Here is a 137,709-nt window from a genome sequence, read left to right as displayed (position 1 = left end):
CAAAAGCTGTAGATGGCTCAGGTTTCCTTAAAGCAGGGGTCAGCAAACTGCGGCTCTGGAGCCACATGTGGCTCTTTCCTCCCTCTGCTGCGGCTCCGTCACCGGTCGGCACCACAATTTTGAGAGGAACTTCCCGGGGGGGGGGGGAGAAGCACAGTGCGCCAGGAGAAAACTCTATGGCAAGGGGAGGGTTTTCCAGTTGTCTCCACAATTGATAGGGCTTTCGGTTATGACAGGCAGAGGAAAAAGTACGCCGCGCTAGGAGGAGACTCTATGGTGGGGGAACTGAACTTCTGGTCAGCTCCAGAATTGAACGGGGGGCTTCCGGTTAGGACCTTTGTGGCTCCCGGTGTTTTCTTTTCTGTGGGAAATGGGTCCAAAAGTCATGACAGAGACATACTGTTTAGGTCAGGGGTGTCCAAACTTGGGAACTTTAAGACTTGTGGACTTCAACTCCCAGAATTCCCCAGCCAGCCATGGACACCCCTAGTTTAGGTAGAAAGAGATCCCACGTGTTTGTGAGTTGGTCTTCTAAAGTTTTCCTTTCAACTTCTTCTGCATCCTTCTAGCAAATAGACAAATATCTCCCCCCCCACACACAATTTATTTCCAATTCCCAGCCACCTCCAGCCCACCCAATATTCTCATTTCACTGAAAAGTCCAGGTCCAATACCATGTTTAGAGAAGTGACAATATTTTATTAGTTTGGTGGGAGGGCTGGCAATTGAATTCCATCTCCTGCCTTGTCTCTCTGACGTTGCCTTTTGATTTTCGAAAAACCTCAGCTTAAAAACGAACAAGATTTAAACGGTGAACAGGGCAGGGCATGACAAGGGAACTATGAAACACAGAAGGAGACATTCAAGGCAGAAATCCTGACATTCTCCCCCCCCCCAAAAAAAAGATGCAGTAGGCCAGTTGTGAGGGGGTGAGGGCCTTCCCACACCTGCAGATTTTTGAGTCTGGAAATAACTTTGAACATGGAAAAAAAAAGAATGGATCCCTTTTATCTCTCCAATGTGGTTCTTAGCCCAAGTGATTTCTATGCCTGTCCAAACTAATTACCCCGGCCTCACCAAAGAGGTGCTATGTTCACATCTGTTGGATGTAGTTAAGCATAGGTTTTATCATCATCATCATCCTCTGTTAGGGATGCTTCGGTGTGAGTGTTTGGCCCACAGTAAGTTTGGAATGGTCCCTTCCAAATTTTGATGGTTCTCCAATTTGGCCATCCTCTAGATGTTGATTTCAACTCCCAGAGTTTGGCCCACAGTAAGTTTGGAATGGTCCCTTCCAAATTTTGATGGTTCTCCAATTTGGCCATCCTCTATATGTTGATTTCAACTCCCAGAGTTCTCGGCAATGTTGGCTAGGGGATTCTGGGGCACCCAGATTGGAGAAGGCTGGATTATGGCTTAAGGGGAACCAAGATAAAAACATCTCTAAGGTTACCTCTTCTAAGTGATCTCAGGAGCTTAATGATAAAGGTATCTTCCCTGGTCCAACTCCCCCGCAGCAATAGGACTATTACTCCACACACCATTCTGTCTAGTACAGAGGTCTTCAAACTTGAACACTTTAAGATTTGTGGACTTCAACTCCCAGAATTCTCCAGCCAGCTGAAGTCCACAAATCTTAAAGTGCTCAAATTTGGGGACCCCTGGCCTAGTAGCTGCTAGGAATTACAGATCATTTGGCAGAGATTGCACCAGAGATGATCCAATTGGCCCCCTACCTTCCCCCAATTGGGATTGCTGAGATGGTTGGTCTCACAAGATACTTCTGCAAAGTGATCAAGACATGTGGCAAAAATTGCTACTGGAAGAAAAACTTCCCAATGTAAGAAACAAAACAACAACAAATAAGCATATATGCTTATGAGCTTAGCCCTACAAAGGAACTTAATTTCCCAGCTTCAGAATTTCTGGGCTGGGAGAAGGATCAGCCTTATAGGCTGTGCTCTCATGAGAAGCTTAATTTTGTTCCTGAATTAACCTGGGTTTGAGGTTTTTTTGGGAGGGAGGGGGCTTGCGCAAATCACCAAACCGTAAAGCCATGAGTCACACAACTTTTTAAGCTACCAAAAAGAAATATAAACCGACAACTTAAATTCAGCTTAGCGTATTGTGTGAATTCAGCTGCTGTTAGGTTTGTAACTGGACTGGTTAACTGAATGACAGCCAAAATCTGTTTCAGCAAACCTGTTTTTTTATACTCTACGTCAGGGGTGTCCAAACTTGGGAACTTTAAGACTTGTGGACTTCAACTCCCAGAATTCCCCAGCCAGCATGGCTGGCTGGGGAATTCTGGGAGTTGAAGTCCACAAGTCTTAAAGTTCCCAAGTTTGGACACCCCTGCTCTACATAGTCCGATGGGGGAAGTGGAAGGAACAGATGTCTGTGTAGAAAAAAGAGCCTCAATCTTTGTATCTTCCCTCTCCAAACTAGTCAAGTAAAGTGCTGATGGATGCTATCTTTTCCCAATCTACTCAGCCTTTAGCTGGCTTTCCAATAAATTAGGTGCAAGGAGTGAAGAGCTCAGTGTAGTAAAGAAGCAGAAGACAAACAGAGATAGAAAAAGGCAAGCAAGTGAGGGTAGAATCAGGTTTCTATGCCAGAGGCAAGCTAGGTTAGCAAGGGGCAATTCTAGCGTGCAATGGTTACCCTTGTCTGACAGGTATGGTGGAAGTGTTCCATTTTTCAACAGAATCCTGCAAAGTGGAGTCACAAATGTGTGCCATGGAATATGTAGGGTCTTGCTGCTTTGTGGAAAACCACATGATGAGTGTCTCTAGGGACTTGGTGGTGATATGGTTTTTTTCGTGGGGATACCGAGTTATGGGCTGTCATTTTAACATGAGATTTGGCCCCAGGTGAGTTAGGAAGATGCACGTGTGAAAGTCGCACAAGGAGCAGTGGTTACTGGTTGGAACATAGAGGTTTTAAGGGTGTATGGTGTGACATTTGGTAACCCCCATAACTGCATGATAGATTCTGTAGATTCAACTGTTTCTCTCCACAACGTGCAGTTTGCCCATGGAGATGAGTTGGCTTAAAATACAAGAGTTGAAACATGATGCTGGCAGCTTGGTGGGAATGCCTCGGTTCACACAACATGCTGAACTAGATGACTGAATTAACCAAGGTGGTTGGTTTTTTGCACAGTACATCCCATCTGAAAACGAACCAAATCGGATCTGTTTGCCCAACATGCTAAGCCATAAAAATGACACAACACAAGATTAAGATGAATCAAGCCGAGTGCTTCAGCAAAGGTAGGCTCGTAAGAAAGCTGGTTAAGCATGTTGTGTGAACGCAACCATGGTGCGCGTGTTGACACAGGCATTTAGGCCTTGAGAAGTGAAATGGAAGAAATGGGATAAATGTCAGGTAGTAGGCCAGTAGCAGCAGCTAGAAAGCCCAGGAAGTATGAAGCAGGATGGCAAATGGAAGAACAAAACGAAGGTGGATGAGGTGGTAGGAGCGAAGCTCAGACGGGGCACAGAAAAAGAGAAGGGCTCTGAGTGGAAAAAATACCCTTCTCCCGTTCTACATGCCAACCCCTCCATCCACATGTCATGCCCACCACCCCCGGTCATGCCACAAGCCCCAGCCCCAAGGAACTCAGTTCATCTCTTCAAAGAATTTGTACGTGGGGTTTTCATAGCCATGGTTTTGCATTTTGTTCAACTGCCGCTCCTCGGGGCTAACCATGGGATCCACCTGCCAGAAGGGAAACGAAAGAAAAAGAAAAGAGAGTTAATTAAAGTCAAGCAATGAGGCTCCATCGATCTTCTACCAACAGGCCTGGAGCTCGGAATGTTGATCAGTAGATTTCTTAAGGATATGAATTGAATCTAAGGAAGCCACCGTGTGCTTTCTATCTCCGCAATGCATCAGAACAGCAGGCAATGCTCTCCTCCACATGACGCTGCCCCCCCAGGATAGGTAAACAGAGTGGAGAAAACCTTGTGTGAGCGAAAGCTTTCAAAAACTTTTATGAAGTCTCGAATTCTTCTCAAAACCTGCAATCCCTAAAATTTGTCTGGACCCCCGAAAGCAGAGAGCTTATTTTCCCCAAAGGTACCTCAACTATGCCGTGACTGATGGTCCCATATGGCTTTCGGCGAACCATCAGGAGGCTGATGATAATCACCATGGCAACCGCCACTGCTACGATGAGGAGACCAATCAGGGCCCCTCTGTTGATGGTTACCAAGGTGTCAGGTTCCTGTGGAAAAACAGAGTGAGTGTGATTTCAGGACAATCTTCATGTTTGCTAAAGAAGACACCTTATCTATATATCTATATATCTACAATGGTGAAGGATGATGGAAGAAAAGGCTACCTTAAAAGAACAGACTTTTGACAAAATGCGGTAATGGATGCTCCCCCTGTTCGATATAGCTGACTCCACCAGAGATATTAAAACTTGAGCTCAAAACCCAGTGCAGAGGTTGAAAGAATTCTGTCCAATGTTATCATACAGATTGTCTAAATTAGGGGTGTCAGGCATGCTGGCTGGGGAATTCTGGGAGTTGAAGTCCACAAGCCTTAACGTTGCCAAGGTTGGACACCTCTAGCCTAAACCATGACCATTGTTGGTCCCTCTAGAATGTCTAAACATCTGCAACTAAATACATTTGGCAGATAATTCAGTTCCCCCCACCCCCAACATTTGCCTTGGTAACAAAATATTGCTTTTGGAGCACAGGATGGGAAGGGGTGCAAAGGGGGTGGGGTGACCTGGTCCTGTAATATCATGGGAAGATGTCTGAATCCCTTGAAGGAAATAAAAGAACAGGTGTGTGCGTTCAATCGGCCACAAAGGAGCCACAAAGGCTGATTTAGTGACAAAGTGGACTATCTGAAGCTGGAAGTGGACACAGAATGATATTGAAGTGAAAAGTTAGGTAAAGAAAATATGTTTTCTTCTGGATGAAGACCAACTGTTACGTATAAGTTGGGTTGATAAAGTCAGAAATGAGGACGGGATAAGCCGCCTAGGAAAGCCGAGGGAAATCATCAAAGCCTTTAAAAAAAGCAAAAGTAAGAATATTTTGGAGTGTCACTGGGCAGAGGTCTGTCCAAGCACAACCACACAACATTTTAAAGGTGCTATCTTGTCAGATTTTACCTGCTTGCTCCTGAATTCCCCCCCCCCCATTTTTAAATAAAAAATCGCATGCAGTTGAATTGTTATTACAAACTGCCTGGGGGAACTGAATGCAACTGTATACGGGTGCTAAAATGGAAAAAAAACCCACCCAGAAACTGGTTTTATATTGGGTGGAGGCCCCATGCTGAGATTGCACTTAATCTTTGGGGAGACGGGGTGTGGGGAATTTCTTTCAACTGCCACTTCACACTCCCAGGAGTTCTACAATTCTACTTTTGGGTGGTCTGATTTGTTTCTAAACTTGGCATGGCTCAACCACTTGGATCCTGCCAATGAAGTCTAGAAACAAGACAACCATTTCAATCAAGACTAGAGAAGAAGGGAGGAAAAGTTACAAATGAGATTTCTTCAATCTGGTAACTTCCATATATTCCAACCTCATAACCTCAGTCCCAAAAGTGCTTTTTCAGGAGGCAACTGGACTTTCTTGTTTTACTTTTGAAGACGTTTCGCTTCTCATCCAAGAATTCTTGGGAGTTGAAGTCCACACATCTTCAAAATGCCAAGATTGTGAAGCACTGCCCTAAAATATAGTATGTCTTTTGTCTATAGCAGTGTTTCTCAACTTTAAGGTGTGTGGACTTCAACTCCCAGAATTGAATTCTAGGATCTGAAGTCCGCACAATTTTAAAGCTGCTGAAGTTGAGAACTATTGATCTGTAGCAAAGGTAGATAGCTTTTTTTGGCCCAACGCTGCCTGGCCTGTGGGAACCAACCATCCATTACCCATTCCTGTGGAAATAATTAACTCTGTTTGGAGTCCTTCTTCCCCCAAAAAGTGGTTCTAGGGACGCTTTTAAGGTTCTCCGAGACCCAAATCACTTATTTTGCTCTGAAAATCCCAATCCTACAATGAATTATAAACAGGAATGCGACATTTCAGCGTTACTGCATCCTGCTTGATAGATTCAGATGGCTTTAATCTATAATACTTGGTAGTTACAAGTATAATACTTGATAGTTACAGTTCAATGTTGAATATTGAATTCATCAATATTGAACCACTTTATAAAACCCTAGTAAGACCACATCTGGAATACTGCAACCAATTTTGGTCACCATACTACAAAGAAGATGTTGAGACTTTGGAAAAAAGGCAGAGAAGAGCAACTAATAGGATCAAAGGCCTGGAGGCTAAAATATATGAAGAACAGTTACAGGATTTGGGTTTGGTTAGTCTAGAGAAAAGAAGAATTAGGGGTGACATGATGACAGTATTCCAGTATTTGAGGAGCTGCCACAAGGAATAGAGGGTCAAATTATTCTCCAAAGCACCAGAGGGCAGGACAAGAAACAATGGTTGAAAACTAATCAAAGAGAGAAGCAAACTGGAATTAAGGAGAAATTTCCTAACAGTGAGGACAATTAACCAGTGGGACAGCTTGCCTTCAGAAATCGTGAGCCCTCCACCACTGGAGGTTTTAAAGAAAAGACTAGACAGTCACTTATCTGAAATGGTATAGGTTTCCTTGCTGAAGCCGGGGGCTGGACTAGAAGACCTCCAAGGTCCCTTCCAGCTGTATTCTATTCTTCTATTCTATTGCTGTCTTACAAACATTTACACTGGTATGTTTCCATCAATATGGAGAAATAGCTACTTTACAGGAGCAGCTTGCCTCACATTTTATCTGCTCCTTAACCATTTATGAATTCTGAAATGACTACTAAGGGTTGCTTTGTTACATCAGTTCTCACCTGTGACAAGAACGTATGATTTATTCATAAAGCTGTGGTCGGGATAAAGCCCGAGGAATCTGCGCACAAAAGGCACTGCTTATTTTTAAGGAGTAAGGGATTAGCAACTATTACGACAAGCATTGCCAAGTTCAGGAGTAATTGAAGTAAGCTTTTGATCCCTGCAGCATTTGTTAAATATTCACAGCAGATAGAGAACTGGGTTTCTTCTTACGCCCCAGGACACTGTTACAAACAATCTGCCTTCATCTGCTCAGTTGTGTACGATTTTCAGAGACTTTAGAGATTACAAATAACGCTTACGTTAATATTTCCACTTGAGGCATCTGTAATTCAGATGTAAAATGCTGCGTGGGTCTGAAGGCCTATTGGAGTTCTAAAAACACTGTTTTTCATGCCAATTTGTTGTGTTTGGCATTTTAGCTTGTTGAAAGCAAGCGCCAAATCTCACAAACACTCACCAAAGTAGCAAAGCTTGGAGTTTGTTGTTGTCTCTCTGGATTTTGCAGAGAACAAAGCTGTGATTACAAGCTTCTAATGTTTGTTTTTCATAGAGACAAGTGGTTTCTAGCTCTTATTTCTTCTCCCAATTCCCTTTCGTCCTTTACAGGTCAACAAATCAGAAGAATTACTTATTCTTCTGACACAATTAAAAGAAAATCATAAGCAATGAAGTGGAATGGGATATGAAGCAGAGATGATCTCAGGCACAGAAAGAATAATGGTTTGTGTTTTTGTTTTTTTAAAAAAAAGATGAAATCTCCCTAGGATAAATTTCCTTGTGCAGGGAATTTTAAGATGCAAACCAGTTTTCTCTGCTTCCGGTTGAACAATTCAATGCCAGTAATTATTGGGGGGAAAAGAAGCTGAATTAACCACCAGAAGACCAAGTATAGACAGTTTTATGTTACAACAGATGTACGCAGGGCACAAAATCAACTGACAATAACGGGGATCTGGAATTAAGCATGCAACTGAGGGAATAGTAAAGACATTAGACAAAGCACACATAACAATTTGATGAGGCAAAGATCTCTTTTCTTTTCCACGATTTTTAAACCCAGATGAAGGAAAGATGATCTGTTCAGAACATGATTTCAAGAATCAGTCCCTGGTAAATAAGAGGCAATTATGAAAAGGCTAATGGGCAGCAGGATGTACTTAATTCCTTGCGTTCAAATGAATAACTCCCTTGACATCTATGGAAGAGGCCCATGGCTTTCTATAGGGATGAGGCATATTTTGTCATTACTGCCTGGTTATGTACCCTGTTTCCCTGAAAATAAGACCTCCCCAGATAATAAGCCCAATAGGGCTTTTGAGCGCATGCGCTAAAATAAGCCCTCTCCTGAAAATAAGCCCTTCCCGAAAATATTTAAACACAGCAGCAGCTATGAGGTGACCAAGCTCAATGCCTCCTGTACCTCAAAAATAATAAGACCTCCCCGAAAATAAGACCAAGCACTTATTTCAGGGGTCAAAAGAAAATAAGACCCTATCTTATTTTCAGGGAAATATGGTATATAGTATGTCTAGTCTAGAGAAAAGAAGGTCTAGGGGCGACACGATAGCAATGTTCAAATATTAGAGGCTGCCTCAATGCAGAGGAGGTCAAGCTATTCTCCAAAGCACCAGAAGGCAAGACAAGAAACAATGGATGGAAATTAATCAAGAAGAGAACTAGCTTAGAACTGAGGAGAAATTTGAACCGATGGAACAGCTTGCCTTCAGAGGTTGTGAGTGCTCCCTCACTGAAGGCTTTTAAGAAGAGATGGACGGCCACTTGGTATAGTATAGTGTCTCCTGCTCAAATGGGGCTGGATTAGAAGACCTCCAAGGTCCCTTCCAACTCTGTTATTCTGTTATGCTATTTACTTTTTCAGTATCATAAGTTGGAGGGTCACCCACAACTATTGATGGAAGTCAAGACATCCTTCAAAGATAACTGATTGAAGGGATGTGGTGGCTCAGTGGCTAAGATGCTGAGCTTGTCAGTCAGAAAGGTCGTCAGTTCAGCTGTTCGAATCCCTAGTGCTGCATAACAGAGTGAGCTCCCGTTACTTGTCCCAGCTTCTGCCAACCTAGCAGTTCGAAAGCATGTAAAAATGCAAGTAGAAAAATAGGGATCTCCTTTGGTGGGAAGGTTACAGCGTTCCGTGTGCCTACGGCATTGAGTCATGGTGATCTCATGACCACGGAGATGTCTTCGGACAGCGCTGGCTCTTCGGCTTTGAAACAGAGATGAGCATGGACCCCTAGAGCCAGAAAGGACTAGCACGAATGTGCGGGGGAAACTTTACCTTTACTACTCATTGTATATTTACTCTGGTTTTAGAAAGAGTATATTTTTCAATTTCAGTTGATGAAAACAAAACACAGTCATGCTTCTATCTTTACTGGATGACTTTCTTCTGAGCACTGGCCATGAGCAGAACAAGGATGGGATGTTAAGTAAGCATTTGATCATATCCATCTGGCTTTTTCTGTATTCTTAGGTTTTCCCTGAAGCTGCTCCTGCCTTTTCTGCTCCTGTAATTAATTCTCCATTTAAAACCGACTTTGTCACTTGATTGATTACAACCTCTCCAAATCTCATGCCCTCCAGACATATGGGTCTTCAGCTTCACAAAACCAAGCCAACTGGGAATTTCTAGGCTCTGGATATTCAACATTGCTGGAGGGCACGAAAGCTGGGGAAGCCTGATTTAATATATTTGCGAGCTGTTTTGAGAAATCTCCAAATGTGCATATGGATATGAAAAGCTATTTTCTCTGCATTTTGCAACTCAGCTTTGACTAGCCTTGAAGCTTTTCCTTTATCCTGGAGCTATTAAATCCCCAGTTCTACTCTAGCTATACTTTCTATAATGGCTGAGCAAGCTAGATTTTGAAGCCTTATATATTTACTAGATTTAAGCATCGCTTTTCTACTGTAAGCACTCAAGATAATTAAAACTGATGGCTCCAAACTGCTCCTGTTTACTTCCAATTCAGCCAAGTGTCCTGTAGAGCTTGACATGAAAGTCACAAATATTTGTAGCTCCCAACACCTACAATTGTGGTTTAGATGTAAGAACTCCCGCAAACTGTGTGAGTCCTGCGAGTCCCTTGGAATGCAAGGCGATCAAATCGGTCAGTCCTAGAGGAGATCAGCCCTGACTGCTCTTTAGAAGGCCAGATCCTGAAGATGAAACTCAAATACTTTGGCCACCGAATGAGAAGGAAGGACTCACTGGAGAAGAGCCTCATGCTGGGAAAGACTGAGGGCAAATGAAGAAATGGACGAGAGAGAATGAGGTGGCTGGATGGAGTCACCAAAGCAGTTGGCGTGAGCTTGAATAGACTCTAGAGGATGGTAGAGGACAGGAAGGCCTGGAGGAATGTTTTCCATGGGGTTGCGATAGGTCGGACATGACTTCGCAAGTAACAACAAGATGTAAGAACAATTATAAATCATCTATTAAGATATGTGCGAAAAAAACCTGTGCATGAATATAGGCCACAACTTGACAAATTTGAGCTTGCTTGACTTCTTCAAAGACAGTTATAAAGAAAACATTCGAGTGACTAAGTAGAATTTTAAAAATGTGTCCCTTAGGAAAAAAAAATTAAAGCTATTGGCCATGTGGGGAAAAAATCCTCAAAGAATTGAAATACTAACAGTTGAAACATAATAAAATGCCTAATAAGGTTAGGCCAAGAAAGAAAAAAAGAAAATATAATCTAGATAAGAGGTATATAAGCCAAGGAGAAGAATGTTAAAAGGATTGCATTAGAAGCAGGAAGTTTGCCAGACATAATGGGTTTGGGTCATTAGACCATCAAGATGTAAAAAGAGCACTTAGGGAAGGTAGAAATATTATTGAGAAGTTAAATGACTGCTTTGCATCTGCCCAAGACAAAGGCAAGGTTGGCAAAATAGATCCAAATTGTTCTCCACCAAGGCAATAAATCTGAAGAAGTGACACAAACGGAATCATCTTTAGAGGACACTTTAGAACAAACAGATAGATTAAACTCATAAATCACCGGCAGCAGATGGAATCCTCCCAAGAGTCCTGAAGTAACACATAATATGAGCTCGCTGTAACAATAACACCCAATTCAAGAAAAGTGGTTGTGCTTTGCTGTCTGAGAAAAGGAAGACGCAAAAAAACCACAAAAAAACCAACAACTCTACACCTCAGAAGTATTGCACAGTTGAATGGGGATCACACAAGAACCTGCCAAAGAGATGCTAGGCACTGGCATTCAGTGGTGGGATTCAGCCAATTCGCACCTATACCGGTTGTTAACTTTCTAAGCATTTCAGAGAACCGGTTGTTGGAAGAAATCTCCTTTTGGTTTTTTCCCACTTTACAGGGCTAATTCTGTAAGGAAGGCAGGAAGGAAACGTTCTGGTGTTCTTTCTAGCCTAATCTTTATTGCCCTGCTTACAGAAACTGCCTCTCCGGTTAACCCTTATCACATCTAAGGCGAAGCGCCCATCGATGTGAGTGACATTGAGTTGGCCACGCCCGCCCAGTCACATGACCACCGAGCCACGCCTACCCAGCTGGTCATTAGGGCAGAGAACCGCTTGTTAAATTATTTGAATCCCACCACTGTTGCTGTTCAATCTATTTTCAGAGAGAGAGAGGGAGGGAGGAGGAGAAGAAGAAGATGATGATATGAAATAAACCGAAGTAGCAAATTCCCAGTCAAAAGCTGGTCAAATATCTGTTTGGCCTGTTAACTCTGCACAGATCCTTTTGGCATTTTCCAGATGCTACAAGCTTGCTTAAATCCACTTTGCCAACCCCCCCTCTCTAATTGGTGTGCTTTTGAAAACCCCAGGCACCTGAAACCAATGTCATTGATGAGGGCTGGCAGCAGTGGGACTTAACTACGTGATCTCTCTCATCTGTATAGTATGCTACTATGAACACCGACGCAGCAACAAACAAAAAGGAAAGGATGCTTGGGGCTAGTGGCCAAAAGGAACTAAGTTGAAGCCTGGTTATTTAAAATATACAGCTGTAAGCAAAGCAGTTCCTTCAAGCCACCACCTACGGGTATAGCAAATGGTAGCCAAGTCTTTTTCAAGGCAAGCTGGATTCCTGTAGAATTCATGGATGTGTGTGTATAGTTCTGTATAGTTCATCAACAGCACTGATGATGTTACCTAGTTTGGTAATGAAACATGTGCAAGAAAACCACCAAGCTCAGAGCGCATCAAGAACCCCACAGTTCAATCCTGAGCTACAAATATTCTCTTCTATCTGTGCAGTTCTCTTGACAATAATATAGAAGAGGCTGGCACCGCCTTTTTCTAGGATGTTTTCTCAATCCTGAGGTTACTCCTCAGTGATGGTGTTTTCTCGTGGTCTCCACCCAAGCATGAACCAAATCCCATTCCGATTAGTTTCCAAGATCAGCTAGGACTGCTTAGATGCTGCAGTCAAACGGCTATTTGCAAGTCTAATCAGATTGTGAATGAATGTGTGAGATATGTCTCCATACAGAATTATTCCCGGGATGGAGGTTCTGAATCTAAGCATCCTCTCTTTCCTCCATAATGTGAGGATGCTGCTTATGGAAATCAACCAACTATGTCTAATGTCTAATCAGATTGTGAATGGGATGGAGGTTCTGAATCAAAGCATCCTTTCTTTCCTCCATAATGTGAGGATACTGCTTATGGAAATCAGCCAACTATGTTGACGGGGGAATTCTGAGAATTGAAGTCCTCAGATCTTAAAGTTTGGGAAACCTTAGTGTAGACCAGGGGTCGTCAACCTTAAACACTCAAAGACCCATTTTCCACAGAGAAGAAAACACCGGGAGCCTAATTATTTCCTGAGCGACCACAGAACTAGCATCTGTAGTTGAGTTAAATGCAGCCTAGAACTGTGTTGGCTTTTTTGGCAGGGCAGACATGACTCACAAGGAAAGTTAGGGGAGTTGAAGCCTGCTTGATAGGTGGAAGGGAATGTGCCTTGAAAGCTACTTACCAGTTCATCCCGTTGTATTTCTTGGGACTTGTAGACCATGCCTTTGACATCGGAGGCAGACACATTGACCTATGGGATGGATGGGGAGGATGGTTTTCGATTTAAGTTATACAGTCTGGGGGATGCAAAGCTGGATGGGCAATCTAGCAACATTATCTTCCTCTTAGTGCAAAATCTTTCCAGCCACATGAGACAATTGCAATCTCATCCCTTACGGAATACGTATAGCTCCTTTACTCCGATATATATATATAACCTAAATAGAGATGCATTTTCTCTCCTTCAAGGTGGAACATGGGGAAACATGCCCTGGTCCTCCACATAATGGGATAATGGCAATGCATCAACCTTCACAAGACAGCAATTATCCATTTGAAAGCACACACATCTCAAACGTCTCCTCGGACATAGCAAAGTTAATACATGGAAAAGAGATGGGCTCGGCACATATCACTGCATATAAACAAAAAATGTGCCAGGCTTTGAACTACCACATCAACAAATGGACAATCCTGATTAGGAGTCACACCTCACACGGCATCTGTCGGGACCCCATGTATAAATGGGGCATAATGTCCTCCCCTCAGTGTGACTGCGGGGTCCCACGTCAAACTGTAGATCACACTGTGACCAGCTGTACACTGAGGGCATCTGTTAACCCAGTAGCTGCACTTCAAATGGTTAGCTGGCCTAGACGTTGGTATTTGAAGAGTGAACTTTTAAACATTTATATTTTATATTTTCCTAGCTGATAACCGAGCGTTGCCTGGATATTTATTTTTCCTAATCTTGTATTAGACAGGAAAAGGAATGAATTATATCTATAGCGTTGCGCCTCCTGCTCCCGTGCTCCCCCTGTCCCTGCGCATGTGGACATGACATCCCCCCCCCGGGGCCCATTTTGGGCTTAGTAGGCCTCCCTGCAGCCTCCTGGGAGCAAAAATGGGCCATGGGGGGGATCATGCTGTACTCCCCTGCGCTTCTCTTGCACCCCTCTCTGCATGCATGGCAGAGACCTGAAAATAAGCTGGCTGGCGGGAGGTGTGCGCGCATGCACGGTGGAGCTGAGCTGAGCTCTGCATGCTACCTGAGCGCCAGGACACACACACACACACACACACACACACACACACACACACACACCACACACACACCAAGGAGGTGTTAGGGGTGTCTTACCCCCACAGTATTTCTTTCCTGAGAGTAAGTCATCTGTGTACCAAATTTGGTTGAAATTGGTCCAGGCGTTCCAGAGTTATGCTGGTACACACACACACACACACACACACACAGACACAAATGAAATGTTAATATGTATTGCTAATCCATGTATGATATACCATATGCTAAATAAATAAGTAAACTGCACATAAGAAGCCTGTTGCCATTTTTCCATGTTGAATCAATGACCTAAAACTTTATTCCACCCCCCACCCCCACCCCCTGCCACCAAAGTGGCTTTAAGATGTGTGAGAATCCCCCAGCCAGCACACTTCAGCCGGTTGGAGTCCATCCATCTTAAAGCCCACCAAGGTTGGAAAAAAACCCACTGATCTAGAACATCAAATGATAAAGAGAGTCGGTACAGGCTTTGGCCTCCAGTCTCAAGCGAAAGTGATGGTGCCTTCTCCTAATCTGACCTCTTTCTGAGCAACGTTAAAAGATTAACCCTCAATATTAAGTAATCAGCTTAAAAGCAAAAACCTCCATTATACAACAAATAATTTGAGGTTACATAAACATTGCTGCCTTTGAATAATAAACCACATCAGGATTCGCAAGAACGTCATAAAAAGGAGGGTGGGGAAAACACCACATATATTGCTCGGAATTACTCAGGGCAAGATAAGATTAAGAGATGGCTCCATCAATTTTGATTGACACCAATGACCAAAGTCTATATAATATATGTGGGTATATGCATGTTTGTTTGTTTGTTCATTAATTTATATTTTTGTCATGTTTACATAGTGTGGAGTGGAGGTAGTGACCCTTTGAGAGCTGCATGCAACGAAATTTCATTTTAAGGCATGCTGATTAGTGTACATTCCAAGTGTCAATAAAGTTATGCTCAGTCTAAGTCAGACCTTGAAAGACCATTCTTAAATTTTACTTCACCCAACGTTGTGTTTGAGCATTTAGGAAGAGTGACATACAGTTAGGCAGAACTTACTTTAAGTCTCTCATATAATAACCCCATGCATCAAGGATTACATAATACAATTCAGAGACTTTGCTGTAGGTTGAAGATATGTTTTGCCTGAAGGACACAGAGTCTACTATGGGTTATATTTCTGAACAGCGCAAAAGCAGGAGTGTCAAACTGGCGGCCCACGGGCCAGGTGTGTCACACACCCAGGCCACGCCCACCCCAGCTCTACGAAGGGGGAAGACGTCGTAAAACATCACATGACAGCAACGTGACACCGTGAGTTTGACACCCGTGATTTAAACTGACAATAAAGTTATGCTAAGTCTCCACTGACTCTCTTTATCACCCTGATGTTGCTGAACTCTTAAGTCTAAATGCCATTAGCATTTAGGATTGTGGAAACTGTAGTGCTTCTCAACCTTGGAAAGTTGAAGATACGTGGGCTTCAAGAACTTTCCAGCTAGCATGGGTGGCTAGGGAATTCTGGGAGCTGAAGTCCATGTATCTTCAAGGACTCACGGTTGAGAAGCACTGTCCTAGAGGGCCCCATATAATTCTCTCTCCATTTTGGAAGAAATTGTAATAAACAGCCATAAAAATAAAGGCCAGCAGATCTCCTCTGCACCTACCTTATGTTCATACTCATACAGCAGGGCTTTGTCACTAGTTGGATAGTCATATTCTGCCAGCCCTGAAGCTGAAGAGAAGAGAATCAGGTGAGGGGAGAATTAGAGAGGCCTCGGTTGGTAACAATCCACACGCCCATTTCCTTTGGTCTCAGTCATTGCTACTAAAGCCTACAGAGAAGGACTCAATGAAGAATTAGAGCTAAGAACTTACCTTTCTTGTCGGCCGCTTCAGAATCTGCCCATTCCCCACACAGCATCAGAAGCAGAGGAGGAGAGCATGGCAGAAAGGAAAAAGAGAACAGAAAAAGAAAGATAATTTTGAGAAGAAGAGGCGAGAGACACACAATACGATGCTGAGACAAGGGAGACAAAGTCCCAGGAGCAGAAAGAAGGGTGCTCGCTCCTCCAACAACAAGGGATAATAAGTTGGGTGGCGAAAGAATGCTTGCTTAAAGCAATTCACTTAACTACTTACTGAATGAACTCGTTTTCTAACTTCATACAATACAGGGAACCAAAATCTAATACGGGTAGTCCTCAGGTTGTGATGGAACTTGGGATGGGAATTTCCATTGGTAAATAATGCCGTCATAAAGCAGGATGCAAGGTACGCACAACGCTCAGAGACAGCAATCCTGGCAGTTCCAGTTGTAACCCAGGGGCAGGGGTCATTAAAAGAGGACCTCAGGTGACTGAGCCCGGAGTGGTGTGGTGGCCCAGAGGTGGAGCTCTCGCCTCACAATCAGGAGACTGTGAGTTTGATCCTAGGTAGAGGCAGATATTTCTCTCTCTGGGCACATTAAGATTATGTCTGCTGAATAGAACTCCGCATTGGCGACAGGATGGGCAACCAGCCAGTAAATACTCAGTTCCATTCAGCCGTGGTGCAGGAGGCTGACTAGATCTCGCCCACCGTGGCCACACCTGCCCAGCAACAGGGCAGTGAACCCGTTGCTGCAATTTTTGAAGCCCATCCTGGTCATATGTCACTTTTTTTTAGTGCCGTTGTATCTTCGAACTGTCACTAAACAAGCTATTGTAAGTCATTTACTTCTTCTACTTCTTTTGTACTTCTGTACTTCTTTTGATTAAATCAGCAAGGCAGTGCTTACGGGCTCTTAAACTGCCAATTCCACAGACTTCTAAATCTTTCCAATCATGGCCCTGTGGATTTGATTTTTTTTAAAAACGGATCTCATTATTTCATTCCATCAGAGCAAAAAAAGAAAAAGAAAGAAAGAAAGAAAAGAGTTTACCGGTCACTTTTACGAGCGTATTATTTTTTCGTTCTCCGCCAGGGACCAAGATCAAAACCAGCAATGAGTTTCAGAGCACGGCTTCGCCTTGAATTGTGCTGACTATTTTTCTCCTTGTGCCGGAGGCAAAACTGTGGCGTTACTCTTTGCCATATCTTTGTGCTAAGGGGAAGCTATGGCTAGCGTAACTTTGACATCAGCAGCATTGTAAAAAACCAGAGAAGGAAACTGGAAAATGGGGGAGGCAGAACGGAAGCTGAACTTTTGGGATGCTTAGATCTGCATTTGTCTAATAGTTTGTCAAGGCAAAAGATATTGGACAGATTATCTTTGGAAATAGTATCTTGATGGCCCTGTATATCTAGAACACTTTGCCCTATATGAGGATAATCAGATCCCATTCCTAATAGTGTTTTCAAAACCTGAAACGTTTGTTCTAAACTTTAATTGTTCCCCATATTTTTTAACACTTGCGGTATAGCAATAGCACTTAGACTTATATACCGCTTCACAGTGCTTTTACAGCCCTCTCTAAGCGTTTTACAGAGTCAGCCTATTGCCCTCAACAATCTGGGTCCTCATTTTACCCACCTCGGAAGGATGGAAGGCTGAGTCAACCTTGAGCCTGGTGAGATTCTAATTGCCAAATTGCAGGCAGCCAGCAAAAGTAGCCTGCAGTACTGCATTCTAACCACTGCACCACTGTGGCTTTTCATGCTGATTTCATAGGATTATTTTGTTATTTCTGCCTACTGAAAGAAAGGATATCACTTGCATTGTTTAAACCTATATTTCACAACTTTGGCAGCTTTGAGATGGGTGGGCTTCAGAATTCCCCAGCTAGCATCAAGAAAAGCAATGCACTTTTAATGCTGAGTTTATAGTCCTCTCCTTCCCTATCACATGTTACAGAATTTCTACATTTTTTCTTGCATCTTTGGCTTTAGATAATTTCACTACCTGTCCTTCTCAACTTGCTTGCATGCTCATTATTATTTTCCTTTAGCCGACACAATCTATCACCTGAACCAGCCATTTTTACAACAGGAAAATGTTTTTTCTATGTTATGGATATCATTGACACTTTTGAACTCTTTGAATGGTTTGAACTGTTTTTCTATCAGCTGCAAGCAGAAACTGCCCATCTGGACATTGTTTGAGGTTATATTGTCCAACTGTTCTCTAGATATAACAACAGCAACAACAAAAGCAACAACAACCACAGTGTAGGCACCTTGGGTGCAGTTCCAAAACAACTGGCACTTCAACTGAACACCCTCGGCATTGACAAACTCACTACCAGTCAATTGCACAAAGCACTTTTACTTGGAACAGCTTACATCCTGTGCCATTTTTGCGTAACACCATCTAACAACACCATCTGCTCAACCTAGGTCCTTGGGAAGGACTTGATAGGTGGATAAAAATGCCAAAACCAACCTAAAACTCTGGCTGACTACGCAAAGAACCACAATTAGACCCCAAAGGCAGACACCCAGATGGCAGTGAGTTCCAGAAACAAAAATGAATCAACAGACTGTTTTCCTTCTGCTGATTTTAAAAACCTTCCTTCAGTTTCATTTCCCAAAGTTTCTGATTATTTTCTGTTTCAAACTGTGAATATACTTTGTATGTACTGCAAACTAAGATCTAGTGAGATGTTTCAGAACTAGGTGGCTTTCTCCTTCTACCTTTCTGACCTTTGGCTAGGACCAGGCATGAAATCCTTTAACCTTCGCTCCCAGTTTGGAACCGGGAGCTACAGGGGTAAAATTCAGCAGGTTCTGGAGAACCGGAAGTGGAAATTTTGAGTAGTTTGGAGAACCAGGTGGCCCCAGTGGGGGGGGGAGAATGGAGATTTGCAGTATCCTTCCCCCAGGAGTGGGGAGGGAATGGAGATTTTGCAGTATCCTTCCCCTGGAGTGGGGAGGGAATGGAGATTTTGCAGTATCCTTCCCCTGGAGTGGGGTGGAAATGGAGATTTTGCAATATCCTTCCCCCAGGAGTGGGGAGGGAATGGGGATTTTGCAGTATCCTTTCCCCAGGAGTGGGGAGGGAATGGGGATTTTGCAGTATCCTTCCCCTGCCACGGCCACAGAATCAGTAGTAAAAAAAAATGAATTTCACCACTGGGGAGCTTGCGCGTGGTGCTTCTGCTCATGCGCAGAATGCCCATGATGACGTCTGGGCAGATGGGCAGAGCCTCTTGCCGCCACTACCACCAGTTCTCCCGAACTGGGGCAAACTGGCAGAACACCACCTCTGGCAAGGACTCGAGAAAGCAGTGAGGAGCAACTTATCTGACCCACCTTCTCCATCACGGCTCTCAGCAGCTAGATCCTCGCCACTGTCCATGGGTAAGAACTCTTCTGTGGTGCGGGTCTCAGAGATAGAGGTAGTGAGAAGGTCATTGGTGGACACCCGTTCGGATCGCAGGAGCTCGTCTGGAAGATAGAGAAATGGGAAGTAAGTTTTTTGGAGCCCTATCTTGGAGTTTTGAGACTCTACTTTGTGTGTTACAACAGATCCCATTTTTTTTGCAAAGTTTTTTTTATTTCAAGAGATGCTCAGATTCATTCATTCTTTATAAGGAGGACTTTCCTTCTGATAAAAATCTAGCCCTTCATCCAGTAGGACGAATGCACTTTGCAGATGGACACCTGGCCAGACCAAGGTATTTTACAATTTAAGAAGAAGTAATAATTCTAGGTCCTTGGGAAGAACTCAATAGGTGGATACAAATGCCAAATTCAGCCTAAACATTTGGCTGATGGTGTGATCCACCTATAGGCTCCCTTTACATTGACACTTTTTCTCCTAATAGGACATTCTACAATGTCTATGGAGGCTCTCCATCATCCAGATCATGGTTGCCCTTGCTTTTCCAAAAGGCAGCTGAACTTCCTTGGCTTTTTCCCCCTTGAAAACATTTTGCTTTTCCTCCAAGAATCTTCTTCAGTTCTTCAGTTCAGAACTGTAAAATTTGAGGCATTCTACAGTGCCTCTTCCTTCCTCTGGATACATATAAAAGTATTTCGAAAATTACTTCCCTTGGATTGTAGAAATGATACTATGAGAAAATCAACTTAAGTAACCAATCAAGCTAACTACTGAACTAACTACTGTATAGTACTTAAGAGCAGGCTGACCTAATTGGGAAGACATCTTAGTCTACAAGCAATAGGGTGAGTGGCAAATGGAAGACTTAACTCTTAATTTAAGAGTTGAGGAGGGGTGATATTTGGGATATGAAGGGCATGACCCATGTACCTATGTCTCCTCGGAGCTCCTGGGTTAGCTGGGGATTCTTGTACAGCAACGCAAGACTTTGGTTCATCCGTTCCTCAATGACATGAAGATGAGTATACACCTGGGAAAAGACACAATCATGGAAAATGGTTCCTTCCAGAGCAGTGCTTCTCAACCTTGGCCATTTGAAGATGTGTGGACTTCAACCGCCAGAATTCCACAGCCAGCATGAAACACTGTTCTATAGTAATTGCAAAGGTGCAAGACGGCAGCAATAGGCCAAAGAAAACCATACCTGGAACTTCATTTGTTCAGCCTTTTCAGGATCAGCCGCTGCCACGTGCTGGTAATGGCGGAGAGTGTGGCTCTGATCTTTCTGTTCGGCCCGTACGTATCTCTTCAGAGCGCCCAGGATGCGGTCAGGCTGTGTCAAAAGAGGAGTGTGACATAAATTAGTTGAATCTTGGCTGATTGTCTGCCGTTTCTTCCCTGATTCTCCATAGTTGCTCTTTGATCTGATGGGATCCTCTTACTTGCCTCTCTTGGTTCCAGAGGTGGGTTGCTACCGGTTTGCACCGGTTCGGGCGAACTGGTAGTGGAAATTGGGATGCAGTTACCGAACCGGTAAGGGCAGCAGGCTGGCCACACCCCTGAACTGGTCCCCCGGTCTCCCATGTCATTGCTGGCATGTTTTGTAATCATTTTATAATGTTCTGCACATGTGCAGAATAATCCACAGGCAACTGCGCCTGCAGAAACAATGTGCTTTGGGGGCAAGTGAAGTGCATACGAAGAGAACCGGTGGTAACGCTGGGAGGAACCCACCCACCCCTGCTTGGTTCCTTCCATTTCCGGCCCAGATAAGTACAGGTGGAAGCACAACCAAAAACCAACCAAAGCTAAGCAGAATGAGACTTGGAAAGGCTGTGCACTCGATTGGAAAGCTGAAAAAGACTGGGGAAGTAAGGCAGAGGTAACCTTCTGTGATATTGCCATCGTGGAGACAACATGGACATCTACGTGGCCATCAGGAGCTGAACAAAAGTGATGGGAGACTTGGCTTTGCATGATGTTTACAGGGGCCATAAGAAAAATAAAAATTGTGACTGCTTTCCATATGGACCCTGGCATATTTAATATGCTGAGATCCCCATTTTGGCATACTGTATCATTAGGAAGTAATAGCACTTAGACTCATATACTGCTTCACGATGCTTTTATACCCCCCTCTAAGTGGTTTGCAGAATTAGCCTCTTGCCCCCAACAATCTGAGTCCTCATTTTACCCACCACAGAAGGATGGAAGGCTGAGTCAACCTTGAGCCTGGTGAGATTCGAACTGCCAAATTGCAGGCAGCCGGCAGTCAGCAGAATTAGCCTGCAGTACTGCACTCTAACCAATGTGCCACCATGGCTCAAGGACAAGAAAATGAATATTCAAATTAATAAATCTCAATAAATTAATATTTAGTAAATATTAATAAAATTAATGTTAATTATTTAAATACAATTAATAAAGGAGACTATTTGTAGCTCAGTGTTGAAATGAGAGGTCCTTGGTGCTCTAATCGCTTGTTTTCTTGCAGAAATTTCATTACCCAATCTAGGTAACGTCATCAGAACTAGCACAGATGATGTTACCTCGTTTGCGTAATGAACCGTCTTTGCAAGAAAACAACCAGACTCAGAGAGGACAAGAAAACTGTATTTTACCCAAGAGAATTTCGCTGAAAAATTCTTTGAAAAAAAAAAAAAGAAATCAAACTGAGTGAGAAAAGGAAAGAAAAAACACAGGCAATTTTTTTGGCAGAGCACTTGAAAAAAAAATGTCATTATCCTATCCCCCAATTTAGAGTTAGGAACACAGCACAGAAGAAAGTGGGAGGAATTAAACTCTGCTTTATTTCTGGATGTCATTGCCTAGATGTGACTTCTGGGATTTTAGCAGGAAACCAGTACAGAGAACGATGGTCGGGGGGGAGGAGTAAATGAAGCTCCCCACTTGCCATTCTGCAGTTACCTTGTCTGCATCAGCCTTCTTCAATGCTGCTTTCCAGATGTGCTGGATGACCTAAATCCTCATCTAGATATGGCCTGTGGCTATTCTGGCTGAGGATTTCAGGAGCTGGAGTATAGCATATCCGGAAAGCAAGAGACTTCAGAAAGTTGTTCATACAAGGGAACTGATCATTCCTAACTTCATTTATTAAGAGCACGACTAAACACCACACGGAGGGTGAGTTTTCTCTCACTTTCCTGCCCCATAATTCTGTTCTTTGCCCGTTTCAGGGCATCCTGTGGTGATGACATCACTAACTGCTTCCTCACCGCATGACTATACTTCACGTCAGGGGTCCCTAATGCCTGGTCCGTGGCCTGGTACTGGTCTGTGGCCCATTGGGAACTGGTCCGTGCAAGCAGCGGGCAAGTGTGCAAACATGCAAAGCTGTATTTGTGTGAACAGTGTGTGCAGTGGTGGGATTCCAAATCTTTTCCTACCGCAAAGGTGGCATTCAGCAGGTTCTGACTGGTTCTGACCGGAGAAGTGGTAGCGGAAATTTTGAGTAGTTCGGAGAACTGGTAAATACCACCTCTGACTGGCCCCGTCCCCATCTATTCTCTGGCTCCCGAGTCCCAGCTGATTGGGAAGAAATGGGGATTTTGCAGTATCCTTCCCACCAAGCCATGCCCACAGAACCGGTAGTAAAATTTTTTGAATCCCACCACTGTCCTACCGGTTCTATAAGAGCATGCTTCACACACATGCATAGCGCTCAAAGACCACCCTCGGTGTCAGCGCTGGTGAGCTGAGCTGTTTTTTTATCTCAGCTGAGGCTTTGTTGCGTGGATCAGCTGAGGTAAAAAACAAGGGAATATAGGACAGGGAACGAGGGGGGTGGGTGGGAGGGCGAGGCCAACCAGAGGTGGTATTTGCCGGTTCTCTGAACTACTCAAAATTTCCACTACCGGTTCACTCGAACCAGTCTGAACCAGCTGAATACCTCCTCTGTGTGTGTGTGTGTGTACAAAACCATCCCCTCCCCCTCCCTGTTGCCGCTTCTGATCCGCAGAGCTGGGAAGGTTGGAGAACACTGCTTTACATGGTCTTGAACTCTATGGCTTAAATAATGTTCCCCTTGCATCGCTTGCATACAAGAAACAAAAAGCTAGGGAAGAGCATCTTTCGCTTTGGTGAATAGGTGCTATTCCAAGCTCACGGTCAACTTCGTTTGCGATCCACATGCAGAGTCTGTTTCTCGCTCCCCCAGCTTAGCTTATGTACAAATCTCAGGTTCTGTTCTCCAAGCTAACATTTGTCTTCCTCTACCCTTTGACCTACCTGGGCATGGTCATTCTGTACCGCAGTCAAGTAGTTCTCCAGTGCCGCGCGGCGGTTGTCATTCAGCAGTGCTACTACACGGGCCAGGTGGGTCTCCACCAGCCGCTGGCGCTCTCCAGCCACCTGCTCTTCCAGTGTCTGGAGGACAGATTGGAAGTGCTAGAAAGCAAGAAGAAGAGAGAAGCCATTCAGGGTATTTCAGAATAAGAGTCAGGAGGGACCTTGGAGGTCTTCTAGTCCAACCCTTTGCTCATGCAGGAGACCCTATATCATTTCAGACAAATGGATGTCTGATCTCTTCTTAAAACCTCCAGTGTTGGCGTACCCACAACCTTAGAAGGCAACCCGTTCCACTGATTAATAGATCTATCTGTCAGCAAATTTCTCCTTAGTTCTAGGTTGCTTCTCTCCTTGATTAGCTTCCGTCTATTCCTTCTTGTTCTGCCTTCAGGTGCTTTGGAGAATAAGTTGACTCCCTTTTCTTTGTGGCAGCCCCTCAAATATTGGAATGCTGCTATCATATTATCAACCTTAGTCCTTCTTTTCACTAGACTAGAAATATTCAGTTCCGACAGTCATTCTTCATATATTTTAGAAGCCCCCTAATCATTTTAGTTGCTCTTCTCTGTACTCTTTCCAGAATCTCAACATCTTTTTTATATTGTGGTGACCAAAACTGGATGGAGTATTCTAAGTGTAGTCTTACCAAGGCATTATAAAATGGTACTAACACTTCACATGATTTTGATGCACTAATACTGTATCAGGGGTTGGCTTTGAAAATTTCAGCAACGGGCTCTCTGCCTGGTTGCTTGGTGGGCATGGGCATGGTGGGCGTGGCCTAGTCAGCCTCCTGCACTACAGTTGGGGGGGGTGTGTTTTCACCTTCCCCAGGCTCCGGAGGCTTTCTTTGAGCCTCTGGGAGAGCGAAAACTTCCTCTCCCGGGCTCCAGAGGCCTTCTGAGATGCCTGTTTTCCGCCCTTCTTGAGCCTCTGCATGGGCCCTGCACTTACCTCGGGATGGGATGGGCGAGGCCAGCCAGGGGTGGGATTTGGAAGTTCTCTGAATCAGCCATAACATTAGCTACGGGTTCTCCCAAACCTGTGCGAACCTGTAGCAGCCCACCCCTGATTAAAAGGCAGGTGAATAGGGGCCTGGCAAAAACCTTGCGTGAAAGACCCTGAGAACTTTATTACAGCAAAATATAAAATTATATTCCTGAACACGCGTACAGACATAGGCAGACTCCCTTTTTTCTCCTGAAGGCTCAGGATAGCTCAATAGCAAAGTGACAACATCCAATTCCTTGAAACCCCATAAAATCAGCATTAAAAAGCTTAAAATTTCTCAAGCCATCTACAGAGACAATGACACTCAAACACAACAAAGCCTTCCATGCAGAGCTTATTCTCCTAGAAGCAGATGTTTAATTAATTACCTGAATGTGTTTTGGAAGTTTATATCTTGGCTGTCAAATAAAAACCCAGGATGGCTTAAAACACTTTGTCAAAAAGACAATTAAACGATTGCCACACATTTTAACAGCCTCTTCTGTAGGATAAATGGTGGATTCTAAAAATTTTGAAAAAGAGCAACACGAGCAGCTTTTAAAGACACCTAACTTTAAGGTTTTTAAGGAGAGAACCCAAAAATTCAGTTTCAGGGGAGCTGGCGAGACAAATCTCTATAAAGGAAGTTAGCAGCGATGGGCTTCAAAAATTTCAACAACGGGTTCTCCGCCCAATTGCTGGAAGGACATGGGCATGGTGGGCGTGGCCTAGTCAGCCTCCTGTACCATGCCAGGGGCGGAGGTGTTTTTGCCTTCCCCGGGCTCCGGAGGCCGGAAATGAGCCAATTTCTGGCGTTCCAGAACTCCGGGACCGGGAGGCCCATTTTCCACCCTCCCCGAGCCTCCAATTGGGCCCTGCACTTACCTCGCATTCAAAACAGGGCACGTGGAGACCCAGGGAGGGGCGGGGAGGGGCAGGGAGGGATGGGAGAGGCAGGGCAGGGCAGGGAGGGAGGGACCCGCCAAGTGTGGGATTTGTAGGTTCTCTGAACTGGCCGTAACGTTAGCTACAGATTCTTCCAAACTGGGCAAACCCATAGCAGCCCACCCCTGGAGGTTAGTCCACGATATTTGAAGATTTATTACAAATTACTTTAAAAAAACCAACCCCCCCCCCCAATATTTGGAAACTGTCAGCTATCAATGGATATGCGCTAAGGACAAACGACATCATCCGCGCACAGACAGGCTGAAAGAAACAGATAGGAGGCCATCGAGTGGATTTAACTTTTGTTTTGTTTTTGGTGAAAACATGTTTGGGCTTTCTCTCAGAGTAGGAACCCATTCAAGTTGTTTTCCAATAACAAAGAAGAAAAAGAATGCAACTATTATACACACAGAATAGAATCAAACAACAGACAGAGATGACAGAGGGGCCTTGTAATTCCAGCTCAGCTAAAACGTTTATAACCATTTCCTGAAACTAAGTTGAATTTGTAAATCACCCAAAATGTCAGGCATGGAAATCGAAAGATAATTCTAACAGCTGAATGGAATGGAAAGGACAATGGTGTCACTCTGGGTCAAGAAACCCACCAGTGAGGAATCTCTTGGTTAATCTACTAGTTCACCTAATCTTGACATGGATTTATTTTTGTTAAAATATCTTTATTAAATTTCCCCAAACAAACATTAAAATACAAAGGGAAGGTATTTCCCTGAGATGTTTGGCCAAACTCACCTCATTCAGTGCTTGCCGGTCTGTTTTAGGCAGGTTTTTGGCTTCGTTGTCCGCTTCAGCCCATTCCTTCATCACCTGTGAAATCATAACCGAAGGACAGTGATGTTTGTTATGTTATCATAACAAAAGGACAGGGAGAGGTTTCTGCTGTAGAAATTGCTTCTGGAAAAGCAGTTTCTGTTGTCTGGGGAGATTCGCAATCATCCAGGTCATAGTTGTCTCAGAGGTGCTTTTCTTCCTTGAGGAAGAAAACATTTCGCTTTTCATCCAAGAAGCTTCATTAGTTCTGATGGTCATACTGACCAGGGGTGGGTTCCTGTACCGATTGGTACTGCTTCGCTTCGCTCACGCGTGCAGCCTCCGTGTGCTGCTCGTGCATGCTCAGTGGACTGAAAATTGTTCTGTGCATGCGCAGAAACATGCCGGCAACAGCAAAGAGACCGGGGAACCAGTTTGGGGGCATGGCCAGCCTGAGTCACTGCCAGTTCTGCAACCCAGACCAGATAAATCACCACTACCGGTTCGGCCGAACTGGGAGCAACCCACCTCTGGTACTGACTATCCTTCCATCCCCCTGCCATTGAGCCATTGTCTCTAACCTAGGTCATGGTTGTCCTAAAAGTGCTTTTTTCAACAGGCAACTGGACTTTCTGGTTCTTCTTTGAAGACGTTTTTCGCTTCTCATCCAAGAAGCATCTTCAGCTCTGACTGGATGGTGGGAGCTGAAGATGCTTCTTGGATGAGAAGAGAAACGTCTTCAAAGAAGAACCAGAAAGTCCAGTTGCCTGTTGAAAAAAGCACCTTTGGGACATGAAGCATGGTCTTCTCCTTGTTGCACATTGATTACTGCTCTGCATAGTGACCCAACTTTACTAAGCCGTCAGATCCTGACTCCCAATCTCTCAAAGCTAGAGAGAACTATCTGCCTGAGCAAGGAACAGGAAGCTGTTTTCATGGACTTATAGAACTGTGGAGCTGATCATTTGTCCAACTATCTATGATATGCAGAAAACTATCTATCTATGATGTGTAGGGAAACCAAATAAACCATCCATGGGAGGCGACCATCCATTCCCTTCTGAAAAACCTCCAGAGTAGAAAACTAACAATATCAACTTCACTGCTGACGCTGTTAACTTGTAATAGTGGTTCAACGTTGATCTCTTCCGATATGAACTTTAAGTTAAAAAAACAACAACAACTCATCCCTGATCTGCAAAACATGCAAACTATTTCCCCGTGGAATAATTCTTTAGGAAGCAACAAAAAAGTAAAAGAGAGAAAGAAAGAGAGAAAGAAAGAGAGAAAGAAAGAAGGAAAGAAAGAGGGAAGGAAAGAAGAAAATAAAAAAGAGAAAAAAACAAGGAAAAAGGAAGGAAAGAAAAGAAAGAAGGAAGGAAAGAAAGAAAGAATGAAAGAAAATAGAGAAAGAAGGAAGGAAGGAAAGAAAAGAAAAGAAAAGAAAGAAAGAGAAGGAAGGAAGAAGGGAAGGAAGGAAAGAAAGAAATTAAAAAAGGGGGAAAAACAAGGAAAAAAGGAAGGAAAGAAAAGAAAGAAGGAAGGAAAGAAGACTTAGACATGGCTTCTACAAATAAATATGATTTATATTGCACATCCATCATTTCTAATGGAATTAGATCGTCCCCATCATTGCAAGGGTGCAATCTGTCAAGAGAGATTCTTTGATGGCCCCATGGGTGTGGTCTGAAGTCATCAAACTGAACCATACAACGAAAGCTTGTGTATCTGCAAGCTGAGCAAATCCTCCTTCCTGTCTGTCCAGCCGTTACCTCATTAATCTGTTTCATGCGCCGCTCCTCCAGGTCCATCTTGGCTCGCAGGAAGTTGGCATGTTCATTCCCATCTCCAGGCATTTCAAAATAAACATCCACCCCGTCCGTTGGGCGAGGGGTTGGGGTCACTGGATAGACAGCAGCAATCATGTTACACAAGACCATGCCTTATCGGTCTTAAAAGCAGAGACAACGTAATCTGTTGCCTTTAAAATGTTTTGGACAACAACAACTTTTGGTTCCAGGCTGCACAGCCAATGGAAAGGATTATATAAGAGCCATGACGGCACAGTGGTTAGAGTGCAGCATTGCAGGCTAATTCTGCCGACTGCCAGCAGTTCGATTCTCACTGGCTCGGGATTGACTCAGCCTTCCGTCCTTCCAAGGTCAACAAAATGAGAACCCAGATTGTTGGAGACAATAGGCTGACTCTGTAAACCGCTTAGAGAGGGCTGTAAAACAGTGCCCCCCCAACCTTTTGGGCCCCAGGGACTGATTCCGTGGAGAGAGACTTTTCCACGGACCGGCGGGATGTGGTTTTGCATGCTGCTTGCATCCCGTGGATGGGGCTTTGCTTGTTTGTGTGGCCTGGTTTCTGGTATGCTGTGGTCTGATGCTAGTCCACAGATGGGTGGGCAGGTTGGGGACTCCTGCTATAAAGAACTATGACGCAGTATAGCAATAGCCCTTAGGCCTATCTTCACCATGCTTTACAGCCCCTCTAAGAGTCAGCCTATTGCCCCCAACAATCTGGGTCCTCACTTTACTGACCTCGGAAGGATGGAAGGATGAGTCAACCTTGATATAAGTCTAAGTGCTCTTGCTATATACCAGGGCTCAGTTAGTGGGTGAATCCAGCCTAAAAAACACGGACTTATCTAAAAAGGGAGCTTAGGAATGCAGAGAATGTAAACACTCATCCATTATTGACGGACACTATGAGGACTCGGTATAAGAGACAATCCAATTTCTCCTGGAGAGAGAGGACAGAACTGCAAGCGTTTGCGAAAGGTTTGAGATCTGGCTCAGTGTAATTACGAACAGGATTCTCCCTTGCTCAGAAATTCAACTGCAATCTCTACTCTTCCTGGAATATAATTAAGATTCAATTACTCTCCTCGGTGGGTCCCGATTTCTGCAGCAGCCTGACATCCGATGGATTTGCATTCCAAAGCACGCAGAGCACACGCAACCTGCTTCCTCTGTTTAAAATACGCCTGACCCTGCAGAAGTCACCTATCTCGAATATTTAAAACCGTCCAGGCGTGCAAATCTATTTGGGCACAGCATCCCGCAGTGATTTGTTTCAGGATGGAAGGAAAGCACGCGAGCCCCCTCAGTTCCCCCTCCAAAGGAGGCTTTGATTCTAAGCATCATCTACCCCTTAGTGTCAGGGAGAGCCAGGTTCAGAGCTGTCTGCAAAACAGACTTCCCATTGTGAAGAGGAGGAGGTGATGGGCACTCAGAGAAGCAGCTGAACAGCTGAGCATTTCCTTCTTTCTCAACCTAGTAGTAGCTGGCATCCTGCCTCTCTACTTTCCGTGCCCCAGAGGTCCCTATTTTGCAGGGTCTGTATTCCTCTCTCTTTTGATCTGTCCTTGAGCAACAATTTTGCCGTGGCTGCCATTGCCTCAAAGTTCCGAGAAGGCCTTGAGAAAAATGCCAAAGGTCTTCTCTCATCATTAACAGTCTTCATAGGGTTTGTCTTTTTTCTTCTTCTAGATGAGGGGTGTCAAACCCAAGGCCTGAGGTCCAGAACTGGCCCATGGGGTGCTTAGATATGGCCCACGGGGCCACCCTGGAAATAGCGAAGGACCTGACTGCAGTGCTTCTGCCAGTGAAAACGGAGTTCGCGAGGGCCATGTGAGACCCTCCCTAGCTCCATTTTCACTGGCAGAGGATTGCAGGAGGCCGTCCCAGCTGAAAACGGATCTCGGGAGCCTGTTTTCACTGGCAGAGTGCTCAGGCCACCACAGGCGCCCCCCCACACAAGTGATGTCATGATGACTATGCCCCCCGCCTCCCCCCGGTCAAACACAACCCTGAAGAGGCCCTCAATGAAATCAAGTTTGACACCCCTGTTCTGGATGCACAGGTAGTGCTCTACTTACAACCACAGGTAAGCCTTAAATTTCTGTTGCTAAGCAAGACAGTTAAGTGAGTTTCACCCTGTGTTATGACACTTCTTGCCACAGTTGTTAAGTGAATCACCGCAGTTGTTAAGTTAGCCACAGGGTTGTTGCTGCCCCCATTGACTTTGGTTGTCAGAAGGTCACAAAAGGTGATCCCATGATCCTGGCACACTACTTTCCATCATGAATACATAGCAGTTCTCAATGTCTGAATTTTCACCGCATGACGATGGGAATGCTGCTATGGTCATAAGCATGAAAAATGGTCATAAATCCCTTTTTTTTCCAGTGCTGTTGTAATTTCAAATGGTCACTAAATAAATGGTTGTTAATCAAGGACTACCTGTAATCCACAGATTTGTAACCGTTGCCTATGATGTTAAACTTGACTTCATTGAGGGCTGCATCAGGGTTGTGTTTGACTTGGGGGGAGGCAGAATGGGCGTGGCCAGCTTGACGTCACTCGTGTTGGGGGTGCCTGTGGTAGCCCGAGTGCTCTGCTAGAGAAAACAGGCTCCTGAGCTCTGTTTTCGGCTACGATGGCCTCCTGCAACCCTCTACTAGCGAAAACGGAGCTCGGGAGGGTCGCCCACCTGCAGCCGTCCTGAGCTTCACTGGCAGAGGCACCATGGGCCAGTCCAGAGTGGCCCCATGAGCCAGATCTAAGCACCCTGTGGGCCAGATCCAGTCCCCGGCCCTTGAGTTTGATACCCCTGTCCCATGGCCTTCAGATACTCTGCCCTCCTCTTTTGAAGTCCCAGAACATACAGTTTTTTAGTTTAGGGAGACATTTGAGGATAACCTAACCTCAAATCCATCAAAACAGGCCAAAACGGTTTTTTTTTAAACTTCTGGGGACCATGAAATCACCAGCAACACCCTCTGTGGCTCTCAAGAGGCCAAAAAGGTTTTAGAAAATGATGTTTCCCCTGTTTACCCATTTAATCTAACCATGTGGTCCTCCAGAGAAGCATTAGAGGTCTGCCCTTCTCTCTCTGCGTTGATACGGTCTCTCCCTTGGGAGGTTGAGATGGTAATGAAGAGCAAGAAAGGACATGGACCTTGGAAGGTGCTCTATGAGGTTGACTCTAAAGGTGGATCTTTCTCTCCACTGCTTACCTTTGACATCTTCTTCTGTGGTCTGAGTTGTGGTGGTGATGGTGGTTTGAGTGATGCTGTCATCGTAGTATCCTGGTTCCACGTAATAGTCATCCCAGGCAGTACGGAAACGGTTAGAGTCAGGAGCACTCTCTCCAGGAATCTCTTCCTCTTCTTCCTCTTCCTCCTCCTCTTCCTCTTCTTCCTCCACCTCTTCTTCCTCTTCTTCATCCACATTCCTGTCTTCCTCCAATTCCAAGCTTTCTTCCTCTGTTGGAATATGCCCTGTCGGGACTTTGTTGCTGAAGAAAAGATCCATCGAGTTAAGATCGCAAACAAGTCCCTCAAGCAAGAAGATGCATTTGAGGAACAGGGGAAAGGGACAAGAGAGACTTTTCCCCCTGGGAAAAGGAAAATATTCCTATTCAACTATATACCCCTGTAGGAGCAGGGTCTTCAATTCTGCGCTATTGTTTTGTCTTTTAATGGCCCCTTAATCCCTTACATCGGGGTGGAGTCGGGACAACTAAAACGGAGCTGAGTGTTTACTAGCCAGATGCCCTTCCTGACACCAATGCGGAGTTTTTAGCAGATAATTTCTCATTGTGCCCAGAGAGAGAAACATCTGCCACTACCTAGGATCGAACTCACAGCCTCCTGATCATGAGGCGAGAGCTCCACCTCTAGGCCCCAACACCACTCTTCAATTTTGTGCTAATGAAGCGATAAACCGTATGTATGCATACATACCAGTGGTGGGTTACGACCGGTACGCCACGGTACGTGCCTACCAGTGCCTGCCAGGAGCAGCAGGTACAGTTCCGGTACAGTGCTCCGGAAGGCCCACCCGCCCACCTGCGCTCCTTAGCGGTATTTGAGTTGTTTGGGGCTTCTGCGCACACACATGGAGCGCATGGCACATACACAATGCTCCGCCGAGCAGCTGGAGCGTCACAGAGCATCGCGGGTGGTAAGTACGCATGCATGCTTTGCACATATGCGCCCACGCCGCACGCATTCATGTGATGGCCGCCTGGCTCCATTTCACTGTACCGTTTGCCCCGGGATCTGGAACCCACATATATGCACACATATATATCTCTAAACATTTCCTTGCAGATTTCCCCTTTAAGATCCAGGTCCAGGAACATTCTAGATGAAATACGCTTTGCAAGGGGTAAGATTTGGCCTCAGTGTAATCTTAACCACCTTCCTACGCAGCTGGATCTGCTCCAACTCATCGGCTCACCTGCGCAGGGCTTCCTCCCTTAAATGGGCAAGCACCGGGGGACCCTCCGTAGCTTGCTCCAACCTGATGGCCGGCGGGCGTGAGGGGCAGCACACATACTCCACGCCTCGGAAACGGTCGGCTCCACAAGGCAGTAGCATGCCGTAGCTGTGTAGCTCAAGATGTTCACCACTGCAGGCCTGCAAGGGGGATATGAACAAGGTGAAAATGTGCTGCAATGCAGCCCCCAGAGACTGTTTCACACGGCATGGTGAACTTGCCCAGAGTGCCATGTAAACTTAGGCCATACGTTTTGAGTTTTAGCATGTGAACTCAGGTAACCGACGCGAGAAAAGTATCATTCACTTAACGCAATTGCAGGCTGTGAAAACTTGTCAAGTCTTACTAGGTAGACCAGACTGGAGACGTGACCAGATGAGCTAATTCTACTTTACTAGAAAGCTATATTAACAGCATCTTTCATGTCTGAAAATACAATTCTACCCCCGTCTCCTTGCTTCCCCCCCCCTTTTCATGACCCTGTAATCTCTTGCATCGGGGTGGAGTCGGGATGACTGAATGGAGCTGAGCATTTACTGGCCGGATGCCCTTCCTGATGCCTACATGGAGTTTGCAGCAGATATTTTCTCTTGGAGCCCACAAATATAAATATCTGCCACTACCTAGGATGGATCTCACAGCCTCCTGATTGTGAAACAAGGGCTCCACCTCTAGGTCACTACACCACTCCTACCCCCATCTCCATCTCCAGGTGCCCCCGGCATGAGTGGTGTCAAGCTGGCCATGCCCACCCCGGCCGTACCCCCTTCCCCATTGAGACTGCTCTCAATGAAATCGACTTTGACACCCCTGTTCTATGGTTTCTCCTAGACTGTGGCATGATCACCAAACTTCCTTATCTCACGGTGATACCTTCTTAGAATCTTTAATAAGAAGGCAACAAAGCAACCCCTTATCAACCCATGCTTGGAAGAAGGGCTCAACAATTCAGAACGATCTTGATAAATAATCTCCTTATCTCTTTGGATTTCTTGGCAGCCCTTTTAAGTTCAAAGGGCTCAAGTAGAAATGCTGGAATGCGGTTGATAAGGAGTCCATAGTTACTCACCTCTTTAGCCACACTATGCCAATACAAGTAGGTCTCGCAGGAGTCCATTTTCTCTTGGTGTAGGAATTTGCACTTGTCTGGTACAAGAAGTGCTTCGCTCACAAACTCGCCCACTGGGGGAAGAGAAGAGCAAGTAGGTACTGGTGTCAAGGGTTTATTACTTTGTCCTATCAAGGAGCAATGACGAGCTATTTATTGTAGCTACGCCTGGCAGTAGAGGCTACAACTGTTAAGATTATAATGATTCCTCTGTTCTCCCATGTTTTGTGTCACTAACGGAGGGTCTGAACCAGAGATGGTATTCAGCTGGTTCTCTCGGGTTTGGGCGAACCGGTAGCGGTGGCTAGGCTCCGCCCACACATTCCGACATAATGCGTGAGCACTGCACACGCCTAGAAGGCGGTGTGCATGCACAGACTGCCTTCTATACAGACCGCCTTCTATGCATGCAAGCGCGCTCATATTTGCAAACCAAGAGTGAAGGTAAATGAATCCCACCTCTTGGGATTCTTTAAATTTTTATTGACCACAACTCTCAGCATCTTCGGGTAGATCAGATTTGCTCTGATCATGACTATAATACCATAATACCCAGTCAAAATGGCCGGGAATTATGGGGCCTGGCGTATGACAAGCATGGAAGGTACTAATTTGCCAAAGGTTCATCTGGATGGATGGAAGTTTAATTTGACAAAAGGCAAGATTCCCTTCAAAGCATGTGCAAAGTAGGCAAGACCAAAATACCTATGGCAATAAGCTTCACTCCTCTAAAATCTCTGCCTGGAAAATTAATAAGTTAAAGAATTATCTGCAACCGCAAATTATCTGCAACCCAAATTATCTACAGCCCCAAATTTGGAAGAATTGCAAGATAATGTTAATGACAGAGATAAACAATTTGGGGTTTTCTATGCCAAAGTTTAGATTGCAACTCCTAATTTCTTGTCACTGGTCATTCTGCCTTGCCCCCCGCCCCAGATACTGAGACCCTAAACTATTGAAGGATTTCAAGTGGCTTACTTTTCTAATTGTAATGCAATAAGCATTTAGGGTGGAAAAGTGCCACCATGGCCATTTTTCCCGGAAAAGAATGACACAGAAGCCTTGTCCATAACCAATTTCTGCACCAATAGCAGCTTCTTCATTTCTGCTCAAAAATAAAGTCCCACTGATTTGGACTAAGTGCATATAACTTTCATTTCCACTGAATCAGAGCTAAGTGTATATAGCACTGTAGCGTGCACCAACACCAGCGTTTCTCAACTTAGCAGCTGTAGGATGGGTGGACTCCAACGTGAGCGTGCTGGCTGGGGAATTCTGGGAGCTGAAGTCCGTCCATCCTAAGACTGCTGAGGGCGAGAAACACTGGCCTACACTACACATTTTAAATCTTTCTTGAGCCCCCATCTGCCAAAAAGTTCCCAAGGGAGATGGGTGGGGGGCTTGCAATTATCAGTAGCAAGACATTCCTTGCGCTCAAGCTGGTGCTTTCAAATGCACAACCCCTCACCCCACCCCAAAGCAACAGAAGGAACAAGGAAAAGGACAACAAAACATGATTTCACTCCCAATTTTAAAGTCAGTCCTTATCATCCCCAACTGGAGATGCAAACAAGTCAGGCAGCTGGACTCTGCGCTTACCAAGACACTGGTAGGGTACCACGATGTGCATTTGGCCTTTGCATGACAAACGTCCTTTCTTGCACCAGTTGTCTATGGTAAGTGGCTGCGTACCTTCCACCGCATTTGTGATCTGCAGCTCTGGATATACCTGCAAGGCAAATGGCCGTTAGTTGGGCATCCAATAGAGGGAAGTAGAGAAAAACAGGTGTCAGACCTGGCAGCCATCTTTTTACCTTTGGGATTTCAGGCCTGCCACATTTGCTACTGTGGGAAACTGGGAGGGGGGCATTATACAGAGCGTGGATCAGCGGTGGGTTTCTGCCGGTATTACTGCTGGTTTGGTGTGCGTGCGATTTTGCACCGAACTGGTGCGAACCAGTAGGAACTCACCTCTGGCGTGGATGATATGTAGCCATAATAACATTCTTTCTCTGAAAGTCAAGGACATCTTGCCCTACACCTGGAAGGGTGTGACTGGGAGGCATCTCCAGTTGGGACAGTGACTGTTTGGGCCATGTGATGGACATGTGGGTGTTGGGCAGGGCCTTGGACTTTCATTTGGGTAGGGAAAACCTGGAAGCTAATTTTTTTACTACTTGTTTGGGCACGATCCCACGTGTGCTTATGCATGTTCACAACGCATCTGCGCATGCGCAGAGGCGTCCGGGCGGGAAGGCGGAGCCTTCCGCTGCCACTACTATTGGTTCAGCTGATCCGGGCCAAACCGGCAGCAACCCACCTCAGGCCAGGCGTGGGGAGGAAGACTATTCAGCCGGTTCGCCGAACTGTACAAAAAGTTAGTTCTACCAAACTTACTGGAACCATCTGAATCTCATCACTGCATGTGACCATACTTCAGACCTTCAGTCACCGGGCCACATTTAGGACCGTTTGCAGCATCTCACAGAAATGGGCGACATTTTACGGCCATTTCATTGAAAATCAACATTTTGGGTTTGTTTGGGGTTTTTTTTTGGCAAAACTACCATCCGCCACAGAAGAGCAATCATAAAATCAGGTCAGCCATAGGACTGACCTGCTTTATGACTCTCACGGCTTACAACATGGAGCCCATTGCCCATTGCGGTTGTAACTCAAGGACTACCTACAGAACATGCGAATTCTCTTTCCCCTCAGTTCACCTCAGTTTGGAGATACTGACAGAGAGTTTGAGTAAAAATGAAGATGAACTGTTTCCTGAGACCTTACGACTGTCAACAGGAGAGGTGTTGGTTGATTAGGCCTGGTGGAAACAAGAGGAGGCTGAATTTTTTTTTAAAAAATGGATTTGTAGCGACAAGATTGACAGCAGAGGGAATGGCTCAGAATGTTGGGGTTCCAAATAGCATCCAAAATTAAATCAGAGTCCAAGGCCTGCCACAGAGCAGTCATGATGAAAGAGTAGGAAGGGGTGATGACATCAGAAGAATAGGTACAGGTAGTCCTTGACTTCTAAACCGCTCGTTTAGGGACTGTTCGAAGTTACAATGGCACCAAAAAAAAAAAAAAGAGACTTACGACTGTTTTGTACACTTACAATCATTGCAGCCTCCCTAAGGTCACATGATCAAAATTCAGACGCTTGGCAACTGGCATGTACTTATGACAGTTGCAATATCCTGGGGTCATGGGATCGTCGTTTGCGACCTTCCCAGCTGACTTCCAACGAGCAAAGTCAATCAAGGAGGCGGAGGGGGGGAGGGGGGGGTAAGGCAGATTCTCTGAACAAACCACCGTACCAACTTAGCAACCGCAGTGATTACTTAACAACTGGGCCAGGGAAGGTTGTAAAATGGGACAAAACGTACGTAACAACTATCTCGCTTAGCAACGGGAGATTTTTGCCCTGCTCAATTGTCGAGAACGTATTTGAGGACCAGAAAAATGATCTTTGGAAGGATGGGAGGAAGATGGGAGTGGACATGCTTATGACTCTGTGTGTGTGTGTGTGTGTGTGTGTGTGTGTGTGTGTGTGTGTGTGTGTGTGTACCTCCTGGCAGTAGCTCCTGATTTCCTCAGTGGTACGAAAGCAGGTCCGAGTGCCGATGGCATCAGGCTCCCAGCGGCCTGTCTGGACGTTGAGATGGAGGACCAGTTTTCCACAAAACATGGCCACTTGAGGGGTCCCAAGGGTGGGCCCGAGGGCTGCTCCCATCCCCTGAAAGCACAAAAAGAGAGAGAGGGGGGGGGGGGAAAGATTAGTCAACAGGTCTGGCCAAAAGCACCAAGCGGAAGCGCCAGTCATGCCCCTTGTGGCTGCGATGATCGGACTGCAGCCAAGGTGACATCCAAAGGGCATTGTCTGTCACGCGAGACTCTTCCACTTCAGCAAATTTCCTCCCACTCCTTTCTTTAATTTTATCTTTTTTTTTTCACCTCGACCTGCTCTTTCGCTCCTGGCTGCCTTTCCCCCCCCCACACCCCTCCCATCTTTGTTTGCACCATCTTTCTTTCTGGCTTCTCCTCCTCCAGTAACCACCAGGATGTTGTTGCTGTGGCAACCGCTCCCAATGGAGTTGCCAGATCTTCTCTGTTGCCATGGAGACCAGCTCCCAGATGGAAATGAATACTGCATCACCAGCCCCTTCCCTCTACTGTTTCTCTTCCCAGGGTCCACCCCCACTTGCCGGCCCTTCCTTCTCCACCTCCTCTCCTTCTTTCTTCCTCACCTCACCTTCCACCCTCTTCCTCTCTCTCCTCCTTCTTCCACAAGGCTCCCCCTCCTCTTATTTGCCCCCACCCCCAGCAAGAGCTGCTTGCAGCATCTCAGTCCTGATGCTGGCAATTCGTTGGATTTGGTTGGGACCTTTGATCCTGGTGCCTGAGTTGGCAAAACGCAAGGGCTGCATTCCCACAACATGGGATTCCCAGGCAGGTAGCATTCTAAGCTATGGCAGACGAGTAAAGGTTCCGCTCGCACATACGTGCTAATCGTTCCCGACTCTAGGGGGCGGTACATATCTCCGTTTCAAAACCGAAGAGCCAGGGCTGTCCGAAGACATCTCCATGGTCATGTGGCCGGCATAACTAGATGCTGAAGGTTCACAGAAAGCTGTTCCCAAAGGTGGTTCCCTATTTTTCTACTTGCATTTTTACGTGCTTTCGAACTGCTAGGTTGGCAGAAGCTGGCACAAGTAACGGGAGCTCACTCCATTATGCGGCCCTGGGGATTTGAACCACAGAACTGCCGACCTTTATGATCGACAAGCTCAGCACCTTAGCCACTGAGCCATCACATCCCCTTTTAAGGCAGACTATTGAAACCTGACTCAGCCTATTATCATGGGTTGTGCAAAATCACGAGTAGCAGAAGCTGTTGGGGTCTTCTCAGCTCTATCTTCTCACAGGAGTCTGAACTTGAGCATCAGAGCTGTTTCTTCCATAACTGCATCCTATGTACCAAAGCAAAAAACAAGCCATTCCATGCCAATCAAGGAGAACATTTGTAGCTCTGGGTGGACATGAGGGCTCCTTGGTGCCCTCTGAGGTTGGTTGTTTTCATGAAGACGTTTCACTACCCAAACAAGGTAACATCCTCAGTGCTAGTAAGGAGGGGCCCTTGGACAATGACTGACAAGGACCTCCCAAGCATCCATTTCACACAACCTCAACCAGCTAGCTAGCCAAATCTGAAAAAGCTTCGGATTGAAATCCTGGATGCAGTGAAAGAGATCCTGGCTGTGGGTTGGAAAAAGCCATCAATTGCAGAGTCTTTGAAGATGCAGGGGGAAGATGCATCCTTTGTTTTTAAGGATGGATGCTCCGAGGACACTTGGGAAGAACCTGGAGGTCGATGAATCCAGAAAGAAGCAGTGATGTAGCTTGCCGATTTCTCTTTCCCGCGCCCTGCCACTCCCACCTTTGGGCTGAATTCCACCCAGGACATCCATTTCTCTTTTTTCTGGAAAGCGACAATTTAGTTTAAAAATCAGGAAATCCCCCCCGCCTCCCCTCCTCGGTCCCTCATCCCTAAAAGCGAGGTGGGAAGCATCCAGGGGAGAATTGGTGGGTTGCATCCAGGCTACGAGAATAGTCTAACCTGGCTTTTTTTTCCCCCTGGGGAGGGGCAGGAAGGATGGAGGAGAAAAGAGGGCGGGGCCCATCCACCTAATGGAAGTCTTTTTTTTTTAAACGGAGGGGCAAAGGAGAAATCAGGCCTGGATTAAGCTGGATCTCACGGCTAAGCCGATGCTTTAAGTGATTAAGCAGCTGCTGCGGTTTGATGGAAAACTGACCACTGGACCCTACATCAAATGCAGGGCTGGGGAAGGGAGGGAGAGAAAGAGAAAGGGAAGAGAAAAGAAAAGAGTGGAGTGGATTTCCAATCGAGGGTCGGGTTGCCTGCCTGCCTGCCTGGCTCTGAAAATCACCCAGGGATGGCAGGAAGGTAGAAGTTGGGTAGGAAGTAGTTAATGGAGATAGGATTAATAAATCAGCTTTAATCCCTGCTTCTGTTTCTCACTCCCCCATCCCCCACCCACCATCAACCTGGCATTTGGTGAGCTGGAAAGGGAGGGAGGATCAACCCTGCTTTCTCCCAATCTTTTACAACAGGGCCCAAAGTGGACTCTTCCAAAGTGGGGGTGGGAAAAGGAGGAAGCTTTCCAAAGGCATAAAAGCCTCTAAAAAGGCTTCTCTCATCCTTCCCCCCTCCCCCCTCCACTCCACGTGCCACTGGGAGCTGCTTTCTCTCGTTCTCCCATCCCTCTCTTCCCTTCTCCAAACGATGGAAGTTCCCAGGTGCTGCTTCCAGAAGACCAGGCAAGATGGCGAAGGCTGGGCTTCCGGCCAACCCAGTGGCAGGGCAGGCGTGCCGGGGGGGGGGGGGGGGGGAGGGCAGGCGTGCCGGGGGGGGGAGGGGGGATATAGATCAAAGGAAGAGACAGCCCTCCCGCAGGGCCTGAAGGATTGGAAAGGGGGGAGCGGGTGGCGAGGGAGGTTGAGGGTCTCTTGGCACACAGAAGAAGCCAGGTGGGGAAACGAGGGTCAATGCGGTTGGATGAGGACGTCCCTTTTGGCAGTGGGAGAATTTTCCCAACCTTTCCCAGGGCTAGGGTCTTCCATTGAGGACCTGTACACTGCACGAGTCAAAAAGAGGGCTGTGAAAATATCTACAGACCCCTTGCATCCTGGACATGAATTGTTTCAACTCCTACTCTCAAAACGATGCTATAGATCCTTGCACACCAGAACAACTAGACACAAGGAGTTTTTCCCCGAATGCCATCCTTCTGCTAAACAACTAATGCCCAAAACACTGTCATATTACCTACTAAGACTGTATTACTATTATTTGTCTCTTCCTTCCTAGTATCTACCTCTTTCCACTTATGACTATAACCATGTTGCTTGTATCTTTAAGATTCATATTGCTTTATTTGTTCCCTACTACGATTTGATTGCTTATTAATAACCTTGGACTATCACTAAGTGTTGCATCTTATGATTCTTGATGAATGTATTTTATATTTCTTTATGTGCACTGAGAGCATTTGCATCAAAGACAAATTCCTTGTGTGTCCAATCACACTTGGGAATAAAGAATTCTATTCTATTCTATTCTATTCTATTCTATTCTATTCTATTCTATTCTATTCTATTCTATTCTATTCTATTCTATTCTATTCTATTCTATTCTATTCTATTTTATTCTCTTCTATTCTCTTCTATTCTATTATTTTCTTCTCTTCTCTCTCTTCTCTTCTCTTCTCTTCTCTTCTCTTCTCTTCTCTTCTCTTCTCTTCTCTTCTCTTCTCTTCTCTTCTCTTCTATTCCTTATTCTAAATTCTATATTTATTCTATTCCTTATTAGATATTCTATTCTATTCTATTCTATTCTATTCTATTCTATTCTATTCTATTCTATTCTATTCTATTCTATTCTATTCTATTCTATTCTATTCTATTCTATTCTATTCTATTCTATTCTATTCTATTCTATTTAAGGGAGCTCCCCTTCCCTCTCAGTTGGAAGCTGGGATGGAAAAATGGCCTGGGATGAAGGCTGGGGATGAAGTGACCACAAGGTGGACCCTCCCTTTAAACTTCTATGTAGCAGGACCCTGCCCAGCCTCTTTTTGGATAAAAATGAGAGAAATCCCTCCCACTCTGTTAAGGCAGATATGGGGAATGTTAGCATCATCAAGCTAGAAGATGCTTCAAAGGTTCCCCCAGAGGCTTTAGAGGTCATCTAGTCTCACCCCGTTGCTGCTGCACTAAAAATTATCTCTCCTCCCGGCCTCCTAAAGTTCTTCCAGCTATATTCCAATCATGAAGGTAAAATCACGTAATTGCACTTAATACAGATACAGATTAACAGAGTCATCTAGTCCAACTGCCCCACCCACGCAGGAAACCCTACACCATTTCTGACAGATGGCAATCCAATCTCTTCTTGAAAGCTTCCAGTGATGAAGCTCCCACAACTTCCGAAGGCGACTTCTGTTCCATTGGTTGATTATTCTCACTGTCAGAAAATGTCTCCTTATTTCCGGGCTGAATCTCTCCTTGTTCAGTTTCTATCCATTATTCCTTATCTGGCCTTTGGGTGCTTTGGAAAATAGCTTGACCCCTTCCTCTCTGGGGCAGCCCCTCAAATATTGCAACTCTACTGTCATATCTCCCCAGTCCTTCTCTTCATTAGACTAGCCATGCCCAGTTCCTGCTACTGTTTTTCATATGTTTTAGCCTCCAGTCCCCTCATCATCTTGGTTGCTCTTCTCTGCATCTTTCTAGAGTCTCCACATCTTTTTTTATAGTGTGATGACCAAAACTGGATGCAGTACTCTAGGTGTGGTCTTACTAGGGCTTTATAGAGTGGTATTAGTAGCTCCCTTGATCTTAAAGTTCCTTGACTTACAACAGTTGTTGTCCCTTTTTAAAAAGGATTGAATGGGCCAGAGGTTCCAGCTGTTGTTTGTAACCCCCCAAGGGAAACAAAGGTGAAGTCACAGGCTTCCCAAACACTAGGAAAAGTCAAGCAGAGACATGTAAGGGCGGCATTGTGGGTGTAGGTGCAACCTCGGTTGACTTTGTCTCCTACAAGAGGAAAAGGTTGGGTTGGGATCTTCTTGGATATCTGCCCAATAAAAAGATGACTAGAATTGCATGGTTGAATACAGGTCGAGGTCTTTGAACTTCGTGCCTGCATTCACAGCCCTGTGCCTTTGATGCTCGTGCCCACGAAACACAGAGCCCTTTCGCTAACAGGGTGCATGAGGCATCGCAGTCGACTAAGCTTTCCCCAAAGCACCGTTTACTCAACCAAGCTGCAACTGCCTGGGTTCACACACATACCACGGAACCGGAAAGCACAGCTTTCAAGCCACGAAGATGGAGTTCCTGTGGCGTATGGTATGATACCAAAATGAAGCAAACCATCTTATGGCTAATCGTGGCATTTACTAAACCTAGTCTTAGGTTCCCTCCCCATCCTCTGGAACCTTTGACTCCACTGATGAAGAGACAGAATGTGCTAACATTAGATGTTCTTCTTTAGGATTCTGTTCAGCTATGCCCTCTTCCAGCATGCTTCTCCCTAGACAGGCATTTTCTGGCCATCCATCAAACCTCTTCACTGAGTATTTCAGCCGTTTCCCTCCCTCCCTCCCTCCCTTCCTCCTTCCTTCCTTCCTTCCTTCCTTCCTTCCTTCCTTCCTTCCTTCCTTCCTTCCCCTTTTCTTTCTTCCTTCTCTCCCTCCCCTTTTCTTTTTCCTCACTCCCTCTTTTTCTTCCTTCCTTCCCTCCTTCCTCCCACCTCCCTCCCCCTTTCCTTCCTTCCTTTTCTCCCTCCCCTCTTTCCTTTTTCCTCCTTCCCTCTTTTTCTTCCTTCTTTTCTTCCTTTCTTTCTCCCTCCCATCTCCCTCCCCCTTTCCTTTCTTTTCTCCCTCCCTCCCTCACTTTATCCTCCCTCCCTCTTTTTCTTCCTTCCTTCCCTCCTTCCTCTCACCTCTCTCCCCCTTTCCTCCCTTCCTTTTCTCCCTCCCTTCCTTTATCCTCCCTCCCTTTTTTGTCTTTCCTTCCTTCCTTCCTTCCTTCCTTCCTTCCTTCCTTCCTTCCTTCCTCGCACCTCCCTCCCCCTTTCCTCCCTTCCTTTTCTCCCTCCCTTCCTTTAGCCTCACTCCCTTTTTTGTTCTTCCTTCCTTCCTTCCTTCCTTCCTTCCTTCCTTCCTTCCTTCCTTCCTTCCTTCCTTCCTTCCTCGCACCTCCCTCCCCCTTTCCTCCCTTCCTTTTCTCCCATCCTTTTTTCCTCACTTCCTCTTTTTTCTTCCTCCCTCCGGCTTCCTTCCTTCTTTTCTTCCTGCCTCCTTGCCTTCCTGCCAACCGTTCAGATCTCCTGGGAGTGGATCACATCGTTTCTGGATCCCTGAGAACAAGCCCAGGTGCAGCCACGAACCTCGTGGCTTTTGCTATCAGCGGAATGCGCTGACATGCAGCCTGCCTCCTTGTGCGGTTGAAAGGAAGGAACGGTGCAGGTGTTGCCAACCACAAAGGAAGCAGCCTTTAGTTCCAGAACACTGAGCCATCAGCAGTGGGAGGGGGAGGCTCCCTTATGCCTAGCTCAAGAAACACGTTGGCTACTTGGTTATTGTTCAACCCAGATTTCCTACCGTCCCATCTAGGGAGACTGCAGGAGAAATTCCACCCTGCAGCCAGTTTCCGCCCCCCACCCCCCAGATCCCCTTGGATGCCGACATAGTTTTGCAAGGGAGCAAAGCCCCTTCCTCACAAAAGAGGGTGGGGGAGAGAAGCACCTTCTCCCCATCGATAAAATCCGAATATACAAAACCGAAGGAGTTAACCCTTTGGTGCGGACTTTGATCATAACCTGTGATGGAGAGAGAAAGAGGCCTTCATGGGCCAGAATCCTAGCGTGGGATTTTTCTAAAGAGAGAGGCAGCCTTGAAAGACAGGCAGCTCCTGTCCTTCTTGCTTGAAGGCTCCCCCACATTTCTGAAGGAGGCCTTTTAATAACCCCGGCTGGGGGCAGGGGGGGAGGATTGACTGGTCCTATCACACACACGGCTTGGGGAACAGGAGAGAAGGGGGGGGCTGCAACTGTGACCAACGTCACACGCAGCCTGGGATATTTGTGAATGAGAATTGCTGATTCCCGTTTGCCTCCTATTCAAATTGTAATACGTATACGAGGTCTCTGGATTTTGGAGCAGAAGGGCTGAAAATGAGATATGTTTCACGGATGATTCCAAGTGGATTCTGCTTCAGAAGGTTCAAAATGCTGATCACGCCACGGAAGGAGTCAACAATGGCTACGGGAGACCCTATACAAGACCGTTTACGTCCCTGCAAATGTCGAGACCGGATTTTCTGGTCCCCAATGAGAGTGGCGGGCGGTGAGCACATTTGACAAGAGTTGGATACAGAGTACCCACGAAACCAATGTTTCTCAACCATGGCAACTGGAAGATATCCGGACTTCAACTCCCAGAATTCAGCGAATGCTGCCTGGGGAATTCTGGGAGTTGAAGTCCGGACATCTTCCAATTGCCAACGTTAGGAAGCACTGCACTAAACTGTTGGACACTTGAGACCAATCCTGTGGCTCGAGGTCATCTAGCCTTACCTCAAACCCATCTGCTGGCCATTTCCCCTCCCCTACAAGTAGGACAGCATCTCCTTCCCTCTACAACAACTGCGGTCACCAACTGAGGGTACCGTGGTCCACTGGTGGAGTGGTCCACGAGAACATTTTGGTGGCCCGCCGAAAAACTATTTGCATTTTTTTCTATTGCACTAAATACTATGGATCTTTTTTTTTTTTTTTTTTAAATCATCTTAGTGGTCCATGAGATTTAAAATTATGGATTTAGTGGTCCCTCAGGTCCGAAAGGTTGGCGACCCCCTGCTCTCTACAAGGCCTACGGAAGCAGTGGGTCTCTTTGACCATCTTGGCTGAGGACATCCGGGTTGTTTTTTTTTTTTTGCAAAAGGCCAATCCCAGACAGAGGGAGAGAGTAAGATGGTCAAATAGGATTCTCCATGTTAAAATAAAATAAAATTAAAAGCGCACCAGCGTGCCTACCGTCCCTGTCCTACTGTCCCCATTTATTTGTCCCCATTTCCTGTGTTCTTATTCCTGATACATGAGTGACAATCTAAATATATATCTCTTGGCCAATCTTGGCTTCCCGCACTGATCCCTACGTGAAGACGGAGGGAATTTGCAAAAGATTGTGGGTTTCCTCGCAACCGCCTACCCAGCCAAGAGTAAGTCCATGGGGCTCATTTGTAGCAATAAGCCTCCAGCCGATGTGACTTGGAAATCTGCCACCGCCAGCTTATGAAATGAGAGGATGGCCATCGGCTCCAAAGCGTTAATCACGCTCACCCAGTCTTGAGGAGAAGATTGCAATGGCTTGGGGAGGTGGGTGGGAGGAAAGGAAGTGATTTGAATGAGGACAGGGGCACCAGCCAGCGCCAGATCACTTCCCACTCCGAAGCATCTGGTTGGATGGGTGGAGTGGATCTCCTTCACATAAACCAGGGGAAAAAAAAAAAAAAACCACACAAAGCAAATGGCAGCTTTTCCTTAAGGTTGGGAGCCGGGCCAAAGGCAAGTCCAAGAACGCAACGGCTCAGCATCTTTTGGCCATGAAATCCCTGGTCTACGGGTGGCCTTTCTCCCCCCCCCCCAACCAGGCGCACCTCAAGATTCGAAAGCTGGGGATGATAGAAGGTGGAGTCCCACCGAGCTGGAGGGCAGCGGGGCGTGGAAGGCAGATGGGCGCTTTCCTCTCTCTTCCTCCCCACCCCAACCCCCATTTCCCCCATTCTTGGGATTTCCCGGCAACGCGCTTCCTTTCTCGCCTTCCCTTGGATGGAAACCCAGAACGGGGAAGCGTCTCCGCCGGGCAGATCACTTCTGCTCGGTGACCTTGGGCAGCTCCCTTCTCCTTCTTCTTCTTCTCCCAGCCCAATCTTTGCGCACCGATTGCCACCCACCCGCCGCTCCCACGCGCGACCTCCGGAGGACGCGATCCAGTTCCAGCCGCCCCACCTCCGCCCCCGGGGAGGGGGGGAGGGTGGGTCTCACCTGGGTGTTGGCTGCGCCTCCGGGTCCGGGGAAAGAGCCCAGCAAGAGCAGGGGCGCCAGGAGCCATCGCGCCGCAGCAGCCCAGCCGGCCGGGGCGCATCCCGTCGAGCCAGCCATGAGCTCGCCCCGTCCGCCGAGGGCTCGGTTCTTCGTCCCCGTTGTACGGCGCTCGATCGCTCGATCCCTCGGGGCGGGGATCCTCCTGAAGCGGGAGAGGCGGCCAAGCCAAGAGGCTGCTGCAAATGGAGTCGGCTGCCGGGGCTGCGCTGGGGGGCTGCGCTAAGCCTGGAGCGCTGCTGCCGCTGCCTCTGCTCCCAGCTGGGCTGTGACAGGAGGAGTTGGCCCCGCCGCCGCCGCCGCTGCCGATCGCCTTCCCCGCTGCTGCCGCTGCAGGCTCTGGCCGGCCCCGCCCCACTTGGCTTGCCTGGCCCCGCCCGCCCGCTCTGCCTGCAGCCGCGGAACGCCCAGGAGGGAGGGAGGAGGGGACGCCGGAGCCGCCGCCGCCGCCGCCACCGGGAGGCGGAGCGCGATGGAGGGCAGAGCGCTGCTGGGGATGCAGAGACGGGGATGCTGCTGCTGCTGCGGGGTCTCTAGAGGAGACGGTGGGGAGCCCCTTTCGGACGTCCCGCCCCCGCCCCAGGCGGCAATGCGGGGACTCCGCCAACGGGGAAAGCGTCGTCTCTCTGCGGTCGAAGCCGTCCGGTCCTCGGGGAACCGGAGAGTCGGACCGCGCGGGGCTGGGAAGAGCCGAAGAGCAGATTTTGCGCGTTTCGGTTGAGCAAGTCAAAGGAGGGGTGGGGGTCGATAGATCAGGCGCCCATCCTTGGGCTGGATATGGCCAGCCGAAGAGAGAAAACGGGCTTTCTAGTTTTCCTCCCACCCCGTATAACACTATTAAACAAATAAAGATTTTAAAAATATCAGCAACTAAGACTTAGAGTAAAGAAAGAAGAAAAGAGAAGAGCAAAGCCAAAAGTACAAAAGGAATGGGAGGAAATGGAAAGAAGGCGTTTCCTGTTTTCTTTACAAGTAATTTATAAGTGTAAGATAGGATAGGATATAATAGAATAATATGATAGGATAGGATAGGAAGAATAGAATGAATAGAATAGAATAGAATAGAAAGAATAGAATAGAATAATAGAATAGAACAGAACAGAACAGAATAATAGAATAGAATAATAGGATAATAGAATAGAATAGAACAGAATGGAATAGAATAGAACAGAACAGAAGAATAGAATAATAGAATAGGATAATAGAATAGAATAGAACAGAATGGAATAGAACAGAACAGAATAATAGAATAAAATAATAGAGTAGAATAGGATAGAATGGAATAGAATAATAGAATAGAATAGAACAGAACAAAACAGAATAGAATAGAATAGAATAGAATATACAATACAATACAGTGTATATACACACCATACAGTGTATAAATCTACTCTAGTTACAGCATGACTTTCATTTTTTCCTGTAATCATTTTTTTATCATTATCAAAACCTTATATCAAAAGTTCAATCCCCACCCCCACCCGCTTGTTTCATGCAAAAAGTCTATAAGGGGATTTCCAGTCAGCCGTAAAGTTAGATAATGTCTGTTCTTTGATCAAAGATGTCAATTTGGCCAAAACTAATGCAGAGTAGCAAAAGAGGTGAGCGGGAAGGGGACTGTTATGTTGAGGGGGGGGGGGAGGTGCCTTTCCGAACAGCCTCCCATCAAAAGTATTGCCTCCTTTGAATTCATGTCTTCAAACCAAGATTCTGGTCCCAGCAGGGGTAGTCTTTGACTTACAACTGTTCATTTTGTGATGGTTCCAAGTTACCACGGCATTGAAAAAAGTGACTTGCAACTGGTCCTCACACTTACAACCATTGTTCCCTCTAATTTTTTTTCGATGTGAGCAGAAAAGTATAGTGTTTGAGCGGCACATTTTCATGCCTGAGCACCCGAATTTTTTTCACAGATGTCACCTAAGACAACAACGAAATCAGTATGATTTGAAACTCAAAGTTATGTTTCTTCAAGGTACCCACTTAATTCAAAGTGTTATATAATATCAGTATCACTTAACAACGCTCCTGCTTAGCAACCAAAATGTTGGCTCAGAAACTCTGGCATTTGAAGCACGCAACTCTTAAAGCTGACAAGTTACAAGACCCTTGCACCCCTAACCCTTTAGGGAAAAAAACCCCCAGGGGTCTTCAAACCTGACAGCTTTAAGATTTGTGGACTTCAACTCCCAGAATTTCTCCTCCAGTCCTGTTGGCTCAGGAACTCTGGCATTTGAAGCATGGAAGTCTTAAAGCTGTCAAGTTACAATACCCTTCCATCCCTAGAAAAAAAATGCAGAGCTCTTCAAACCTGACAGCTTTAACACTTGTGGACTTCAACTCCCAGAATTCCTCCTCCAGTCATGTTGCAGCGACGTCATCTGCGTGGATCTGCTCCATCTCTGCTTTCTTCATTGTGGGCAGGGCTGCTGCTGAAGTTGCCGACGAGTTGCCAGCAGAATAACTGCTGCTACCTCCTCCTCCTCCAACAGCACCACCAGATTTGCTCCTGAGCTCAGCGCTGGGTAACCCGTGCCCGCTCCTCCTCCTCCGTGCTTTTGAAGAACCATGAGGCTTTTTTTCCCCCTGCTCCCTCCCCGCCTTCCTACTGTCTCCTGCAGCACGGGAGAGGAGGAGGAGGGGGCAGGCAGGGGTAACCCAGCGCTGAGCTCAGGTGCTCCGAGCAGAGGGGAGGCGCCGCTGCCACGCGCGGAGATGCCGGCTGGGGCTTTGCCGGCTTCATCTCAGCCGCAGCGCCGGGCGGCAAATCCGGCAGTGCTGCCTGTTAAGAGGAGGAGGAGGAGGTGGTGGCAGCAGTTCTTCCGGTGGCAGTGGGGGCTTTGGGGCTTCACAACTAGCCTCAGTCGCCCCGTGCTCCTCAAAGCAAGTCTGGGGAAGTCCTTTGCAGGCGGCCCGTTCTAGCTGCCTGCAAAGGACCTCCCCAGCTTCCAAAGCCTGTGGCAATAGAAATCACTGCGCGGCAGTTGAAAACTGCTGCGCGGTGTTTTCTTGCCACCTGCGCGCTAGCGCAGCCGCGCACCTTAGAGGGAACGTAGCTTACAACCATCATAGCACCTCCAGGTTGCATGATGATTCAAAATTGCAGCCTGTATATAATTAAGATGGTTGCACCATCCCAGATTCATGTATAGTCATACCTCAGTATTTGACTGCTTCAAAACCTGTCGAATTTGGTACTCAAAATCTTTTGAAGCAAAAAGCAAACAAACTACCCTTGCCCCAGTATTCATCTTTCTCCTGGTACTCATTGTAGAATTTTCTTTTCTTTTAATGACCCCATAATCAGTTGCAAGGTGGGGTCTGGGCAACTGAATGGAGCCGGGTGTTTCCTGGCTGGATGCCCTTCTTGTCACCAATGCGGAGTTTTGTTCAGGAGATCTATTCTCATTGTGCCCAGAGAGAGAAATATCTGCCTCTACCTAGGATCAAACTCATAGCCTCCAGAAGATTCTGTTCCTTAACCCTCTAATAAAAATAGTTTTAGTAGTTATAACTTTGGCATTCAACTTCTGCAGGGCTGGCAATGGCATGAGTTACAACCCAGGCTTCCTTTAATTTTCAGAAGATAGGTGTTTCCTAATTATCTCCTGCATAATTGGTAAAATATAATATAGGCATGATACAAATAATAAATAAACGAATACATGCGTACATAAAATGTAAACATCTTTATTATTTCCCCCTCTATTCTCATACACGACGAGGCAAAAAGTTTTTTTGGGATTTGCTAAGCCAGAACTGTGTGTTATGGGTGACTGCAGTAAATTATATATGCGTTTCTCTTTGGAATGGATCCAGAAGGTTCAGCTGGTGGAACAGGATAGCAAAATTAGAGGATCACACAATGCAGCAGGACTTTCCCATCTGTCTTGGCTTCCAAACTGCTTCCATCTTTATTTCAAAGTTTCTCTATCTGTTGGAACCTTAAGATTGTTTTTCCTGAGTGCCATTGCTAGTGGAGGCCTCTGCATTTTGAGGGTGGCTAGGGAGAAATACTTCCCCCCCTATTATATTATATTTCTATTATATTATATAAAAATATTATTTTTATATAATATTTCTGGTAAGACCCAATTTGGTATAGTGGTTAAGGCAATAGTAGAAAAACCAGGAGGGCATGAGTTCTAGTCCTGATTTAGCCACAAAGCCAGCAGGGCAGTGGTGGGATTCAAATTTTGTTGCTACTGGTTCTGTGGACGTGGCTTGATGGGCGTGGCATGGTTTGGTGAGTATGGTATGGTTTGGTGGGTGTGGTTTGGTTTGGTGGGCATGGCGGGCATGGCAGGGGAAGGATACTGCAAAATCCCCATTCCCTCCCCACTGCAGGGGAAGGATACTGCAAAATTCCATTCCATCGCGATCAGCTGGGACTCAGGAGGCAGAGAATAGATGGGAGCGGGACCAGTCAGAGGTGGTATTTACCGGTTCTCCGAACGACTCAAAATTTCCGCTACCGGTTCTCCAGAACTGGTCAGAACCTGCTGAATACCACCTCTGCAGCTGGGTGATCTTGAGCCTGTCACCTTCTCTCAGCTCTAGGAAGAAGGCAATGGCAAACTACTTCTGAAAACTCTTGCTAGGAAAACTGCAGGGACTTGTCCTGCCAATCTCCAAGAATCAGACATGTTTTAATGGGGAAAAAAATAACCTTTAACCTTCTGGAAGGTTGTGAAGACCTGGCTGTTTTCCAGGCATTGAGACTGGTGGGAAATTGAAACCAATATGTGTGTATTATTATGTGTAGATTATTATGGTACCTTGACTGAGGGGGTTGCTTAATTTCTTCGAATATGTTTATAAAGGGTTTATGCTCAATATGTTAGCACCCGTTAGCTGCTCAACGTGATGGACAGTCATATAAACTTTCTAAATAAAGGAAGACAAGAAGCAATGGGTGGAAACTAACCAAGGAGAGAAGTAACTTAGAACTTAGGAGAAATTTCCTGACAGTTAGAACAATTAATCAGTGGAACAACTTGCCTCCAGAACTTGTGAATGCACCAACACTGGCAGTTTTTAAGAAGATGTTGGATAGCCATTTGCCTGAAGTGGTGTAGGGTTTCCTGCCTAGGCAAGGGGTTGGACTAGAAGACTTCCAGGGTCCCTTCCAACTCTGTCATTCCATTCCATTCCATTTTATCCTATCCTATCCTATTCTATGAAGTTTGGTTTTTGGCATTCAAGATCAAGATTAAGAAGGCTTCAGATGGATTGCTGGGAATTGTATAGTTGGTTTCCTGCCTATCCCCCATTGAGAGAAAATGCAATTTTAATGCACTAGACTTTGGGCATTGCTGTCTGCTTGTTTTATTTTGAGGCTCTTGAACTCATTTAGCGTGTTGGGCTCAGTTTGTGTTTGTGTGTGTTTATTGTGTTTTTGTTTGCTGCCGAGGCCTCCGAGCAGAGAATGTGTTGTCAGTTGGGCTGTTAACAAACAAACACAAACCAACAATAAATGGTGGTGTGATGCGTTTTGCAAATAAGGACGTGAAAACCAACAGACTGAAAGTTGACCCAGAGTACAATCCCCTTAAACAACAAAATTATCCAGCTTGTGGATTAAATATCAACAGCCCAGGAAATGTATACTCAACAGCCAACTAGCTTTATCCCTGCACTTTGTTGCTTTAGGACACTGCTAATGTGCTATATGAACAAACTATCATAAAGCCAGGATGTAGCTGATGGAAGATGGAAGCAGAAGATGGTGCCTGCCTGTTCACCTAACAGAAGCTAGGGTTTTCTTCCTTGCTAGACTAGACCAGCGCCAGTGAGAATTTCTGGGAGCAGGGGTCCCCAACCCCCGAGCAACATACCAGTCTTGGGTTGTGGCCTGCTAGGACAGTGGTCACCAACTGGTGGTCCGTGAGAAAATTTTGATGGTCCGCAGAAAAATTATTTGCATTTTTCATATTGCACTCAATCGGGAGTCCTCAAACTACGACCTCTGGGACGGATACGTGCAATGAACGCTTGTGTTGCTGCAGAGAGTCTCGCCATTTGGGGTCTTTTTGTGTGAGTCGGAGGGGGGGGAGAAATTCTGACTTGGGGTCTACTTCAGCCTCCTGGCTTTGGGCGAAGGCTGGAGGGAAGAGCCACTGGTGGCAAAGAGCCAGAAGGCCTCGTTCCAGTGGGACGGCATCATGGCCTGGAACTGGCTGACCGTCTCAGCCCGCTGAGCCTCCAGGTGCCAGTACCTGGCCTTGCGCTCCTGCAGGTCTTCCCTCTGCTTGGAAAGCCTCTGCTCGTAGTCCTCAGTGAGGTGCTTCTGCTGAGCCTCCTTCTCGGTCAGATCCAATTTGAACTGAGCCAGCTGTTTTGAAACAAAATGGGCTGGGTTGGATTCCCACAATACTTTATTTTAAATCCAGGTTAAAAAAACACACACTCGTGTTCACATCCATTAAGCCCAAACAAGCCATTCATCAACTTCATTTAACCATAATCCATAATCCCTTGCAGGGTGGAGTCTGGGCAACTGAATGGAGCAGAGTATTTACTGGCCGGATGCCCTTCCTGTTACCAGTGCGGAGTTATATCCAGCAGATCCATTCTCATCGTGCCCAGAGAGAGAGAGAGAGAAATATGCCTCTACCTAGGATCGAACTCACGGCCTCCCGATTGTGAGGTGAGAGCTCCACCTCTAGGCCACCGCACCGCTCCAAGCACAAATGTCAGTTCGATCCTGACTGGCTCAAGGTTGATTCAGCCTTCCATCCTTCCGAGGTGGGTCAAATGAGGATCCAGATTGTTGGGGGCAAGAGGCTGACTCTGTAAACCGCTTAGAGAGGGCTGTAAGAGCACTGTGAAGCGGTATATAAGTCTAAGTTAGATTATAGCTTTATCGGTTAGCCTATAGGCCACATCAAAGCACAAAGTTCAAACACAATAAATCTATAAGTCTAAGTGCTGTTGCTATTGCTATTAGCAAGGGAAATACTGACCCCGATTGTGGTTGCAAGGGAAGGATGCCTGTTTTTGACCCCAAGAAGATTTAATTTGTGTTTTAAAAAAGCACAACCATCTGGATGATGGGCTCAAGACATATTTCAGGGTTTGAAACCCTGGATCGCTTTTCTAGCGTTTTCCTCGGAGTGTGGAAGCACGTTGCCCTCCCTCTCTTAGCTGGAGATATAACTCTGCCTGTCTCCTGGCTCCCCCATCCCAAAATCTACATATGTTCCCAGGTTTCAGGCAAGTTACCAAGCAGATGGTGAGATGCTTCCGTTGAAACGAGTATTGATCGTCTTTGGGAAGGGGGAAGGGGACGTGGATGTTACAACAGAATCCAGGCAATTTATTCTCCCCTTAAAGAGGCAATCCTGGTGACTCAAGCAATTTTTCTGCCTGCAAGAGTCTTAACCATCCACGGAGGACGCCGAGGTCACAGAATCTGCTTACTGCAAATAGAAAGTCTGCTATCTGGAGCTGGCATATCTGTGCTGCAAAACTGCAGACAGCCACTAGATGCCAGCAAAGAGAAGCCTGCATGGCTCATATTCGGCTGCTTTATGTGTAGACTACAACTTTCCCAGAATTCCCCAATGAGGTGGCATGGAGTTGAAATCCACACATCTTAAAAGTTGCCAAGAAACGGTGCTGTACAAATTATGCCAATTATATTGTTCAGACTGGGGAAGGGGGAAAGGCTCCAAACAGTTGGATCGGGGGTGTGGCACGCATGGAACGCAGAAGACCCACAATTTGCTCATCCTAACTTTGCCCCAAGGGACACCCTCCGGATTGCAAGTTGTGGTTGCTCTTAGTTTTGCACACTCCAAAGAGAGAAGGCAGGGAAGACCGTCCTTCCATGCACATGGATTCCTGACCTCTAGATCTCTGTGGACCCTTGATCTCTAGATCTCTGTTGATTCATGCTCTTTAGATCTGTGGAGTCCTGTTCTCTAGATCTCTGGGGACTCCTGATTTCTAGATCTCTGTGGACCCTTGATCTCTAGATCTCTGATGATTCATGCTCTTTAGATTGGTGGAGTCCTGTTCTCTAGGTCTCTGGGGACTCCTGTTCTCTAGATCTCTGTGGACCCTTGATCTCTAGATCTCTGATGATTTATGCTCTTTAGATTTGTGGAGTCCTGTTCTCTAGGTCTCTGGGGACTCCTGTTCTCTAGATCTCTGTGGACCCTTGATCTCTAGATCTCTGATGATTTATGCTCTTTAGATTGATGGAGTCCTGTTCTCTAGGTCTCTGGGGACTCCTGTTCTCTAGATCTCTGTGGATCCCTGATCTCTAGATCTCTGATGATTCATGCTCTCTAGATTTGTGGAGTCCTGTTCTCTAGACCTTTGGGGACTCCTGATCTCTAGATCTCTGTGGATCCCTGATCTCTAGATCTCTGTGCACCCCTGATCTCTAGATCTCTGTGCACCCCTGATCTCTAGATCTCTGGGGACCCCTGATCTCTAGATCTCTGTGGTCTTATTGTAGCACTGGGCTGCTTCAAATGCTTACTCCAGTCTTTCAATCCAATGAAAACCTGATCTAATGACTGACCTGCAGCCCTGGTGATAGATTGATCTTTTTATCAATCCCCCTCCTGGGTGATTCCCTATTGGCAATGACTTAATCGTGCATGACGCTGCCCCACTCGGCTGAATTAAGTCACCGTCTGCAGCTGTTGGGGGGAGAAGTCCTGCAGAGCTGGAATGATCCAATCTGCCATGCAGTATTTGTGGCTGCCTGGAGCAGGAAAACGATTGTTTCCATCGAGTGGATTCAAGTCCCGGGAAGGGAGCAAAGGCACCGAAAGAGAGAAAGAATGAAAATGGGGCTTGCGTGGAAGGAAGGGAATGTGGGGCTCTTCACGGATTCCTCCCCTGTGGAAATTTAGGAATCTCTCTCTCCCCCCCACCCCCACCCCAGTTTGGAGATATGAAAGAAAGAAAAGGCTAAAGGAAGCCCTTGGTACATATGACCACAACCGAGCCCAGAATGTAAGTTGCTAAGTGAGAAATTTGTGAAGTGGGCTTTCTCCCATTTTACGACTTTGCTTGCTGCATTTGTTAAGTGAATCACTGCAGTTGTTAAATTAATAACACCGTTGTCAAGGGAATCTCACTTCACCATTGACTTTGCTGATCAGAAAAAAAGCTTGTCAATCAGAAAGGTGGGCCGTTCAACAGTTCGAATCCCTAGCGCCGTGTGACAGAGTGAGCTCCCGTTACTTGTCCCTGCTTCTGCCAACCTAGCAGTTTGAAAGGATGTAAAAATGCAAGTAGAAAAATATGAACCACCTTTGGTGGGAAGGTAACAGCATTCTGTGCTCCTTCAGCATTTAGTCATGCTGACCACGGAGACGTCTTCGGACAGCGCTGGCTTTTCGGCTTTGAAATGGAGATGGGTACCGCCCCCTAGAGCTGGGAACGACTAGCACATATGCGCGAAAGGAACCATTACCTTTACCTTACACTTGAACAATGTGGCGCAAAGTACATTGCTTCTCAAAGCATGTAAATAAAGAATAAAGTGGAGCTCTCAACTAATGGTTACGCATGGACAAGTACAGGTGTAAAAGTTGAAGCTTGCACACCAAGAATCAATCTTCTCAAGACAGAATCCCCTGAACAAGGGGTTGGGTTAGGTGACTTCTAAAGTCCCTTTCAACTTTATTGTTCTCAGTTTCATATATTCTATGCAAATATATCTGAATTTCAGTTGTCCCTCAAACCTGGTCGAAAGCTTTATGAATCTAGGGGGAAAAGCTCTGAATCCATATTTGCAAGGCCAGGCTGTAGTCAAGTGTTTGGTTGCCAAGGAAAAATAGTACTGTATATTTGACTTTCTTGATAGCTATCATAAGGCAACTTCTCCAATTGTCTCAGTTTGTGAAGCTTCTGCCTTACTGGATTCAAGATTGCATTTCCGGGGATCAGAGAATTATTGCTTTATCTGGTGAAGCATAACATCACATAGTTTTCTTGAAAACAATATAAAGGTTGGTTTACCACTATCTTGTCCCCCCCCCAACTAACCAGTCTGGACTACAAGCCTAGAGTTTCTTAGTGGTCTCCCATTCAACAACTAACTATGTTGGAGCCTGTTTAGCTCTGTCAAGACCAGTCAATGCCATCTGGGTCAGGGGTGAAATCTGCTCACCTTTGCTACCGGTTCGCAAATGTGACCGCACTCACGCACCACCTACATGCATGCATGTGATCAAAAATGGACATGATGATTCCCGGGTGGGTGGGCGGAGCGTGTTATTAAGCGTGCCTGCAAAGGTAAGTAGAACAGCGAGGGGTGTGTGGGGAAATCCGTTGTGCCACATGATTTAGATTAGCAAGAAAGCATGAAATCCTGCTTTCTAGCTAATATAAATTGCGCGTCATAGCTAATCGTTGAAAATACTGGTTCGTCTGAACCGGTTGCATTTCACCCCTGATCTGGGTCCTCGAAACTTAATCCACAATCCAGCCTCAAGCATGGAAGAATGATCTGATATGGATCAATGACGCATCTCCAAATTTAAAACAAAGCAGGCTGTGATCTGTATAATAAATAAGGTTTAACAATCCCACCTGTTGGTAAATTTAGGATTTCTCTAGTTGTTTCAGAAGCTTTGTTTGATTCATTTGAGTGAATCTCACACTAGTGGGTCTGTTCTGAAGGAATCAGTTTAAGCCAGGGGTGGGCAGTTATAGTGCGTTTATGACCCGTGGACTTCAACTCCCAGAATTCTTGAGCCATCCACCTGTAAAGGGGCCGTAATTGCCCATCCCTGGTTTAAGATGATCACTGTGTCACTGAAATGATTAATGCATAAGCTCTACTTGAACAGTTTTATACTAGTACACAGTCCATTGTGTTATTGGAAAGTCCTTTGTCCTGTCCTGTCCTTTATAAAGCACATCTAAAAATGTGTAAACTGCCACTTTTATTAGCCAGGTAGATTTATTCATGCTATGCATTTTGTTTTTCTAGTGTTGCACCGATATATGCAAGAAAGATAATCTAGTTCTAATTTTCTGGATTTATATAACCTGTTCACTTTCAGTTCCATCTGGGATATTTCTCTTGGCAGTTTAAACTTAAAACAGGGTTATTTTTTATTTTCACTAGAATATAAAACTCTATAGATATATATTTTTTGAGACCCACACTTTATGTTAGTAATGGATGGAGTCTGAAGCAAAAGTGGGCAGAGACATTCATTTTTTCTCTTCTCCCCTCTTCTCCCTTTTTCTTTTTCTTTCTTTCTTTCTTTCTTTCTTTCTTTCTTTCTTTCTTTCTTTCTTTCTTTCTTTCTTCCTTTCTTTCTCCTTCTTTCTATTTTTCTGTACTTCTTTTTTCCTTCCTTCCTTTTTCCTTTCCTTTTCTTCTTTCCTTCCCTTCCTCCTTTTCTTTCCTTTCTTCTACTCTCTCCTTCCTCCCTTCTCCATTTGATTCTCTTTCTTCTGCCCTTCAACCCACATCCTAGGGACAACTTGGTTTCCAAGTTGAGGCTTTGCAAAGAGATTTGAAATGAGACCGAAGATCAACTGCTCCTTTGTGTGTGGCAGCCCATTGTCATCTATATCTTTGTCCCCAAAGTCATCATGGGAAGCATTCACAAGCTCTTGGTATGCAGCCGTAATGAAAAATAATATATTTGGCTAGCAACAACAATAACAAGATCACAATGAAGCCATTTAGATCATTTAAGTGTGGCCGATTATGCTGGTGAGAAGCAGAGAGAGTCAGCAATATCTCATTCTCTCTTCTATTCCCCCACCCCACGGCATTAAGATAGTGTGACATCAGCCCCATCTGCTATTAAAAGCAGTGGCACATCAGAGTTGTTGTGAAATACGTGCACATGTATGTATGTGCTGAGAAGTCCTAAGAAGAATACAAGCCATGTAGCAATGTATATTGCTGAATGATATAATTTATTTTGATTTCCTGCTATATAATAGAAAAACCATTGTCTGCCTCATATATTAAGGGTGCTCCCCAGATGCATTAGGACTTCACTTCCCAGAATTTCTAGGCCATGTTGGCTTGGCATGTTGGGAACTGAAGTCCTAAGACATCTAAAAACATCACAAAGCTCTATCTTTCTCCAAAAATGATGAAACTCAGGAATGACATAACTTTTAAATGAGATTAGATAACCCATGCCCCAATGGATCATTGTTTCAGAGGTACCATATTCCCTTATTTAAACAGAGAAAGAGAATGTCCAAGGACAGGCAAAGAAGCAGCTGGAGCAGAACTGACTTCCAACTTCCTGCCAGCTTCACCACTGAGCTTACTTGTAGGAATTTGGCAGGAAACTTTCCTTCCTTCCTTCCTTCCTTCCTTCCTTCCTTCCTTCCTTCCTTCCTTCCTTCCTTCCTTCCTTCCTCCCTCCCTCCCTCCCTTCCTTCCCTTCCCTTCCCTTTCCAGCAGGCAGGTAAATGGCTGCTGTTGGGTAGGGAGGCAGCAAGGGATTGCTAGACTGGCTGGGAAACTGTCACAGAATGTTGAAAATTAAGATCATGCCACAGCAGTCCAGCAGCGCACTTGGCAGTACTAGTACCGAAGCAACCACAACTTTCTCAGATGTCACATTGTGAGTCCTGGATTTTGGAGACATTCTTTATGTTAGCCCTTTAAAAGTACACTGCTACAAAAATGGTTGAGTTTTGACCAGTTAAAGGTTATGACAATGAGAATTTTAGTAGTACAGTGGTACCTCGGTCCTCGACTTGCTTCAAAACTCATCAAATTTGGTACTCGATGCATTTTGATGTGAAGAAGCTGTTCTAGTACTGGGCATTTGTTTAGTACTTGAGCTGCGATAGGAAGGAGATGGCTGCAGAAAACAGACAGGACGTCAGCCATATTGGGAAGGTAAACCTGTACTGAAGTACGACTTGTGCATGCTTCCTACCTTTGGAAGCTATTTGGGTGATGGGGAAAAACACAGCTTTTATAAGTGGCAAGTACGGAGGTGGTACCCTGGTTCCCTGAAAATAAGACCTCCCTGGATAATAAGCATGCGCTAAAATAAGCCCTCCTCCGAAAATAAGCCCTGCCCACAAATACTGCAACACAGCAGCAGACCACGCTCGCTGCCTCCTGCACCTCAAAAATAATAAGACCTCCCCCAAAATAAGGCCACACGCTTATTTTTGGAGGTCAAAAGAAAATAAGACCCTGTCTTATTTGGGGGGAAACACGGGAGAAGTTTCTCTGAAATGGCACACTTTTAGAATCAGGATTTGGGTGGAAGACATTCTACGGCAGGGGTGTCCAAACTTGGCAACTTTAAGACTTGTGGACTTCAACTCCCAGAATTCCCCAGCTGGGGAATTCTGGGAGTTGAAGTCCACAAGTCTTAAAGTTGCCAAGTTTGGACACCCCTGTTCTAAGGGAAGACCATGGATTCCCCCGACCTCCGTTACCAGATATGCTTCCTAACAAATCACGTACACAACCTTTGGTTCGTCGAACAAACCACAGTGCCCTGCAGCTTCCCAACGAGGAGCCATCAGTGTAATTGAGAGACTGTGGTGGTCACGCATCATGCTGAGCAATATGCAAAGGCATTACATTGTGATTCATTTGGGTTTGGGTCTATCACAATCTGCCACTGAGATTTTAAGGTGCAGATGTTATCCCTACTCTACGATGTTTAAACGGACAGAGTTTGAAGCTGAAACCTTAAGGCACGCAAAGCCCACGGGATCCCATGGCCGAAGGAAATTCCTGCCACTCAGCAGGAGAGCTCAGTTCATGCCCAAAGGGAGGGGAGGTCAAAGGTGTGAATTTTTACGACAGGAAAAGTACAAGTTAGAAGTAATATTTTTTGTTCTAAGAAAAATTCAAGCAGCATAAGGCTACCCTCTTGTGGAAGACCATGGATATAACGTGAATAGTTCAGGGTTGGGGCAGGGTTTGAGAATGCAAAACAGGGCAATGTAATACAATGGTATCCAAAGAGGATCTGCCTTTCATTTTCTAAAGTTAAAGATTCTAGTCCTCATGCACTGCCAAGACAATTCTGAAAGGTACAGGTACTGTAGATCTTGACTTCGCTTCGAAGATACGATGGTCTCCGAAAAAGTGATTTATAACCCATGTGTAAAGATATGACTATTGCATTTATTGATAGCTGCAGCCTTTGCTTCGGACAAGCAAAGTCCGAAGCCAGCTAGGATTTGCTTAATGACTGTGTGATTCATTTAACTATGAAGTGATTCGCATAAGGACCCAGGTGAAAATTGATTGTAAAATTGGGTGTGGTCTCAAGATGACCCATTTAAAACAACCACATCAGCGACGCAAATTCCGCTACCAACTGTGGCTGTTAACCCGAGGTCTACCCGTAATGGATAATAGACCATCGGAAATACCAAAAGCCCAAGATGGCAAAGCAGAAGCTACCAGTAAATACAAGTGCTTTGTCCTTTACAAGAGGACGCAGTGACACAGTGGTTAGAATGCAGTACTGCAGGCTATTTCTGCTGCCTGCTGCCTGCCTGCAATTTGACAGTTCGAATCTCACCAGGCTCAAGGTTGACTCAGCCTTCCATCCTTCTGAGGTGGGTAAAACGAGGACTTAGATTATTGGGGACTAATATGCTGACTCTGTAAACCGCTTAGTGAGGACTGTAAAGCACTGTGAAGCGGTACATAAGTCTAAGTGCTATTGCTACATCAGAAATGGCTGGGGGAAAAAATGTAAAACGGTCTCCCTAATTCATATAATCTAAACCTATTTAGGAATTCAGATTCTTGGCGAAGGATCCTAATGCATTTTCTTTATTTTTTCTTTCTCTTGTAACAGCACAGGGTACCTGTTAGCTTTTTAGGGGCATCTAGGCTACAATGGGGAGACATTGGGTGATACCTGTGTAAAACATTGCATGGGAGAAGTGGAGAACAAACAGCATCGGACCACATCATCTCCAGGAGTGGGCTGCTGGGAGTTCGGGAGAACCTCTAGCTAAGATTCTGTGCAGTTCGGAGAACCTCCAAATCCTGGCTGGCTCAGCCAGGAGTCCCCACGTGGCCCGTTTTGGCTGCAGGTAAGTGCAAAGTGTGCGCGGAGGCTGGGGGAAGACGGAAAACATGCCTACTGGAAGTTCGGGCTGTTTCCAGCCCCCAGATGGCCTCTGGAGCCTGGGGAGGACAAAAATGCCCCCCCTTGCTGTGATGATGGAGGCTGTCTAGGCCACACCCACCATGGCCACGCCCACCCAGCAATTGGGGAGAGAACCCCTTGCTAAAACTTTTGAAACCCAGCCCTGGATCTGTCATCGCAAAAGGCAGTTTCCAATTTTCTAAAATGACCCCTTTTAGGTGTCTGCCTTTTCCTTTGCTGCTGCCGAATGAACAGAGAGAAAAATAATCCAGCCTCTTGCTTTGTCTCATGTTTTTTTAAAATTAAATATAAATATTTCAAGTGTCCGTACATATCTCCCTCTTTTGTCTCTGGAGCACCACGGGTTCAAGCAGGCACGGCCCCCAAATGGCCTCTTGGTGAGAGATCTTGCTTGAAAAATGCGGGGAAAAGGGGGGGAAAAAAGGAACAAAAAAAAGTGAACCAAAACTTTGTTGGTTCTGAAGACACGAAAACAACAATGCCCTCCCCTTGTAAATGCCCTACGGGAGCACAGAAATACACTTAAGGCAAAAAGAATAAAAAGGAAAAGAAACGGGAGGAATAACTTAACTCGAAAGAAAACTGACAGCTTTATCCATCCCCCCCCATAGAGGCACAAACAAGATCAATAGATCTTGCCCGTTTTTGGCTTCTTGCTCTCTTCCATGCTCTGCTTTTTTCTTTTCTTTTTTCCCCTTAAATTAGATTTTATTCCATCAGTCCCCTTCATTTCAACCTTATTGTCAGTTCAAGTTTTCTCTTGGCATTGGGGTTAAACACCACTGCCACCTGCTGGCAGGTCTCAGGTGCTGCAAGTGCTTGGAAATAGCGCACCTTCCCCCCCCCCCCCCATTAAACATGGCACTGGCATTACCTAAGGAAGGGGAAGGAATTTCGTTGCCTTTATATATCCATCCAGGGTGCCCACCCCCTGCTTGCTAAAGAGAGGGAAGATGGGAGTCATTTAAACCAGTGTTTCTCAACCTCAGCCACTTCTAAGGGCGTTGTGGACTTCAATTCCTCCAGTTCCTCCAGCCAGCATGCTGGTAGGAGAATTCTGGGAGTTGAAGTCCACACACACACAAACACACACCCTCTTCAACACGCTGAGGTTTGAGAAACACGGATGTAAACCACAGCATCGAACCAGGAAAATGAAAATACAAGCACTAGTGCCCATGCGTAAAGATTTCCCAGAATCATGCGACTGCAGGGAGGGGGGAAGGGGGAGCCAAGGTGGCGCATCAGTCAGTCCCACTGCTGAGGCAGCTCGATCACCAATGGATTTGTAAGCTACACTTATGGCTGATCTCCCATGAAAGCTTGGCCACCATGTGAAATCTGGATTCTTACAGACTGAGTCACCCCCCATAAGGTCAGGTCCAGACCCAAAAGGGGGAAACACATTGCATCCTGGGTCCATTTTCATGTCCTGACCCCCCCCAAAAAGAGTCTGTCTATCGATTGCTTCACAGTTCTAGGTTCCGGTCGGTAGAAGGCAAGCAGGATAGCAGCCATCTTGGTTGCCGGAGCGGCCCCCCTAGGCCAGTCCCCCGTTGAGGTGCCCTCCCCTCCAGAGGGCGAGGCTAGTTTGGGGCCCTCGGGAAGAAACTTGAAGTTCTCAAGACTGTCCCCTCTGGAACCGGTTTCCCCCGAAAGTAAGTGTCCACTTCCGTTTCTTTCTCGCGGAAGATGGGAGGAGTCCGGAAGGGGTGGGGTTCTGTCATACGTGGGTCTGCATGCGCTGTTGAGCAGGGCGCCCGTAGTCAGACTGCTGAGACAAGGACGTGTAGGAGAAACGGGAGCAGCCCGAAGCTTTGCTGGCTTGGTCGGACTGCTCGTAACCGCTCTCGGCTTTCTCATAGCTGCTCGGCTTGACGTAGCTGGTGAAAGCCCGGCTGTAGGGAGCTGTGAGGTAAGTCGCCCCACTGTATATGTTCTCTGGAGGGAAAAGCCGCTCGTGGGTGGTGTCATATGCTGAGCGGGAACTGGGAGTGCCCAAGGTGTAGCGGTGGGTGTAGTCAAAGAGTTTGGGTTGTACCGGCCCCGCGGAGGGGTACAAGGACGTCGGCCCGAACAAAGGTCGGGGGGCTGGCGTGTATTCGGAAAAGCTGCTCCCCAAGCAGGGCTCCTCGTGGGCACGCACCTTGTAGTAGCCGTTGGTGGGGTCCTGCGGAGAAAAAGACGGCCCTGAGATTAGAGGTGGACTCACTGCTCGGTTCTAGGTCGCCAGCTAGGAGCTGGTCCGTTTTATAGGATACGGTGCTGCAGAACAGTTTTCCATGTTAAAGAATTATCCTATTTTTCGGAGTGTAAGACGTACCTTACACTGAAGGCAGTGCCCCCTTTGCAAAAATGGACGTGCAGAGGGTTTGGGAGGCTTGCAAAGTGCTCCTGGGGAGGGCAAAAAAAGAGCAAAAAACAGGCCGTTTTTGTCCCCCAGCCCCCAGTTGCACTCTACAAGCCGCCCAAAGTCTCTGCATGCCTTTCTTTCTTTTTTTGCAAAAAACGGCCCATTTTTTGCTCATTTTTACTCCCCCCCAGCCCACAGGAGCACTTTAAGAGCCTCCCAAAACTCTGCATGCCCCCTCCCCCTTTTTTTGCAAAAATTGAGGTGTGCAAAGGGTTTGGGAGGCCTGCAGAATGCAAAAGCGTTTTTTTTAAAAAAATTACCTCTTCAAAATCATGCTGCGCCTTATACTCCGGTGCGTCTTATACTCCGAAAAATACGGTATCGGTCGCAGGTAAACCTAAATCTCATCTATCATAGGAATCTTCTCCCACTCCCCACAACTTCCTTTCCCCTTTGTTTTGTTTATTCATTGGAGACATCTCCATCCCACCTAAGAGCTGGAGCCTACTGGCGAAGCTCTTCTCCCGTTCATCTCCACCAACACATCCTGGGAAAGAAGGTGGCTTGAAAGACAGCGAGTGGTCTTCAATTCCCCAGGCAGACCCAGAACCAAAGGGGGGGGGGGGAGAAACCTGAATGCAAATCCCTCTGCAACTGCATTGGCTCGGTCAAATATGTGGGAAAATCCTGCACAGCAGCGGTTGCCGAGCTCACCTTCAGCTCCTGACTCCCTTCGTCATCCTCCAGGATTTCACTGTGTTCAGTGTGCGACGTGGCTGGAGACTCGCTGCTTGTAGCCTGGAGGCAGAGGAAGGGGGGAAAGGTGAGCATTGCTATCCAAGAGGGCTTTGCATAGCTTGGGCCCCAGAATTGAAACTGCCCACCTGGCTTAGGACCTTAAAATAGAATGGAGCAATAATGGCAGTGTATGGGAGGAGGGGAAGGAGAAGGGAAGGAGAAGGGGAGGAGGAGGAGGACAACAAGAAGAAAAGAAGACGAAGAAGAGGAGGAAGAGGAGGAGCAGAGGAAGAGGAGGAGGTGAAGGAGAAGGGGAGGGAGAATGGAAGGAGAAGGGGAAGGGGAGGAGGATGATAAGGAGAAGAAGAAAAGAAGACGAAGAAGAGGAGGAGGAGCAGAGGAAGAGGAGGAGGTGAAGGGGAGGGAGAATGGAAGGAGAAGGGGAGGAGGAGGATAAGGAGAAGAAGAAAAGAAGACGAAGAAGAGGAGGAGGAGCAGAGGAAGAGGAGGAGGTGAAGGAGAAGGGGAGGGAGAATGGAAGGAGAAGGGGAAGGGGAGGAGGAGGATAAGGAGAAGAAGAAAAGAAGACAAAGAAGAGGAAGAGGAGCAGAGGAAGAGGAGGAGGTGAAGGGGAGGGAGAATGGAAGGGGAAGGGGAGGAGGAGGATAAGGAGAAGAAGAAAAGAAGACGAAGAAGAGGAGGAGGAGCAGAGGAAGAGGAGGAGGTGAAGGAGAAGGGGAGGGAGAATGGAAGGAGAAGGGGAAGGGGAGGAGGAGGATAAGGAGAAGAAGAAAAGAAGACGAAGAAGAGGAGGAGGAGCAGAGGAAGAGGAGGAGGTGAAGGAGAAGGGGAGGGAGAATGGAAGGAGAAGGGGAAGGGGAGGAGGATGATAAGGAGAAGAAGAAAAGAAGACGAAGAAGAGGAGGAGGAGCAGAGGAAGAGGAGGAGGTGAAGGGGAGGGAGAATGGAAGGAGAAGGGGAGGAGGAGGATAAGGAGAAGAAGAAAAGAAGACGAAGAAGAGGAGGAGGAGCAGAGGAAGAGGAGGAGGTGAAGGAGAAGGGGAGGGAGAATGGAAGGAGAAGGGGAAGGGGAGGAGGAGGATAAGGAGAAGAAGAAAAGAAGACGAAGAAGAGGAGGAGGAGCAGAGGAAGAGGAGGAGGTGAAGGAGAAGGGGAGGGAGAATGGAAGGAGAAGGGGAAGGGGAGGAGGAGGATAAGGAGAAGAAGAAAAGAAGATGAAGAAGAGGAGGAGGAGCAGAGGAAGAGGAGGAGGTGAAGGAGAAGGGGAGGGAGAATGGAAGGAGAAGGGGAAGGGGAGGAGGAGGATAAGGAGAAGAAGAAAAGAAGATGAAGAAGAGGAGGAGGAGGAGGAGAAGTGGGGGAGGAGGAGAAGAGGAGGAGGAGAAGAAGACGAAGAAGAAGAGAATAAAGGCAAATTTAAAACAATAACACATCACTTGGTGGTTGCCAGACCCTTGGGAGCTGCCTCTCAAAACTGTAGGCTCAAATATGAGCCAATCATGAACAGGGACATTCAAACGTCACAAAACAAGAACTTGGAGGCCCTGTGGATCTTCCTGGTGGCCCATTCCATGTTCTGCGAGTGCCAGGTTCCCCCAGGGCCCCAAAGCAATAGGGCAGCCACCAAGGGCTGAACAGGGACCGCCAAAAGGCCGGATGTGGCCCCTGGGCCATAGAATGCCAGGGCCCCTCTCCATGGTGCAGGAGGATGACTAGGTCACGCCCACCATGGCCACGCCCACCCAGCAACTCCCCCCTCCCTCCCCCTCTCCATCCTCCCTCTTCCCTCTCTCCATCCCTCCCCCTCCCTCTCTCTCTCCATCCTCCTTCTTCCCTCTCCCTCCCTCTCTCTCTCCTCCCTCTTCCTTCTCTCCCTCCCCCCTCCCTCCCTCTCTCTCCTCCAAAGCAGGCAGGCCTGGCTAGCTGGAACTGGATGCTGCAGAAAGAGGAGCTTGAAAGAAACAGGGGACCCCGTGAGCGCCCATCTTGGCTTACCATGGGTTCCTTGGCGTCATCTTCCACCTCGCTGGGCCTGCTGGGGCTGCTCTCGCTTGTGGTGATCTGCACGAGGATATCGGCCTTAGACAGCTGCGTTCCCCGCTTGGCTGTGGAAGAGACGGATAGGGAGAGGCAAATGTCAGATTGTGCTCCCCACCACCTAGGACAGAGATGGCGAACTTTTTCGGCGCATGGAAACGTTGCGTGTGCCCACATACGCTCATCAGGGCCATGCTTCAGAATCGCTGAACTTCCAGGTTCTAGTGCGCATCTGCACCTGACAATCAGCTGGCCGGCACGCATGCACGCACCAGTTTCTGGCACTGCCATGCGCATGAAGGGATTGCGCTCCGGAAAAGCTGAATGTCCGGATTCTGCCATGCATACAGACCTGCCAATCAGCTGGCTGGTGCACATGCGCACACCAGTTTTTGTCACTGCTGCGTGCGTGAAGGACAGCTGATTGTCATGTGTTCATGCACACCAGAAACCCGGAAGACAAACAGGCAAGGCCGCGCTTGCTGGGTGACACGGCTTCGTGTGCCACTTTGGGCACAGGTGCCATAATTTCGCCATCACAGACCTAGGAAGTTACTCTTAAGGACAACGGTTGGCGATGCCTTGCAGGAACCCCAAATCTGGGACCATCTGGGTTTGTTGAGGGAAGTGTGAACAAATGGACAACCATTTAAATATGAGCCAGTTGTGTGCAGCAGCTGCCAAAAAAGCCAACACAGTTCTAGGCTTCATCAACAGGATAGAATCAAGATCACGTGAAGGGTTAATACCACTTTATAATGCCTTGGTAAGGCCACACTTGGGATACTGCATTCAGTTCTGGTCACCACGATGTAAAAAAAAAGTGGAGACTCTAGAAAGAGTGCAGAGAAGAGCAACGAAGATGATTAGGGGACTGGAGGCTAAAACATATGAAGAACGGTTGCAGGAACTGGGGATGGCTAGTTTAATGAAAAGGACCAGGAGAAACATGATAGCAGTGTTACAATATCTCCGGGGCTGCCCCAAAGAAGAGGGGGTCAAACTATTCTCCAAGGCACCTGAGGGCAGGACAAGAAGCAATGGGTGGAAACTAATCAAGGAGAGAAGCAACTTAGAACTGAGAAGAAATTTCCTGACAGTTAGAACAATTAATCAGTGGAACAGAAGTTGCCTCCAGAAGTTGTGAATGCCCCAACACTGGAGGTGGGTAAAATGAGGTCCCAGATTGTTGGGGGCAACATGCTGACTCTGTAAACCGCTTAGAGAGCGCCGTGAAGCACTGCGAAGTGGTATATAAGTCTAAGTGCTATTGCTATTGCTAACTCGGCCCACTGCCAGGAGTTTGATCCTGACCGCCTCAAGGTTTGACTCAGCCTTCCATCTTTCCGAGGTCGGTAAATATGAGGACCCAGATTGTTGGGGGAAATAGGTTGGCTCTATAATCTGCTCAAGAGTGTTGTAAAACACTATGGGGAGGGGGTCATATAAGTCTAAGTGCTATTGCTAGGTACGTGTGTCTAAAAGAAGGGAATGACAAGTTCATTATTCCAAAGTGCCCATTAAACTGGAGCGTGTGTCAGACCAATCATTTACATCGTCTGCATGATGATGCTACTATGCAAACCATGCCCATTATGTCAGCTGCGTAATGAGATCACTGCCCCAATAATGGAGATGAGATCATTGGCTCAATGGCATCAGCAGACAAAGAGCAATGACAAAGATGTTGTCATTATGCAGAGGACCACAAGTCCTTGCACACAAGATGAAGCTGTATCAAGGACTGATCAACTGAGATTGTTTTTCCCCTTCTTCGGTGAAGCCAGAAATGGCCCTCCTTGGGGTTCCACCCCTTGCCTCATTATCTCACTGGGCTACTCAAGGGGGCCCTGACAACCACAGTTGAATGCCATTGTGTTTCCGCAAAGGATTTTGCTTAGCTCCGTGTTTCTCCGTGTTCCTGCATTTTGGGAGTTGATGTCCACCCATCTTAAAAGTTGCTAAGATTGAGAAACATTGGCTTTGTTTTAAGGGATTTAACTCAAGAAAGTGTTGGGGCTACAGCCACCTTTTCTTTTGGATCTTTGGCCTGCCACACTTATTCTACTATGCATTTTCTGTCGTGGGAAAATGGGAGGGGGAGGGGGGATTGTACGGAGTTAGATGATATGTAGCCATAACAAAATTCTTTCTAGAAAGCCAAGGTCATCCTTTGTCTTTGCACCTCTGTACCTGACCGAAACTGGATGGGTTTACGTGCCAGCATGGCAGTGGGAGATTGGACCGTGTGATAGACTTGTGGGTGTGGGGGCAAGATCTTGAACTTTCAACTGGGTGGGGAAAACCGGGAAGCTTTCAGATTTGGGTTTTCTCAAATGTGCCAACATGGCTCGCTTAATCAATTGGAACTTTGAGCAATACTTTGCCTCGGACTCTGATTTACTTCTGGATGCTGTTTGGAACCCTGACAGAAAGGACTGCAAAGTCCGGGGAGAGAGGAAGAGGAAGGGAGTGAGAGAAAGTTGCAGAAATCCTCACCTTTTCCGCAGCGTTTGCGTCGATAACAGAGGGAGACAAAGACCACTAAGAGCAAGAGTGCCACGACGCCTGAGGCAGCCAAAGCACCCAGCATCAGGACGGACAGGACCTCTTGGTAGAAAAAAAAAACAGGAGATTCAAATTAGGAAGGGGTGATGAGTTGCATCTGATGAAGAGAACCACTATTCACGTTTTGCTTCCTTTTAATAAAAATCTACGAGTCTCCAAAAGGTGCTGGCAAGCAGACTCTTACTGAAATTTGATTACACGCTAAGACATTGATATTCTAATGCATTGGTCTAATGTCTATCGTTTCTAAAATACACTGAATGATCCCTTCCTTCCTCCCTTCCTTCCTCCCCCCTCCCTCATTTTATTTCCTTCTCCCTCCCTCATCTTACCTTCCTTCCTTTTCCTTCCTCCCTCGCTCCCTCTCTCCTTTTATTTCCTTCTCCCTCCTTCCTTCATCTTACCTTCCTTCTTTCCTTCCTTTTCCTCCATCCCTCCCTCCTTTTATTTCCTTCTCCTTCCCTCCTTCCCTCATCTTACCTTCCTTCCTTTTCCTCCCTCCCTTAATTTCCTTCTCCCTCCCTCCCTCATTTTACCTTCCTTCCTTCCTTTTCCTTCTTCCCTTCCTTCTTCTCTCCCTCTCTCCTTTTATTTCCTTCTCCCTCCCTCATATTACCTCCCTCCCTTCCTTTTCCTTCCTTCCTTTCATCCAACCACCCAAGTCTCAATTTGCAACTCTGGTTGGCTAACATCAAGGTAAAACAAATAGCAACCAATACCCTCCAATAGAACACACAGCAATAATCAAAGTACATCCGAGGCCAAACACAACCTTAATCCTTTCAGAAGGGGCTCATCTCTAACACCCTGTCTGAAGGTCCGGGGGAAAAGCCAGGTTTCCACAGCTTTACCAAAGACCAAAAGAACCTCTGCAGGAATGCTGATCCATGCAGCAGGTACCACCCCAAGGAAGGCATCCTCCCTGAGTCCCACCAAGTATCATGCTCTACAAAAAGATCTCGGGAAATTGCCATCCTTTGACTGATTGGCGATAAGCCGTCCTGCCCATAACCACGTCCTGTGCCATGAAGATGGATTGGGCGTTGCGCGAACCCAGCCGGTTAGCTACAACAGGCTACGGAGTCCAGGCAGCCATGGGCAAGCTTAGTCCAGCAAAAGGAGGAGACGCACCTTGGCGGCGTAAGCTGACTGCCACGGAGCGTGCCCCGAAGCGGTTCCAGGCCGTGCAGTTGTAGGGAAGCGCGAAGTCTTCGTTGTGAGTTGGGTCGATGAGCAGAGCTGAGAGCACCCCTTGCTCAGTCACGACGGTGTCCACCGTGAAGCGATCCAGGGAGCCGGTATCCAGCATCCGTTCGCCCCACGCCCAGGCCTGGCATAGAAGAGAAAGGTGAGACCAAGGGACACCGGGCAAAAACTACAGGTAGTCCTCGACTTACGACCACAATGGAGCCCAAAATTTCTGTGGTTAAGGGAGACATTTGTTGAGTGAGTTTTGCCTCATTTTACGACCTTTCTTGCCTCGGTTGTTAAGTGAATCACTGCAGTTGATAAATTAGTAACCACGTTGTTAAGTGAAGCTGGCTTTCCCCCATGGACTTTGCCCATCAAAAGGTCGCAAAAGGGGATCACGTAACCTTTGGGACACAGCAACGGTCATAAATATGAGTCAGTTGCCAAGTGGTCCCATGACCATGGGAATGCTGTAAAGGTCATAACTGTGAAAAACGGTCATAAGTCACTAAGTGTTGCATCTTTTTATTCTTGATGAAAGGATTCTTTTATTCTCCTTATGTACACTGAGAGCATTTGCACCAGAGACAAATTCCTTGTATGTCCAATCACACTTGGCCAATAAAGAATGCTATTCTATTTTTATTTAATTTATTTCTACATTTCGGACTCAATTGTGGTCGTTCAACCGTGGACTTACCTGTGTACAGAGAGAGCCTCTAAGTAGCAGCTGCCTTCTGGAAGTCCTTTTCGCAAAAATAAACCTATTGACTGACTTTTTTCACTCATGGCTCATACCATAATTGGGCATGGTCAGCTCAGAAAAGCTATTTATTACCTGGATACATTTGCAAATCTCATTTGTCTTGTTTGTTTGCAGACTCATTGGAGGGGAAAAAACCAACCTCTCACCAGGGTTTGAAAACGAAGCCCCCTGGGAAAGTGATTTGGAGTTGCAAATTCTGTGTTGATTTGTTCTTGGCTATTTATAGGTTAACAAGAGTTGGAAGGGACCTTATAGGTCATCTAGTCCAACCCCCCCCTTGCCCAAGCAGGAGACCCTACACCATTTCTGACAAATGGCAGTCCAACCTTTTCTTGAAAGCCTCCGGTGATGAAGCTCCCACAACTTCCGAAGGCAACTTCTGTTCCATGGGTTGATCGTTCTCACTGCCAGAAAATGTCTCCTTATTTTTAATTTGAATCTCTCCTTAATCAGTTTCCATCCATTATTCCTTGTCTGGTCTTTGGGTGCCCTGGAAAATAGCTTGACCCCCTCCTCTCTGTGGCAGCCCCTCAAATATTGAAACACAGCTATCATGTCTCCCCTAGTCCTTCTTTTCATTAAACTAGACATACCCAGTTCCTGCAACCGTTCTTCATATATTTTAGCCTCTAGTCTCCTCATCATCTTGGTTGCTCTTCTCTGCACTCTTTCTATGAGTTCTCAACATCTTTTTAATAGTGTGGTGACCAAAACTGGATGCAGTACTCTAAGTGTGGTCTTATTAGGGCTTTATAGAGTGGTATTAGTACCTCCCTTGATCTTGATTGTATCCCTCTGTTAATGCAACTTGATTGCATTGCATCTAAGTCATTTATTTGGTAGGGTGGGAGCAAAGCTTGCTCCCTCCCCCCCCCCAAGGGATTCTACTTCTATTTTAAAAAAAATCTTTTTAGCCTAGCATTCTATTAGTGGCTGACTGGTGATACGGTTTCCTTTTTTACAGGAAAGAAAGAAAGAAAATGCACAGGGAGGAAAATGTGAATTGCGGAGAGCAGTGCTATCGCGAGCTGCATCGGGGACTTATGGTTGCGTCGGCTACTTGGAAAACTGAGCACACGAGGCAGCCGCACCAGTCAGCAATGTGCTGTCTCATCTTCTTGTTCAGGGAGAAATCAAAGGCAGAAAAAAAAAAACCTGTGTTCCCTGCAGTTGAGAGCATTGGCATTCCGGGCGGCAGGAATCTGGATTCGTTGACCTGTATGTGATCTGCAAATAAAGCAGCTATGCCCAGACAGCTGCCTTTCGATTTTGCAAAATTCATCCTGCTTTAGCTTGGCAGTGCAAGAAAATGCTGACGGTTGAGATCCTGCACTCAGACCGTCCACTCCCCTAAATGTTGGGGGAGATTCTCAGCCATCCAGGACGTGGTTGTCCCAAAAGTGCTTTTTTCCCCCCAAGAAGCAACTGGACTTTCTGGTTTTTTTCTTTGAAGACATTTAGCTTCTCATCCAAGAAGCTTCTTCAGTTCTGACTGGATGGTGGTGGGGAATGGAAGGATTTATATTCCTTGCGGACAGGCGGTCATTTGCATTCTTTTAGACCAGGGGTGTCAAACTCAAGGCCCGCAGACTGGATCCAGCCCACGGGGTGCTTAGATCTGGACTGTGGGGCTGCCCTGGAAACTGAGAAGGACCGGCCTGGGGTGCTTCTGCCAGCAAAAACGGAGCGTATGGCCCTCCTGAGCTCCATTTTTGGTGTAGAGGGTTGCAAAAAGTCATCGCAGCCAACAACAGACCTGATGAGTCTGTTTTTGCCCGCAGAGCACTCAGGCTCTCCTGACTCGAGTGACGTTGAGCTGGCCACACCACTTGGCCACACCCCCAGCTCCCCTGAGGTCAAACAGAACCCTGATATGGCCCTCAACGAAATTGAGTTTGACACCCCCGTTTTAGACAGTCATTGAGGACACTTGGAGGTTTATTTGTGTCCTCAGGGTCGCAGTGCAAATGGGTGTGGAGGATGGGTTGTCGCTACTCAGGTGACCCTGAGGACACAGCTAAACCTCCCAGTGGTCTCAATGACTCTCTAAAAGAACGCAAATGACCAGCTGTCCGCAAGGAATATAAATCCTTCCATTCCCCACCACCATCCAGTCAGAGCTGAAGAAGCTTCTTGGATGAGAAGTGAAATGTGTCTTCAAAGAGTGCTGTTATCTTCCTGCCGAAGTGGTACCTATTTATCTACTCTCATTCGCATGCTTCCCTAGTTCTCTTTCAGGTAAAGGGAAGGAGGATGGGAGGAGGCCCATTCAGACTTGCAAGATTCTGTTCCTTAACCTTTGAATAAAAAGAGTTTTAGTAGCTATAATTTTGGTATTCAACTTCTTCAGAGCTGGCAAATTCTGGACAGGAAACACAGACACTGGAGCCCATTTATTTGGCTTATAAAAGCAGTCCCCGATGTGATGCAGTTGGATACCCTGGGCTCCCTCTCTCAGGTTGGATAATACTGGTGTCAGGCCTTCAGCCATCTTTTCTTTTGGATCTTTGGCCTGCCATGCTTTCTATTATTCTACTATGCATTTTCTATTTTGGGAAAATGGGAGGGGAGATTGTACGGAGTTAGATGATATGTAGCCATAACAAAATTCTTTCTAGAAAGCCAAGGTCATCCTTTGTCTTTGCACCTCTGCACCTGAACGGGACTGGATGGGTGGAACTGCCAGCATGGCAGTGGAAGATTGGACCATGTGATGGACTTGTGGGTGTGGGGGCAAGATTGTGAACTTTCAACTGGGTGGGGAAAACTGGGAAGCTTTCAGATTCGGGTTTTCCCAGATGCGCCAACATGGCTCTCTTAATAAATTGGAACTTTGAGCAATTCTTTGCCTCGGACTCTGATTTACTTTTGGATGCTATTTGGAACCCTGACAGCTGGTTTGCATCCTCAAATGAAGCCCTGCTCTGTGCAATTACGGTCTGCAGCTTTTTCTGGGGTTGATTTAAGAGTCTTGCATAGCTTTGATTTTTTTGGAGAAGCGCGATAACAGGACTGCGCATCTCTGCACATCTACACTGAAAGAAGTCTCCACGGAGACAAGCAGGTAAGCCTGAGTATTTTTGCAACCTAAGCCTGCTGAGCTTGGGGGAAGATGAGAAATTGGATTTTAGACTTATTGTTTCATTAATAATTCCACTCCAGCCTTCTTGCTGTTTTTAACTGTTTGTACACCCATCAATTACACTTCTTCTTCTTTTTTTAAAAGGTAGCGCTTCATTGTTTGCTAGTGGCCTGGAGCCTCTCTGAAGCACACATGACAAAGATATGAATGGGCAGAAAATAAAGCAGTTGCCATAGTTTTCCTGGTTAGCAAGGCAGAAGCTGGAGCAGCCGCCATGCAAATGAGCTCACTGCCTATATGTAATAGACCCTCCTCTTATGAATCCCTGGGGGCTATAAAATGTCCTTTCATGTAGCTTAGTGGAAGATTTGCCCATGTTGTCCGAATCTACCGGGTTCAGACTGGTACGATACGAAGATGTGAATCACCAATGGCCTCAATGTCAGGGTCTTTTTGGTGTTGGCCCCTCACCTTCTGCAGAAATGTACTGTGCTAATGATCCAAAGGGTTTTGATTAAGGCAAAATACAGGTAGTCCTTTAATACAGATGAACAGAGTTGGAAGGGACCTTGTAAGTCATCTAGTCCAACCCCTCTGCCCAAGTAGGAGACCCTACACCATTTTCGACAGGTGGCAGTTCAGTCTCTTCTCGAAAGCTTCCAGTGATGAAGCTCCCACAACTTCTGAAGGCAACTTCAGACCGTGATTGTTCTCACTGTCAGGAAATTTCTCCTTATTTCCAGGTTAAACCTCTCCTTGTTCAGTTTCCATCCATTATTCCTTGTCTGGCCTTCAAGTGCTTTGGAAAATAACTTGACCCCCTCCTCTCTGTGGCAGACCCTCAAATATTGGAAGATGCTCTCATGTCTCCTCTGATCCTTCTCTTCACTAAAATTAGCCATGCCCAGTTCCTGCAACCGTTCTTCATATATTTTAGCTTCCAGTCCCCTAATCATCCTGTTTGCTCTTCTCTGTACTTTTTCTACAGTCTCAACATCTTTTTTTTATAGAGTGGGGACCAAAACAGGATGCTGTACTCTAGGTGTGATCTAATGTTAGGCCAATGGAAGGTCACTAAAAGATTGAAATACTTACGATCCTGTCTGGCCGTGGCACACTTTCCACCAAGCATTCCAGACGGGCCTTGGCCCCCACTGCTGTCTGCTGGCTTGATTCAGCACTGATAATGGGTGGACCTGAAAACAAGGGACCAACCTGAGCAAATTAGAGGTTTTGGAGTTCTCGGTGATCTCTGATTTCATTATGAAACTACCGTAGGCAACATCACCAGTAGCTTGTGAGTGTGGGGTTTACTCCCTATTTATATACAGTAGCTCACCCTGCCAATGTTGCTGGGGGTGTGGCTTTATTCTTGGTAGTTCCTTGATTAGGCATTGTTTTCTGTTTGATTGTTTGCATGGTGTTAATCTCTGCTTATCTGGTGTTAGCTGCTGGAAAAAAAAACTGGTCTTTTTTTTTTAAAATTGGTAGCTTTTTTTCATTGTCTCCTTTGAATGCCGTTTAAATGTGGCTTATCTCTATGTGTATACTGATAGCTGATTTGCCTGAACAGCAATAGCACTTAGACTTATATACTGCTTTACAGTCCTTCACAGCCTCCACTAAGCGGCTTTTACAGAGTCAGCCTGTTGCCCCCAACAATCTGGGTCCTCATTTGACCCACCTCAGAAGGATGGAAGGCTGAGTCAACCTTGAGCCTGGTGAGATTCGAACTGCCAAATTGCAGTCAGACGGCAGTCAGCAGAAGTAGCCTGCAGTACTGCACTCTAACCCCTGCGCCGCCACGAATGCCAAGCTTCCACGAATTCCTTAGCATTTTTGGACTAGATTTGGTCTAGCATGCTCAGTTTCTCAGCTGAAACTATGGTTGAGTCTATAGCTACCGTATTTTTCGGAGTATAAGACGCACCAAGATTTTGAAGAGGCAAATTTAAAAAAATGTTTTGAACTCTGCAACCCTCCCAAAAACGGCCCGTTTTTTTTACAGAAAGGGGCCTTAAAAAAAAAAAAAAAAGGCCATGAATAGCCCTTAGGAGACTTGTAGAGTGTTCCTGAGGGGGCGGGGGGCCAAAATGAGCAAAAAACGACCCGTTTTTCGCGAAAACAGTCCTGGTTTTTGTCAAAAAAGGGGCATTAGGAAGCTTATAGAGTGGTCCTGGGGGCTGCGGGGGGGCAAAATTGAGCAAAAACCGAGCTGTTTTTCGCTCATTTCTGCCCTCCCCAGCTCCCAGGAGCTCTCTGAAAGCCTCCTACAAGCTATTGTAGGTGAAGGGGGCGGGGTTTCAGGAGGCAAAAAATGCTGTATTCAGTGTATAAGACACACCCAGATTTTCAGCCTCTTTTCTGAGGGAAAAAGGTGCATCTTATACTCTGGAAAATACGGTATGTGTTGTGAGATTTAGAAGTTTTCATTGTGTCTTCTAACTACTACTAGTTGGTGTGCACTTCCATTTGTGTGTCTTAGACTCTGAATATGGAGAGGAGAGAGGGTTGGGGTGGCACCAAACAGCTGTTTTAAAATGGGGGGCGGTGGCGGCGAACGTGCCGTGCCGAATGGGTGGCGACAAACGGGCGGCGGCAAACATGCCATATGAATACCGGATGGATGCTGGGAGGCAGAGGCAGATTTTCTCCCTCTTGTTTTCCTCCCCAAAAGCTAGGCGCGTCCTAGTCTGAAAAATACAGTATGCTACAGATATACATAGGTACGGTCCATCTACAATACTGTAGATTGTTGCATGTTACAGACACAAGCTCAAGGAGCACCAAGGACAGAGCTCCGTATATTCTTTTCTATTGGAAATTAGACCTCTTAGCTCCTCATTCAAAAGTTCCTGAAGACCCAGGTATGGTCTTAGGCCCGGGGCTGCCCAGGCAACTGGAGACTGGCTGAGATGGCTTCATTGACAAGGTTGCCATTTTTATCCCCTCTCACCAGTGGGGTTTGTATTTCTAGCTTTTATGATGTTTTGCGATATGCATTCATACTTTAAATTTTTAGCTTAATTTGCTGCTTATAATCTGACTGCTATTCACTGCCGAGCCATCTATACTGAGATGAAGCCCGTATAAACTTGAACGAACGAACAAATTGAATTGGGTAGGGAGTCGTGAGTTGGCTACAACGGGATGGTTTATGAATAAATGAGGATGGGAAAGTCATAACTTTCCTCTTTCCTCACAGCAATTCCCCCCTCCCTCCATTTGTGAAATGGTTTAAACCATCTACCTCCCCACCCACTTTGCCAGATTCGCCCTTCCAAGCCTTGAACCCTCACCATTCACAGCCAGGGTCACTTCTTTCTCGGCCACTCCAATGCGCGGCACGATGGCTTTGCACACGTATACCCCGGCGTCCTCTTGGGTCACTGCCTTGAGATGCAGTGTGTTGCCATTACTCAGCACCTGTGAATACAAGTTGGCTCAGTTGACCGTGTCTTCATTAATGACCAAGCACAATGTCCTTTTCCTGAGATTCAAAGAATACCAGGGAGGCAGGGGTGGGCTTCAAAAATTTTAGCCAGGGGTTCTCTGCCCAGATGCTGGGTGGGCGTGGCCATGTCAGACTCCTGCACCATGGGGAGGGGGGCGTTTTTGCCCTCCCCAGGTTCTGGAGGCTTTTCTCGAGCCTCCGGGAGAGCGAAAACGGCTTCCTGAACTTCCAGTAGGCACGTTCTTCGCCCTGCCCAAGCCTCCAGGCAAGTCCTGCACTTACCTGCATCCAAAACGGACTGCGTGGGGACTCCTGGGAGGGGAGGGGTGGGCAGGGCTAGCCAGAAGTGGGATTTGGGGGCTCTCCAAACTGCAAAGAGTCTTCGCTAGAGGTTCACCCGAACCCCTGTGAACTCCCCGCATCCCTGCAGGGAGGCCCCGTGTTGCCCATCCCCATTTGAAAGGGATGAGTTGGAGGAGCCTGATAGCATCTCCCCCCACTTTACTAAAAGGTGTAAGCTTTCCGGAGCTGCAGCCTCCCTTCATCAATTGCGTGGCATCTTTTGATTAAATTAATAAGTTGGAAGAGGTGCTACCACACCTCTCTCAGTTTGGGGCTATTGCTGATTAACATGGCATTTCTCCTACAATGTCCCTTTATGAAGGCAGTGAGGGATCGGTGGGAAGAGACCTTTTGTTAGTGGTGGGCCCAGTTTGGGTATTGTTTACCGGTTGCAAAGATAGAAATCAGAGCCAACTTAGACCTGGGGAGGCCCTAATATATGGGAAGAGGCATCACAGATCCGTTATACAACCTGGGGACACTCTCGCCAAGTCCAACTGTTCCACAGCTTTCTTCTTTGTTAGCACTTGCCAAATATTGCTCTATGGCAGTGTTTCACAATCTTGGCCACTTTAAAGATGCATGGACTTCAACTCCCAGAATTACAGGGGTTCTGGGAATTGAGGTCCATGCCTCTTAAAGTGGCCAAATTGAGAAACACCGCTGTAGAGCAATATTTGGCAAGTGCTAACAAAGAAGAAAGCTGTGGAACAGTTGAACTTGGCAAGAGTGTTCCCAGGATGTATAACGGATCTGTGATAGGTTGGGGATGAGCTTTCTTTGAAGAGCAGGGCCAATGCTGCAGAAACCAAACGTATTTTAATCTTCAATGATGAGGAACAGATGTACTACAGAGGGGACCATAACTGATGGAGACTGTCTTATATGACATTGTAGGAGATCTGGGTTAATTTATGATGCCAAGAAATCAGGAGTCTTGTAGCACCTTTTCTGATAAACACATGTGCATGGAAGGCATTAATGTTCTCACTTCATCAGACATAACTTGTGAAAGCTGATACATTTTAATCTATCATCTATCTATCATCTATCTATCATCTATCTATCTATCATCTATCTATCTATCATCTATCTATCTATCTATCTATCTATCTATCTATCTATCATCTATCTATCTATCTATCTATCTATCTATCTATCTATCTATCTATCTATCTGTCATCCATCTATCTATCTATCTATCTATCTATCTATCTATCTATCTATCATCTATCTATCTATCTATCTATCTATCTATCTATCTATCTATCTATCTATCTATCTATCTATCTATCTATCTATCTACCTACCTACCTACCTACCTACCTACCTACCTACCTACCTACCTATCTATCTATCTATCTAAATGGCTGTGGGTGTTATGTTCCAGCATAACTCTGGAACGCCTCGAGTAATTTCAACCAAACTTGGTACACAGATGACCTAGTCTTTGGAAACAAATATTGTGGTGGTAAGGTGTGTGTGTTCTGTTAAGATGCAGCCTGTTGTGCCTTTAAATGGCTTCTACTGTACTGTCGTAAAATGGTTTCTACTGTGCAGCGCAGTGAAGTTGTCATGGTAACAGCTTCCCTCTGGTCAGGGGGAAAATCCAACTTTAGAAAGTATATTTGGTCCGGACATTTCCCCCCTATAAATAAATACCCAGGCAATGCCGGGTTATTGGCTAGTCAAATATATTTGTCAGAAAAGATGCTACCGGACTCTTTCTATTGAAGTTGTAACCGTAATAAATGAAAAACCATCTTAAATTTTGAGAGGCCCCTTTAGGCTATGGAACTCGGAACTGATGCCCGAGTTTGACTCTATGGTTAAAACTTGGGTGAGAGTCTCTCATTTCTCTTCTCTACCTCCTGATGTTGAGCTTGTGCTCGCTATCAAAATGGTAGAGAAAATGGAAATCGACAGTTAAAGCTGAACTCACCACAGTGGATCCTTTCTTCGTCCAGGCCAAGGTAAGAGGTGGGTTGCCTGTCCAGGTGCAGGTAAAAGAGGCATCTGAGCCGATGTCCACTGTCAGGGGCTTGGGCTGGGAGACAAGGTGAGGCCCAACTATAGGAGCAAAAAAAAAAAAGGGGGGGGGAAGAGTTGGTTGAGCATCAATGACAGCAGCCAATAAGTTGGTAGAGGCTTCAGGACCCTACTTCATAGTCTATCTCTCATCTCTTTGTCTTGAGTGTCTATGGAGATTATCAGTCATCCAGGTCATGGTTGTCCCAAAGGGGCTTTTTCAAGAGGCAACTGGACTTCCTTGTTTTTCCTTGAAAGATGTTTCGCTTCTCATCTAAGAAGCTTCTTCAGCTCTGACTGATGTTCTTCAGTTCAGCCCAGAACTGAAGAGGTTTCTTGGATGAGAAGTGAAATGTCTTCAAGGAAAAAAAACAAGGAAGTCCAGTCGCCTCTTGAAAAACCACCTTCGGGTCTATCTCTGAGTGTTTCAGAACCTCAGCAACTTTAAGACGTGTTGACTTCAACCTCCCCAAATGGGCCATCCATTCATTGTTTCTGTATCCCTGGTTTACCTATAGAAATTACAGGTTCAGTCTCCAGGGAAATAGCAATAACACTTAGACTTATATACCGCTTCACAGTGCTTTTACAGCCCTCTCTAAGCGGTTTGCAGAGTCAGCCTCTTGCCCCCAACAATCTGAGTCCTCATTTGACCCACCTCGGAAGGATGGAAGGCTGAGTCAACCTTGAGCCTGCTGAGATTCGAACTGCCAAATTGCAGGCAGCCGGCAGTCAGCAGAAGTAGCCTGCAGTACTGCACTCTAACCACTGCGCCACCGTGGCTCATAAATGCTAGAAAAAAATGCTTTCTGAAACACTCAACCCCTTCCCTAATTTCTTCTTGAATGTGTTGACTCACAATGGACGTCCACCAGAGTGCTAACATTGGTGCTGCCCACAGCGTTGGACACTTCGCAGGACACAGGCTCTGTGAAGAAAGACTGGTCAACTGTGGCTTCGTAGCTGTCACCATTGGCCTCTGGGATGGGGACGCCTCCTTTAGCCCACCTGTCAAGGGAGATACAGTTTTAGGAGACTTTGACTCAACGTTTAATATTCTTAAAACTGGGTTGGGGTCATGGACACTGCAAAGAGGCTGTGAGAATAACTTGGGAGTAGGAAGAAGAGCCGCAGATAAGACAAGGGTCTGACAAGCAACATCTCAGTCCACAAAAGAATGGAAGTCAAGAAAGCATCTGTTATGGCCCACCAGCTGCCAGCAGACCTGGACAGTGTGGAGGTTGGGGAGGTCAAAAGAAGATAAGACCCTGTCTTATTTTGGGGGAAACACGGTAGTGTAATTTTTGAACTGATCCATGATAGCTAATTCTTACATATCAGCCGGTCAGTAGAGATAGTCCTCACTTACCAACTGTTTGTTCAGTGATTTCGGTGCTCAGCAACCAGCACACATTTATTAGTTACACCAGAGGTGGTATTCAGCCGGTTCGGACCGGTTCACCTGAACCGGTAGTGAAAATCATGGGTGGGCCTGCCCCCCTGCCCTGGCTCTATGCTGTCCTATTTAGGCATGTTTTCAAATCGCGTGCATGCATGCAATCCACACGTATGAGCAAAGCACATGTGCGGACGGCCGTACACATGTCGGGGCGCGTGCACTCACTTTTGTGAAATACCACCCGAGTTACACCATCCCATGGTTGCATGATCATCATTTGTGCCCTTCACAGCCAGCTTCTGACAAATTCAATGGGGAAGCCAGTAGGAAGTCACGAGTCACAGTCACATGACATCATGCTAAATGACTGTGTTTGTGTGTGGGTGTTTGCTTGCTGACTGGAGCTGGAACTGACGATTCTAAGTCTGGTGAAATCACCTGATGTTTCATTTCACAACAATGTCGCTTAGCGATAAAAGAGGTGCCAACCCCGATTGCGGTCAGTTAAGCAAGGGCTTCATCTGTGTAACTGAGCATGCAATTCTCCACGTTGCCATTAGGAGGCACCTCCACCACACAATTGCTCTATTTGAACTCTAGTGTCTGCAGCTTCTTCATATTCAAATTCTTACCGGTAACCTGTCACTTCAGGATTGGACGTTGCGGTGCAGAGGAAACCCACTTTGCCACCCTCGGGCACAGTTTGCGGCTGGACTGCCAGGATCACAACGGGTGGATCTGTAAGGTGGAGAAGAGGGACGGGGAAAAAAAAATCCCAATTGTTTTATTTTTCCACTGTACAGTTTTTTCCATAGGACAATGCTATTTTCCCAGTTTTGTACATAGTACAATACGGTGACCCCCACTCCCACCCAAAGATCATTAGCATCACAATTCTCTCACACCCTAATCTTCATCAAGCAAGTTTTGGAAACCAATTCTGCAAAGTGGGAGAACTATTATGGGATGTGCTGCCTAGTTCTGCCAGCAGCGACGTGGCTCCCTTGCTGTCTCTTTGCAGATCTCATTGGATCCCTTGCTCTCTGTCTTGAGCGTTAGTTGCTCCATCTAAGTCAGGGGTGTCAAACTCGATTTCATTAAGGGCCGCATCAGGGTTGTGTTTGAGGGCCAGGGTGGACAAGGCCAGCTCGATGTCACGCGTGTCAGGGATGCCTGTGGTGGCCCGAGCACTCTGCCAGCAAAAACAGGATCCTGAGCTCCATTTTCAGCTGCAATGGCCTCTTGCAACCCCCTGTCAGCGAATCAGATCTCGGGAGGGCTGTGGGCGGCCCTCCAGAGCTCCATTTTCATTGGCAGAGGCACCGCAGGCCGGTCCTTTGGTGTTTCCAGGGTGGCCCCGCGGGCCAGATCTAAGCACCCTGGGGGCCACATCTGCCCCCCCCCGGGCCTAGAGTTTGGCACCCCTGATCTAAGTAGAATTACATCTTCTTGGAGGCTACTCCAAAACTAGGGAGCTACAATCCCAGTTTCTCCCTGCTTTAGGTTTCCTGGCCTTCTCTCAAGGATCAGCTATCTGGTTTTCAGGACCCGCTGCATTAAATATTTGTCTCCAACTTAATTGTTTGACGGTGCTTCTTCGTGCTCAGGCCTTTTAATAAAGAGTCTTAGAATGCTGAGGTCAGCTCCTATAGGCAAGCTCATATGTATAAAACTGTACAGAATCCTAAAATTGGAAGAAATTACTTTAAACCTTCAGGTCCAACCCAGGGGTAAAATGCTTTGAAGTTTGCTACTGGTTCGCTTTGCTACTGGTTTGCTTCATGCGGCCATGTGTGCCGTTCGCCCGAACCGGTAGTAAAAAAATGCTATCGGTTCAAGCGAACCGGTAGTTCTGACTATCAGCTGTGCTGTGCGATTTCTAATTGCGTGGCACAGCTGAATGTTGCACAGCTGATCGCCGAAGCTACCAGTTTGCCTGAACTGGCAGCAACTTTTTTTGCTACTGGTTCAGGCGAACCGGTAGCATTTTTTACTACCAGTTCAGGCGAACCGGTAGCATTTCACCCCTGATCCAACCCCACAGTTCAGTGGAGGAATCCAAATTAAAGCATTCAGACCAATGGCTGTCCTTCTCTCCTTGCACCACTTCCGATGAAGGTCAACCTACTCCACCCCCAAATCACTGGCTCCATTACTAAACGGCTCTTGCAGCTCGGAAGCTTTTCCTAACATTCAGACAGAGAATCTGCGCATCCCATAATTCAAATTATTATTATTTTTTTCCTGTCCTGCACTTTAGAAATGAGAGACAACATCTCAGGCATTCTTTCTGGTATCTGAAGAATGCTATTGTATTTGTGCGTGTCTTCTCAAAGTTAAGCATTCTCAACGCCTTCTTCACTTAAGAGTTTCCAGGTCACCCGTGGTAAAAGAATGTTCCCCCTTCACAAAGAAAATTATAATCTGGGAATTCATTTGTGTAGGTCACCTCCTAGATGACCTTAGTCCAGATCTTGGATTGACACTCTTGATCTTTGGTTAGCGATAGGGAGAATGATACTCCGTGAAGGTTTCCTGCAATTACTGGGGAGGGGGGGGAGAGAAAGGGGCAGGACACAAATGTAATAAATACATCTGTGGCTCGGGATTAGCTCAGTTGTCTTCAGAGAATCATTACATTATGAGCCACGGTGGCGCAGTGGTTAGAGTGCAGTACTGCAGGCTACTTCTGCTGAGTGCCGTCTGCCTGCAATTTGGCAGTTCGAATCTCACCAGGCTCAAGGTTGACTCGGCCTTCCATCTTTCTCAGGTCGGTAAAATGAGGACCCAGATTGTTGGGAACAAGAGGCTGACTCTGTAAACTGCTTAGATGGGGCTGTAAAGCACCGTGAAGCAGTGTACAAGTCTAAGTGCTATTGCTATTAAGAATCCTTCCAAACTCAGTGGTCTACTTGGGCCATTTCTTGGCCACAAACCCAAGCGCAGGTATCTATAACTCATCCCTCCCTTCATCCAGTCCTCCTGTCTGGGATACGCACACTGGACATTAAGGGTGACCGACGTCTGCTTGCCAGCAGGGGCTGCCGGGTTGCTGACACGACAGGTGAAGGTGCTGCTCATGTCTCGGCTGCTTGGAATTAAGAGGAAGGTGCTGACAGCCACTTCCCGCTTGCCATCATCCATCAGGGACTGGAGGAGAATAAAGAAGAAGCATTTTTTTAATAACCAAACTTCTAGCAACTCTAGGAAGACAGGGCCAGAGGTTATAGATCTAGAATGCCATAGATTGCTCACAATTGTTTGGAGATGGGCCTCCTCTCTTTCTTACACACAGGCCCACATCATGTATTTTGAGACTTCACCTAAACTTTCCCATTGGTCGATATCATAGAATTATAGAGTTGGGAGGGACCTTGGAGGTCACCAACTGGTGGTCTGCGAGAAAATTTTGGTGATCTGCAGAAAAATTATTTGCATTTGCATGGCTCCTTAGCTCCAGCTACTGCTTCCTGTTGTGGTCCTAAGGAATCCAGGCGAGCAGGTGAGGAGTGGCGAGCAGAGGCTGGCAAGGCGCCCCTCGACGTGAGTGACATCAAGTTGGCCACACCTACCCAGGCACATGACCACCTTGCCCACCCCAATTCCCAGGTTGCTCCCACACTCTGTGGGAACCGGAGCTCAACCTCACCCACTCACCTTGGAGTAAACAGTTGACTCTTGTCGCTGCCCATCACGATACCAGGTGATTTCAGCTGCTGGCTTGGCTCCAGCTGCGCGGCACGAAAGGTTGTAAGGGATGTTGGAGATGACGTGGACAATGGGACCGCTGTGAATCTCAGGGTCATTGGGGGGGACTGCAAGAACAGAGGCAGAGAGTTAGGGTTGGTTGCCTTCTCTTGGAAAGAGGCTATAGACTAGCGAGACAGGGAATGACCAACTGTTGACACTACAATTCATTCACTAATAGAAGAAAGTATTTGTAGCTCTGGGTTGAACTGTGGTGATCTTACATGACGAGCCATATCCCTTTCCTCGTAGCTCAATTTAGGCTTTCACGATACTCTCATGGAAAGATCCACTAGAACAGGGATGTCAAACTCAATTTCATTGAGGGACACATAAGGGTTCTGTTTGACCTCGGGTGTCAGACCTGCAAGCCATCTTTTCTTTTTTAGGTTTCAGGTCTGCCACACTTTCTACTGTGGGAAAATGGGAGGAGGGATTATAGGGAGTTGGGTGATGTGTAGCCATAACAACATTCTTCTTAGAAAGTCAACGTCTGGTTTGCACACCTGACATTGGGGGGCCAGGCTCGGCGTGGCCAGGGTGGGCATGGCAGAAGGTTGCAGGAGGCTGACCCAGCCGAAAATGGAGCTCACAGGGGGTGCCTGTGGTGGCCCAAGTGCTCTGCCAGTGAAAACAGGCTGCTAAGCTCTGTTTTCAGCTGGAACGGCCTCCTGCAACCCTCTGCCAGCGAAAACAAAGCTTGGGAGGGCCACGAGCAGCCTTCGCAAGCTCCATTTCCGCTGGCAGAGGCACTGTGAGCCAGTCCTTTGTTGTTTCCAGGGCAGCCCCACGGGCCAGATCGAAGCACCCTGCGGGTCCGGTCATTGAGTTTGACACCCCTGAACCAGAAGAATCAACAAGAGACCCTGGCAGACAATATTAGATGTTTGTCTTTCTCTTGGTGTATATTAGTTGGGGTAACTTTTCAGGTGACCCAAATTGGGATTTTGAAACACTGGGATCGTCTCATCAACAAAAAAAAAACAGGAAGGGAACTCACTAAGTACAGTAAGTTTGGCTCGCTGAGAGCGCAGGGCTGCTTGTGTGGCTTGGCACTCGTAAACAGCATCGTCATCTAGTTCAGCATAGTCGATGCGTAAGTTGTGTTGACCGGCAGACGCATCTCCTACAATAGAGTAGCGGGACCAACCTGTGGAGAAAGCCATAGGATAAGAAGTCAGCCTTTACCAGGTAGACCAGATTGGAAACTATGACCAGATAAACTAACTCTACTTATTCTAAAGTTAGATTAATAGAATCTTGCAAGTGTGAAAATAGACACCTCCTGCCATTATTTTTTGCAGCCAAGAATTTAGGGATAGTCTCTTGCTATGCCCGCTATACAGCTGTAGGCTACGCTCCCTCTTATCCAATCACTCTCTAGGCAGCATCTCTTTGCCCGGTCTCCCAAGGTCATTCCCGCACATCATTACAAGGATGAAACTGGGATTGAAGAATTCAGTTCTGTGTCGCTCAGGATGAGATTGACTTATGAACAACACCTATTGCAGTTTGTGGTAAGCCACTATTTCTCCCAATAAGATTCTATGAGTGTCCTTTCTCCAATCATCTACCATGTCGCTCTTCTGTCCTAGGCTTCCTTAACAAGCTTGAAGCAGAGTTTTGGTCCCGGCAAAACCTCTTTTATTAACACGACTGTGTATTCCATTCATTCACAGTCAGCAAGGCATGGCAAAAACGAAGTCAAGTCTTTCAGAGGAATATTTATCAACACGAACCTTATCTCGCTTGGAGAGCTGCCAGATAACAAGTTTCCCAATGCAGGGCAAGGCAACACTTGGCTCAGAGTCTATTATAGTCACAAACAGAACTTTCCACTCTTGAAATGACTGAAGGAATGAATTGTTTCCTGCAAAAGCCCACTCCCCATTCGCTCCTCTTTTGTTTCCTATGGGAGGGGCCAATCACCTGCAAGATGTGGCTTTACTCCCAAATTGATCCTGCTTTCTTAGTTGCTCTTATTTTCTGGCAGCTCTGCGCATGCACACACTGGGAACAGGCTCCAACTGTTCCTCTGCCTCACTGCAGAGCCCTCGTCTGAGCTTTCCTCAAACCTCAGGACTGGCTCTTGTTCCTCCCCAATCTCCTCACTGTCTGAATCCGCTGGCTGCCAGGGGGCCACAACAATACAGTCATGATAGACCTACCGGGTAAGTCTCTCTCTCCCCCTAAGGCCAGTCCATCCTTGGTCCACTGAACCATGCCACGGTAGCCCATGATCACACATGCTAATGTCACCGACTGACCGGACACAATCACTTGATCCATAGGCTGTTGAAAGAAATAGGCGGCCAACCCTGCAAAAACAAAACAAAGATTTAAAGTCAGACTGTTTAGTGTTCCTAATAGAGAAATCAGGACTTTTTGGCTGGAGCTTCAGAGGAGATACGCTTGAACCGATTTGCTGAATTCAGACTGATTGTCTGCCAAGACCAGCATTTCGCTTCTGCCAGTGGCCCATTTATCTTGGAAAGTTTACAGGAAGGGAGAGAACACAGGCTTATCCAATATTGTCTTCAGGGCCTGCTACTACCAAGTTTTCCCGGAAATAAGACAGGGTCTTATTTTCTTTTGACCCACAAAATAAGCACTTGGCATTTTCAGGGAGGTCTTATTATTTTTGAGGTGCAGGAGGCGGAGAGCATGGTCACCTCATGGCTGCTGCTGTGTTGCAATATTTTTGGGGAGGGCTTATTTTTGGGGGAGGGCTTATTTTAGCGCATGTGCTCAAAAGCCCAATTGGGCTTATTATCCGGGGAGGTCTTATTTTAGGGGAAATAGGGCAGTGGCACACCACTTTTCTATACATGGAGGATCACCATCGTTATTTTATCTAAAAGTAGTCCCCCCCTGCCCCCACACACAAGTAAGGTGTTTTTTTCTGTCAACCTAATGCAGTTCTGAATTAGTACATCTTATTTTTTTAGGTAAAATTATGCCACCTGTAACATGAATCAAGCCAATCCACCCATTTCCTGAAAAGCTCCAGTGTTGTTGGCAGACAACAATATGGGGGAATTTTCGATGCTCCTATCAATACGCTAATGGGATATTTGCTTCGCATGCAAAAATATTTCAGGGGAACTCCAACCCTTTCCCTCCAGAGAGACTAAGAATGATCTTCGTTCGAAATTTAACTAGAGGCATTCCAGGGCATGAGAGCGGTGCCTGATATAGGCCACTGCCAAGGATCTGCCAGGCGACATTTGGAATTTCTCTCAAGTGGGTCCTGGAGATCTCGCACTTGCTTTGTTGTGAGGAGACCAGAGGAGGTGCTGAGTGAGTGGGGATTATCCGTTGCGCAATCAAATTCTCAGCACTCTGTTGCCACCCTGGTTTTCCATTACAGTCCAAGTGAAGGTGCCAAAAGAGAATTCCACCAGTGGGCCTTTTTGCTATGGGGAGGTAGAGCAGGAAATTACAGCCATCCCTCACCTTGCAACTCGGAGCAACACTCTCAAATCCTGCCTGGACAGCCAGTAAGAAATGCCAAGCGTTAGGCGTAAGGTAATAACACGGAAAGCCCTTTTCACTCTTGGTAGAAACAATAAAATAAAATATCCTTTCCAGTTTGCAGGTTCCGTGTTTTGCCACCACCAACGCCCACTAATAATCAGAATGTGTTTCTTGCATTTTCCCGGTGTAATTTCTCTTCCAGTGGCCAAGCCCTTTCCCACTGCAATTCAAAGCTTGCCTACTCAGAAACAATTCCTACTGAATTAATTCAACGGGGCTTACTCTCTAGAGTAAGGGCTGCATTCTCCCTCTCTTTTGTGAGAGCTGAAAAAGGCAAAAATGTGGAGGAGGAGAAAAGGGAGATAGAGCTTGCCTTGTTATTATTACTTTTAAAGATGACACCGTTGCCCTCAGGTTCCTGCCGTAGCCTTATCTGTCCACACAGATGCTCAGGTGCAGCCTGGTGCGCTGTGAGTTTGCTCTTCGGCCAAGGAAACTTCTGCCGGGCTCCACAGTACTCCTACAAACTACTTTCTTTCCTGCCTTCCTGCCTCGCTCTTGGCAAATGCATTTAAAGGTAGCTCAGAGTTGGCAGGCATCCAGGACAGTACACAGACAGGTTGCGCATACCAATGTACCATTGGAGGACTAGATTCCTAGACCTCAGACTTTTCTTTCTACTTAACGTATTTTTCGGCGTATAAGACACACCTTTTTCCCTCAAAAAAGAGGGCAAAAATCTGGGTGCATTTTATACACTGAATACAGCATTTTTGGCCTCTCAAAACTTTACCCCCTTTGCAAAAATGGCTGTGCATAGCCTTTAGGAGGCTTCCAGACAGCTCCTGGGGGCTGGGGAGGGCAGAAATGAGCGAAAAATGGGCCGTTTGTTGCTCATTTTTGCTCCCTCAGCCCCTAGGAGCACTCTATATTCCTCCTAAAGGCTATGCATGCTCCCTTTTTTTGACAAAAAACGGGGCCATTTTCACGAAAAACAGGTCGTTTTTGGGAGGTCTGCAGAGTGCAAAACCCTTTTAAAAAAAATTTGCCTCTTCAAAATCTTGGTGCGTCTTACGCTCCGGTGCATCTTATACTCTGAAAAATATGGTAAATCAAGGCAGGAGTGGACAGTCAACATGATCACAGTGACACGTATGTGAATAGATGGGCAGATCCTGTAACATTGATCTTATTCCATTCGTTTATGGATGGCGTTGAACTTTTCAATTCCATTCTTTAATGAAAGAGTGAAATAGATTTATAAAGGAACAAAAAAGAGGCTTTAGAAAGAGCGCAGAGAAGAGCAGCAAAGATCATGCGGGTGCTGGAGGCTAAAACATAGGAACTGGGTATGGCTAGTAACAGTCGTGGAGTGGGGTAGGTACGAGGGTAGGCAGAGCGTTGCTATAGCAAGGTTAGAAGGAACTTTGGAGGTCTTGCTATAGCAATAACGCTTAGACTTATATACTTCTTTACAGTGCTCTACAGCCCTCTCTAAGCACTTTACAGCATATTTCCTCCAACAATCTGGGTCCTCATTTCACCCAACTCGGAAGGATGGAAGGCTGAATCAACCTTGAGCCTGGTGAGATTTGAATTGCCAAATCGCAGGCAGCCGGCAGGCAGCAGAAGTAGCCTGCAGTACTGCACTCTCACCACTGCACCATCCTGGCTCCTTTTATGCCTTGGTTCGGTTAACTCTCATGTAGACAGATTCTTAAAATGAGGCTGTCGCTATTCAAGAGGTCTCTTACACACACAAATATCATAGTTTCTCCATATTGATTGCTGATTGCATAGTCTAATCACAACCACATAATTGTTAATAAATGATAACACAGATCCATATCCTTCAAATATGGGTTCCTTGGCACCTTGAGGGCAAACAATATTCCCACCAGGTGTCCTCCAGAGATCTGTAGGTCTTGCAAATCCCATTAGGTTGACTTGTGTTAGGGAAAATGGGAATTGTAGTTCAATACACCCAGAAGATTTAAGTTAGGGCACCGTTTCCTAGCTGAAATAAATCCAGTTACCCATGAAAAGCTGTTTGCCCTTGACGGATCTACTCCCTGCCTATTTTGACCATCAGGAAGCTCTTAAGATTCAAGGAGCTGAACAGAGCCTGTTTTGCCGCACAGATTCCTCCAATGTAAAGCCTGCTTAACTGCAATCCAATAAGGGCTGGCCTTTTGTTCTATTGTTGAGAAGTTTACTCACTCCACCAGGATCTGAATAGTGGGATAATCCCTTCAAGAGGGTCAAGAAGATTGTGACACGGAATCAGCTAAAGACAAAGGCCTGGATGGCAGTCAAGAAAGGCATTTTTTCTTGACTGTGGTCCGATCTAAGCACAGTACACAAAATTGTCTGCTACAACGTCCTACCTGTCAATGACTTCTTCAGCTTCAACCTCAATAATACACGGGAAAACCATTAAGACAAACTCAAGGTAAACTGCTCCAAACTTGATTGCAGAAAATACGACTTCAGCAACAGAGTGATCAACACCTGGAATGCTCTACCCGACTCTGTTGTTACATCTTCAAACCCTCCCAGCTTCAATCTCAAACTGTCTCCTGTGGACCTCGCCCCATTCCTAAAAGGTCCATAAAGGGGGTGTGCATAAGCGCACCAGCGTGCCTACCGTCCCTGTCCGACTGTCCCCCTTTATTTGTACTCATTTCCTTTGTTCATGTCCATGTCCATACTTATACCTGCTATCTTGCACATGTTTGACAAACTAATAAATAAAATAAATAGAATAGAATAACCCACTTCTCTTGGGCTTTAGACACTCCAAAGAAGCAGGACCAAGTTCAGCTGATCAATCTTCTGAGAAAGGTTGAAGTGAACCCTGCTTGCGACTGGTATGAATTCTTAAGCCTATCATCGTGAGCATCAAGAAACGGGTCAAAATGGCTTTTAAGGTTGCCAACTCCTGTCCTAGGTAATTTGTCTACATTTCTATCATTTACAAATACACCCACAGACACACTCTTGTGACCAACCAAATACCATCTGGGGTTTTCCTCTGGAGACTTTCAAGAGCATTCTACCACTCAAAAGAGCACCATACATTGCAGTGTTACTTAAAAGCTGTAAGTTAGCTCACCACCTACGACCCTGGAAGCCACTCTTGGCTCTAGGAAATTCATGCTGGTTGCTATAGAGAAATTACCATCTTCCAATTCTGGCCAATGCAACTCCAAAGTAGGAGACCACCGACAGCTGTGCCAGCAAGAGCCTCTACAAATAGCAGAGGACAAATGGAAGAGGCATGGCCATGCAAAGGGATTGAACTAGGAACTCTGGAAAAGTAGGGGTGCAGTGGCTGAAAGACCAGGCAGCAGGGCGGGGTGGAAATGATTGAGAGATGATTGAGCTCTTTCTTTCTAACCACAGTACATTTGTTTCTCTCTTCATAGCTGAAACGGACAAGGAAAAGCGGAGTCTTTCAAGTGACTCCAAGCCTTTGAGAAACATGCCACTGTTCCATCTCAAAAATAATGATGACAGCCCGTCACTCACAGGATGAAGAGCTGAGTAATTATGTGAACTTAGGATGGGCGTGCATACGTGTCACATTCTCCAAAGTGGCATCTGCTCGATTTTGTGAATTGAGGAAAGAGAGATAGAGGTTTTGATGTTTCAATTATTGTTGTCTTTCACCTTCTCCAAGGAACCATTAGGAACACATCTGACGGGTGTTTAGTTTTAAATTGTGGAATGAACGTCCCACAAAGGACCTCCAGTCCAGAGCACAAAGCCATATTTGGGCCTACACTTCTGAGGATGGTGAAAAGTTAAGCAGATCTGGCTTCTGTTGACAGCTTGGGAGGGCAGGACTCACCAGAAGTGTCTGAATGTAATGACTTATCGGTAGAACAGGAATAGACTGTGAGAAGAGGCAGAAATGGTTATCATCTATCTGGAGCAAGTTCTTTTGGCATGAGAACCAGCTGCCTGCACAAGACAAGTTAAGATTAGAAACAAAGGAATCTCAGATTAAGGAGGTGGGCAGTCCCCACACATCTGAAGCAGACAAATGGCTTTCAATGAACCCAGATCAACAGGAGGCACCAGGAATGCAGATATCAAGATAGACGTTAAGAGGCAGCCAGGTTCTCCAAGGTTGTATTCCTATAACAAAAACTTAAAAAGTCTTCGAATTTACTTTTTTTTTTGCTGATTTGTAGAGTTGTACAAATTGGGTGTTTGGGGGTGGCTCAGTGGCTAAGACACTGAGCTTGCCGATCAGAAAGGTCAGCAGTTCGGCGGTTTGAATCCCTAGCACTGCCTAACGGAGTGAGCTCCCGTTACTTGTCCCAGCTTCTGCCAACCTAGCAGTTCGCAAGCACGTAAAAAAATACAAATAGAAAAATTAGGAACCACCTTTGGTGGGAAGGTAACAGCGCTCCGTGCACCTTCGGTGTTTAGTCATGCTGACCACATGGCCACAGAGACGTCTTCGGACAGCACTGGCTCTTCGGCTTTGAAACGGAGATGAGCAACGCCCCCTAGAGTTGGCAACGACTAGCACATATATGCGAGGGGAACCTTTACCTTTTTACAGTTGTATTGGCTTGTAAATTAACGGTCTGGGCTCAGGCAACATGGCAAGCCATAAAAAAAACCCTAACCAAGATTGCAACCAATCTGAATTAGCATCTGGGGTGAATGGAGCCACCAGATACGGAAGTGGGTAAACCACATTGTGCGAAAAACCCCTAGAGTGACAATGGCCCCTCTCCTCTTTACATGCTTTGGTGCAAGAGCTGTTATGTTAAACCGCAACAGGCAGAGTCTCTTGCCACTGGCCAGGCTGCCTGGAGTTGATATGGATATATAAACCCAAAAACATCTGGAAGGCATTTGGTGCTTTTGCCAAGAAAGAAGCAATGGCCCAATGGTTACTGCAAGAGAGGCCTGCTGAGAACCAAGTATTCCCCTTTCCAAAACACTCACACTCCCCCTCCCCACTTCCACTGGTTCTCTCCCACTCTCCCACCCTATATCCCTCAGGCTCTAGGACGCCCTTGCCTCGTATTTCCATGCTTCACAGCAAATCCCTTTTGAAGCGGCACAGAGGCTAAACCGAACTGCTGAATTTCTTCCTGGTAATAGGCGTGAAATCTGCAGCCCATTGTGCCAAAACTGCAGGGGAAAAAAAAAAAAAGGGGGGGGGGTGGAGGGAGGATGAAAGCACACATAACTCTTGTCCACCCCACGGAACTAGAGCGGTATCCGGAAGGGGAGGTGGGTCGATCCTCCACCCAGGCAAAAGTTAGCCCAGAGGGTTCAGGAAGAAATTCACCTTTGGGAATTAATTAGAATTGTGAGCGCAAGATATTGTGGCCTGCCAAAGGCAGTGAATTCTCCACCTCAGCCATTTCTGGATAATCCCTTGTTCCTCAGCTCTGGGGGGGAAAAAAGCAGGACGTTTACTTCTTCTCCCCGACGGTAAAAGTGTGAATGTGCAAAAAAAAAAAAAAAAGTCCACCCGGATCTTTTATGTTGTCGGTATACACATTTCTCTATCCCTCCTGCCCATCCATTTCTCCCTCCCTCCATCTCTGCTATGGCTCTGCAGTCACAAAACTGATTCCCTGCCAGGCAACCTAATTAAGGAAAAAATTTCCTATGATGAAGATCGGAGGGGGAAAAAAAGGGTTTGAGGCTGAGACGCGTTTCGTTAAAAAGTGGCTATCAAAAAAGAAAAGAAGAGGAGGAACAATAGGAGCAGTCCATCAATTGCCCCCCCCCCCCCCCAAAAAAGTGGGAAAAAGTGGGTGTGGATGGAAATGATATTGTCATGGACAAATAAACCCATGGATGCTTCTCACCAGATCTCAAACCTTCTTGAATGGTTACGAGACCAATAGAAATATCAGAATAAAGTTGCTTCTCACATTCATTCAAGATCAATTTTATTTATTTATTTTGCCAAGCATGAATTAGATAACAGATAAAAGTATAAACATGATTATGAATACATGACATGAATACGAATACAAAGGAACATTAGGACAGGGAGGGTAGGCACGCTGGTGGGCTTATGCACGCCCCCTTTACGGACCTCTTAGGAATGGGGTGAGGTCGACAGTAGACAGCATAAGGTTAAAGTTGTGGGGGTTTGAGGATGCAACAACAAAGTCAGGTAGAGCATTCCAGGCATTGACCACTCTGTTGTTAAAGTCGTATTTTCTGCAATCGAGTTTGGAGTGGTTTACCATAAGTTTGTATTTATTGTGTGCTCGGGTGTTGTTGTGGTTGAAGCTTAAGTATTCATTGACAGGTAGGGCATTGTAGTAGATAACTGTATCTACTACGCATAGGTCGGATCGAAGACGGCGAAGTTCTAAGTTGTCTAAGCCCCAAATTTCAAGTCTATTTCAAGATATTCTGTTGCGAGCAGAGGAGTGGAGGACTCTTCTCGTGAAATATCTCTGGACTCGTTTGATTGTATTAATGCCTGATATGCAGGGTTCCAGACAGATGAGCTGGCCTAGCAAAAGTTTTGTATGCCCTAGTTTGCAGTTCAATATTACCGGAGAAGAATGTCCATAATAAAGTAATAATCCAAGGCAAGTTCCTCAAATGAAAAGAGCCATGTTGGCACATCTGGGGAAACCCGAATCTGAAAGCTTCCAGGTTTTCCCACCCAGTTGAAAGTTCAAGATCCTGCCCCAACACCCACAATCCATCGCATGGTCCAATCTTTCACTGCCATGAAGACAGATTCCTCCCATCCACATCTGGCCAGACGCAGGAACAAAAGTGGCCATGACTTTCAAGAAAGAATGTTATTATGGCTACACATCACCCAACTCCATATAACCCCCCCTCCCATTCTCCCACAGTGAGAAAGGGCGGGAGCCTGAAATCCAAAAGGCAAAAGATAGCTTCCAGGGCTGACAAGGTGTTTCATGAACATCTTTTTGGATTCTTGCTTAGTCAGATGAAGCACCTCGTCCAGCATGGACAAGCAAGGTACAGATCTCAGCTTCCATTCAAACACACCACCCGTTTCAGTGATTCTTGGAAAAGCCATCCCTTGACTTGGTGTCGGACAGTGTCTTTTCTCTGCTGGACACCAGAAAGGCCTTAATATGTGACCTTCTGGGCTTCGTAGAACCGAGGTGTGGCTCAATCTCCAAACTGATTCTCTTTGGCCCAGAAAATCTTCCAGAAGTGAGCCAGGAAGGAGAAAAAGATGACAAGGGAGCCATGAGAAAGAGAGAGAGAGAGAGGGAGGGAGGGAGGGAGGGAGGGAGGGAAAGAGAGTGGCCATATTGTCACTTTGTAAGCTGGGAGGGAGAATTGCCAGAGCTGGCAGCTTGAGAAGGCCCGAGTTGGGGGCTGGACAATAGACCCTTTGTATCAAGGGCTCATTCAATTGCCATCAGTTCCGCCAGCCCTCCTGTCTGGTTGACATACCTCTCCCACTCAGTGCCTCTGCCACTGCTTCTGACCCACACATGCCCCTCGCCTGGGCAACCACCCCTCTGAATCCTTTGTTTCCACCCATAAGTTGGTAACGTTCCACCAAGCGGCAGAGAAGAGAAGCTGGGGTTCGAATAACATTCTGGGGGAACTCATGGGGCCCTTTTCAACTCCCATTCCCACTTTTGCAGATAATAGTTTACAGTGAAAAGGCCCCATTAAAAAATGCTGTATACGAGATTCAGAATACATACATGACTTACAACCAGTTGGGACGAGAACTTCCATCATTAAGAAATATGATCAGTGAGCCGTACTTGATTTTGCAGCAGTATTTTTTTTTTTTGCTGTGGTCATTAATAGCAGTGGCTATTAAATATTATATACCGCTTTACAGTGCCTTACAGCCCTCTCTAAGTAGTTTACGGAGTCAGCCTCTTGCCCCCCAACAATCTGGCTCCTCATTTTACGGACCTGGGAAGGATGGAAGGCTGAGTCAACCTGGAGCCTGGTGAGATTTGAACTGCCAAGTTGCAGGCAGCCGGCAGTCAGCAGAAGTAGCCTGCAGTACTGCACTCTGCCCACTGCACCCCCATGGCTCATCGTAGGATGCTAGTCTGTTATTGAGTAATGACTCACTCTGTAGGTTTGGCCCTACAAAGATTTCTTCCGTAAGTGCAGGTAGTCCTCGACCTAGGACCAAAAATTGAGCCTCAAATTTCTGTTGCTAAGCGAGAGCTTTGTTAAGTGAAATTTGCCCCATTTTTTTCACCTTTCTTGCCAGTGGTTAAGTCAGGGGTGTCCAAACTTGGGAACTTTAAGACTTGTGGACTTCAACTCCCAGAATTCCCCAGCCAGTTGCCAAGTTTGGACACCCCTGGGTTAAGTGAATCACTGCAGTTGTTAAGTGAACCTTGGCTTCCCCATTGACTTTGCTTGTCAGATGGTCGCAAGAGGTGCTCACATGACCCTGGGACACTGCAACCGTCATAAATACGAGTCAGTTGCCAAGCCTCTGAATTTTGATCACATGACCACCGGGATGCTGCAACGGTCGTAAGTGTGAAAACTGGCCATAATTCACTTTTTTGCGGTTGCTGTTGTCATTTTGAGTGGTCATTAAATGAAGAGTTGTAAATCGAGGATCACTTCTCTATTCAAAATTGAGAGGAAGGATAAAGGCATACTGACCAACCCAGGTGTGGCAAAATGTTAGGACAGATCCCCGCTTCTCCCCAATCTCCTTTCTGCTCTTATGGGAGATCAACTGGATCTCCTCCAAGTCCTTCATCACCTGATTTGGCAACAAAAACCAACATGGCCTTTGTGCCATGGTCCTGATAAGTACCAATCCTGGCCACAAGGACACACCTTTGCTATTTATGAGTCCTTTGTGCTGGCAGGCTTTGCAGACCCCTGCAGTATAGGTTGCCATAGCTTCCTGGCATCAGCTCAGACCTGAAATTAGGTCATTCCCAGAAGCCAACAGATGTTAATTTTGTGCATTTGTCCCTGTAAAGCTGGCTACTCCTTCCCCTCTGCCCTCAATTACATGGCCTATGAAAATCCTCTAAGCGCTTATGTCCAGCCCCTTTGTCCAGCTGTTAGACAAAGCATGGTTTCTGTCAAAATACCAACGATATATTAGTTTATGCCTCCGAAAACGGAGTGAAGCAGATAACCATGGTATATCCTGGCGCACGTCTAGATGTGTGGGTACTACAACTCCAGCAGAGGTGGTATTCAGCAGGTTCTGACCGGTTCTGGAGAACCAGTAGTGGGATTTTTGAGTAGTTCAGAGAACTGGTAAATGCCACCTCTGGCTGGCCCCGCCCCCATCTATTCTCAGTCTCCTGAGTCCCAGCTGATCAGGAGGGAATGGGGATTTTGAAGTAACCTTCCCCTGGAATGTGGCGGAAATGGAGATTTTGCAGGAACCTTTCCCTGGAGTGGAATGGGAATGGAGATTTTGCAATAACCTTTCCCTGGAGTGGAATGGGAATGGAGATTTTGCAATAACCTTTCCCTGGAGTGGAATGGGAATGGAGATTTTGCAGGAACCTTCCCCTGGAGTGGGGTGGGAATGGAGATTTTGCAGTAACTTTCCCCTGAAGTGTGGTGGGAATGGAGATTTTGCAATAACCTTTCCCTGGAGTGGAATGGGAATGGAGATTTTGCAGTAACCTTCCCCTGGAGTGGAATGGGAATGGAGATTTTGCAGTAACTTTCCCCTGAAGTGTGGTGGGAATGGAGATTTTGCAATAACCTTTCCCTGGAGTGGAATGGGAATGGAGATTTTGCAATAACCTTTCCCTGGAGTGGAATGGGAATGGAGATTTTGCAGTAACCTTCCCCTGGAGTGGAATGGGAATGGAGATTTTGCAGTAACTTTCCCCTGAAGTGTGGTGGGAATGGAGATTTTGCAATAACCTTTCCCTGGAGTGGAATGGGAATGGAGATTTTGCAGTAACCTTCCCCTGGAGTGGAATGGGAATGGAGATTTTGCAGTAACTTTCCCCTGAAGTGTGGTGGGAATGGAGATTTTGCAATAACCTTTCCCTGGAGTGGAATGGGAATGGAGATTTTGCAATAACCTTTCCCTGGAGTGGAATGGGAATGGAGATTTTGCAGTAACCTTCCCCTGGAGTGGAATGGGAATGGAGATTTTGCAGTAACTTTCCCCTGAAGTGTGGTGGGAATGGAGATTTTGCAATAACCTTTCCCTGGAGTGGAATGGGAATGGAGATTTTGCAGTAACCTTCCCCTGGAGTGGAATGGGAATGGAGATTTTGCAGTAACCTTCCCCTGGAGTGGAATGGGAATGGAGATTTTGCAGTAACTTTCCCCTGAAGTGTGGTGGGAATGGAGATTTTGCAATAACCTTTCCCTGGAGTGGAATGGGAATGGAGATTTTGCAGTAACCTTCCCCTGGAGTGGAATGGGAATGGAGATTTTGCAGTAACCTTCCCCTGGAGTGGGGTGGGAATGGAGATTTGACAGTATCTTTCCCCTGCCACGCCCACCAAGCCACACCACGCCCACCAAGCCACGCCCACAGAACCGGTAGTAAAAATGTTTGAATTCCACCACTGAACTCCAGATGCCTCAGCCAACCTGATGTTCGGATTGCGGAAGGGAAAACCAAAAATTTAGAGCAGCAATAGAAAAGGCAAATGAGCGGAGGGATTTCAAGCTTAGGCTCCTCACGAACTCATGGGGATAATGGCTTGCTTTATTTTAATGTCATGGCTTCAGGTTATCTGAGGGACTGTGTCCTGCCAGTCACATCTATCTGACTCATCAGAGCGGGGAGGCAGGGAATGTGGCACATCTCATCCCCGAGGGAGATACACCTGGTGAGACCCAGAAGAAGGGCCTTCTCCGTGGTGGCTCCCTCTTTCTGAAAACATCATCCCCACCCCCCAGAGATTAGAATGGCCCCCACTCTAACACCTTTCCGGAAGGCGCCGAAGACCTGGTTCTGCCAGTCAGTCTGGGGAACCCAGAGCGGGATGGAGTCTTTTAAATGGCTCACGTGATGTGCTGTTGTCGGGGCAGGAGGTTGATTTTGTTATATTGTACTATATTCATTCATTTGATTCTTTTTGTTAGTTTTAATTGTTTTAAATGTCATTTTATATTCTGTAAGTTGCTTTGAGTCGCCATGGGCAAATAGGTGGCAATATAAAATAAATAAATGAATAAATAAATGAACAAAGAAATAAACATGCAAGTTATATTAAAATCCTGTGCAGATTTGAAAAGGTTTTAGGGATGAGATGTAAAAAGTCTATCTCTTGGCATTGTTAGGGTTAAAGTTTAAACCTACATTAATGGAGCCCCACTGCTACCCCCTCAGACATAAAGAGGTAAGCGTAAGTCTCAGCATCATCCACTGGTCTCCAGCAGCTGTGTTTGAATGTTGGCCTAGGATGGTGTTTTTCAACCAAAGCAACTTTCAGGTGTTAATGTGTTTCAACTCCCAGAATTCCCCATGCTGGCTGGGGAATTCTGGGAGTTGCAGACCACGCCCCTGAAAGGTGCTGCGGTTGAGAAATGCTGACCTAGCATTCGTAGCATTTCCTACAAAGCTTACATTGCTCTGAAAAATAGTATATGGCAGAATTTTCCCTCTTCTCAAATCTTCCCCAAATATCCAGGTCAGAGAATGAACATTCACCCCAAATGAAAGAAATGCTAAGAAATGCCTAGGCGGATGGTTAGTTTCCCATCTTTCATTTTGCTTTTATTTATTCCCAATTCATATTCTTGGCTCCTGCCCAAACTACCAGTTCTGCCTTTTATGTACAGTAGGACAGTGATTGGTGATGTCATAACATGTAGCAATAGCACTTAGACTTATATACCGCTTCACAGCCCTCTCTAAGCGGTTTAGAGTCAACCTCTTTCCCCCTCAACAATCTGGCTCCTCATTTTACCCCCCCCCCTTGGAAGGATGAAAAGCTGAGTCAATCTTGAGCCTCTCAGGATCAAACTCCTGGCTGTGGGCAGAGTTAACCTGCAGTACTGCATTCTAATCACTGCGCCACCACAGTTGTTCTAGCTATGCACTCTACTCCACACGCCTCAAATTCCAGTGTCTAAGACACAACAAGCTTCACATCGAGTAATGGGGACCGTGGGACCATTTTTCCCTTGAAAAGTGATTTCTTAGATCCTCACAAGTCCTATGCCATTGATAGGCAGAGCCAAAACCAATAGTAGGTAAAGCCCTTTCAGTCTCCCGCCTTTATACCTCTGTAATTAGCAAAGAAATCAAGCCACAGGTAGAGGAAGCATACATAACCACCTATCTCTCTACCTTCTGCTTGCTCCTTCTATTGTACGGTGTTCCATTCATTAAGGTAAAGGCAAAGGTTCCCCTCGCACATACTGTATGTGCTAGTTGTTCCCGACTCTAGGGCGCGGTGCTCCTCTCCGTTTCAAAGCCGAAGAGCCAGCACTGTCCGAAGACATCTCCGTGGTCATGTGGCGGGCATGACTAAATGCCAAAGGTGCACAGAACACTGTTACCTTCCACAAAAAGGTGGTTCCTATTTTTTCTACTTGCATTTTTACGTGCTTTCGAACTGCTAGGTTGGCAGAAGCTGGGACAAGTAACGGGAGCTCACTCCTTTGCGCGGCGCTAGGGATTCAAACCACTGAACTGCTGACCTTCTGATTGACAAGCTTCTTAGCTACTGAGCTACCGCGTCCCACTAACCACGTTCATTCATTACCGAATGCAATTTCTGGTCATCTAAGGCTACCGGGGTATGTAGTACTATTGTTAAGATTCTGCAAAAATTCTTATTTGCCAGTAGAGCTATATTCCCAATCTGAACTCCTGCCAAGACATCAAACCCATCCATTGTGGAACGGTACCAAAGGTTCGGACTCATCTGTGCCATGCACAAGGTGACAACCATCGTGCCCTAACACATGACCTATCTTTAAAAATGACGTTACAACCATTTGGTTAGTGATCTAAAAGGTGACTTACGACAGGTCCTCACACTTACAACGATTGTAGCGTCTCTAGAGTTGCGTGATCAAAATCCAGGCTCATGAAGCTGACATGTATTTTATGCTAGCTGCAGTGTTCCAGGGGTCACCTCATCCCAATTGTACGACCTTCCCAGCTGACTTTCAACGAGCAAAGTGGAAGCCAGCTTCACTTAACGACTACGTGATTCGCGTAGTGATTCGCTTAACATCTATGTCGAAAAAGGTGATAAAACCACTTAAAATCACTGTCTGGTTTAGGAACGAAAATTCTGGCTTCTACTGTGGTCATAAGTTGAGGACTATCTAGAAATGCCAGTGTCCTAATAATATGATCCAGTGGTGGGATTCAGCCAGTTCGTACCTATTCGAGAGAACCGGTTGTTAACTTTCTAAGCAGTTTGTAGAACCGGTTGTTGGAAGAAATCTCCTTTTATTTTTTTCCACTTTACAGGGCTAATCCTGTAAGGAAGGCAGGAAGGAAACATTCTGGTGTTGCTTCTAGCCTAATCTTTATTGCCCTGCTTACAGAAACTGCCTCTCCGGTTAACCGGTTATTACATTCTAACAGCTAAGGCGAAGCGCCCATCGACATGAGTGACGTTGAGTTGGCCTCGCCCACCCAGTCACATGACCAACGAGCCCTGCCCACCCAGCTGGTCATTAGGGCAGAGAACTGGCTGTTAAATTATTTGAATCCCACCACTGGTAATATCCCTTTCTTTGTCCTGGACCTGCCTGTATTTTCAACTCAATGTTTCTCAACCTTGACAACTTTCAGATGCTGACCACTCCCAGAATTCCCCAGCCGGCTCTGGGAGTTGATCCACGCATCTTAAAGTTGACAAGGTTGTGAAACACTGCTCTAATAATGGTTTGCCCCGGGATAAACCATGTCTTGGGAGCAAGAGCCTCCCCTTATGTCAAATACTGTCATTAATCCAGTTTGTGTTATTGGGCAGGGCTGGACTGGGCTTTTGGCCATCAAACAGGTTCGGAGGCTTCTATCAGTATGTCTAACCAAGGATTTGGAAAAGGGGGGTGCTCCGAGGCACCACCCAACCTTTTGAATCCTTCACTCCCTGTGAAATTATGCTCAGCAATCATCCCATCTTTTGGGCTCCTGCCCATCGATCTAGCGGCCATTAAGCATATAATAATTGCAGTTTTTGAAGTCTTCAGTATCTCCCCCCCCTCCTCTTGGGAAAATTCAATCTTTCTGTTTCCTGCAACAATTTTACTTGGTAATAATCAATGGCTATCTTAAAGCATCTCACCAGACGTGTTTAAAAATCAATCCAAATGTTTACCGCCGCAGGAAATTAAGGGGGCAGGCAATTACTTTGTGACAGGGAAGGAGGCTTGGAAAACACACACTTCACACAACATGTGAAATAAAGGCTTTATTTGATCCAGCAGCAACATCTGCTTTATGTAGTGTAAATGGACTTAGAACAGCTCCATGAGAGGAGACAGGTGCTCTATATTCTCACCCCAAGACTTAACAGTTCATTAGCTTGGGCATCGGCTCCTCTCTGCTATACTTCTGCCCTTGCCATGCCAGCTGCGGTGAAGGAACAAGATCTGAGGATACAAACACCCAGCTCTACAACCCAAGTCACCTAAAAAAATGTTTGAGAAGGACACGGCAGCCAAATCTTGGGCTGAGTGGGAGAAACTCCAATCAGCTCCTCCTTTGCCTCCATCCTAAGAGGACCAAGGTCAGCTTCAAGAGCCCATCGGCTTCTATAGCCACTGCAAACTGTATTCTCAGATTAACGCGTTTATATAGGCACAGATTCTATAGGTCAAAAGCATTTATATATACCAAAGAATGATAGATTTGTTTTTCGTTTGAAAAAGCCAGGGATCATGTTGTATTATCATCATGGCTTCAACATCTAAGGGACTGGTTTGGACAAAACTCAGCAGCACTTTTTCGTGCGGCTGTTGACAAAAATAGGATTGCCAACATGATCGCCAATGTCCGATGATGGATATAGGAGGAAGAGGAGAAGGAGAAGAAAGAAGAAAGAAGAAGACGACGACCAATAGCACTTAGACTTATATACTTCTTCATAGTGCTTTTACAGCCCTCTCTAAGTGGTTTACAGAGTCAGCCTCTTGCCCCAAACAATCTGGATCCTCCTTTTACCCACCTTGGAAGGATGGAAGGCTGAGAGAACTTTGAGCCTGGTGAGATTCGAACTGCTGAACGGCAGCTAGCAGTCAGCTGAAGTAGCCAGCAGTACTGCACTCTAACCACTGCGCCACCTTGGCTCAAAGAAGGGGGGGAGGAGGAAGAGGAGGAGGAGGAAGAGGAGGAGGAGGAGGAGGAGGAGGAGGAGGAGGAGAAGAAGAAGAAGAAGAAGAAGAAGAAGAAGAAGAAGAAGAAGAAGAAGAAGAAGAAGAAGAAGAAGAAGGGATTATAGGTAGTCCTCAACTTAAAACTGTTCATTTAGTAACCGTTTGAGTAGCACTAAAATAAACCCAATCCTCACATTTACAACTGCTGTACCATCCCCACAGCCACACAATCAAAATTCAGGCAGTTGGCCTGTATTTATGATGGTTGTAGCGTCTTGGGGTCATGTGATCATCATTTGCGACCTTCACTGCTGATTTCCAACAAGCAAAGTCGATGGGCAAAGCTGGATTTATTAAAGGACTGCATGATTTAGTTAACTGCAGAGATTCACGTAACAATCAATCATAAAATCAGATGTGACACATTTAACGACCGCCTTACTTAGCAATGGAAATTTTGGGCTTAATTCTGGTTGTAAGCCGAGAACCTCCTGCATTCTGATTCACGTGTGGAAGTCAGGGTGTTATCTTTTGAACCTCAGGTAAGAGGCAGTTGGGTGGTTTCTAGTTTACGTTGTAAGAAACAAATGGCTCCTGTCGCAGGTTGTGTGAACTTGGTGGCTGCTTTCAGGTACAGTTTGATTTGTTTGGATATACTATGTTATATGAATATAGTAGCTATATACAATCTTAGTTCAGATTTAGGGTTAAGCATGCTCTACAGCGGGGGTCACCAACGTTTCGGACCTCAGGGGCCACTAAATTCATAATTTTAAATACCGCGGACCACTAGTATGATCTGCCTAATGACCAGCTGGATGGGCGTGGCAAAGTGGTCATGTGATTGGACGGGCGTGGCCAATTCAATGTCACTCACGCCAAGGGGTGTCTCATCAGCCTCTCCTGTGCCAGCCACTCCTCACCTGCCCGCCTGGGCTCCTTAGGGCCCCAACAGGAAGCAGTTGTTGGAGCTAAGCAGCCACCACAAGAAAGAGTTGGCAAAGCAGCTCAGTTCAAATTGGATCTGATCGAGAAGGGGGCTCAGCGGAAGCACCTCACTGAGGACTACGAGCATAGCTTTCCAAGCAGAGGGAAGACCTGCGGGAGTCCAAGGCCAGGTACCGGCGCTTGGAGGCTCAGCGGGCTGAGATGGTCAGCCAGTTCCAGGCCATGATGTAGTCCCACTGGAACGAGGCCCTCTGGCTCTTTGCCACCAGTGGCACTTCCCTCCAGCCTTTGCCCAAAGCCCTGCACCGGGAGGCTGAAGCAGACCCCAAGTCAGAATTTCTGTCCCCCACCGACCCATCCAAAAAGACCCAGGGGCTGTAGTTTGAGGACCCCTGATTTAGTGCAATATAAAAACTGCAAATACATTTTCTGCAGAGCACCAAAATTTAGTTGGTGACCACTGCTCTAAAGTCTACCTGTACTGCCAGATTCTGAATGACCATTGTAGAAAGTCATAGTTCTAATTTTTTTTTTTTGCTGCCATCTAATGATTATTTGGATGTTTCCATCCTAGCTTTAATAGGAAATAATTCCTATCTCTTATTTCACAAGTCTGCCAATAACAGAGGGAAGACAAACCTGTAGACTCTACTTTGGACAGCTATTATCCTGGAGCCCCTAACCACAGCTAGTTTCAAAGAAGGCCTTGACACCTGCAGGAACACAGATGCAATAGGGAAGAAGGTTATCTCTGAGGACATCCTTAATTCAAGAAGTTGCTTTGAGTGCAAGAATTGAAAGTCAGTGCAATGCAATGGCTAGATAGAATATATCAAGGTAATCTCTACCCTACAGATTTAAAGCCTTTCCCCCTCAAATTTCCCTGTCATTACTCTGCCAAACTTAGCAGCAATGTGGACAGCTTCTCCATCGCTTCAACAATGCTTGGGTGATGCAAAGGAGATGCTCTAAATCAGTACTGCAGAAGCAGGGGTGAAATTCAGCATGTTCTGGAGAACCGGTAGCGGAAATTTTGAGTAGTTCAGAGAACCGGCAAATACGACCTCTGGTTGGTCCCAGAGTGGGGAGGGAATGGAGATTTTGCAGTATCCTTCCCCTGGAGTGGGAAGGGAAGGGAGATTTTGCAGTATCCTTCCCCTGGAGTGGGGAGGGAATGGAGATTTTGCAGTAACCTTCCCCTGCCATGCCCACCAAGCCACACCCACAGAATCGGCAGTAAAAAAAAAATTGAATTTTACACTGTGCAGAAGTGATCTAGGACTGGGGGACAACGAGGAAATGTTAATTTAGCCTAGGGTAGCATTGAATCGGCCACCATCTTTCTGCCCTCACCAGTTTGTGGTGACCATAAAAGAGAGATGGGTGAGGGGAACCACATCTAGGTGGAGAAAAGATAAAGGTAAAGATTCCCCTCGCTAGTTGTTCCCGACTCTAGGGCGTGGTGCTCATCTCCGTTTCAAAGCCAAAGAGCCAGCGCTGTCCGAAGACGTCTCCGTGGTCATGTGGCTGGTATAGCTAAACACCAAAGGCGCACGGAGCGCTGTTACCTTCCCACCAAAGGAAGTTCCTATTTTTCTACTTGCATTTTTTAACCTGCTTTCAAACTACTACGTTGGCAGAAACTGGGACAAGTAATGGGAGCTCACTCCGTTACATGGCGCTAGGGATTCAAACCGTCGACCTGCCAACCTTTCTGATTGAGAAGCTCGGGGTCTTAGCCACTGAGCCACCACGTCCCTGACAGATAAAAGATAGGGCCCCAAATTTAGAGATAAATAAACCAATCCACTCTTGGACCCCAACTTTCCTTCTTTCCTTCCTTCCTTCCTTCCTTCCTTCCTTCCTTCCTTCCTTCTTTCTTTCTTTCTTTCTTTCTTTCTTTCTTTCTTTCTTTCTAGCTTAGTTTCATCTCCACAGCCTAATTTGAGAGGGGAGGGGGGTTGCACACTCTCTGTTGTGAAGTTGTTAAACACTTGGGAGCAAAATTCCCCCAATGATCTGCTCTGCAAGTCACATGGAGATCTAACAATAGAGCTTGATCTACCTTCTGGCCATCCCTGGTGAACACAAATCTTGGAACTCCCTGGAGAAAGGCAAGGACATAAAATGTAATTAATAAGTACTTTGGTTTCAGGAAAAAAAAACAGGATAAGATGAAGCTAATTTGTTCTGATCCAGCAGGGGCTTCTCTGAGGTTTGTCCATTGATTTCCAACGTGATTCATTAGAAACATCTCTTCTAACAGGATTCCAATACTTCTGGCAGGGTAATCTAAAGGGCGATCTATGGATTACCCTCTCACTAAATCTTCCACCAGGTATCTGGAGATCCCAACTCCCAGAGAAGGTTCCCCCTAACATTGTCGACATCATCGCCCCATGCCATCTCCTTAAGGTAAAGGTAAAGGTTCCCCTTGGACATGTGTGCTAGTCATTCCCGACTCTAGGGGGTGGTGCTCATCTCCGTTTCAAAGCCGAAGAGCCAGTGCTGTCCCGAAGTCATCTCCGTGGTCACGTGGCCGGCATGACTAAACGCCGAAGGCTCACGGAACGGTGTTACCTTCCCACCAAAGTGGTCCCTGTTTTTCTGCTTGCATTTTTAACATGCTTTCGAACTGCTAGGTTGGCAGAAGCTGGGATAAGTCATGGGAGCTCACCCTGTTATGCGGCGCTAGGGATACGAACTGACGAACTGCCGACTTTTCATTCGACAAGCTCAAGGTCTTAGCCACTGAGTGTCCCTTTGCCATCCCATTAGTGGAAGTCAAAGGGACCCAGGGTCCTTGCGGCAACCCTCCCTCAACATCCCTCCACAAGGGCTGTGCCAGCTTAGGAGGCTGGGAATTGTATGCAGTGCCACATCTGGAAAGCATGAATTTCTCATTCTCAAAAAAGCTGAAGTGGGCCAAGCTGGTTGAATAGTTTCTCTCTGCCATTCAATAATTTGTTGTTTGTTTCAGATGAAATAATGTGTGTGTGTGTGTGTGTGTGTGTGTGTGTGTGTGTGTGTGTGTGAGTTCGTGCACGGGGAAATGACACACTCATCATCCCAACGTAAGCTTCCAGAGAGGGGTTCAAAAGATCACCTTGAGTTACGGCAATGCTTATGGCTTATTTTTAGTTCACCGGTGCACCGATGATCATTTTTGTCCACTTCCTACAAGGAGCCTTTTGCTGGGGGGTGGGGTGGGGAAGGAACGGCGAGTCCCCACCCCTTTCCTTTCTCCATCATCCCTGGTGTTGCTGTGGCCGGCTCTCCCCTCCCCTCCCTCCCCTCCCCCCTCCCAAGCCTGTGTCAGCGATAGGCAATGGGGAGAGTCATTTGCATAGCTTAATACAGGCAAGGCAAGGCATTAGTATTCAGATAAATGCACTCCTTGCAACTTTGCCAACTTGAGATCACTGCAAATTTGAGTGGATTTCCACCGAGACAACAGAAGGCACATCCCTTAGGCCAGCTTTTGCTCCTGCCAAATTTCAGTCACACAGCTTCTCAATGAGATGGCTGCATTTAAAATTATTTTTATATATGGAGAGAGAGAGAGGGAGAGAGAGAGAGAGAAAGAGAGAGAGAGGGAGAAGGAAAATAATCCTTTTTTATCATTTGTAGAGCCAGTTGGATTTTGCCGGGAAAAGTGGAGGGGGTGGGTGGGAAGAGGTTGTTTTGCTTTGCTTTATTTATCTCTCTATCTATCATGGTCTACACTGAGCAAACTGAAGCAAAGGGGGAGGTCAACCTCCTAGAGGATGGGAAGTGGGGTGGGGGGGAATGGTAATGGTTCGGCAACAAAACCCTCAGTGTATCTGTTTTGTATTTATACTGCATGAACAGATTGGGGGGGAATTGTAGGCACCAACCTAGGGGTATCCGTGGGGAGAAGGAAAAATGCCAAGATGGCAAGGCCCAATCCATGCTTACCAAAGGACCATTCCTTTTCTTCTTCTTCTCGCTTTCATGTGTACTGTAACACATGGTAACAAGGGATAAAGCTTAGATCACATGCTGGTGGGGTTGCCATTTGCCTTTCTTGGCCCCCTTTCCTGCGACATGCTTTGCACAAGATCTTTTGCAATTGAGGAGAAGTTGAAGATATGAGGGGGTGGGGGTGGGGGGAGGCGTATGGGGAAAATAAAACAGAAGAGGGGAGGAACCAACATGTCTTATTCTAGGTTACCCAAAGAGGCGGGTTTTGTGAAATAGCTTTTGTGTCCATGTTGCAATTTCGTTCGGTCAGGTGAAAACCCACCAGATGCAATTATACAACAGCTTGATTAGGGCGGTAGTGGGTGGTAGTGGCTTATGTATGGTGGCAGCCCAAACCCACTGCTTTCTTCACCGTTTATTTTATGGTAAAGGTTCCCCTCGCACATATATGCTAGCCGTTCACGACTCTAGGGGGCGGTGCTCATCTCCATTTCAAAGCCAAAGAGCCAGCGCTGTCCGAAGATGTCTCCGTGGCCATGTGGCCGGCATGACTCAATGCCGAAGGCGCACAGAACGCTGTTCCCTTCCTACCAACGTGGTTCCTATTTTTCTACTTGCATCTTTTAACGTGCTTTCGAACTGCTAGGTTGGCAGAAGCTGGAACAAGTAACGGGAGCTCACTCTGTTATGCGCTGGTAGGGATTTGAACCGCTGATCTTCTGATCGACAAGCTCAGCGTCTTGGCCACTGAGCCATTGCATCCTTTTATTTTATTGTGGGTGAACTCAAATGCGTACACCAGAGCAGCCACTCGTGTTTTTAGGACATCTTGCAAGAAACTCCACAGCTGCATCATAATAGTGGATGGGTGGGTTTTGCTCCACTCAGAGGAAATGTGTCCTCTGTTATAGGCCTCCCCCGAAAAGCATGCAGATGTCCTACATCATTACTCTCTGTCTTGGAACCATGACAGATACTTTGACCTACAATTCTGACCATCTCCGATTCAGTGGCCAAAGTAACCCGAAGCCCGCAGTTCTGCAGATCAACTTTTCCTAACCTGGTTTCTCCAAGCCCTGATGATATTGTCAAGACTAGAGTTATGAGAATTCCCAAGCATTGGAATGGCAAACCCCGGCACTTCTGAAGGGCAGCAGAGAAATTCTGGGTCACGCCCCATCACCGAGTATGCCTTATCGTGAAACCTATTCAAACTTCTGAGTAAACAAGCATAAAAAAAATATATCGAGTGAGATAGGGAAAATATAGCCGACAATGTGGCTAAATTAAAACCATTACGCTAAATTATACATCATTTTAATCAAGGCTTTTTTTTCCCCAGACAAACCTGGCCGAGCCTACCTTTAACGCATTAAGTCGTGAACGGTGGCTTGATTGACACCACATGCTAAGACAAGACCAAGCAAATGAACTAATTACTGGTTGATGAGGTCTTCTAGTAGAGGTATCCCTCTACATATGTCGAGCTAAGAAGATCATTATAGCTACTTCAAGAAATCCACCAAGGCCAACCAAGAATAACCTACTAGGTCACAGGCTTCCTTTGACCAATCCCTGCTTCAAAATATTTTCCCGAATCTTTGCCGAACAGAAAAATTCAGAGACCCAAATATACCAGTGCCAGGTTCACACCATATGCGTTAAAAACGGGGGTGCTTTGTTTGCACAGAGCCCCAAACTTTACATTTGTTTGCGCGCTGGTGTTGATTAGCTTAGTGTGATAGACGAACACAGCCTGTTTAGGGGCAATGATGATCGTTCAACTTATTGTGTAAATTCAGAAAACGGATTAATCCAGTAATTAGATTTAATGTGTTATGGGAACACAGTACGTTCCTTTGGGAACTGGCGGCTGTGTATGTGTGTGTATGTGTGTCACGCTGGTGAGAAGTCTGAAGAAACACTGCTAGAGAAGAACCAGAGTGACAAAGTGGATCTTGCGGCACAGATCCAACTGGCAGGTGATCCCAGCCACCAAAGTAGACCACCTCATTCATTCGTGGCCTTCTTCGGGCTCCCGCCAAACCTGAAGTTAATTCCGTGCAAACGGGTAAGGCAAACACATCAACAGCATCATGTTTAACAATGAAATTAACGTAGGCAAGCTTTTGGATGACACAGAGTTCTTCACGGGTCCCAAAAAGCACACCTCCAACTGTGTAAATAATCCATTGGGCAACTGCGGGACTCCGAAGGGGTGACATCCTTTGGAAATCCAACTCCCCTCCCTCCCCTTGTCCTCCCCCTCCCCACCGGTGACCTGTTAGGCTCCCATATTCCGGATGCTGCCTCTAGCTGTTGCTCAAGAGATATGATCATTAAAGAATCGCGCCCTCCCCCGCTTCTGCTGCTTCTCCCCCTCCCTCTCTCCCCCTTCTTCCAGCAGGCACCCCAGGATAAGAGGGCCATGGCCACTCAGCAACCATTAGTGTTACTGCAAAGGAACTTGTAGCCATAGGGCAGCTAGAGGAAGCCAGGCATGTAAGTGTGAACTCTGTCCTCCTCTCCCCACACATCCTGACCCCCTTAACTCTTCCCCCGGGGGCCATTTTTCTATGCTCTCATCTTTCCCGTCACTAAGGCATCTGACAGCAAGAGTTGCCGGGATGCCCAGTCTAGGGAAAAGGAAAAAACAACGCTCAGTTTTCTCCCCCCCCCCCCCATCGCCTCTCCATGCTGCTGCTTTCTCTGTCCCGCATAAAAGGGCCGCTGCGCCTTTAAGAGTTGCAGTCCGCATGACAGGGATAAGTTTAGCAGGTGCACCTTTGGTGGTGGCTGCACTGCGACTGGACAAGCCCCTTTTGGAGGTCTTCTTAGGGGAGGCATCTTCGTCCACCCACCCAACCACCCCGGCGCCTCCCTGTGCTCCTCTGCCAGGCTGACCCTGCCCAGGGGCAGCCTTGACATTCTGGCTGCGGGCAAGGGGAGAAGGCAGCCTTGTCTGCATAGGAGGAAGAAGGCAGCTCTCTGACCCCCCACCCACCCATTTGCCAGGCCCCTCCGGCTGCAGTTCAAGAGTCACTATTGTCCTCTCTTAACCCAGTTGCAATTCTTCCCATGAAGAGGAGAGGCAGAGCTTCCCCAAATGAGCGCATTGTGGGTCTGTAGACAAAAAAAGGGCTGAACCTATTTGCATTCTCCTCTACCGCCCGGGAGAGCAACTCAGGCAAGATCTATTCCTAGGTTGCATCCAGCCCATCTACGGGACTCACTCATCCCGCAGTCAAGGCAGACAAATTACCGGGAATTGGCATGCCGAGGGAGGCTGGCTGTCCCCTCCCCTTCCTCCCCACCTGGTTTGGCTCAGCGGAAGAATATATAAAAAGTATGGCACCTGGGCATGTGCAGAGTGCACTTCACCCATGGGTGGTGCAATGGCAAACAAAAGGCTAATTTTTTCCCCCACGGGTCGGAAGGGGAGACTGACAGAATGGCTAAGAACATTGTTTGGCCCCCTAGGGACACCCGGGGACTCCCAGGCTGAAGGCAACGTGGACAGGGAGGTTGGGGTGTGTGTCTGTGTGTGTATCCCAACACATCTAGAGGGAACTAGGTAGGTTGCTCCACACCTTTATGCCTTGGATTTCAAATTGGTGTGTGTGTGTTTAAGGAATTTTAAGCAGAGTGGTGGTGGGGGGGAGGAGGAAAGAGTTATGGGACACTGTCCCCCAATGTCAAAATCTCCCCTGAAAAGAAAGAGGAAGGTCTCATCGGCTGTCTCAGCAGAGCCCCCCCTCCCTCCTCCCCGCCCCATCTCCACATTTCTAAGGGGGGAAAAGCCCCTGGCAAACGCTTTCAAACGGCCCCGGAATGCCAACGCGGTGGGAAACCTACAGATGGGGTGGGGGCTGGCAGAGGCGGCTGGGGAAGGGCGCGCCGGAGCTGCGACTGCCTTGGAGGGGAGCGTCTCAAGGTTAACCGCGAGGGGGAGTCCGTCCAAGAGGGAGGGAGGCCACGAGCTCAACCCTGACCCATGCACGCCCCCTCCCCAACACTCTTCTTTAACGGCGACCTGAGTTGGACCCCCCCGCCTCTCACCTGCAGGAGGCTAATTCTGCGCCCCCCCTCCGTTACCCCAAGACCCTCTTCTGTGGAGATCCTGAAACTCCCATCTATAGGGGGATGGATGGATGGATGGAGGGTGGGTGGAAGAAGGGAGAAGACCCCTTTTCTCCGGGATGCGGGAGAAAAGCTCCTCTCTCTCTCCCTCTCTTGCAGTGGCTTGCGCGGAAAGCCCACCGCGTCCTCCCTCCCTTCCACGCTTCGCGAGGGAGGGAGGCACGCCGTACCTCGAGCGAGTTTTCCTCAAGGTCATACGTACAGAACATGCATACTCCTCAAGGCTGGCAGGCGTAATTCGGGTGAAACCCCCACCCACTCACTCTTCCACCCGATCCCCACCCCTCGGTCGGTCCATCCCTCCCCCCTCCCCAAAAAGGAAGGATGCCAGATTCTCCTGCCTCCCCGATGCCTTCTTTGGCTCTAACCACTGAACCGCACCGTTCTGAAGCCTTAGACAGCGTTCCCCCCGCCCTTTGGGAGGCTCTTGCGCCCCCCCCCATCTCCCTTGCAGCGGACCCTCCCCTGCGATCCTCCCTCCTTCCCTCCCTCTCTCCTTTAAAGTCCTTGCAACCTAGCCATTGAAAAAAACTACCTTACCAACTATTCCTTTCCTAGAATAAGTTGCACAGTGCTGGATACTTTCAGGTAACCAACAAGACCCAGGGAGGAGGAAGGAAGAGGAGAAGGAAGGGGTGTGTGGGGTCTCCTCCATGGCTTCTTCTAGCCCACCGAATTGGGGGGGGGTGTCACCCCACCCACTCTTCCCGGCTGCCTGCCTCCCCCCCATCCAACTTCTCCGATCGCCCCCCAAAGCCACAAGAAGCCATGCAAACAGCCCCGTACAGTACCTGCGTGCGCAAAGTAGCTCAGGGCAACGGTCCAAGGGAGCCAGGTCGCCGGCTTCATGATGGGGAGGAAGGGAGGGCGAGTGAAAAGGCGCCGGTCGGAGAGGGCGTGCGCTCGGGCTGGGACGGGGCTCGCTGCGGGAGCCTCCGCTTCCACCGGGCCGCCTCGCCCTTCTCCTTCCCAAAGGCTGGCTTCCTGAATTCCACTGCCCGGCGGCAGGCTGGCTGGCTGGGTGGCTGAGTGGATTGATTCCAGCGGTCCTTGCAGTTCCCAACGCGGGGCCGAGATCCCGCTTCGCTCTTGACCTTGATTCCTTATGGTTGGGCAAAGCAAAAAAGTGAACCGAGGCAGCAGCAGCAGCAGCAGCAGGAAAAAAAAAAAAAAGGGGGGGGGGAAGACAGCCCGGCAAAAAAAAAAAGGGCTAAAAGCGGCCCGGAGGCCAAGAACTAATCCCGGGCTTGGCACCTTCTCTCTCTTCCCGCCCCCCTTCCCCTCACTTCGATGCCCGGGACCCTCCAAGCGGCTCCCCAGCTACTTGGCACACTGTCGCCGTCCACCTCCAGGGAGCTCGTGCTCATTCAGCAGGGCAGAGGCTGACCACGCCCATCCCGGCTCCGGATTGGCTGCCGGGGAGGCTGCACTCATTGCGGGCTGCAGGAGGGGGCGGGAGAGGGGCGGAGGCGAGGGGTGGTGGTGGAGGGGGTGGGATGGCATCGCACGCTTGCCGCCGCCGAAAGCCGCCGCTGGCTGGCCGGCAGCCAGTGCGACCCCGCTGGCCGCCGCGGACGGAGCGGGATCGTCCGCTTCATATCCGCTTCGCCGGAGCCGGGGATCGCGGGAGTCCGTGATCCGTGGAGGGGTGGGGGCGTGGAGGGGGGGTGTTAGGAGAAAGCAGCACTCGTGGCTTGCCGAAGAGCGTGCCTGGCGGCCTGGGTCTGCGCTTGCAAGGCTGTCGGGGAGGAGGGTAGAGTAGAGTGGACTTAGAGTAGACCCCCGGCCGGAGTGTGGGCTGAGGTACTTGCCGTATAATCCCCTCGCCGGGATCCGCTTCCTAAAAAAAAAAACCGGTCCGATTTGCAAAACGCACAAACTTGCTTGGGCAGGGGGTTGGACTAGATGACCTGCAAGGTCCCTTCCAACTCTGTTAATCTATTAACTAAAATCCCGGGCTGGCCCATCCCCCTAACCAGCACGAGAGTGCAGCCTTGGGGGGGGGGGGTTCTCTGGGTCGCTAAAGGCAGCGAACGATTGCATTGAACGCATTGGTGGTGGTGGGGGAATCAGAAAAGGGGGCGTGTATAGGATTTTCAACCATAAGTGGCTTAAACGCCCTTGGGGGAACTCTTATTAATGGGGGAAGGAGGGGGGATTTTTCTGCTTGCCCTCAGCCTGTTGGATCTCTTGGAGGGAGGAGGGGGAATAAATATATATCTTTATTGATCATAGACCAGCAATAGACATCACTTTTCACGATATATTAAAAAAAAAAGATTAATAGTGGATAATAACATCCCTGTTAAGAACATGCAAGTTCTCAAACTGTTAAGGTCTCTCCCTAGTTTAGGTGGGTGAAAAGCCGATTAAGTATGTGACCTTTATTTCGATTTTTATACCGCCCCCTCTCCCCAAAATATATATTTGGAAAATATAATGTTCCAAAAATGGTTAGAGATAGCTCCTAAAAATGGGTACAAGTTGACAGCTATAATTCTCTAACCAATATTTTTTTCTTGTGGACATTGCAGCAACACAGTGGAGGGAGGGGGGTGTTTGTCCCAAATCCTAATACCCCATTGACCGGAGAATCCGCCCTTCCACCTCACTACCTTTTTGACTTGCTTCTGCCTCACCGGCTCTTTTGTTGAAATCCGCTGTGTGTGTCCCCCCCCCCTCCCTCCGCCGCCAGGTTTCCGTTCCCTACGGTAGTTTCTAGCGCCGGACTCTGCGCTGCAAAGTGTGGAAGTTGCATTATTTATTTGGGGCACTGGAGCTGGGAGACTCTCTTCTGACCTGCTTCGCTGGGAAAGGAGAGCAGGAAAAAAAGAATAGATTTCCCTAGGAGCTCCCGGGAGAATTGGATACACAACAACCTGATGCAACAACTGCCTCGCTCAGCAGGGCGCTTTCCTGACCGTGGGAGGGGTTGCTTGCTTCCCCTCCCTTTGCATGCATCTGCATTTCGCCCCCTCCTTTACTTCAGGTATCCTGTGTGAAAAAGCGGAGTCTCAATTACCTGGAGAGCCAGTTGGCGTTGCTACCTTGCTTGCCTAATTAATACAAATACAGGCGCATCTCCTCTGAATCGCCTAAGGATGGAGAAGTCCAGGCCAGACAAAGTGCTGCTGCGTTCCTGTATTTGGACTCCTCTGTTTAATGGGCAGCGGCTGGATCCTCCTGGTGGCTCCCCTTTGAAGTTTCATTAGGTTTGATTTTCCTTAACTTTCCAAGATCAGTCAAGGTCAAGGCCAGGGGCCCGGCAATCTTAAACACTCAAAGAGCCACAAAAGTCTTAACCAGAAACCTCCCCCTCCCCCCCCCCCCCGTTCAATTCTGGAGCCAACCCGAAGTAGGGTTCCTCCAGCATAGAGTCTCCTGGCATGCCCCCTCCTCTCAACCAGAAGCTCCCCTCAAAATTGTGGCGCCGACCAGCGAAAGGGAGCTGCAGTAGAGGGATGAAGAAGCCACATGCAGCTCCGGAGCCATGGGTTGCCTACCCCAGGTGAAGGCTGAGATTTAACTCAAGCCGTCTCTTCCACCTGTGGTTCTATTTATCCTTATGTGCCAAGTGAATTTAGCCAGCAACCGCAATCTATTCCTGATCTCTGGGGATTTGAGAAAAGGTGCATTCTGGGAAGGGAGGCACATGCTCTCTAAACCGGATTTATTTAGGGCTTACCTAAGGGCTTTAAAGTGTTCACAGCAGCACATACACCTTATTCTAGTCATCCTTGGAGATACTATAAGTTTATACCCATACTACAGGCAGGGATGTGGAAAAACTGAGGCCGAGAACTTCCCTTTGTAGGTGGAACTACAGATGCGCTCAGGTGATGAAAGGATTCTATTATTATTCCTGGGCTTGATCTGAGATTGGACATTGGGGGGGTTGACTGCTGATTCCTGGTAAGCTGTACGAAATATTTTCTATAATGAAAATGCAGTGAAGCGAACAGTGGCTCCGAAAGAGGAGAAAGTCATCCTTTCTTTTTTTCCCTCTTTCCTTTTTTTTTTTAAAAAAAATGACAGTTACTCTTTTTTTGGCATTTCCTGTGCCTGGAATTTGAACAGAGAGCCTATCTAATGATCATATTTCTTCGATCTTAAAATAGCTCTCTTTCTGCTTTTTTTTTTTTTTGCCTGTGCTAGCAGCGTTCATACATGCACCGAGGCAAACCACGTGGGGCATTTTTCAGACCTTGCTCCCGTGGAGAATGAATGGACCTACCTCTGTGGAGGGTTTGCGCTGATTTGTGTGAGCGCTTTGCTTGGGATGGGGACCCAGGCACACACCTTACCTCTGCCAACAGGAGTTTTTGTAGGGGCGTGCATAAGCGCAGCAGCGTGCCTAACGTCCCTGTCCTCCTGTCCCCATTTATTTGTACCCATTTCCTGTGTTTATATTCATGTATTCTTATTCCTATTTTCTTGTACGTGAGTGACAAACTAAAGAAATAAATAAAATAAAAATAAAGGGAGTAGTCCATTTCCTTCAGCCTGGAGAGATGCTTTGCAAGGCCAGTCCTGTGGCTCTGGGTCCAAATTGACAACTTCCTTCAATAATTCCCTTCTTTGGGAAGGCAGGTTAATATACTTGCTGCCTGCTCCCTGGTCCTATTTCCTTAACTCCCTCAGTTGCTTTCCCAGTTAGGCCCAGCACTTTAGGAGATTGGCATGCAGGAATGTGGGAAGTATAATTAGCATCCTGCATACATCCCTGATTCTATATTAGGTTCACTGCTGTGTCTGGGATTGGATCTACCAGATTCCCCCCCAATCGATTACCTGCATTCCGGGAAAGATGGAAGGCGGCTGCAGAAAGGCGTCTGTGGAGATCTCTGGAGTGTTTTAGGCCAGGGCTGCCCCCTCCCCACTTGTCCCCCTCTTTCTGTCTTCAATACTTTTCTGTTTAACAGCACCCAATCGAGGCTGCCCCTCAGCTGACCTCCTTCCTGGTTCCCAGGTGGCATAGCCTTCTGAAACACCCAGCCGAAATGCTGTTGGGCTTCGGAGCCCCCAGCCCCCTTTTCTTACCATACGCCATTCCCACTAGCATCTGTTCCCAATTATCTCTTGGAAGTGTGTGCAATAAGCAGCTGAGGTGTGTGTGTGTGTGTGGTGTAGAGAGACTCATCCCAGTCTCAATGGGTGGAAACTAATCAAGGAGAGAAGCAACTTAGAACTGAGGAGAGATTTCCTGACAGTTAGAACAATTAATCAGAGGAACAGAAATTGCCTCCAGAAGTTGTGAATGCCCCAACACTGGAAGTCTTTAAGAAGATGTTGGATAGCCATTTGTCTGGAACGGTATGGGGTTTCCTGTCTAGACGGGGTTGGACTAGAAGACCTCCAAGGTCCCTTCCAACTCTGCTATTGTATTGTATTGTATTGTCCCCCTCCAGCATGTTACAGTAATTGCATTAGGTCCTGTGCCCCTCAACTGTTTTGGGTCTCTTCAGGCTGGCCCAGCAGACTTTTCTAGACCTCCAGACCCCAGAGATGTCACCGTCTTAACATCTTGCATAAATGGGACCCAAATCATCATCATCATCATCTTGTGCCATATCCGTCATCGGACATTGGCGATCATGTTGGCGATCCTATTTTGATCAACAGCCACATACAAAAAAGTGCTGTTGAGTTTTGTCCAAACCAGATCTTCCACCTAGTAGTCCATAATCAAAACGACTGAGTCTTCAGCCTGGTTTTTCTCAACCTTGGCTACTTGAAGATGTGTGGACTTCAATTCCAGCATTCCCCAGCCAGCATGGCCTTAAGTCCTAGCCTCTCAGAATGCAGAAGAGTTTTTAATCCCCTCCTCCTCGCTGAGAAATGCAGTTGTGCTAGAAAGAACCAGTTTGGTGTAGTGGTTAAAGTACTGGTCTAGGAACCAGGGGACAGTGAGTTCTAGTCCTGTCTTAGGGATGAAATCCAGATGGGTGATTGGACCAATCACCAGGAGACAGTGAGTTCTAGTCCTGTCTTAGGTATGAAAGCCAGTTAGGTGACTGGACCAATCACCAGGGGACAGTGAGTTCTAGTCCTGTCTTAGGGATGAAAGCCAGTTGGGCAACTGGACCGATCACCAGGAAACAGTGAGTTCTAGTCCTGTCTTAGGAATGAAAGCCAGTTAGGTGACTGGACCAATCACCAGGGGACAGTGACTTCTAGTCCTGTTTTAGGAATGAAAGCCAATTGGGCGACTGGACCAATCATCAGGAGACAATGAGTTCTAGTCCTGCTTTAGGCATGAAGCCTAGCTGGGTGACCTTGGGCCATCACTCTTTCTCAGCTCGACCCACCTCTCAGGGTTGTTGTTTTGGGGGGAAAGAAGAGAATGAAGGAGTACCATGCACGTTCACCACCTTCGGTTACTTATGAAGAAATAAAGGCAGAATAAAAAAAAATAACATTTATTCTTACCAAGGGCCACTAGGAACCTGACGCCGTGGGAATTAAGTCCACGTCACAAGCCCTCTAAATAGATTGCAGATTGCCGATGAAAGGGTGGGAGGAAGACATTTAAAGAGTTTGCTGCCACTTTTGTTTCCCTTTTGTGTGATGCAGATTAAGCTGACCAGGAATATTGGCTGAAAGCTTCAACATCTTTACCTCTTAAATCGCCCACATGTGTTAGCAAGCCTGCCTCTGACTGAGCAGCATTTACGTTTGCCATTGGCAGATGGCAGGTAAAGCAGGTCCTACATGTGTGCGTGTCTGTGTTTGTAAATGCAGGGATCCTTTTCTTTTCTTTTTTTATGTATGTAAGTAAGAATTCAAAGTGAGCATTGCAGCTGGCTGGGGAGTGGCAGTAGTGAGGAAGCGTCAAGACAAAACAGACACCAGATCCAGCCCAAGAGGATTTGAAAAGAATATCCTGAAGATTTAGAGATTAAAGTGTACGTGTGCAAGAGGACACTGGCGTGTGCACCGAGCAGTCAAGGTTATCCTCTGCCAGAGGATGAACGGCAAGCAAGGAATGAAATCCTGAATTCAAGCCTTTATTGAAGAAGGTATTTCTGTGAGTTCGATCCTAGGTAGAGGCCGATATTTCTCCCTCTGGGCACACTGGGAATATATCTGCTGAACCAAAATCCTCATTGGCGACAGGAAGGGCACCTTCGTATTGACTGCATGTTGCGTTTGTTTAAATCGGCGTTTCTCAAAAACGTGGCAATTCTAAGCTGTTTGGACTTCAGCTCCCAGGGATCCCCAGCCAGCGCGAGGGCTGGGGAATTCTGGGGGTTGAAGTCCCCACACCTTAAAAATAGCCAGGTTTGAGAAACGCAGATTTTAAGTACTCTGTAAGTGGTTCCCATGTTGCCTTTGGAGGCAGTGTGTGTTCATAAATGTCTTTGCTTCCCTTGAAAAGAAAGCCAGCCACAGAAGGGCTTCTCCCAGGGTCTGTAACAAGCGATTCTATTCACACAATGCACTTTACCAGGTCAGTTACTAATTTGGCAGCTGCATTTATGCACGATGTCAAGTTTAGTCTCATAATAGATGTGGGTATATTTATAGTGACAGCCAGAGCCATGCATCAATGTTCAGCTTCTGGAGAGGTAGCTGTGTGCACCCAAGCAAGGTATATTTGCAGGTGCCCATCCACCGAAGGGCAGAAACCAAAGCCAGAAATGTAATCTCTATAAACTTCCCCAAAGGCAGGACTGAATCCAAATGAATGGCAATGCACCTGGGTACATATTGATATTTCAGGAAAGCATTGCCCACTTAGTTTTCCCAGGGCTCTGTTGCTTGCAAGGCGAAGTCATTCAATTCCCTTCCCTTTTGATCTCTGACTTGTGGCGAAGGTGCTGAGAAGCACAGCAGCTGTGCAAATCCCTTCCGCGGTTCTCTTTTAGCAGGGACAAAACTCTTGGCTCGTTCAACTCTTGAGTTGTTACCCCCCTCCTGCTTCTCCCCCCCTCCCCAATATAGGACCATAAGGGAAGATCTTGCACCTGGTCAGCGAGGACAGTTTTGGGGCCTCCCTTCCCCAGGTGCTGGGATTCTCAAACCTCCCCCAGAACCTTCTTCCTATGCAGGACCAGCTCCCACCTCCTCAGGCCTTTGATGTCCCCACTCCCAGCCACCCCGTCGGATGGCTCTAGCGGCTGTTTGACGGCAGCTGGACTGCGGAGCATTCAGCCTGGGTTCTGGTGGGAGAACAGCCACATGTTTCCAAGGCTGGCTGGCGGCAGGACGCAGCTCTCAGCTTCCTCTTCTCCTCCTCTGACGGGTTGCAAAAAGAGATGCCTTCAAACAAAGTTGGCGGGGAGGGTGGAGTTTGGGCCTTTTTCACGCAGCCTTTTCTGATTTTGTCTCCTTTCCTCCCCCTCTTCCCCCCCTTCTGTATTCTCTCAATAGAAGCCCAGCAGGAGAGAGCAGGCTTGGGCCCAGCGCTTGCAACGGCTGGCCTGGGAATTCCAACAGATTTTTCAGATGGGGTTTTTTTTTTATTGCTGGGCTGGATCCTTTCTTACCAAATGGTGTGAGAAGAGCAGAATGGGGTGCAGGGGGTGGTTTTGGGGATGGGTTTTTTTTGTTTTTATTTGTCAAGATCAAGGTTGCTGGGATCAGGGATGGATGGATGAGAAATCCGGCTATAGTTCCACTAGCAACACCTGGACTTACCGTATTTTTCAGAGTATTAGACGCACCAATATTTTGAAGAGGCAAATTTTTCTAAAAGCTTTTGCACTCTGCAGACCTCCCCAAAAATGGCCCGTTTTTCGCGAAAACGGCTCTGTTGTTATCACAAAAAGGTCATGCATAGCCTTTAGGAAGCTTCTAGAGTGCTCCTTGGGGCTGGTGTGTGTGTGAACAAAAACCAGTCCATTTTCTACTCATTGTTGCCCTCCACAGCCCTCCGGAGCACACTGGAAGTCTCCTAAAGGCTATGCACGGCCATTTTTGTAAAGGGGGTGGGATTTCAGGACGCCCCCAGATTTTCACTCTCTTTTTTTTGAGGGAAAAAGATGCGTCTTATACTTGGAAAAATACGGTAAGTCAGATTGATGCCGTGGTCTTGGCACCTGGCAGCCTGCCTGCACCTGGACACTCCCAACTTGGCTTTTCCAAATCACCCTGTAGCGAGAAAAGAGCAGAGGGAGGCACGGTCTGGGAAAACAGAACAGCCTTTTTGCCGATTCCCTCGGGAACGGAGAAGAATGTGTGGTCTGCAGAGGAGCGAGCTCAGAATATTATTATGAATACGATTAATTATTTATTTCCCGGGGACTCGTCCTTCCCGCAAAGCCCCGGAGGGGTTTATAAGCGAACAAGAAAAACTTCCAGAAATCAAGAGATTTATGATCCGGGGCAGATTGTTCTCAAATTCTCCCGTGTCAACAAGTTGCTGTGTTTTTTTCCCAAAGGATGCATCAAACCTTGTCCCCCAGCCAGCCAAGTGTTTTTTCTTTTAGTTTCGTATAGCAGCTTGATGGTTTTTAAAGATGGGATAGTGAAAGGCTGGGCTGGACGTGGCAGGTGGTTGTGTCTTTCTTTCTTCTGCCAATTCCATCTGGCCAAGAAACCTACCTGAGAGGACTCATCTTCTGGGCTTAAGCTTAAATGCCATGAGACCGATGCCATACGACGAACGGTTGCAGGAACTGGGCATGGCTAGTCTAGTGAAGAGAAGGACCAGGGGAGACATGATAGCAGTCTTCCAATATTTGAGGGGCTGCCACAAGAGAGGATGGGGTCAAGCTACTTTCCAAGGCACTCAAAGGGCAGACAAGGAATAATGGATGGAAACTGATCAAAGAGAGATTCAACCAGAACTAAGGAGAAATTTTCTGTCAGTGGGAACCATCAACCAATGGAACTACCCTGCAGTTGAACAGAAGCTGGTTGTGGTTGGTCAGGATAGGAATTGTTTTGTAAATTGTGGTCACCTGACTGCAGTGCTGCAAAAAAACTGTAAAGCTGAAATGATGGCCAAACATCCAAAATGCGACCGTGGGGGTGGGATTTGCAGCCGTCGTAATTTCAAAAACAGTTGTTAAGTCGCTTTTGTGCGTTTGCCCAAAACTTTTATGAGCCGTGGTGGCGCAGTGTTTCGAATGCAGTACTGCAGGCTCCTTCTGCTGCTTGCCGGCTGCTTGCAGTTTGGCAGATCGAATCTCACCAGGCTCCAGGTTGACTCAGGCTTCCATCCTTCCGAGGTGGGTAAAATGAGGACCCAGATTGTTGGGGGCAAGAGGCTGACTCTGTAAACCGCTTAGAGAGGGCTGTAAAGCGCTGTGAAGCGGTATATAAGTCTAAGCGCTATTGCTATTGCCATTGCCGTAACTTCCGATGGTAATTGAGGAACCAGTTGTAAATTGAGGACTACCTGAATGTAATTAATCTGACTAGCGCATTTAAAAACTTTGGGAGATTCACACAACACATTGAACCATTACTTAACCAAACGGGATGATTTTTCTCATCCACTACGCTTCAAACCAAAGCACCTTAACCAAGATTAAAATAAATGAAGCTAAGCATTGTTAGGCTAGTGTGTGTGTGTCTGGCCACAATCACTTCTTCGTATCATCGTAATAACTTGCTGGGCTAAGTTAAGATAGACTGCTAGTGGTTGGCCTATCATAGACCAGAGAGCTTCTGGGTTGTGTAGAGATAGAAACCTAAGTCTTGCTATGTTGAGTCTAATGCTCAACTGCCATAGCACAAAAATAATGTCGCAGTCTGGTTTGAGCCTTCATAAAAAAAAATTCTGAGGTTTTAAGCCATGCTGAGCCTTGGCACATGTACCAATGATCTTCCTAAATTGGATTTGAAGCCTCTCTAGCCATCATTACACACATAATCACTCTGTTTCTTTTTAAAAAGAAACTGGTGCATTAAAAAAAAATTGAAATGCATGCACAACTCTTTTGGAATCACACCTTAAGAGTCAAAAATGGAGAGGTAGGGAGGAAGATGTATCCTGGGGAAAGGGCCAGAGGTGGGTTCCGACCGGTTCAGCCGAACCGGTAACGGTTTGGCAGCCAAGTTTGCTGGAACCGGTAGAGACCCAGGCCTGCCACCCCCACCACACTGGTTCTCCTACAGTTTGATTTTCAGTTCTGCGTATGCACAGAACAATTGTAATTGCACAAATGTATTTTTTCCCCTTTTTAAACGTTTTGCACATGCACAGACCTAATTTTGTGCAAATTCACTCCGCGTGTGTCCAGTGTGTGTGTGTGTGTGTGTGTGTGTGTGTGTGAGAAGCACACGTGTGAAATTATTTTGTGCACACTGAACTGGCAGTAATGCCGAGAGCAACCCACCCCTGGAAAGGACGTCATGTTTCATGCCAATAGCCAAAAACTACATTTATTACTTAATAAAAAATAGTTGTATCTGGTCCATTTAGGAGTCAGACTTAGTTTACTTGGTATTCTATAGGTCAGGGGTGTCAAACTCAAGGCCCGGGGGCTGGATCCGGCCTGTGAGGGGCTTAAATCTGGCCCATTTGGACATCCTGGAAACAGCAAAGGAGTGGTCTGCGATGCGTCTGCCAGCGAAAACAGAGCTCGGGAGGGCCGCCTGCAGCCCCTCCCGAGCTCCGTTTTCCCTAGCAGAGGGTTGCAGGAGGCTGTTGCAGCCTAAAACGGAGCTTGGGAGTGATGTCGAGCTAGCCACGCCCACCCTGGCCTCCCAAGGTCAAACACAACCCTGATGCGGCCCTCAATGAAATCGAGTTTGACACCCCTGCTATAGGTAGTCCATGACTTGCAATAGTTCATTTAGTGACTGTTCAAATCTACAACAGCATTGACAAAAGTGACTCATGACCCTTTTTCACCCTCCAAATTCAGACGCTTGGCAACTGGCTCACATTTATGATGGTGGCGGTGTCCCCCGGGTGGGTGGGGGTGGGTCATGTGATCTCCTTTGGTGACCTTCTGAAAGCAAAAGTCCACGGGGAGCCCAGATTCACTTAACAACGGTGCTACTAACTTAACAACTGCAGCAAGGAAAGTTGTAAAATGGGTGCAAAATTCAACTGCAAAATCTCCATTCCCTCGCCACTCTGGGGCCAGCCAGAGGTGGCATTTGTTGGTTCTCCGAACTACTCAAAATCTCCGCTACCGGTTCTCCGGAACCTGTCAGAACCTGCTGAATTTCACCCCTGAAGCAGTTCCTAAGTTCTCCTTAACAAACCCTGAGAGTTTCCGACCTATGTCTCATCTCCTGTGCAATGTTCACAATCACATCAAACGTGACACGGCGGTTGTGTTTAACTGTTAAAAGAAAACAGGAGCCCAGCTGGTTTTGCAAGGGAGAGCTATCCAAAGTTTTGAGAAACCAGCCTGTTTCTGAGTGAAGCTAATCTTGTTTGCTTTGCTTTGAGCCTGGAAATTCCAACCCACCCTCTGACCTTTATCGCTCGCCTCTCACTTCTCACAAGCCCATGCCACAGACTCATTCCCGTAAATCAATTGTTTGAAGTTTGATAATCCCCCCCCCCCCGATCTTCTAAATGTGTCGAAACGTTTGCAACGGTAGAATTCTTCCCCTGCTTTCCTTCAGTGTTTTGATCCCAGGGAGCGGGAATCTGCTGCGGAGGAGACTCTCTTAGTTCGTCTTGTTGACCTTGAGAAAACTCAAGATAATCATTTCAAAAGGCAATACCTTCATTTATTTTAATTTTAAGTTTTTTTTAAAAGGCTGAACGTTTGGGGACTTAGAAGAAGTGCGTCAGGCCCCATGGCTGAAAACCGAAAAGAAGGCGAAGAGGGGGGGGGTCGATTTTGTAGCGTTTTTTTGTGCTGCTTGCCGTGTTGCGTGTAGTGATAGAGATCCTAAGGCATCTTTTTTCTCCTTCGCCAAATCTTTGAAGCTGGAACTCTCTGTACACTTATTAAAAAGATGCCCCTTTGAACAGAGAGCGACAAACGTTGCACTTCCACCGAAGCGAAGCCTGTCCCATCCGCTGCCCCCAGCCAACCGCCTTGCCTTTTTTTTTTTCAGGCCAATTCAAAAGTAGGTGAATGTCAGCCATGGAGTGGAAGCAACGCAACGGTAAAACCAGTGTAAGAGGGTAATTATACACCGTGCATATATTTAGCAGGGAAAGCATGCAAAGTGACAGCATGAATAGGGGAATTCACACATTGCCAAATTAATATGCACAGCTTTCGCTTTTTAAGTGATGTTGGAATAGGCACAAGCAAATAATGACAATGTCAATCACGGATTTTGTAAGCTGACTGGTCTACATGCTCTTCCTTTCGGAGAAGTAGGTCTTTGGCCTGGTAACTCATGAAATGTACGTGTCAGCAAGCAAGAACAGAGCCTGTGCGCCAGATAAAACTGTAGAGAACATCCAATTATATTCTGGAATGTCATCGAGTGATTGTCCAAATTTACTGGGTGGAATTATCATCAGCATCATCCTCATCATCATCATTTATTACTGTTAATTGGTTAGGGTTGCACCATCTGTTTTCATGCTTTTATTCTAGATTTTTACTCTGCCATGTTAAATTGTTGATGGCACATGTTTGATTATTGAAGATTATTGCAAACTGGTGGTGAGATTGCATTTTGGCTAAGTGCTAAAGACAAAAGAAGGAATGGAGGGAGGAAAAGGGAAGGGGAGTGGCAGGGAGGGGAGGAAGGGAAGAAGGGAAGAAGGAATGAAGGGAAGGCAGGGAGGGAGAGAGGGAGGGAGGGAGGGAGGAGAAGGGAAGAAGGAAGGAAGGGAAGAAGGAATGAAGGGAAGGCAGGGAGGGAGAGAGGGAGGGAGGAGAAGGGAAGAAGGAAGGAAGGGAAGAAGGAATGAAGGGAAGGCAGGGAGGGAGAGAGGAGAAGGGAAGAAGGAAGGAAGGGAAGAAGGAATGAAGGGAAGGCAGGGAGGGAGGGAGGAGAAGGGAAGAAGGAAGGAAGGGAAGATGGAAGGAAGGGAAGGCAGGGAGGATGAGAGGGAAGGAGGAAGGAGAAAGGAAGGAGGAAGGAAGGGAGGGATGAAGGGAAGGCAGGGAGGGATGGAGTGGGAGGGAGGAAGAAAGGGAGTGAGGGAGGAAGGAAGGGAAGAAGGGAAGGAGGAATGAAGGGAAGGCAGAAAGAGAATGAGAGGGAGGGAGGAAGGAAGGAAGGGGAAGGGAAGGAGGAAGGAAGGAAAGAAGGAAGGGATGAAGGGGAGGAGGGAAAGATGGAGGGACAGAACAATGAATGAATGAATGAAGGAAGGAAGGAAGGAAGGAAGGAAGGAAGGAAGGAAAAGAAAAGGCAGGAGGCGACACCAGTTTTATCCTAAATTCCTGGTAATTTCGGCACATTTATTTTTCACAACACAAAAGCAACATAGTCCCGAAAGTGCTCATCTGGAGTGCAATGAGCTAGTGATCATTTGCCTTGCATGAAAACAAACCCCTGGATTATCCAGAGTTTGAACACTGGGCAGGGAAATCACTGCATCCGGATGATGTACAGACCGAGTCAAGGAGCTGGTGAGCCAACGGGTGCCGGGTGACTTCCGTGGCGTGCAGGTGCTCCATTGCAACTGCCCACCTTCACTTGCCAGCTTTGTACAAAGCTCAGGGGAATTGTAGGGTGAGCTCATGGAAGGAAGAAGGTAAAGCCAAAGCCCTAATTATCTCCGGTGGGATATAATCTTAGTGCCATGAATGAAGTTGAAGTTCTGGGCCGGACGGCAGCTGTAGAAGGAAGAGAGAAGCACAAGCAATGGAAAAATAAACAGCATGTTAACGAATTGCTAATTAAAGCTCAATTTTCCAGACAATAATAACTTGCGCATCTCACGGGAGAGAAGATTTTTCCATTGCAAAGGATGCTATTGTGCTTCTTGCAGGTGTGTTGAACAGACTGGCTGCTCAAACACACACAACTAAAGGGGTAGTCCTCCACTTACGACCACAATGGAGCCCCAGAATTTCTGTTGCTAAAGAGAACGTTTGTTTGGTGAATTTGGCCTCATTTTACAACATTTTCTTGCTATGGTTGTTAAGTGAATCTGCCCTGCCCATTGATTCTGCAGGTCAGAAGGTCGCAAAAGATGACCCCGGGACACGACAATCGTTATCAATATGAGCCAGTGGCCAAGCGACTGAATTTTGATCAGGTGACCACGAGGAGGCTGCGACAGTCATAAGCGTGAAAAATGGTTGGAAGTCACTTTCTCACTTCAAATGGTCACTAAATGAAACTGTTGTAAATTGAGGACTACCTCTAGTTTGGTTATCGATACTTTCTAAGTAGCCAAGGCCCTAGAAGAGGTGGTATTCAGCAGGTTCTGACCAGTTCTGTAGAACCGGTAGCATAAATTTTGAGTACCATATTTTTCGGAGTATAAGACGCACCGGAGTATAAGATGCAGTAAGGTTTTGAAGAGGCAAATTTTTTAAAAAAGTTTTGCACTCTGCAGACCTCTCCAAAACGGTCCAATTTTTTGTCAGAAGAATTGCATGCATAGCCTTTAGGAGGCTTGTAGACTGCTCCTGGAGGGATAGGAGGGGCAAAATTGAGCAAAAAAGGCCAGTTTTTCACTCATTTCTGCCCTCCCCAGCCCCCAGGAGCACTCTGGAAGCCTCCTAAAGGCTATGCACGGCCATTTTGGTGAAGGGGGTGGGGTTTTGGGAGGCAAAAAATGCTGTATTCAGTGTATAAGATGCACCCAGATTTTCAGCCTCTTTTTTGAGGGAAAAAGGTGCATCTTATACTCTGAAAAATGTGGTAGTTCAGAGAACCGGTAAATACCACCTCTGGCTGCCCCTGCCCCCATCTATTCTCTGCCTCCTGAGTCCCAGCTGATCGGGGAGTAATGGGGATTTTGCAGTAACCTTCCCCTGCTACGCCCACTAAGCCACGCCCACAGAATCGGTAGTAAAAAGATTTGAATCCCACCACTGCCTCTAAGACACCCAAAATCTTCCAGTGTCATTTGTTCATCCATTTCTTTAATCTTTTAATTAGGAGGAATGTTGATTGAGGATTTGAAAAGATATCAAGAGAAGAGAAAGGGGTAGCCAGTCTAATTAAACAAGGATAAAGAACAGACCACACGGCTAGCTATTTCAGTGACAGATGCACGCGTGTTAAATGGCTAAAAAAGTGGTAAGGGACATTCATCAAAGGCGCTACGGTGATTGAATGATCATAAATGTTTTATGTTGTCAAATGCTTGACATCTCCCATAGTTTCTGGCATGGGTAAAGATGATTTGGCATGTGCTGAGGATTTAAACGACAGCAAGGAAATCAGCAGTAGGATTCAATTTTTTTTAGTGCAGGCTCTGTGGGCGTAGCTTGGTGGGCGTGGCATTACTTGGTGGGCATGGTTTGATGGGCGTGGCAGGGTTACTACAAAATCCCCATTTCCTCCCGATCAGCGGGGACTCGGGAGGAAGAGAACAGATGGGGGCGGGGCCAGCCAGAGGTGGTATTTACCGGTTCTCCGAACTACTCAAAATTTCCGCTACCGGTTCTCCAGAATCGGTCAGAACCTGCTGAATACCACGTCTGGAGCAAATCTGCAGCAATGGCAATGGGAACAGTAAAGTTTTGCAGCAACATGATGGGTTTTTAATTTTTTTTTGAGCAGCATGATTTTGGGTTAGTTTTGCCAAAATAAGTTTGGAATGGAAATGAGTGACAAATGGTTGTCAGCCCTAAAATTTCACAGTGTCCCTCCCTAGGAGTGTGATGAAATCATGTCAGTGGAATGTGCCCACTTCGTTTCTAGATTTTGGTGGGGTGTGATTTTAACCATCTGGGCATTGGTGAAAAATCTTCCTATGACCTTTCCCAAGTCTTTAAAAAAAAACCCACCATATTTATGTATTTACATTATTTGAATAAAATAACACCACACACAAAAGGTCTAAAAATGATCTGGCCTCAACTTGTACAGGTAGTCCTCGACTTACAACAGTTTGTTTAATGACCGGTCCAAGTTATAACGGCACTGAAAAAAGTGACTTGTGACCATTTTTCACACTTACAACCGTTGCAGCACTCCCATGGTCAGGTGATCAAAATTCAGATGCATGGCCACTAACTCATATTTATGATGGTTGCAGTATCCCGGTCGACCCCTGTTCTTTAGCTGTTCCCTTCGTCTGGCAACTCTGCGCATACGCACACTGGGAACAGGCTCCAGCTGTTCCTCTGCCTCACTGATGTCTGACTCCGAAGGCAGCTGATAACTGTCAGATGGCTCTGGCCCCCTCTCTGCCTCTGACACAGAGCCCTCATCAGAGCCTTCCCTAGACTCCAGGACTGGCCCATGTTCCTCCCCAACCTCCTCACTGTCCGAATCTGCTGCCAGCTCTGCTGGCAACTGGCAGGCCACAGCAGGTAGCTATCTCTTTTGGGTGACCCAAGTTGCTTGCTAATTACAACATCTCATCCAAGATGCAAAAACTGCCAAATTGGGCAAGATATTGTAGAATATGACACCCACCCACCCCCACACACCCTATTAGGATTTTTCTAATGCTTCCCAACCTGCAATAAGGACCACAAATAACCAGCATAGCTGGCCTACTGGTAGAACCTTTTCCTACTCACACATGGGAGGACATTTTTAAAAGTGGAGAAAAGGCGCAGGCGGATGAGTTTAATTCAATGCAGGCCACTCTGTTGCCAGATTCATTCCTGAAAGGATTGTAGAAAAACCTGTGTGTGACACAGATCTGGACAAGGCCACTTATTTTATATGTCTCAGCATGCTTTCCATTCATGCCAGGTGGAATTCATTCTCTCGCATTTTCCTTGCCCCCTTGAATGTTCTCATGTGAAGAAAGCAAATTGCTTTCCAAAAATTTCTTTGGAAGGAGGGGGATGGAGTGCGGTGCTTATATACTAAGCAGGTGGCTCAAGAGTGTGTGGGAATGTCCTGCTTTTTCATGGCGGCCTTCATTTTCTTCCTACGCTTCTCTTAGATCACGGAAGAAGACATCCCGAGGGATCTTTTCTTTGGAGACTTTTTCTGATCACAAATGGTGAGCAACTCAGGAGGCTCAGATCAGCATTTCTCAACGTTGGCGACTTTTTAAAGGGTACAGATTTCAGCTCCCAGAATTATTCAGTCAGCTGTACTGGCTGGGGAATTCTGGGAGATGAAGTCAGTGGTGGGATTCATTTTTTTTACTACCAATTCTGTGGGCGTGGCTTGGTGGGTGTGGCTTGGTGGGCGTGGCAGGGGAAGGATACTATAAAATCTCCATTCCCTCCTGATCAGCTGGGACTCAGGAGGCAGAGAATAGATGGGGGCGCGACCAGTCAGAGATGGTATTTATTGGTTCTCTGACCTTCTTAAAATTTCCACGAATGGTTCTCCAGAACCTGTTGAATACCACCTCTGGTTGAAGTTCATACCTCTTAAAGTTGCCAAAGTTGAGGAATAGTTGTTCTAGATCACGGATTCAAACTCCGGGGGCCGGATCCAGCTGGGGGGTGCTTACATCTGGCTGGCGAGGCTGCCCTGGAAACAGCGAAGGTCTGGCCCACTCTTCCTCTGCCAGCAAAAATGGAGCTCCATTTTTTTCTGGCAGAAGGTTGAACCAACCCTGAATCTGACCTGGTTGTGGCCATTTTGGAGCTTCAGTGCTGCCACAGCTGGAGCTGTGGGAGAGGGAGGGGGAAAGTAGAGATAGCTGGGGTGCTGTAGCCAAAATAAAATACTTTCTCTTGGGAACCAAGGACATTTTCTCCAGCTGTCCATAAGGAGAGAACTGGAGTCATCTAGCAACTGGACTGTATCCTGATTGGACCATGTGACTGATTGTTTGGAGAAAGTGAAATAACTTTTACTTTTAACTAGGTGAAAACCGCGGGAATATTTAGAGACAGTTTTTACCAGGCCGTGCCAATATGACGTCCAATAAATCTATTCTTTGTGGAATCCACCTGCTTTGGAGTTTTGATTGCTATGGGTGTATTATTTGGAACCCTGACAGCAGGAGGCTATGCCAGCCCAAAACAGAGCTCGGTAGGGCCCCCACCCCCCAAGCTCCATTTTTGCTGGAAGAGGGTTGCAGGAGGCCGTTGCAAACCGAAAACGGAGCTCTGGAGCCCCTTTTCGCTGGCAGAGCGCTTGGACCACTATAGGTGCCCTCCAACACAAGTGATGTCATGCTGGCCATGCCCACCCCATCCATGCCCATCCTGGCCCTCCAAGGTCAAACATAACCCTGATGTGGCCTTCAATGAAATTGAGTTTGACACCCCTGTTCTAGATTGTGAAAGTTAGGGAAAGGTGTTGAGGATAATGACTTACTCATGACTTTGCTCTGGGTCACATGGCCAGAACATGGGAAGGATACGTAGGATTGAGTTGTGAGCATCATTCTGGATGGTTGTCCACTCTAGAGATGCACTGGGAGGATTTGGGCTGTGTGAATTCTGGTCCATTTTCCAATGTCTGTAGTTCTTTTGCTGCCTTCTTCCTTGGGCCATGTTCTGCTTGGTCTGAAGAATGGTAGCCTTCTGATGGACAGGTGGGCCAACAGGGAAATGGACAGGCCTTGCTCCTTCAAGATCGCTTCATTCTGAGTTTCAATTGACTTAAGTAAAAAAAAAGGAGTCATAGAAACAGAAGAAGGAGGAAAAAAAGGAGAAGAAAGGAGAATGGTAGAAGGAGAATAATAAAGAGAAGCAGAGGAAGGAGGAGGAGAAGGAGGAGTGGAGGAGGAAGAGACATAAAAGTTACGATAATGCCTTGATCCTTCACTATGACTCCATTCCAAGTTTCAATTGACAAGTAAAAAAAGGAGTCTTAGAAAGAGAAGAAAGAGGAAAAAAGGAGAAGAAAGGAGCACTGTAGAAGCATAAGAAAGAGAAGCAGAAGGAGAAGGAGGAAGAGGAGAAGGGAGGAGGAAGAGACATAAATGCTACGATAATGCCTTGATCCTTCAATATGACTTCATTCCAAGTTTCAATTGACTTAAGTAAAAAAAAGGAGGAGTCACAGAAAGAGAAGGAGGAGGAAAAAAAGGAGAAGGAGAAGAAAGGAGTACGGTAGAAGGAGAATAAGAAAGAGAAGCAGAAGGAGAATAAGAAAGAGAAGCAGAAGGAGAGGAAGGAGGAGGAGAAGGAGGAGGGAGAGGAGGAAGAGACATAAATGTGACGATAACGCCGAATCTGAATTTCACCTCACTTGCTTTAAACTTATTAATTATGTACCACCAAGGCATAATTACTGTCTCCTAACCAGTTCCAGGTTCTTAGATAATTCAATTAAACAAGATTACATGTAATTAAAAAAATGGAATCTGCTCTCTTTCAGATAAAGGAGGATCAAAAACACTGCTCAGAGAAAAGAGGAAAAGAAATCCTCAATCCTTCGGAGAAGAATAGACAAAGGAATGCTTTTCTGGAAGAGAAAGAAACTCCCGGAGAAACCGTAGGGCACACACACCAGGCTCCCCTTGCCTTCTCTCCTTCGGCTCTGCTCCAGCATTCAGGTGGGTCATTCCCTCCCTCGTCCGCTTTGCTGGTGGCCTGCTCCCTGTCGAATGCCTCCATAGACGGATGACAGCCGGCGTGATGGACGGTGTGTGCCTGCCTGGTCCCCCATCTGCTTCCCATGCTGGAGCAGCATGGCCGAGAACTGTCCTCGCTGTGGGGAAGACAGGGAACAGGACTGCTCCAGATGGGGTGTCCCCTCCTCCACGGGCCTCGCAGCCATCGCTGCTGGCGATTCAGAGGGTGGGGAGGAGGGAGAGGAGAAACAGGCAAAATTAAAAAGAAAAAGAAGGAATCCTGATTTGTATGTGTGTGTCAGAGGTGGGTTCCTACCGGTTCGGCTGAGTAAGTAGTAACTCGGCCGGCCACGCTCCCGAACCAATTCTATCGGCGCCGCTGTAGGAGCCGCCATCTTGTTTTTTGCTTCTGTGCTTATGCAGAAGCATTTTTTTACTACTTTTTAGTAAATTATTTTACTACTGCACATGCGGACATAGCGTGCATCAAGCGTGCACAAAGCATGTCCCTGAGCAAACCGGCAGTAACAGAAGCTGGAACCCACCCCTGGTGTGTGTGTGTGTGTGTGTGTGAGAGAGAGAGAGAGAGAGAGAGAAAGAGAGAGAGAGAGAATGGGGCTACAGGATGGAACGTGCCTTTCCTGAAAAACATTACAGGTCGCTCTCCGCTTACAACAGTTCGTTTAGTGACCGTTCAGAGTTACAATGGCACCGAAAGAAAAGTGATGTAAGGCTGTTTTTCCACGCTCATCACCGTCGCAGCATCCCCACAGTCACGTGATTTGACATTCAGATGCTTTGACAACTGACTGACATTTATGTTCATTTCATTGTCCCGGAGTCACGTCATCATCTTTGGTGACGTTCGGACAATAGGGAAACCAGATTCGCTTAAGAACCGTGCTACTAATATAACAACTGCAGCGAGACACTTAACAATGGTGGCAAGAGAGGTACAGATACCAATGAACAGAGTTGGAAGGGAGATTGTAAGTCATCTAATCCAGCCCCCCACCCAAGCAGACCCTACACCATTTCTGATAGATGGCAGCCCAGTCTCTTCTTGAAGCTCCCACAACGTCCGAAGGCAACTTCTGTTCCATGGGTTGATGGTTCTCACGGTTGGAGAATTTCTCCTTATTTCCAGGTTGAATCTCTCCTTGTTCAGTTTCCATCCATTGTTCCTTGTCTGGCACGCAGGTATTTTGGAAAATAGTTTGACTCCTTCCTCTCTGTGGCAGCCCCTCAAATATTGGGACATTGCTATCATGTCATCCTGGTCCTTCTTTTCACTAGACTAGCCATGCCCAGTTCCTGCAACCGTTCTTCATATGTTTTAGCCTCCAGTCCCCTCATCATCCTGGTTGCTCTTCTCTGCACTCTTTCTAGAGTCTCCACATCTTTTTTAGACTGTGGTGACCAAAAGTGGATGCAGTACTCTAGGTGTGGGCTTTAGTTAGTCAGTTACTTGAGAAGTTGTGTGCGACCCATTGCAACCCCATGGACAACATTTCTCCAGGCCTTCCTCTCCTCTACCATCCTCTGGAGTCCATTTAAGCTCAGGCCGACTGCTTCAGTGACTCCATCCAGCCACCTCGTTCTCTGCCACCCCCTTCTTCTTTTGCCCTCAATATTTACCCAGCATGAGGCTCTTCTCCAGTGAGTCCTTCCTTCTCATTAAGTGGCCAAAGTATTTGAGTTTCCTCTTCAGGATCTGGCCTTCTAGAGAGCAGCCAGGGTTGATCTTCTCTAGGACTGACCATGTGGTCTCACCATAAGTGCAGTCTTACCATAGGTCATAAAATGGGGCAAATATCTCACTTAGTGACAGAAACATTGGGCTCAATTGTGGACGTAAATTGAGGGCTACGTGTATTAGAGGGCTGCGACCAAGAATGGGACGAGGGCGCAGATTGGTGTTGGTGGGGCAAGAACTTTCAGGTTGGTTCTGAGCTTCATCCCTGGAGGCTTTCAAGAAGAGACTGGACTGCCATCTGTCAGAAATGGTGTAGGATCTCCTGCTTGGGCAGCGGGTTGGACTAGATGACCTACAAGGTCCCTTCCAACTCTGTTAATCTGTATCTTTCTCTCATGGAAGGGCAAGAAGAGAAATCTAGGGAAAAGTTTGTGAGACATGTGTGCAAAAGGTCACTCCGTCCAGTGACGGATGGCTCTCCCTCTGAATCAGCCCTGCCCTGGGTCAGTTGAGGGAGTGAGCCAGGATGATTTTTTTTTTAAAAAAAATCTCTTCCCCCAACTTTCCTTTTCTTTTCAATTTACAACCCAACCTTTTGGTTCAAGTGGGCCCCGAGGGTAGCTTTGCAATCATCTTTACGGTTATTGTTATAGCTGCACATAATGTGGTGCAGGACGCTGTGGGATACGAAAGTGACAGGCGCTTGCTTATGGTTTACCATCCGGAGAGAAGGCAAAACTGCCTCCCCCCCCCCCCAGCCACTCACACCCAATCGAGACCGGGCTGTCTATCGTAAAACGATGTAAAAATAACGGTAATATATTGCCAGGTGTTAAAACGAGGAGGGTTAGGAGAAAAATGGATATTGTGGGAGAGGGCGGGCAAGAATCAGGCGAAAGTGTCCTGGCAGGGTTCTAGTCCTCGTGACCCTTTGGCTGTGTGCTCCACCTAGCAGGCTCTTTCTCTGCACGGAACGTCTATCATGCCTTGTTTTACCGGTGTTTCCAGGGGTTCCCAGCTTGCATGCTGTCCTGCTCGCTTGATAGATTCTCTGGCCAATGTGGAGTAAGGGGTTGGGGTTGGTGGGGGAGAGGGAAAGTAATCGAGTGGAGAGGAGTGGGATCGGTTCAGAGCATTTCTAGATCTCATCTGGTCTTTAGAATTGACTCCAAACATTCTCAGGGGAACTGAGCCAGTTTGTTCTAGCACGATTGTTCTCTACCCGAGAACCTGAGGGCAGGACAAGAAGCAATGGGTGGAAACTAATCAAGGAGAGAAGCAACTTAGAACTGAGGAGAAATTTCCTGACAGTTAGAACAATTAATCAGTGGAACAGCTTGCCTCCAGAAGTTGTGAATGCTCCATCACTGGATGTTTTTAAGAAGAGATTGGATAACCATTTGTCTGAAGTAGTGTAGGGTTTCCTGCCTGAGCAGGGGGTTGGACTAGAAGATCTCCGAGGTCTCTTCCAACTCTTCTCTTCTCTTCTCTTCTCTTCTCTTCTCTTCTCTTCTCTTCTCTTCTCTCCTACTCCTACTCCTACTCCTACTCCATTTCATTATTTGTCTGAAGTTGTGTAGGGTTAACTGCCTGAGCAGGGGGTTGGACTAGAAGATCTCCGAGATCTCTTCCAACTATTCTATTCTATTCTATTCTATTCTATTCTATTCTATTCTACTCCTACTCCTACTCCTACTCCTATTCCATTTCATTATTTGTCTGAAGTTGTGTAGGGTTTCCTGCCTGAGCAGGGGGTTGGACTAGAAGATCTCCGAGGTCTCTTCCAACTATTCTATTCTATTCTATTCTATTCTATGCCTATGCCTATGCCTATGCCTACTCCTACTCCTATTCCTATTCCTATTCCAATTCATTATTTGTCTGAAGTTGTGTAGGGTTTCCTGCCTGAGCAGGGGGTTGGACTGGAAGATCTCCGAGGTCTCTTCCAACTATTCTATTCTATTCTATTCTATTCTACTCTACTCTACTCTACTCTACTCTATTCTTCTATTCTATTCTATTCTATTCTATTCTATTCTATTCTACTCTACTCTACTCTACTCTACTCTACTCTACTCTACCCTACTCTACTCTTCTCCTATTCCTATTCCATTCCATTCCATTGTTTCCTATTCCCATTCCCATTCCCATTCCCATTCCCATTCCCATTCCTATTCCATTCCTTTCCATTCCATTCTCCTTGGTAAATTTAAAATTTGTGGATTCAACTCCCTGGTCCTCAAATTGCCATGGTTGAGAAACACGGCTTTAACAATTAAAGAACTGGACTAGAAACCAGTAAACGGTGAACCCCAATCCGTCCCTAGGCATGGAAACTGGCTGGGTGACTCTGGGCCAATCCTTCCGTCTCAGTGAGCCCACATCACAGGGTTGTTGTTGTTTTGAGAAAATACGAGGCAGGAGCTACCTGAGGTTGTATAAAGGAAAGTTGGGATAATAATAAACTAAATAAACTAAGTTACTTCGGGCATGAGTCAAGTGGCTGGTAGTTTGTTGTTTATAACATGTTTCACCGGGACTTTTACAAATCTAGGGATTGTGTGTATTCACGCAATGTCCTACACTTGGTTAGTTTTAACCTTG

General features: G+C 46.8%; 2 protein-coding genes and 1 long non-coding RNA gene across 4 annotated transcripts; 1 reads left to right on the top strand and 2 right to left on the bottom strand.

Annotated features, from left to right (window-relative positions):
- Positions 1 to 678: 678 nt before the first annotated feature.
- On the bottom strand, positions 679 to 46,687 carry APLP1 (amyloid beta precursor like protein 1). Of its 2 annotated transcripts, XM_081962116.1 has the most exons (17): positions 46,300 to 46,687; positions 37,237 to 37,404; positions 35,265 to 35,394; positions 33,624 to 33,736; positions 32,516 to 32,694; positions 31,288 to 31,568; positions 28,034 to 28,164; positions 26,244 to 26,318; positions 23,493 to 23,651; positions 20,449 to 20,577; positions 20,175 to 20,274; positions 19,214 to 19,348; positions 15,860 to 15,883; positions 15,649 to 15,716; positions 12,868 to 12,936; positions 4,088 to 4,231; positions 679 to 3,723 (listed from the first exon to the last, which is right to left on the bottom strand). In XM_081962116.1, the coding sequence occupies exons 1-17, from the start codon at positions 46,414 to 46,416 to the stop codon at positions 3,625 to 3,627; spliced, it is 2,121 nt and encodes a 706-aa protein (XP_081818242.1). In that variant the 5' UTR covers positions 46,417 to 46,687; the 3' UTR covers positions 679 to 3,624. The 2 variants fall into 2 exon arrangements, with proteins under 2 accessions (XP_081818242.1, XP_081818243.1); XM_081962117.1 differs by lacking the exon at positions 15,860 to 15,883 and having other exon boundaries at positions 46,300 to 46,686.
- A 14,822-nt stretch (positions 46,688 to 61,509) lies between these two features.
- On the bottom strand, positions 61,510 to 114,118 carry KIRREL2 (kirre like nephrin family adhesion molecule 2). Its single transcript, XM_081962115.1, has 15 exons — positions 113,752 to 114,118; positions 87,361 to 87,510; positions 86,193 to 86,342; positions 85,103 to 85,260; positions 84,445 to 84,595; positions 82,078 to 82,183; positions 80,906 to 81,054; positions 79,961 to 80,088; positions 77,522 to 77,648; positions 75,318 to 75,418; positions 70,315 to 70,513; positions 69,115 to 69,225; positions 66,574 to 66,683; positions 64,534 to 64,617; positions 61,510 to 63,636 (listed from the first exon to the last, which is right to left on the bottom strand). Exons 1-15 carry the CDS (start codon positions 113,807 to 113,809, stop codon positions 63,190 to 63,192), a joined length of 2,229 nt encoding a protein of 742 aa, XP_081818241.1. The 5' UTR covers positions 113,810 to 114,118; the 3' UTR covers positions 61,510 to 63,189.
- Positions 114,119 to 128,968: 14,850 nt separating this feature from the next.
- Positions 128,969 to 131,737, top strand: LOC309396744. Its single transcript, XR_014176153.1, has 3 exons — positions 128,969 to 129,040; positions 130,869 to 130,928; positions 131,629 to 131,737. It is a non-coding gene; the product is annotated as an uncharacterized lncRNA (long non-coding RNA).
- The last annotated feature ends 5,972 nt before the right edge of the window (positions 131,738 to 137,709 follow it).

This window comes from Natrix helvetica (genome assembly GCF_964273705.1).
Source record: "Natrix helvetica genome assembly, chromosome: 9".
NCBI classification, from domain to species: domain Eukaryota; kingdom Metazoa; phylum Chordata; class Lepidosauria; order Squamata; family Natricidae; genus Natrix; species Natrix helvetica.
The sequence above is the reverse complement of the archived record's forward strand: the minus strand, read 5'-3'. Positions and strand labels throughout refer to the sequence as shown.

Coding starts and splice junctions, on each gene's coding strand:
- APLP1 (XM_081962116.1), bottom strand. CDS start 46,416: ATGGCTGGCTCGACGGGATGCGCCCCGGCCGGCTGGGCTGCTGCGGCG. Junction 28,165..31,287: donor CACAGAAGAAGATGTCAAAG/GTAAGCAGTGGA, acceptor CTGTCTATCCAG/TGACCCCAACCCCTCGCCCA. Junction 20,578..23,492: donor TACAGAATGACCATGCCCAG/GTAGGTCAAAGG, acceptor CTTTTGACACAG/CCTGACCGCATCCTGGGCGC.
- KIRREL2 (XM_081962115.1), bottom strand. CDS start 113,809: ATGAAGCCGGCGACCTGGCTCCCTTGGACCGTTGCCCTGAGCTACTTT. Junction 87,511..113,751: donor GAGCTACTTTGCGCACGCAG/GTACTGTACGGG, acceptor TTGTTTTTGCAG/GGTTGGCCGCCTATTTCTTT. Junction 85,261..86,192: donor AGCCAAACTTACTGTACTTA/GTGAGTTCCCTT, acceptor CTGTTCTTGCAG/TCCCCCCCAATGACCCTGAG.